The sequence below is a fragment of the Poecilia mexicana genome, unplaced genomic scaffold (genome assembly GCF_051168715.1).
Source record: "Poecilia mexicana isolate PSO_F unplaced genomic scaffold, ASM5116871v1 scaffold_13, whole genome shotgun sequence".
NCBI lineage: Eukaryota > Metazoa > Chordata > Actinopteri > Cyprinodontiformes > Poeciliidae > Poecilia > Poecilia mexicana.
In genome coordinates this window covers 4,354,641-4,470,969 of record NW_028263382.1, presented here as the reverse complement: position 1 = coordinate 4,470,969, position 116,329 = coordinate 4,354,641, and the positions used below count along the sequence as shown (strand labels likewise).

Below are 116,329 nucleotides of genomic sequence, written 5' to 3'. Positions count from 1 at the left end.
TTTTGTTATTGTGTCTTTTTATGAGACACAACTGTGTCGACTGTTGTTACATCGCATTCATATTCATAAAATCATTTTCTGAATTCTTTTTTGCACATTCGATTTCATTTGTGGAAGGTTATAAAAATGTCTTTTTATTTTACTGGGCACAACTTGGTATATTCCTTCATCTTAAGCTTACCTGTACACCAAGGCAAGTTTTTAAGCACTTGTGATTTATTTTTGGGAATGTCAAAATAATGGATTGTTCTTTGTTGGCAGAATAGAAAATAAATCGATTCTGAACAAAGTGTAGAGTCTGTTTATGATTTGTTGTTCACTGTAAATAAAATGATTGGCAATAATACAGAAAAACACTGAAATATATTGGTTAATAGTAATGACAACATTTGTACTCTTATCAAACTAAAACCAACTGCAAACAGCATATTGGTAGGAAAACTCAACTGGTTATCTGTTAGTGACATGATTAAAACTTTGCTTGTACATTTAACATTCATGTTCATATATCAACAGTTTCCCTGAACAAGTAAGTAATAAAACAGAGAACCTGGAAATGTTGGCAGTCTTTAGTGTCGTTTTCAACAAGAGGCTATTTTGTAATATAAATAAATGAATAGATTGACCTTGAGCTCAACACTGAAGGAAACTAAAATGTTTTAGTCTTTTTAGAAGAAATAGAAACAAATTTTACCTCATTCATGCATTTAGTTTTACAGTCACAGTGTTTACACAGGACACTGACAACTTCTGACTTGTTAGGTGTTTTGTGGACCTGATTTATAGAAACTGTTCCCCAGTTCATCACTCATCATTTGATGGAGTGTTACATAAAGATTAGTCATTTCATACACATCATCTGTCATTACCCGTCTGTGCTCAGTCAGTGCATAAGTGAAATACATCAACATCACAGGGAAAGTCCTTGAAACGACATCCTTCTATACATATTTCCAGCTTTGTTAGATCAGCAGACTAAAAAATGTGGAACCGCGTACAGGTTGGGAACAACATGCATTAATGTGGGACGACCACGAGGAGCCCGAGGATCATTTGTAGATCGGATACGATGGTCAACCTCATCCAGCTCCACCTGTTTGATTAAAAAACTGAAAAAAATAAGAAAATCGTTAGAAAAGAAGTCATGCTTTTGTATTATTTGTAACTTATTTCAAAATTGTGTGCTGAAAGCAAGAAGTAAATTTATAGGACCTGTATTGTTTGTAGGAAACAAAACTGGATCAGTGATTTGTCCAGAAAGCTGTCAACAAAACAGCCATCGGCTTTAAGCTGGTCGAAATGGTCCATCCAAACTGGACACATTCACTTCTTAGAGTGCACCACCATCGCTCTGTCCTTTGGTTTCCTGCACTCGGACCGAGAATAACGGAGGCAAAACCATTTTCATCCTCTGTGTTGTGCAGAAATCTTTGCATCGCCGCCACATGAGTGTCTCTGTGCCATGATCCATTCGTATCTTCTGTGCAAATCCATTATACTCCATCACAGCGTCAATGAAATGGCCAGCAATACTGTGAGGGTCACTATTGGTCTTATAGGCTTCCAGCCAGATCATTTTCCTCGAAAAGCCGTCTATGCATCCTTTAATTTGTCGTACCCATCGATGTGCCAGACATAGTTTGGTCCCCGACTGACATATAAGCGTCGTCTCAAGCGATTTTGTGCAGGCAGGTCAACCCTGTTGGGATCCAATAAGCGCATCAAAAGACGTACCGTTTCCCTGTCTGTGACTGTGCCAGCCATCCACCTGCAGCCGTGCCGTCTCCTTGTAGTTCCTCAATAAAAGAGGCCACTTCTGCAACATCTGTCTTGTTTTTTCTACGCCACAGGCGCTTCTTTTGCAGTCTTCTCTCCAGTGTCCGGAGACTTAAACATTACGGGTTTCTTCCAAAACTTGCAAGATTTCAAGATTCGTAAAACCACTTCTGAAGTATTGCTCAATGATATTATCAATATCCATTTCTTTCTATCAAGTTGAGCATATCTCAAACTATAGGGCCAACTCAAGTTATCTCATTATAATGAGATAATTAGTTTTTTATTTTTTTAACAGAGTGGCGGAAATGGGCTTCCATAGATATTTAAACTTAAAACTATTTGTGAAGAATGAACTATAGAGCTTTTAAAACGGCTTAAGCCGCTCCTAATCTTTACTAAATTATACATCGGACGCATTTCCCTCCCAATATGGCGGACATGTTGACGTTGGATTTCCGGGTGTTTCGTTTCCCGGAGGCTAGCATGAACCCTAGTGCGCAGAATCGTGGCTGTGTTCAGTTAGCAGAGCTAGTTGGAGCGCCGTCCTTCGTGTTTCCTCGGGTTTTTGTCCACGGAGCAGCAGCGGGAGAGTTAATAAAGCTGTAAGACAGAAACGACAGCAGTTGGTGAACTCTGGAAAGAAGAGAAACGGTTTGAGGCTCAGCTGGAACTGCTCAGTAACTGTTAAAGGAAAGTTTGGAGAGAGAAAAGCTAGCAGAGATGTGGAGACAGCAGGTCAAACAGCGACTGGATGCAGCAGAGGAGCAGAGACACGAAATACTGGATGCTGCTTTCAGCCCCGAACATCCCGGTTGGTGTCTTTTCTTTCCCATTATCAGCAGTGGACTGGGTGGACTGGTCTAGTCTGGGACCGTGTCTGCAAAGCTCGGAGGTCTCATGCTGCTGTTCAGCAGCTGCTAGCTGCGGACAGCAGGCTAGAGCCGCACGAGCGTCCGAGCAGCAGGTCAACGTAGCCGCCATGTTGTGAGTGGCATTTCTGTTTACGTGAACACATCAGCCTGACCACTGGGGGCGCCGTTGTTCACGGTAATCCAACAAGGCACTTTGGCCGCTTTATTTAAACACAATAAAAACTCCAAAACTCTGCAGTAAATTGGTCTCCAAATTAAAACTTAAAATCTGTTTAGGTCTTTTGACACATAAATTTGATATTACTGTCTTATTTAAATTTGCTGATTAGTTTTGAATCTTAGGATTTATAAAAATTGCATAAATACCCCATGTCTGATATGTTTGTATTTTTTAAGAGTAAAGTTTTAACGTAATTAAAACGCATTCCAGTATTTTAAAGGAGCATTTTGTAAAATCCACTTTTTTGAGTTGTTCTGTTATTCTCTCATTAAAGACAAACATGGAGTTTTACCTCGATTCTTTCATGTTTGAGAACTCCTTTAATCTCCATGGCAACCATTCAGTTAAGCATGCTGTGGTTAGAGATGGGCTCCATGATCCCTAGTTTGTTTCTTTGTTTCTCCTTTAAGTTCTTGCAAAGAGTTTTAATCAAACATTTATGACCATTTAGAGTAAAGAAGAACTAAATGTAGCAGTTCGCTTGTGTGGCTGCAGCTGACTCAACTCAGGCCTCTAACTGGTTGCACTGGGACCACTAACTTTTTTTTAGGTGCACAAAATTTTTCAACCGAATCATATTTAACATGAAAGTTTTACTGGAACATTGTGTTTAAATCTGTGTCCACAAAGGCAAGATTGCTGTAATGATTAACAAAGTTATTGATCTGAAGCAGACAGGATGGGTATACACTTAGAAACATCTCAAGATGAAACGAATGAAACATGACAAAATCTACATTATACATGCAAATCTTTTCAGGACTGAAATCTTATTAAAATCTCAAGGTGAATCTTTTCTGACGTTCTTGTTGGGGATTGTTTCAGGCTTGTTCTTGTGCAGCGTTACGGTAGATCGGTACGGTGGCCGACAGGTGCAAATGCGCAGCAAAAGAGAAAACATGCAAACAAAAGAAAAGACACACCCCCGAATGAAATGCAGCAAACAAAAAGTGTTGAAAACGGAAGTGCTCCAGACCACTAGGGGGAGTCTAACAAAAAATAGCTGTGTCCGAATTCAGGCTCTGCATCCTTTAAAGCGGGTGTTCAGAAAAGCAGCAATGGCGACAAAATAATTTTTGCTGTATTACACTTAAAATTACACAAAATTATTTTTTACAATGTTTTTAGGCGAGAATGTAGATGTGTAGATCTGAAATATCTGCTCGGTTCATTAATAAATCACCTACTTCCAATATTGCTCCGACGTTTTCGGAGATGTCTTCTCCCGCTGCATTAACAGCCAGCTTCACTCGCAAGCTATCAGCTGGCCGGGCGCTCCATGTAGATATTAATAAAGTATTTAATTTATTCCTGAGCAAATGGGTTTGACTGATTAAAGTTAAGCCTTCAAACATAGTTTATTTAACTGTAATGTCTTACTACCTGAGATCTGGAGAGTATTTGAAAATGAATAATATCCCTTGTATACATTAAACATTTTAGAATCAGACAGATTTTCTTTTTACTATAGAACAACCTTTATTACAAAAGGTGAAGAATAATACAGAAATAAAGAGTAAAAAACAACTGAGTCCGTTTTTTTTACTTCGTTGCTCTGTGCTTCACGTTGTCACGGTTGCTAAGCAACATAACGCCGAGATGGAGGCTAGGCAGCTAGCCGGAGGCTACAGCTTCTCTCTTCTGGTCGTCCATATTCGTGGCCTTCGAAGGACCCGTCTTCTGTAGATCGGGCCGTTTCTCACATAGACATAATAAAAGGACAGACGCCTAATGGACCGCTCTCGTCTTATCAATACATACTTATATAAGTATACAAACATAAATAATCATTAATACTGAATAATATACATTAGGCTATGCATGATTATGCACGCACACACACACACACACACACACACATATATATATATATATATATATATATATATATATATATATATATATATATATATATATATATATATATATATATAATGTTTTCCAGCCTACGAGTTCTGGTTTAAGAGTGATTCAGCAGCTGAGATTGGGTCCAAAATCCGATACGAGATTCATCCGTGCTGTGCAGTGAATCTGTCTCTTCCTTCTTCCTCACGTCGTAGGAAACCTTCAAAACAAAAACGGGACATTTTCGAGTTATCTTACGTTGACTGAGTTAAATAATTAAATAATAGCCATTGTCATCTGTGTAAACTTTGCTGGTGAATGTTATGATTTTTATAATATTGTTTCATTTCTATAGTAGGCTCTTGTATCAGATAATCTAAATGTTGGAGAATGACTGAAACATTTTAAGATTTACGGAATCTCGGTTAGCTGTCAGAGCGGGGGCTGAACACCAAGCACTATAGCTAGCATTAGCTGGTATTTCGCCAGTGGACATAAATACAGTATAGTAATATTCTAATCACAAAAATACACAGTAATATGTCCATCTTACTTGCGAAAAGTCTGTCGAGCCCTCACGTCAGTAGTCCGTCGATCCGATCAACAATATTCCGCAGTGCTGAAGGCATCTTCTGCTGTTTTGGTTGAGCAAAGCAAAGTGTATTTGCGCCGGAGCAGCCAATCGTGGGGGGGGGGGGTGTACTCTTTTATTATGTCTATGCTTCGAAGGATCAGTTTCTCAGGGCCCTTGAAAGGATGCAGAGCCTGAATTCGGACACAGCTATTTTTTGTTAGACTCCGCATAGTGGTCTGGAGCACTTCCGTTTTCAACACTTTTTGTTTGCTGCATTTAATTTGTGCGCGTGTCTTTTCTTTTGTTTGCATGTTTTCTCTTTTGCTGCGCATTTACACCTGTCGGCCACCGTAGATCGGACATTGATCGCAGCATGGAAATGTTTTATACATGCAATGAGCTTTTTCACTGTTGCAGCTGGAAGTGGATCAGAACCAGCCATCGGTGCGTTTCCCTCCAGGCCGCTGAACGGAGCTTCCTCTGCAGTAGCAGTGTTTCTCCAGCAGGGGGTTTGGACTTTAGGATGCAGACCAGAACCACAGGATGTGCCAAAGATCCATGAGCAGCTGGACCACATTGGCTGTGTCAAAATATCTGTTTTACACATTCTGTTAATCATTTAAGGTTTTCTTTCTCAGCTGGAGTTCAGAGGTCAGTAAAAGTGTCCAAATGGTTTCTTGCTGTTTATGTAAAATCCTGTTTGAATATTTTCTTTTTATCTTCAGGGACACTTCCCTGATCTCTCTGCGTAATAAATACGTTGTTTCTGTTAGGCGGCCTGGACACTCGGGTCGTTGAATCCTGAAGGATGGAGGCCGTAGAAAGATCTGCAGGTTGACTTTGGGTTGATCACTGAACCTTCAGCCTGTTTTCTCGGACTGCAGACTCCTTCTTCACGGCTTGGCTTCATGTGAACTAATCCGAGCTCTGCCATCTTCTCTGCAGATGTTCAGCTGATGCTGCTGGTGGAGGAAGATCCTCCTGAAGACCAGAGTTCTGATGCGGACCAGCCGGATCCGGAAGCCATCTGCATTAAGCAGGAACAGGAAGAGCTGTGGAGCAGCCTGGAGGAGGAGGAGGAGGAGGAGGAGCTCCCTCCCTCTGAAGACACGTTCCCTTTAAATATAGTCATTGTGAAGGGTGAGAACGACGAAGACGACGATGAAGAGAAACCTTTGTTCCCACATCGTCATCAAGCAGAAGATGATCTTCCAAGCAGCTCAGCTGACCAGACGAAGGCAGAAAGTGATGAAGAGGACGGTGAAGTAGCAGGGTCCAGCAGAAGGTTTGACCACAGCATTCACAGAGACGCTCTGAACTCTTCTGAGACCGAGGAAAGTGAGGAGTACGACGGATCGAAGCGCAGCGAAGCTGACCTGAAGCCCTTATCGGGTTCCGAGTCCGGAGCCGAAGACGACTGGACTCCTCCGGGAAACAAGACCTTGAGCTGCTCCGAGTGCAGCAACCAGTTCGCCAGCAAGCGCTCCCTCCAGAGACACATGACGGGTCATTCCATCATTCGTTCTCTGAACTGCAACGAGAAGCGGAAGCAGAAAGACATCAGTTCACCAAGTAAAGATCAAACTGTGCTGAAATATTTTAGTTGTGACTGTGGGAAAAGTTTCACCAGGAGAACCGATCTGAAGATCCACATGAGGATCCACACTGGAGAGAAACCCTTCTGCTGCGACGTCTGTGGTCAGAGGTTCAACCAGCAGGCCCATCTGAACCAGCACACCAGAATCCACACTGGAGACAAACCATTCTGTTGTGACGTCTGTGGGAAAAGATTCAGCCAGAAGGCGCATCTGAATCGGCACACAGTGAGCCACTCAGGGGAAAAACCCTTTGAGTGTGACGTGTGTGGGCAGAGATACAGCCAGCAGGCCAACCTGAACAAGCACAGGAGGAGCCACACTGGGGAGAAACCCTTCGGATGTGATCTGTGCGGACAGCGGTTCAGCCACAAGGAGTCGCACAAAATCCACATGAGGCTGCATTCAGGAGAGAAACCGTTTGGCTGTGATGTTTGTGGACAAAGGTTCAGCCACAAGGAGTCCCTGAAGATCCATATGAGGACACATACAGGGATGAAGCCGTTCGCCTGCGAAGTGTGCGGACAAAGGTTTGGCTACAAGTCCAACTTAAAAATACACATGAGGCTCCACACGGGAGAGAAACCGTTTTCCTGTGATTTTTGTGGACAAAGATTCATCCAGAAAGGAAATCTGGACAAACACACAAGAGTCCATGTTGAAGGGAGGGGCGTCTTACTCTGAGCAGAAAGGCTGATTATGACCGCAGGGCGGCTTTGATAGTTGGTTTTAGACGATGTATTGTTCTTGAATCGATATTTATTTCTGTTAATAAAATGTCCTAAAATTAGTACTTTGATTTATGTTTTAGTTGACAGCTAATATAAGTTTGAGACATTACTGACAATAAACCAATAGTTTTATGAGAGGCGTGAGCGGAGTGATGAATGTAACTCAGAATAAATAAAAACATTCTGAATTAAATAAGAGTCCTAAAAACTGAAACATCTGAAGAACATTCAGCCGAACGAACATGTTTCTAGTCCATTTGCATCTGAACTGGTCTGAGTGGAAAAGCCTGCAGCGTGTTGGATAATGGCTGGATGGTGGCGCTAATCAGCCTTTGCTTTGTTCATGTCATCAATTGGCAACTGTAGCAGACAATGTTCTGTTTGCGTGTTTTTTGGCACTGATGTTCCCGATACACATGAACACAACGTCTGCTACTTTGGCTAGCAGAGTTGATGTCAACTGGTTGCCATGGCAACAGGTGTGTGAGGTGAAGCCAATGCATTTAGAAAAATAAATTAAGTGGTTTTGAGTTCTTCACCTTTTTCAGCACTTTCTTCATTCATCTTTAGCAACTTAAAGAACTGACAGAAACCAGATTATCAAGACGTTGCCGGTTTCCTCAGCTTTGATCTGACTTTCTGTAGCAGGATTCAGATTCCTGCTCACCCTGTGTTGGTGATAACTGCGCCGTAATGGCGCCTGCAGTAGCTGTGGCTAATGTTAGCAGCTAACACGCTGTCCTGTGCAGTATTGCACATCGTTGTGGTCACCATGGTTACACCTGGCTGCTCCAACCCGCACAAGAACTGTAAATGTGTTGATGCTTCTTTCATGCAAACATCACAACCAAAAAGAAACCAGAAATCACATTTTCCAAGAAAAATACTTTTTATTTCATTATAAATCCACATATTTGTGTCTATGAAAGCATAAAATTCCCATTTCACATGTTGCAGTGGTTTTTTTCTCCGTGTTGTGGTCGTTTGTTTCGTTATGGTTAAAGTAAATTCTGGGTATCAAACCGCTGAAGACTGTTAGGTGGATGTCACATACAAACACAGACACCGTCAGACAGCAACAGGGGAGGGAGGGGACAACGCAACATCTGCAGCCATCTTTTAAATCCACTTCACACATTCGCCGTCGGTTCAGGCAGCTGCAGTTCCCCGAGGCGCTCCTCAGAGTTTTTATGTCCCAGACGGAGCAGCGCCCAGAGTGTCCGTTTGTCCCCAAAACAGAGAGAGGGAGGAGGGATGAAGAAACGTCTGGAGGTCAGAGGTCGTCCTTCCATCGCTTGTTTCTCAGGCCAAGGCGTCCAGCAGGAGGCGCTGCTCCCACAGTAATCCTTTGGCATGTGACCGTATAGTGAGGAGAGGAGCAGCGGCACCAGAACTTCCTGGTTGGATCGACCCGGAGTTCTGCCAGAACCTCACTGGGTCCAGAACATCAGCAGGCTGAGACCCGGACCGGATCTGGACCGGAGGCGATTCATCACAGCCAGAACACCTGGAGGAGGGGGGGAATGGTTAGTCTCCATAGCAACAGGATAGAAAAAGTATTCACACCCCTAAATGTTCAGAACCTCACAGGCTGCCTTTCTGCAGACTGGACTTTGACTAGGCCATTCAAACCCATGGATCTAAACCATCCCATAATGTCTGGCTGCATGTTCAGGCTGGTGATCCTGCCAGACAGTGACCTCTGACCCCAGTCACCTGTACAGGTGTGTGTCTGTGTGTGTGTCCAGGTATGTGTGTGTCCAGGTGTGTGTGTGTGTGTGTGTCCAGGTGTGTGTGTCCAGGTATGTGTGTGTGTCCAGGTGTGTGTGTGTGTGTCCAGGTGTGTGTGTCCAGGTGTGTGTGTGTGTCCAGGTGTGTGTGTCCAGGTGTGTGTGTGTCCAGGTGTGTGTGTGTGTCCAGGTGTGTGTGTGTGTTCAGGTGTGTGTGTGTGTGTGTCCAGGTGTGTGTGTTCAGGTGTGTGTGTCCAGGTGTGTGTGTGTGTTCAGGTGTGTGTGTGTGTTCAGGTGTGTGTGTGTGTCCAGGTGTGTGTGTGTGTTCAGGTGTGTGTGTGTGTGTGTCCAGGTGTGTGTGTGTGTGTGTGTGTGTGTCCAGGTGTGTGTGTGTCCAGGTGTGTGTGTGTGTCCAGGTATGTGTGTGTGTTCAGGTGTGTGTGTGTGTCCAGGTGTGTGTGTGTGTTCAGGTGTGTGTGTGTGTGTGTCCAGGTGTGTGTCTGTGTTCAGGTGTGTGTGTGTGTGTCCAGGTGTGTGTGTGTGTGTGTCCAGGTATGTGTGTGTCCAGGTGTGTGTGTGTGTCCAGGTGTGTGTGTGTGTCCAGGTATGTGTGTGTCCAGGTGTGTGTGTGTGTGTCCAGGTGTGTGTGTCCAGGTATGTGTGTGTGTCCAGGTGTGTGTGTGTGTGTGTCCAGGTGTGTGTGTGTCCAGGTGTGTGTGTGTGTCCAGGTATGTGTGTGTGTTCAGGTGTGTGTGTGTCCAGGTGTGTGTCTGTGTTCAGGTGTGTGTGTGTGTGTGTGTCCAGGTATGTGTGTGTGTCCAGGTATGTGTGTGTGTTCAGGTGTGTGTGTGTCCAGGTGTGTGTGTGTCCAGGTGTGTGTCTGTGTTCAGGTGTGTGTGTGTGTGTGTGTCCAGGTGTGTGTGTGTGTCCAGGTGTGTGTGTGTGTCCAGGTATGTGTGTGTCCAGGTGTGTGTGTGTGTGTCCAGGTGTGTGTGTCCAGGTATGTGTGTGTGTCCAGGTGTGTGTGTGTGTGTGTGTGTCCAGGTATGTGTGTGTCCAGGTGTGTGTGTGTGTCCAGGTGTGTGTGTGTCCAGGTGTGTGTGTGTGTGTGTGTCCAGGTATGTGTGTGTCCAGTTGTGTGTGTGTCCAGGTGTGTGTGTTCAGGTGTGTGTGTGTGTCCAGTTGTGTGTCTGGGTGTGTGTGTGTGTGTGTGTCCAGGTATGTGTGTGTGTGTGTCCAGGTGTGTGTGTGTCCAGGTGTGTGTGTGTGTGTCCAGGTATGTGTGTGTGTGTCCAGGTGTGTGTGTCCAGGTGTGTGTGTCCAGGTGTGTGTGCTCTCACCTCTTCCTCCTCTGAGTGTGAAAAAAATCTGAAAAACAGAAGAAAGAATAAAACTAGAGTTCCACACAGAGACCTGATTGATTGATTGATTGATCATGTCCTGACGTTCAGAAAACCTTGACCAGTTCAGGTCAGAGGTCATTATCTTCAGTCATCAGAGCTGCACTGTAAACTGTATCTTTGAGTTAAATTGAAAAAGTGATGTTTTTAATTCCAACATTTCAACTTTAACTGAATAAATTTAGTGAATTTAATTTATTACATGAATCACTGGACAGAAAGACTTGAGGCTCTGTTGAGGAAAAACTATTTTGTCCTTCCTGACGTCAAAATAAAAGCCTGCACCACGTCATCAGCTGAAGAACACGGAACCTGCAGTTCCTGCAGCACACCAGCAGGGGTCACCAAAGGACAATACCTCACGATTTCTGATGGGAAATCTGAGTGCAACGTTCATTTACCAACAAGTCTTGCTGAGGCCATGAGGCGGATGGGGTCAGAGGTCACCTGTTTGTCTGAACACAGATGTGTAGAACACAGGAAGTGGATTAATCAACTGTGTCCTCTTCCTCCTCCTCCAGCTTTAGTTTTATCCCTCCGTCTCTCCGACTCATCTGGACGTTTGTCTGGTTGCTTCTCTCTGCAGCCCGTCAGTCATCCTCCTCTTCCTCTTCCTCCTGAACTCTGGCTGCGTCTGTCCGTCTGTCTCTCTCCTCATGTTCATCCACAGAGAAGATTAAATGGCTTTAATTTTAGTTGTGGCTTTTCTCAGGCAGCTGCTGGGGGAAGCGATAGATGTGAGAGGCACCGGCCTTGGTTTAGGCCATTTTCTTTATGCAGGAGCAAGATGTAAAGCAAATAAGACATGCCACCATTTCTCTGTTCCACGGCTCCAGCAGGGGGCGATGCGTGATTAATGTGAGCTTTGTACAAAACTGAAGCAGCAGCCGATTGTTTCACCGCAGAGACAAACGAGCACCAGAGCTAGTGCTAGCTAACTGTCCGTAAGTTGGCCTGCGCCTGGTGTTCACCTGAATGTTTCATCTGAGCTGAACTGATTCAGTATGAAGAACTGATTCATGATGAAGAACTGATTCATTACGAAGAACTGATTCATGATGAAGAACTGATTCATGATGAAGAACTGATTCAGTATGAAGAACTGATTCATGATGAAGAACTGATTCAGTATGAAGAACTGATTCATGATGAAGAACTGATTCATTACGAAGAACTGATTCATGATGAAGAACTGATTCATGATGAAGAACTGATTCATGATGAAGAACTGATTCAGTATGAAGAACTGATTCATTGTAAAGAACTGATTCTTTATGAAGAACTGATTCATTACAAAGAACTGAGTCGTCGTGAAGAACTGATTCATTGCGAAGAAATGATTCAGTATAAAGAACTGTTCTGGACCTGAACTGCTCAGAAGCGGTCGGACTGCCTGCCCCTGGAGTCACTCCACACAGGCTGAGTCAGACTTCATAGGCGCAGAGAGAGAGTCTGCACGCTGCAACATGACATCACTATATATCATTATTATTATTATTATTATTATTAGAACCAATCCTGGAATACTTTGGTGATGACAAACATCTTGCTAAGCTCTACGCTCCAACTCCCATGATGCTCTGCCTCCATCTCTGCCTGCAGTAACAATGCAGTGTTTATACTGCCCCCACATGGTGGCGCCATACGCTGCATCTCATCATCACCATCAGGAGCAGAACCGGTTCTGTCTGAAGAGCCAATCCGATGTGATGCTCCAACAGGAAAACAGACGACAACAAGTTACAACCAGAACCAACCGTCTGGTGTTGGACTGGACCCACACGGATCTGGTTCTGATCCAGTCCTGGGTCTTGACCTCTCTCTGTGGAAGAGTTTCAACTGATAACATTGAGGATCTGCTGCTTCTCTCCCATGCAGTGGGACCAGGGGCGCCACCAGGAATCTTGGGCCCCCTGACAAAAGCTTACATTGGGCCCCCCTGACCAGCTGCTGTTACAATTTCTTGAGTCTATTTGACCCATAAAAAGCGTCACAATTTTAAAGTCTTGCATCTGCCTTGCTCTCTTTGGTTCAATTCTGATAACTAGCACAATATTTACTGCTCATGAATTTAACATCCAACAGTCCACATCCAGTATGCAAGTAGGTTGTTTACATTTTTCTATTAGTTTTAGATACTGAAATGTCTCTACCAACAAGCAACCATCAAAAGCAACGTGCAAAATACACATAAAACAATCCAGACTTCTCAAAATGTTATGTAGTTGCATTTTATTCAAGCTGCAGTACATAACTTTAATAAAAATATGTTTTCTCCATATTTGTTAAAGCTGTCACCATGTTGTAGCAGTTTGTTATGAGACAGATAATCTGTGAAAACAATCAATCTCCTCCATCTGCTTCCTGAATTACTATTACTGGCTAAAGCAGTGGTTCCCAAACCTTTTCTTCTGCGCCTCCCCTATGGATTACAAATGGCTGTCTGGTAGAAACAACGCAGGGGGGGTGGGGGGCATCGACTTTTCTGTGGGCTAAATGAATGTACGTAGCTGAAAATAGACACCAACATCGGTAGCCTACAAGGTACTTGCTAAGCTTAAGGTTCTGTATTGATGTTAGCTAGTCATCTTTTAGCTAACATTAGCTAGTCATCTTTTAGCTAACATTAGCTAGTCATCTTTAAGCTAACATTACCTGCTAGTCATCTTTTAGCTAACATTAGCTAGTCATCTTTTAGCTAACATTAGCTAGTCATCTTTTAGCTAACATTAGCTAGTCATCTGTTAGCTAACATTAGCTAGTCATCTTTTAGCTAACATTACCTGCATCCAGCAGCTTTACTCAACTCAGTCGGTTAGTTTGGAGGGAAAAACTGTGAAAAGTTCTTTGCGTTTTGCTGGTTTGCTGCCGTGATTCTAACACAAACCTACGTAGCTCCGCCCAGCAGCAGCAGGTCTCCTTCACAGGTGGAAACCCAGCGCGAGCGTCGTAGCGCTCATGTTGCGTTTAAAGGCGGCTCGGAAAAACAGGTTACAACATGTTAACAACGGATTAAACAGTTTTAACTGCTGATAAAAGTGACAGAGGACACAGATATGGGAAGTGTGGAAGCCTCTACTGTATCAAACTGACAGGAATAACAGAGAGTTTGTCATTCTAAGGTAAAAACCCAGCGCATACAGCGTTCATGTTTTGTTTTTTTTTCATCCAGACGGCTTCCCGCGACCCCTGCAATGACACGGCCCCCCCTAGGGGGTGCGCCCCACAGTTTGGGAACCTCTGGGTTAAAGTAATGAACCGTTCTGACCAAAACAACCAATCAGAACCAGGAGGAGGGTCTTAGCGCTGTCAATTAGCCTCATTCACTCTCTGCTAAATGTGCTAATGGGGGAGAAACAAGTTATTATTACAGGAAAATTGTTTATCTGCCATCATTGGTAGCTATGCTAACCAGACTGAGCATTCACAACAGGCTATGCTAGTGGCAGAATAGCACAGAGCAAGGGGAGGAAGGATGAGCAGCACCACGAGATTGTGATTGACAGCACTAAAACTCTCCTGCCTCTGATTGGTTGTTTCTAGCACTGAGAGAAAGCAGAGGAAATGGATTTTTCACAGATTACTCAGGAGAGAACAGGTCAAGAGGGACGTGGGTTAGAGCTGCTGCTGACTGACTCGTCTGTCAAGTGGTTAAAGGTAAAAGGGACAAGTTAAATATATGAATATGTTGGTAATTTTTTTCCTTAACTCATTAAATGCTAGTGAAAAGAAGGCAAACAGTAGTCTGTAGCTAAGCTAATTAGGCTAAATGGTTGATAATCTCACACAGTCTACTCACCTCTCTTGGAGGAAAAACTGGGTTATAAATTAACACTCTCGCCTTTTTCTCTGTCTTTTTTTTAAAACCTGACTTTATAACTTTTCTTAGCAGCATAGTAACTGGCACAGTCGTTCGTGTCGTCCACTCTCTGCTGCTAACAGCGTCACTGTGAATCTCTCCAACCAGGAACGAACCATTTAATGCAGGAGGGGTTGGGGGGGTTCAGGGCAAATATGGATGTGAGTTTTTTGGTCTTGGAGTGGGAACATAACATTTTTACTGCTAAAAACAATATTTGAAAATATAATATGATTAATTTTGTAATTGACAGGGCCCCAATATATATATTTTTTATTTCTATGAACAAAAAATATATTTCCAATTTGTGGAAGGCTGTCAGTCAGGGGTCATAGAATTGTCATCATTTTCCCCCCTTTACCGCGGCCCTGAGTGGGACATTCTAACCTGATCTATAAATAATAATAATAATAATAACAATAATAATAATAATAAAACTGAGACGTTCCTCATTAAACTGAATTGTGACTCTGAGGATTCTGCTGCTTCTGAACAAATGAAGCTTCTATGGTTTGATTTCAGATGCTGCTCCAGAGGAAGTGTCTCAATGTTTCATCGTTTTATTTAGATTTCTGAAAAAGTTCCTCCTCCTGCTCAGAAATCCCAGTTCAGTTCTCTCCTCACACCTGAGAGCAGCCAGAGCTCAGCGACGCATGAACCAAGAGACAGCTTCGCTTTTCTTCTCCCCGGATACATCGGGATAAAAATAAAATCCGCAGTGCAGCGACCGGCCACAAGGTGTCACTGTGGCTCCGCGTGAGGAACCCGGCCGGGACCAAACCGGGCTGGACCTCTGCAGCGTCACGCCGCTCTGTGTCGGCCTGATGATCCATCAGGCTGCAGGAGCTGCCGGCTGCTCTGACCTCGGTGACCTCTGTGCAGGAATTCCTTAATTCTGACACAAACATCCAGTTTGCTGCTCAACATCAAGAACCTGAAGCTCTGACAAGCTGACGGACTGAGCCGTAAACGAGGAGCAGCTCATTATTTGATTGAATTAAGAAGGAAAAGCAGAAGTTTCCACCAGCAGGAAAACATGACAGATGAAAACATGACAGATGAAAACATGACAGGTGAAAACATGACAGGTGAAAACATGACAGGTGAAAACATGACAGGTGAAAACATGACAGGTGAAAACATGACAGATGAAAACATGACAGGTGAAAACATGGCAGGTGAAAACATGACAGGTGAAAACATGACAGGTGAAAACATGACAGGTGAAAACATGACAGGTGAAAACATGACAGATGAAAACATGACAGGTGAAAACATGACAGATGAAAACATGACAGGTGAAAACATGACAGGTGAAAACATGACAGATGAAAACATCAGCAACGACCCACAAACCTCACTGAGGTCAGAGTGCAACACTCGGATCCTCTGGGTTAGTTCTGGTGTCTTTTTCGTGCTGTTGATGTTTCTTGCTTTGAAACTGAAAGTTGATCATTTCAATCAAGTACAGCTGCTGTGACACCAACCAGCCACAAGGAGGCGACTGGTGTTATTCTGGCTGGATCAGGGTTCCGGTCTGTTCCTGTATATCAGATGAAACTGACAGATAAGCTGGAGACGCAGATTTAAGATTTCTCCCAAACAGGGGCGCGGTAAAGGGGTGAAAAGTGACGACAATTCTAGGGGCTGACCAGCAGGGGGCCCTCTACAATTTAATTATTTATATTTTGTTCACAGACATAAAATAAAAAAGTCAGGGTCCTGTCAAATCCAAAATTAATCATATTTTATTTTCAAAGATTGTTTTTAGCTGTAAAAATTTAATGTTACCCCCCAGACCAAAAAACACAGATACATATTTGCCCTGAACCCCCTGGATCTGCATGAAATGGTTCCTTCCTGCTTGGAGCGTTTGATGGTGACGCTGTTCAGCTGCAGTCAGTAGAAGCTGCAGCTGAACACAGCTGCCACAAAACGACTGTGGCGGTTACTATGCTGCTACGAAAAGTTATAAAGTCAAGTTTTAAAAACAAAATAGAGAGAGAGAGAGAGAGAGAGAGAGAGAGAGAAAGGCGAGAGTGTGAATTTATAACCCAGTTTTTCTCCAAGAGAGGTGAGTAGACTGTGGGAGATTATCAACCATTTAGCATAGTTAGCTTAGCTACAGACTACTGTTTGCCTTCTTTTCACTAGCATTTGATGAATTAAGGAAAAAAATTACCAACATATTCATATATTTAATTTTTCCCTTGTACCTTTAACCACTTATCAGATGAGACAGCAGCAGCTCTAACCCACGTCCCTCCTGACCTGTTCTCTCCTGAGTGAAATTAAAGCTGCAGTATGTAACTTTTATATAAATATTTTTCCACATATTTTTTAAAACTGTCATTATGTTGTAACAGATTGGTATGAGAGGTAAACTGTGAAAATCTGTTTCCTCTGCCTTCTCCCAGTGCTTGAAACAACCAGTCAGTGGCAGGAGAATTTTAGTGCTGTCAATCACAATCTCATGAGGTGCTGCTCATCCTTCCTCCCCCTCGATTTGCGCCGTGCTGCAGCTAGCATAGCACGGAGCTATGCAGATTCAAACTGTGAATGCTCAGTTCAGTTAGCATAGCTACCAATGATGGCAGATAAACAGTTTCTTGTAATAAGTTGTTTCTCCCCCATTAGCACATTTAGCAGCGAGTGAATGAGGATGATTGACAGCGCTAAGACCCTCCTCCTGGTTCTGATTGGTTGTTTTGGTCAGAACGGTTCATTACTTTAACCAGTAATAGTAATTCAGGAAGCAGATGGAGGAGATTGATTGTTTTCACAGATTATCTGTCTCATAACAAACTGCTACAACATGGTGACAGCTTTAACAAATATGGAGAAAACATATTTTTATTAAAGTTATGTACTGCAGCTTGAATAAAATGCAACTACATAACATTTTGAGAAGTCTGGATTGTTTTATGTGTATTTTGCACGTTGCTTTTGATGGTTGCTTGTTGGTAGAGACATTTCAGTATCTAAAACTAATAGAAAAATGTAAACAACCTACTTGCATACTGGATGTGGACTGTTGGATGTTAAATTCATGAGCAGTAAATATTGTGCTAGTTATCAGAATTGAACCAAAGAGAGCAAGGCAGATGCAAGACTTTAAAATTGTGACACTTTTTATGGGTCAAATAGACTCAAGAAATTGTAACAGCAGCTGGTCAGGGGGGCCCAATGTAAGCTTTTGTCAGGGGGCCAAAGATTCCTGGTGGCGCCCCTGGTCCCAAATAGTGAAGGAAGGGACAGGAAATCGTCGTGTTTTCAGTTTGTTTAAAACGTTTTCTCTGCTGAACTCCTTCCTGTGTTGGCTCCTGCTGGAAGCAAACCTCCAGTCACATCTTCTAAACACTTACTTCCTCTTCTTCCATGAAGACCCAGCATGATGCTGCCACCACCGCCTACAGGTGAAGCATCTGTCTGCCTGAACGGGGCAGGACTTTCCTCTGATCCATCATTTATCGACTGAAAATAAATCGGTGCTGAAGCTCAAAGAATCCTCCAGACGGACGTCTCCACATGTCGACGCCTTGAAGCTCCAGCTGAACAAACAGCAGGGAGGAGGAGAGCCGAGACGAAGAAGAAGCAGAACGACCTGGATCTGGAAATCGACTGTGAAGACAGTCAGAGGGACGGGGGTCTCAGTCTGTTTGTGCCTGATTCAGATTCTCATTCTGACATTGAGTCTTCTTGCTCTGAAACGTTTCCTGGCTTGTCCCCCGTCTCGCCTCTCTGTCTGTCCTGCTGCTGCAGAAACAATCTGGATTCAAGTTTCACAATTTCCTGCAGTTTTAAGAACAAAAACACAAAGTTTCTCATTTCGTCCTTCGGCTGACTTTGAAGGTAACGCTTCGGTTTCTGAACAGTTACCAATAAAACACAATCTAATGGCGGGAGGCGATAAAATCAAATTAACACAGATCTGTCACATAGAATCGTCTAGTCCAGCAGCTCTATGCATGATGTTCTGTTTTCAAACAGAAACGTATTTATGTGTTTTACAGACCAGATCATGTGACCTCAGATCACCTTGTGGTGGACAGATTGCTGCTAACTGACTAGGACGCTATTAGCACAGCTAACTGTTTAACGCTTTAGCATTTTTACAAACTTTGAGAACGTTTAGCGCCCTTAGCTTCCCCTCCAGGATGTTTTCTGGATAAATTACCATCAGTTTGTTGCTGTATTCTTTCCATTTTCTCAAAACTTTAACACAGACGTCAAATTTTATTCAACTGAAAGTTTAAAAAACAGTCAAGAAAATTAGCGCTTCACAATTTCTTCAGAAAAATTCCTTTAGGGGAAGCCAAGAGCGCTAAATGTTTCTTAAAATTAGCAACAACGCTTCACATTAGCTCTGCTATTAGCCGCTAGCACTGCTTTTAATTATCACTATTACGCAGCATGAAAGTCCCCTGTCCCCTCCCCCACCACACTGAGCCAGGTTCTGCAGAGGTCACTTCCTCTTAAACAGGAAGTTGTCCCTCTCCACTGTCCATGATTGGATGCAGTCAGCTGAGTAAATCGACTGAACAGAACGGAACCTTTCAAATTAAAGGTCTAGCTTGGTGTGGCGTGTCCTGAGTGGGACTCACCGCTGAGCGTCGCTGCTCCTCACAGGAAGTCCAGTTTGACTCCAGGATGGAGCAGAAAAAGAAACGCAGTGAGACAAACAGGAAGGGGAGTCGGCGCGGAGCGTCCGGCTTCCTGTTATTGGGACGCGGCGTCCTCGTCGAGACTCGGGTTCAGGTCCACCACGGTCGTCCCTCTGAGAGAAGCTCCTGCCTCTGCTGCCAGCGCGCAGCTTTTATTAGCGCCTGGAAGACATCAGAATGCCATCAGAACGCCGTCAGAACCGGACCCGGGCCGGCCGCTCGGCGGGTCGGATACCTGCACCCCCCGCGGCGGACGGAGGCAGCGCCAGGACGCCGGTGGCTCCGCCCCCTCCGCCTCCGTTGGTCTGGGAGCAGACGTTGGCGTGACGCGCCGCGGCTTTCTGCTTGTAGTGGTTGCTATGGAGCTTGTACTTCATCAGCAGGATGAAGATGAAGACGAGCACAGACGCCACAATGATCCCGCCGATGATGATGATCATGGTGCCGCCCAGGAACTGGAGGGACAGACAGGAAGTTAGACGCCAGGGTGGAGGAAAGCTGCTGCTGTGACCTGGTTTCCATGACAACAAGAAGCTGTCTACAGGAGCAAAAGGTTACTGATTAAATGCATTAACAGGATGCCGTACAGAGAGGACAAACACTTAGAAGGAGGGCAGGAGAGACAGGAAGGAGGGCAGGAGAGACAGGAAGGACGACAGGAGAGACAGGAAGGACGACAGGAGAGACAGGAAGGACGACAGGAGAGACAGGAAGGACGACAGGAGAGACAGGAAGTAGGACAGGAGAGACAGGAAGGACGACAGGAGAGACAGGAAGGACGACAGGAGAGACAGGAAGGACGACAGGAGAGACAGGAAGGACGACAGGAGAGACAGGAAGTAGGACAGGAGAGACAGGAAGTAGGACAGGAGAGACAGGAAGGAGGGAAGGAGAGACAGGAAGGAGGGCAGGAAGGAGGGCAGGAGAGACAGGAAGTAGGACAGGAGAGACAGGAAGGACGACAGGAGAGACAGGAAGGACGACAGGAGAGACAGGAAGGACGACAGGAGAGACAGGAAGTAGGACAGGAGAGACAGGAAGTAGGACAGGAGAGACAGGAAGGAGGGCAGGAGAGACAGGAAGGACGACAGGAGAGACAGGAAGGACAACAGGAAGTAGGACAGGAGAGACAGGAAGTAGGACAGGAGAGACAGGAAGGAGGGAAGGAGAGACAGGAAGGAGGGCAGGAAGGAGGGCAGGAAGGAGGACAGGAGAGACAGGAAGGACGACAGGAGAGACAGGAAGGACGACAGGAGAGACAGGAAGTAGGACAGGAGAGACAGGAAGGAGGGCAGGAAGGAGGGCAGGAGAGACAGGAAGGACGACAGGAGAGACAGGAAGGACGACAGGAAAGACAGGAAGGACGGCAGGAGAGACAGGAAGTAGGACAGGAGAGACAGGAAGTAGGACAGGAGAGACAGGAAGGACGACAGGAGAGACAGGAAGTAGGGGCAGGAGAGACAGGAAGTAGGGCAGGAGAGACAGGAAGGAGGGCAGGAGAGACAGTAAGTAGGACAGGAGAGACAGGAAGGAGGGCAGGAGAGACAGGAAGGACGACAGGAGAGACAGGAAGGACAACAGGAGAGACAGGAAGGACAACAGGAGAGACAGGAAGTAGGACAGGAGAGACAGGAAGGACAACAGGAGAGACAGGAAGTAGGACAGGAGAGACAGGAAGGACAACAGGAGAGACAGGAAGTAGGACAGGAGAGACAGGAAGGACAACAGGAGAGACAGGAAGTAGGACAGGAGAGACAGGAAGGACAACAGGAGAGACAGGAAGTAGGACAGGAGAGACAGGAAGGACAACAGGAGAGACAGGAAGTAGGACAGGAGAGACAGGAAGGACGACAGGAGAGACAGGAAGGACAACAGGAGAGACAGGAAGGAGGACAGGAGAGACAGGAAGTAGGGCAGGAGAGACAGGAAGGAGGACAGGAGAGACAGGAAGTAGGGCAGGAGAGACAGGAAGTAGGGCAGGAGAGACAGGAAGGACGACAGGAGAGACAGGAAGGACGACAGGCGAGACAGGAAGGACGACAGGAGAGACAGGAAGTAGGACAGGAGAGACAGGAAGTAGGACAGGAGAGACAGGAAGTAGAACTGTGGAAACAGGAAGTAGGACAGAAGAGACAGGAAGTAGGACAGGTGCAGGCTCATGTATTCAACGTCTGTCCAGTTTATTTTATTGGTTCATTGAAACAAATTCTGAAAATAAACATGAGTTGATGATGATGCAATCTGATTATGTTCAGTGTAGTAATAATGATTAAGATTGATTGATTGACTGATTGATTGACTGATCCCAGTCTGACCTCCCCTGCTGCCCCACAGCATGATGCTGCCACCACCATGCTTCACTGAATCGATGTGTTAATTTTGGTCTGTCAAGGTGGACGTCCATTAACCAGAACCTCTGGGACCAGAACCAGAACCTCTGGGACCAGAACCAGAACCTCTGGGCTTTCAGAATGAAGGATGAAGGGGGACTGACGGATCTGGATCTGGTGACCAGATCAGTAAACTGGGATCTGTGGTCCAGTTCAGTTTGGTGAACTGGGCCCAGTAGATGTCCCGGTAGGCGGAGCACCGACCTGGTCCCGGATGGAGTGGCAGCGGCCGTACTCAGAGTCGGTGGTGAAGGAGACGCAGCCCACCATCTTGGTTCCGGTCAGCGTGGTGACGCCATCGTCATAGACCGCCAGGACGCAAAGCTCGTAGTCCCGCGCCGCCGCCAGGTCACTCAGCAGGAAGTACTTGTGATTGGCCGGGATCATCCTGCAGACAGACGGAGACAGATGATTGGCTCTGGGTCCAGAGGAATGCTAATGCTAATGCTTACCACGGCTACAGCTGTATCAACTCAACACGTTTCCATTTAAACTGCAACAGAACCAAAAACAGCCCTACTGTAGAACCGGGTCAGAACCGCTCCAGAGATCCGGGCCAGCAGAATACTCTGGGTGAATAATGCAAGTAATGCACAGCATTGAATTTTTCATGTGGATGATGTAGAACCGAGGCTCCACCAGGAGGCGCTCTAAATCTGAGGCATCATGGGAGTTTTTCTCTGACAGTCGCCGTTACATGCTCCATTCTTGATCCAGTCAGAACAGAATCAGAACCGGACTCTTCCTGGTTCTGCTTCAGAAGCAAAACGAGTTCTGATAATCCGCTCAGATTAGAAACGCAGTGAATCGCTCAGAACGGAGAGACGTTGGGGTTTATTTCAGATACTAATCAGCTAAAAAAACTACACACTGTTGCCATAGCAACTGTCCGAAAGGAAGACGGAATCAAAAACCCTGCAGTTGCATCCAAAAGCAGAAGGAATAACAGCAGCACATTCATCCATCCATCCCCTTATCTACTTGCTGCTAATGAAACCTAACAGAGCAATAACTCTCTACTTCTTGTTGATTTCATAAATAAAATCCAAATAAATGCAGGGTGTGACGTGATTGGCTGAAAATTCCGATCTTGTCCATCACTTCCTGCTGGCAGAAGATCAGATCAGAATATTCTGAAGCAGCGCCTGGAGAAGAATCAGATCGGTAAGCCGAGCGACCCTTCCACACTTCCCATATCTGTGTCCTCTGTCACTTTTATCAGCAGTTAAAACTGTTTAATCCGTTGTTAACATGTTGTAACCTGTTTTTCCGAGCCGCCTTTAAACGCAACATGAGCGCTACGACGCTCGCGCTGGGTTTCCACCTGTGAAGGAGACCTGCTGCTGCTGGGCGGAGCTACGTAGGTTTGTGTTAGAATCACGGCAGCAAACCAGCAAAACGCAAAGAACTTTTCACAGTTTTTCCTCCAAACTAACCGACTGAGTTGAGTGAAGCTGCTGGATGCAGGTAATGTTAGCTAAAAGATGACTAGCTAATGTTAGCTAAAAGATGACTAGCTAATGTTAGCTAAAAGATGACTAGCTAATGTTAGCTAAAAGATGACTAGCTAATGTTAGCTAAAAGATGACTAGCTAATGTTAGCTAAAAGATGACTAGCTAACATCAATACAGAACCTTTAGCTTAACAAGTAGCCTGTAGGCTACCGATGTTGGTGTCTATTTTCAGCTACGATTCATTTTGCCCCCAGAAAAGTCGAAGCCCCCCCCGCCCCTCACAAGCGTCGTTTCAACCAGACAGCCATTTGTAATCCATAGGGGGGGCAGAAAAAGTTTGGGAACCACTGCACTAATCGATGGAAAGCAAAGCTGGATTAGTGACGTCATCTTCACTCGCTCTTCTTCTTCTTCTTCTTCTGCTGCTGCTCTGGGATAGACTCGTCCAACAGAGACAGAGTTTTGGTCCGGGTCTCTGATCTTCCAGATGGTCCAGCTCTGGATGGAGAGGACAACCTGGACGTCTTGTCTTGTGACCGCTGGGACAGATAGACAGGAAGGATGAAGAGGAGGAAGGTGACATTAAGAGGAGAGCAGTAGGAGAGGAAAGCTGATGCCTTCATCACCTCAGCAGAATATGATCAGCTGTCATCTCCTCCTCTTCCTCTCATCGCTGCATCAGCTGAGTCTTCCTCACAGCTTTCATCAGCCGCCTTCCTGCCCTGCTTTAGTCTCTCTCTCTCACACACACACACCTGCTAACAGAAAGCCTTTCATGAAAGCACAAGCATCCAGTTCTGTGGGACAGAGGAGGAAGAGGAGCAGCGGAGAATATTAAAGGAGGAAGAATCGATTTCTTCATTTCCTGCTGCTGACAGAGGCAAAGCTTTTCCTGATGCTCATCCTCACAGGGCAACTCTGTTTGGCCTGGAGAGTCAGGAAACGGTGAAGGAGGAAGCTGGGCAGGTTTTTCTTGGCCCAGAGGAAGAAGAGGAGGAGGAAGGCAGAAACATCTCATCTTCCTCTTCCTCCAGAGTCTGACTGGAGCAACCAGCCGGAGTGACGTCAGCGCGACCGCCAAGAGATTCTGCAGGAGGAACTAAAATCCTCATGGGATGAGAACCACAGAAGAAGAAGATAAACTTTTTCTATTATTATAACGTTTCAGCTGCCTCCTGCAGTATGACACTTCCTGTTAGCTTCCAGTTTATTTCCCGTTAGCTTCCAGTTTGTTTCCTGTTAGCTTCCAGTTTATTTCCTGTTAGCTTCCGATTTACTTCCCGTTAGCTTCCAGTTTATTTCCTGTTAGCTTCCAGTTTATTTCCTGTTAGCTTCCGATTTACTTCCCGTTAGCTTCCAGTTTGTTTCCCGTTAGCTTCCAGTTTGTTTCCTGTTAGCTTCCAGTTTGTTTCCTGTTAGCTTCCAGTTTATTTAGTGTTAGCTTCCGATTTACTTCCCCTTAGCTTCCAGTTTATTTCCTGTTAGCTTCCAGTTTATTTCCTGTTAGCTTCCTATTAGCTTCAAGTCTAGACTCAATTATATCACAGCTTTTTTTCTTCCTTGTGGAACATTTGTTGCTAAAAGAGAGGTTGAAAAATGTCATTTCTACAGCAAACAACTTAAAGAGTAAAAAGGAAAAATATTTTTATGTCACCTGTCTGTGTCTCCTATGCTCTGAAGGGCAATAAAAAAAATAAAATCTCCTGTTCTGTTTTTGTAAGTCCTGTAATTCAGTGAAAAGGAAAAGAAAAAATCTTATATTCGTAATTTTTTTCTTCTGTTCTGGATGAGATGAAACAAAACAAACAAAAAATTACATAATTACATTTTTTTTTCTCTTTTACTCTATTAGCTGCTGCAGAAATTATAGAAGTATACTTTTTTAATCACAATTTTTTGTTCATCCTCAGGAAAAGGCGAGCAAAAAGTCAAAAACTGTTAAAATATTTTAACCTTGTTTTTTATTGATTTATTTTTTACTTTTACTTGAGAAAAAGAGAAAATGTGGTGAGCCTTTGAAGGAAACGGGTCTTCAGTGGAACAAGATGCTTCAGACATTTTATCAGGAAGCATTCAGGAATTTCTTCATGTTCTTCCAACACGACTTGTTTTGGTATTTTGGTTGATTATTATTGCAGTTAAGGTATTTCCATAAAACTCCTCCATGTTGACTTGTTTTCGCTGTTCTGTGTATTTTGGGTCAGGCTTCTTCTCGTTAAGATGAGGATACAACACTGGCCCTACATCAGAAGATGATAAATATGAAAGATGGAGCAGCTTCTGTCCAAGCAGCTGTGGGAGACGTTAGAACCATGATTTCTGTTCAGGCAGCTCCAGGACAGCCTCTGCTGGCTTCTGGAGGAACATTTTGTGGAAAAACTTCCTACAGTCTCCCAGCTGAACGATGATGTAACAGCATGTGGATCTTCACATCACACTTTCAAACTTCAGTGAGTCCAAACATGAGTTTGAATCATCTGGGCTGCATGGCGGATATTTGCAGTGACTGATTTCAGCTGATACTTATTGATTTGGCCACTAGGGGGCAGTCATGTATCGCTGAGACTCCCAGATGGTCAGCTGAAGGGTAAAACGATGTGGACAGGAAGGGATCCGGTCAGGATGAAGCAGAAATCTGGATCTCCTCTCCACTAATCCCAACAGGATCGGTTCTGACCCAGAGCGGATCTAAAGTTGAAGTTTTAAATGGATTGAAACGGCAAATGTGTTGGGTTAACAGCTGACATCTGCCAGAGAGTCCACCTGATCCAGCCCGTCCCAGTCGGAACCAGAACCCCAACTGATACTGGAAACGTCCTGATGGAGTTCTGTAGGCGGAATGTTGGGTTCTGGTGGATCCCGGGCCATAAACACTGCCTGCTGTCGCATCAGGAGCTAAAACAGGAAATGTCCCAACATGAGGAACGGCGTTTACCCAGGAGACACCGGGACCAGAAAGGCGGTTTGCCCAGGGCGCCTCTGCTGGGAGGGACGCCTGGTGACAGAAGAGTCCAAACGGCCCCAGGTCCAGTTCTGGAGCTGGAGCCGGGTCTTTTATTCAAAGCCACATTTGAATTATGAGCCGTTTTATTAATTCAACTCATTCCTACAGAGATAGGAATATTGTGTAAGATAACCACTCGGATTAATCTTTAACACTAAATTTAAGAACTGCTGCAGCAACAACACTTTGCTTTATAAAAGCAGAGACATACTGCTTCGTCTTAATGTTCTCTCTCTGCGCTCATTAAGGGAAAGAGATTCCCTTTCCCTTATGGCTGCTTTTCCTTTGTAGCTGCTGCAGCATCTGCAGCATCTGCAGGAGCTGCAGCATCTGCAGGAGCTGCAGCATCTGCAGCATCTGCAGGAGCTGCAGCATCTGCAGGAGCTGCAGCATCTGCAGCAGCTGCAGCATCTACAGCAGCTGCAGCATCTACAGCAGCTGCAGCATCTACAGCAGCTGCAGCATCTACAGCAGCTGCAGCATCTACAGCAGCAGCTGACCTTCAGCCCGGTGGTTTCTCCGTCCGGTTAATGAACCCAGTCGTCTGGAGTCAGAGCTGGTCTGTAGAAACATTAGCTGGACTAGCTGCTTCTGCTCCAAACCAACAGTTTGCAGCAGCAACTCTCTTTAGTGTGGAAGATGTGACTGAGTGAAAAAAAGTCAAAGTGTTCGTCTGACGAAGAGCAGGAAATGTAAGAAGCTTCTAGAAGAGAAAGTGTTTTCAGTTTAACCTCAGCAGCTAACAGGAATGTTGGTATGGCATTTTAATGCTAAACTGTTAGCTAATGCTTATGATTAGCATATTAGGGTTAGCACAACATACTTTGTAGTTAGCGGTGTCCACCACTGACCATTAGCAATGTTAGCTGTGTTAATCGCTAACATAAGATCCAAAGGACAGCTAGAAGTGTCACGTCTGTAATCGTGTTGTCATTAAACATGCTCCAGAGCTGTGGAATGGAATAGCTAACTCACACAGTGTGACAACGCTTCTTATAAATGGTTTTACTCTGAAGCTTTTAGGATGATCATGGATTATTAATCTGCCCAGTTATTTTAACTCCGGCTGACTGAGGTACAAACGGTAAACATGCACACAGCGAAACTCAGAATCTGCTCCAGAAAGCCTCCACTTTCCTCTTTCTCTGATTCTGATAAGTCCAGACGGCGGCGGAGGAACCGCAGCTCTGCGCCTGAAACGCCTGAAATCCCTCACCTGTAGATCAGGATGTCGTCGGTGGAGCTGTTGTACTGGATCTGGTACATGCGGACCCCTGGGATGTGGTTCTGCGGCGGCCAGCGGATGAGGGCGGAGCTGGAGGTCAGGTCCGACACGCTGACCCGCTGCGGGTCGGCCCTGGGCTGGCCCCCGCTCACGTTGGATTTGATGGATGTGGGGATGTCTGAGGGCCCCGGGTCCGGCTCCAGTTTGGGCCCAAAGTGTGGTGAGGCGTTGACGACCAGTTCAACGGGAGCGGTGGCCTCGCCTGCTGCGTTGGACGCGATGCACGTAAACTTCCCAGAATCCTTAGGAACAGGAAACATCAGGAACTCATGAAGAGTGGAAGACAAATTCAGGAAGAATCAGAATCAGGGAAGCTCCGCCCACCTTGACGGACGCCTTCAGGATGTCCAGCGACCCGTTCTCGTAGCAGACTGTTCTGGACGTGTTCCCGATCAGCTTCCCGTCCGGGCTGACCCAGTGCGTGGACGGCTCCGGATCCCCGATGGACTTACAGCGCAGGCTGACCTCCTGACCTTCCATCACAAACATCTTGGAGGTGTGGCGTGTTATCATGGGCGGCTCGCAGACGAACTCCTCCTGCAGCACGGAGAGAGAGAGCCTCACAACATGGCCGCCGCATCGGACTGGAGTGGATCCGGTCCGAACCGTGGAGCCCAGCAGGGGTCAGAGGTCAGGAGCTCTTAGGCTTCCTGCAGAAGCCTCATTAACCTGTCCGGCTCCAGGTGCAGTTTCTAATCTCGCTGCGGCTCCAGAGCCGGGTCAGAACCGGATCAGAACTGGATCAGAACCAGATCAGAACCGGATCAGAACTGGGTCAGAACTGGATCAGAACCGGATCAGAACTGGGTCAGAGGCAGTCAGAACTGGGTCAGAACCAGATCAGAACCGGATCAGACCTGGGTCAGAACCAGATCAGAACTGGGTCAGAACCAGATCAGAACCGGGTCAGAACCGGGTCAGAACCAGATCAGAACTGGGTCAGAACCGGATCAGAACTGGGTCAGAACCGGATCAGAACTGGGTCAGAACCAGATCAGAACTGGGTCAGAGGCAGTCAGAACCGGATCAGAACCAAATCAGAACTGGATCAGAACCAAATCAGAACTGGATCAGAACCAGATCAGAACTGGGTCAGAGGCAGTCAGAACCGGATCAGAACCAGATCAGAACCGGGTCAGAACCAGATCAGAACCGGATCAGAACCAGATCAGAACCGGATCAGAACTGGGTCAGAGGCAGTCAGAACCAAATCAGAACCAGATCAGAACAGGGTCAGAACCAGATCAGAACCGGGTCAGAACCGGGTCAGAACCGGGTCAGAACCAGATCAGAACTGGGTCAGAACCGGATCAGAACTGGGTCAGAACCGGATCAGAACCAGATCAGAACTGGGACAGAGGCAGTCAGAACCGGGTCAGAACCAGATCAGAACCGGATCAGAACTGGGTCAGAACCAGATCAGAACTGGGTCAGAGGCAGTCAGAACCAGATCAGAACTGGGTCAGAACCGGATCAGAACTGGGTCAGAACCAGATCAGAACTGGGTCAGAGGCAGTCAGAACCGGGTCAGAACCAAATCAGAACCAGATCAGAACAGGGTCAGAACCAGATCAGAACCGGGTCAGAACCGGGTCAGAGGCAGTCAGAACCGGATCAGAACCGGGTCAGAGGCAGTCAGAACCGGATCAGAACCAGATCAGAACTTGGTCAGAACCGGATCAGAACCAGATCAGAACTGGGTCAGAACCAGATCAGAACTGGGTCAGAACCAGATCAGAACCGGGTCAGAACCAGATCAGAACCGGGTCAGAACCGGATCAGAACTGGGTCAGAACCGGATCAGAACCAGATCAGAACTGGGTCAGAGGCAGTCAGAACCGGGTCAGAACCAAATCAGAACCGGATCAGAACCAAATCAGAACTGGATCAGAACCAGATCAGAACTGGGTCAGAACCAGATCAGAACCAGATCAGAACTGGGTCAGAACCGGATCAGAACCAGATCAGAACCAGATCAGAACTGGGTCAGAGGCAGTCAGAACCGGGTCAGAACCAGATCAGAACCGGATCAGAACCTAGCTAGCGCTAGCAGGAACGGCAAGTGAGCGAACCTCTCTGATGGTCCAGAAGTACTTCCCAGCCAGGTCCCTGGGCGACGCGCAGGTCTCCAGGTCGTCCTCGCGGGTCAGCCGCCGCAGCCACACCAGCTCACAGTTGCAGTGCAGCGGGTTTCCCCCGAAGCTCAGAACCAGCGCCGTGAGCGGAGAGCCCTTCATCTTGGCGTAGACCGGGATCCGCAGGAAGAGCGGGTCCGGGGGGATTTTCTTCAGCTTGTTGGACGTCATGTCCAGCCTGGTGGACACAGGGAAAGACATGTCCAGCATGGTGGACACAGGGACAGACATGTCCAGCCTGGTGGACACAGGGACACACACATGTCCAGCCTGGTGGACACAGGGACAGACATGTCCAGCATGGTGGACACAGGGACAGACATGTCCAGCCTGGTGGACACAGGGACAGACATGTCCAGCATGGTGGACACAGGGACACACACATGTCCAGCCTGGTGGACACAGGGACACACACATGTCCAGCCTGGTGGACACAGGGACAGACATGTCCAGCATGGTGGACACAGGGACAGACATGTCCAGCCTGGTGGACACAGGGACAGACATGTCCAGCATGGTGGACACAGGGACACACACATGTCCAGCCTGGTGGACACAGGGACACACACATGTCCAGCCTGGTGGACACAGGGACAGACATGTCCAGCCTGGTGGACACATCCCAGTAAAATCTGAAGCCACATGTCTGCGGCCTCAGCGGTTTTTAAAAAAGCAGCCATGAAAACGTCCCGGAAGGACGACCGATCTGCAAACTGGTGGTTTTCCTCGTCGATTCTGAGGAAGGAGAAATGTCTGTGAAGCCAGTTTTCAGCGTTTCATTTCTGCTGCTGTAAATATGAGCCCAGAGGACGTAATTATTAAAAATAAAAGCGGCAGGTCCAGACAGATAAGGAGAGGGGAAGGCCACAGCAGGCTGACTCACTCCTCCCAAATCAGATTTAAGGCTTTCTGGCGTTTAGCGCCGAAGGAAGAGGTGGGAGCAGATGGGTAATCGATCGATCAGGTGGGAGGCGAGTGAGGAGGAGCGAGGAAGAGCGAGGCCAAGGATCAGCAGAGATAGAGAGAAGAGCGCAGCAAACGGCTCGGCCCATCCTCCATCCACCCGGATCCAACACCCACTCACACCTGCCGCCTCCAGCCAATCAGGATGCAGTCTGCAGGGTTTCTACTGCTGGGAGACACTGGTCAAACAGGAAGTGGTCAGACGCTGTGGCGACCGACAGGAAGTGGCCATGGCAACCGACAGGAAGTGGCCAGACACCGTGGCGAACGACAGGAAGTGGCCAGACGACCGACAGGAAGTGGCTAGACGCCGTGGCGACCGACAGGAAGTGGCCAGACGCTGTGGCGACTGACAGGAAGTGGCTATGGCGACCGACAGGAAGTGGCCAGACGCTGTGGCGACTGACAGGAAGTGGCCATGGCGACCGACGGGAAGTGGCCGTGGCGACCGACAGGAAGTGGCCATGGCGACCGACAGGAAGTGGCCAGACGCTGTGGCGACTGACAGGAAGTGGCCGTGGCGACCGACAGGAAGTGGCCGTGGCGACCGACAGGAAGTGGCCAGACGCTGTGGCGACTGACAGGAAGTGGCCGTGGCGACCGACAGGAAGTGGCCAGACGCTGTGGCGACTTTGCTTCCATCTATTAGGAAAAAAATTAAAATCAAAAATGAAATAGAAACAATAATTTCTCTCCTCTGGGCCCAGAAGTTTAGATAAATTTGATCATCAGTGATGCAGCCGAACCAGAACTTCTGACACCTTCAGAACCAGAACCAGAACCAGTTGGTCTGGTGTTACTGAACAAGATCCAACCACAGGAAGCTCGCAGCAGCCCAGCCTGCTGCTGGCGCCCTGAGCATAGAGCCGTACCTGGCCAGTTTGTGCAGGTTGGAGAAGATTCCCTCGGGGACGCTCTCGATCAGGTTGTGGTCCAGACTCAGCGTGTTGACGCTCACCAGCAGGGACACCGTGTCCCACGGGATGTCCACCAGGTTGTTGTAGCTCAGGTCCAGGTCCTCCAGCGTCTCCAGGAAGTCCTGCAGGGGACAGGACAGGACAGGGACATACTGAAGCTCGTCCTGCTCTGAGCGTCCTGACGCTGCCTTGCAGCAGCTGCGCTCGGCGCTGCTCAGGTCATTACAGAGACATCCGGCTGGGCCGGCTGGTTCTGATGGAGCCAGGAACCACTTGACCCGCAGCACCACAGCTACTCTGAGCCGCTTTTAATGACTTTCAATAAGTTTTCAGCAGAGGATTGTTGGCAGAGGCCGTCCGACTGCAAGGTCGGATGATTCATAGTACTTGTTGGCAGAATGGAAAGGTTCTGAGCGCTGAGACGCATCCAGAGCGTTGGCATGGCGCCGGCAGTGCTTTCAAACTTCATCCTCACAAGATTTTATTTTCCTCTGACAAAGCCGAGCTCCACGTTCCCAACACTCAGACAACTCAGTGAAGATAAGGTTGGACCGAATGAAGGCTCTTCTGTTCACCTCACTAAACACCAGCAGAGAGAGTGGCCACAGCAGGACGGGCCCCCTGCTGAGGCGCTCCTACCTGGAAGGCCCCCTGCTGAGGCGCTCCTACCTGGAAGGCCCCCTGCTGAGGCGCTCCTACCTGGAAGGCCCCCTCTGAGATGCTGTGCAGCTGGTTGTTGGCCAGGATCAGGTGCCTCAGGTTCACCAGGCCCTGGAAGTGCGAGTCGTCCAGGACGGTGAGGCGGTTGGCGTCCAGGTGGAGGGCGTGGAGGTCCTGCAGGTCGGCGAAGGTGTAGGGTCTGATCTGGCTGATGGTGTTCCGGCTCAGGGTCAGGTGGATCTGCACCAACAAACACAGGATCACGCTGGAGATACGACTAGAGGAAACAAGGAACCCGTTTGGACTGGAGCTGGTTCTGCTAAAATGTTCTAAAAATGAAATGCAGGTGAATTGGGGTCTTCTGCCCAGGGTTGGACAAGAATAGAACCAAAACCAACTTCTTATCCCGATAGACTGTCTAAGTTGGTACTTAAAGCTGCTACCTTTATGTTTTTACAAATTTCAAGAAGTATGTTTAATTTTATGTTTGACGATATTTCCAGTTGCGTAGCAAATTTAGCAAATTTAGCAGTTTTGTAGTTGTTTGTAGTTGGAGGTATGAAGGAAGCGCGTTTGAAATTCTTTTCGGTTCCAAATTACGAGGAATTGAATTTGCAGCTACATACGTAGCGATGTTTAATTAGCCATTATTTCGTAACTGGGAATAAAAATAACAAAAAAATCAAAAATCCGCTGCGATAACTTTCTTTTGTTTCTCTAAGGGAGTTTTGTGCCAAGTTTCATTGGACTCAGAGCTCAGGCTGGTTCTGCTCATGCTTTCTTCATGGCTCTGCTAAAAAAACATCCACCAACTACTTTTTGTACAGAAACTTGGCTCGTATCAGTTTTGTTAATGGGACATGCTAATTTCGAGTTAGTGTCACGAAGTGCAGTTGCGGTGGTGAGGAAGAACGCAGGCAGACTCAGGTTGTAGACGATAAATGGTGATTTAATGATGGATCAACAGTTCAGAAGAACTGGATTAACGTGAGTTAGCGACTCAGGACTAGACAGCTCGACTAGGACGGCTGACATGAAACAGAGCAAGAGACAAGGACAACAAGTGGACTTAAATACACAGGAGGTAATCAGGGGAACTAGACACAGCTGGGAACAATCACAGGGAAGACAGGACGGTACACAGACTCACAAGAAGCAGAACCTAGAATAAACACAAAGAAAAGATCCTAACAGTTAGAAGCATAAACGCATATTTTATGCCATAGCGCCACCTGCAGGTGCACATGCCTGAATATGTGTCTGAGTAGAGGTGAGGCTCCTGAAGCCGGACACCAAATCAAAGCTGTAATAAGTTCAATAGGCTGAGAGGAGCAGAGCGAACCGCCGACCTCGGAGGGTGAACCTGCTCCACGACTCACCAGGCTGGTCATGTTGGCGAAGTCTCGGTGTCTCAGCGTGGTGATGAAGTTGTCCATCAGCCGGAGCTCGGCCGTCTGCCGGTCGATGTTTGGCGGGACGAAGAGCAGGCCCGTCTTGGCGCACAGCACCGTGTAGGACGGCAGCAGGTTCTGGCAGGTGCAGCGCTTCGGACAGAGCATGTCGCAGAGGCAGGACGGGAGGCAGGACAGGAGGACGAGCCAGAGGACGTCCATGGCTGTCCGTCTGCCTGTGGACACAAAGACGGACAGAAATCAGAACCGACCCGGATCCGGCCCAGAACCGACCAACCCAGAACCGACCCGGAGCCTGCTTCATTATCACAGTGTTTTTCAACCTTTTCTGAGCCAAGGTAATTGTTTTAATTGAAAAAATCTGGAGGCACACCACCAACCAAAAATGTAAACCAAGATACTCTGTAGCCGCCTATGTTACATATATATAGTCATTCTTATCAAAGTGCCTTGAATAGGAATCAAATAAACACAAAAATACACCTGAACAGCCACAACACTGTGGTGTTAAATTTAAAGAAGTTGTAGAAAACTTCAGTGTTTTACAAACTAATCCACAAGCATTATTTATGCCGGAATACAGAAAATCATTCTTATTCTAAAAGAAGCAATAATATTTGGGAAAGATTTCACTGTTACAATATGAAGAGTTGCATGTACCAAATGTCCATATCTGTATATTTTACCCATCTAGTGTGAAACCTGTGCATGTTTGGATGAAAACAGCTGATTTCCTGGCAGAAATTGAAGAAAGACAAAGCTCTTCCTCAACAGCTCTCAGTCTCTCTGGTTTCAGTTTTTATAGTAGCCAGGCTGAGAAGCTCACTTCACACAGACATGTTGTGGGAAATGGACCCATGTTCTTTCCAACTACTGCTGAGCTTCACCGTCTTTTCCATCACTGTCGTCACAGCTAGATACGATGCTCTCACCGCTACCTGTAACGTTCATGCATCACTAATTCTCTTGTTTTAATGTAAAATGCTCTGTACCTACTGCCATCTAGTGGTAAGAAATTACATGATTACGCCGCTAGTCACTTCTAACCATGGTTTCGTTCACACCGAGCTGAAGTGCAGCGGCTTTATTTCCCTCCTGTAGTGGCAGATCGACAGCCCTCAACTTAAAAGCTGCATCATATGAGTTTGAAAACATTTCTCCGTCGTGCCTGCTGCTAGCATGTGGTTGTTCTAAATGAAAATTAACGCGTTCTTCTTTGATTTACAATTTTGACTTCTAATGATTCACTTCCTGCTAGAGAGCCCCCTGGTGGTTGAAGAAAAATACACAGAAAAGCCGCACCGGGCTACAATCCACATGGTTCAAAGTTTAGGAAAAAAGTAGCAGCTTATAGTCCGGAAAATACGGTACAGTAGGTGAAATTGAATAATTTCCACAACACACCTGACGATCAGTCACGGCACACTAGTGTGCCGCGGAACAGTGGTTGAGAAACACTGGATTATCACATCCAGGGAGACGCAGCAAACTGACCCAAGGTTCTGGAAACGTCCAGCTCACCAGACTCCATAAAGCATTGAAATCTGGTGGAACCAAACCAGAACCGGGCCGCAGCAGAATGGCACTCTGTTAGCTTAGCATCTTCTGAAAATACTGAACTAAAAGACTGCTCTCTGAGCTAGCGCTGCGAACGGGGAAAATCCTGCTAAACAGCAGGAATGATGGGTCAGGGTTGCCATAGCAACGCAGTGAGGTCTGAGCTCTGGACCCGTTTAGCAGCAGCTGATCTGTTCCACAGGAACCTTTTCACATTCCTTCAGTTCACTCAACCAGAGCCCATCTGTGGCCATTTAACCTGCATCGAGCTGCAGATGTTCTGGTTCTGGACTCTTCAGAGAACATCCAGCATCATGAAGAACACAAAACATTAACATGGTGAAGCACGGTGGTGGCAGACACTCAGCTGGACGCCTGACGACGTTTTAATCGGAAACTTTTCTCCTCTTCATTATTCAGGGTTTTCCAGATGAGCCGAATGGTCCAGCTGCTGTTTGCTGACTCTGGCCAGGAAACCGGACCAATTAAACTTCCTGCGCTGCGAGGCAAGAGCGCCTGACGTCACGATTCATAAATTTGTCAATTTTTCAGGCCTATAAATGTTGAACTTTCCCTGCAAACACAGCGAAGGAAAACGCTGCCACTGATTTCCCTCCAGTCGATTCTGAGTGCAGCTCAGCAGGAACCAGAATAAATTCATACAGGGAGAGAAAGGAAACACACACACACACACACGCGCAAACATACACACACACACACACACGCGCGCAAACATACACACACACACACACACGCGCGCAAACATACACACACACACATGCGCGCGCACATACACAAAAACAACCTAAGCAACCAAAATCACTGCAACTGTGAGAAGTTGTTCAGCAGCAACTGGAAGCGTTTGATGGCAAAGAACAGCAGGAAGATTTTTATTTACAGCTGTGAAACGATCCAAGGCTGCAGAAATACGGAACAGGAAGTGTGTGTGGATCCAGGATACGGAACAGGAAGTGTGTGTGGATCCAGGATACGGAACAGGAAGTGTGTGTGGATCCAGGATACGGAACAGGAAGTGTGTGTGGATCCATGATACGGAACAGGAAATGTGTGTGGATCCAGGATACGGAACAGGAAGTGTGTGTGGATCCAGGATACGGAACAGGAAGTGTGTGTGGATCCAGGATACGGAACAGGAAGTGTGTGTGGATCCAGGATACGGAACAGGAAGTGTGTGTGGATCCAGGATACGGAACAGGAAGTGTGTGTGGATCCAGGATACGGAACAGGAAGTGTGTGTGGATCCAAGATACGGAACAGGAAGTGTGTGTGGATCCTGGAGGATTTCTGAAGCGCCATCTCTGCAGCAAAACGTGAATATTCTGAACAGAAACTGTGACCTTTCTCATCATATTAATATGATTATAATCATATAACTGGAGGCAGTTCAGACTGATCTGTCATGGCTCTAACACAGTAGTTCTTAACCTGGGTTCGATCGAACCCCTGGGGTTCGATGAGTCGGTCTCAGGGGTTCGACGGAGCCTCTACGGAGGTAAAGACACACTGTAAAGTCGTGATGACGCCCCGCTTTGCCATCACTTGCTGCAGAGGATCACGTTACATTGCTGAGCCAATCAGAGCTGCGGAGGAGCACTGATTGGAGGAGCTCCACTCTCAGGATTTGAACTTGTCTTTAATTACTTCAGTAAAGCTCACCGTCCATCCATCCATTTTCTTTACACCCTTGTCCCTCAGTGGGGTCGGGAGGTGCTGGTGCCTCTCCAGCTAACGTTCCGGGCGAGAGGCGGGGTCACCCTGGACAGGTTCGTTGAATGCGCATATGAAACTGGGGGGTTTCGGTACCTCAAAAAAGGTTAAGAACCACTGCTCTAACAGAACGGCTCTGATGGATCGGGCTCCTGTGATTTCTGGTTCTGGTCGGTTTGGGTCCATGACTGAAACCAGAGACATTAGAAGCAAACAGCTGATGGGTCAGCTCATCACTCGCTCCTCAAGTCAAATTGATTCTCATTTCAGTTCATCCCTCCGTTCCTCCTCCAGCAGGTCCGGTTCCCTCAGAACCAACAGGAATTATTCTGAACGTCTGGATGTTTCTCATCATGTTACTGGAGCTTTTTGGTTTCAAACATGTTTTATGTGTTATTTTTATTCTGCAGCAATAAAATAATTATTTCTCTACATGTTCATGGTTTATAGATAATGTGAGAGAACGACTTTGTGGTGCTTTCATTTCTGCATAACAAAAGGTTGAGCAGAAATGGTCAAAGGTCAGTTTTTTCTGATTCATCCTCCTTCAGTCCAGTCGACCCGGTTCTACTGGAACCAGAATATCTGCTCCACCTCCAGCAGCTGGTTCTCTTTTTCTCTGCTGAGTCAAACCAACCTGTTCCCCTCCTGGCCTGTGGGGGCGCTGCACCAAGAACCACTGAAGGAAACGACACAAAACCTCTGAAGACACTGAGAGCAACTTCCTTCTTCACCAGATGGAAACAAGATGGAGGCGTCAGATTTTAGCGGTTGGAGGATTTCTCTTTTGTCTTTGGCTAAAGACCAGGAGCCATTTCTGCTGCTAGAGCTAGGCTAGCAAGTTAGCTTTGGCTGTATTTACCCAGAATGCCCTGTGCTGTAGTTGGAGGATTTCTCTTTAGTAAAAACTACAAGCTGCTGCAGATTTCTGAACATTTGGCATTTGATACATTTCCACCCAGAGAGACAGACTTGCTCCACTTGGTGACAGGAACGGGGCTCGCAGCCCAGGGGGCCATGCCGTCAGGGGGCCATGCCGTCAGAGGGCCATGCCGTCAGGGGGCCATGCCGTCAGAGGGCCATGCCGTCAGGGGGCCATGCTGTCTGGGGCCATGCCATCTGTGGGCCATGCTATCGGGGGGTCATGCCGTCAGGGGGCCATGCCGTCAGGGGGCCATGCAATCAGAGGGCCATGCCGTCAGGGGGCCATGCCGTCAGAGGGCCATGCCGTCAGGGGGCCATGCTGTCAGGGGACCATCCCGTCTGGGGGCCATGCCATCTGTGGGCCATGCTATCGGGGGGTCATGCCATCAGGGGGCCATCTTGTCAGGGGGCCATACTGTCAGGGGGCCATCCCATCTGGGGGCCATGCCATCTGTGGGCCATGCTATCGGGGGTCATCTTGTCAGGGGGCCATACTGTCAGAGGGCCATGCAATCAGAGGGCCATGCCGTCAGGGGGCCATGCCGTCAGAGGGCCATGCCGTCAGGGGGCCATGCCGTCAGAGGGCCATGCCGTCAGGGGGCCATGCTGTCAGGGGACCATCCCGTCTGGGGGCCATGCCATCTGTGGGCCATGCTATCGGGGGGTCATCTTGTCAGGGGGCCATACTGTCAGGGGGCCATCCCGTCTGGGGGCCATGCCATCTGTGGGCCATGCCGTCAGAGGGCCATGCTGTCAGGGGGCCATCCTGTTTGGGGCCATGCCATCTGTGGGCCATGCTATCGGGGGGTCATGCCGTCAGGTGGCCATGCCGTCAGGGGGCTCAGAGGGCCATCTCGTCTGGGGGCCATCCCGTCAGGGGGCCATGCCATCTGTGGGCCATGCCGTCGGGGGGCCATGCCGTCAGAGGGCCATGCCATCAGGGGGCCATCTTGTCAGGGGGCCATACTGTCAGGGGGCCATCCCGTCTGGGGGCCATGCTGTCAGAGGGCCATGCTGTCAGGGGGCCATCCCGTCTGGGGGCCATGCTGTCAGAGGGCCATGCTATCGGGGGGTCATGCCGTCAGGTGGCCATGCCGTCAAGGGGCCATCCCGTCAGGGGGCCATGCCGTCAGGGGGCTCAGAGGGCCATCCCGTCAGGGGGCCATCTCGTCAGGGGGCCATGCCGTCGGGGGGCCATGCCTTCTGGGGGCCATGCCGTCGGGGGGCCATGCCTTCTGGGGGCCATGCTATCGGGGGGTCATGCCGTCAGGTGGCCATGCCGTCAGGGGGCTCAGAGGGCCATCTCGTCTGGGGGCCATCTCGTCTGGGGGCCATCCTGTCAGGGGGCCATGCTGTCCGGGGGCCATCCCGTCAGGGGGCCATGCCGTCAAGGGGCCATCCCGTCAGGGGGCCATGCCGTCAGGGGGCTCAGAGGGCCATCCCGTCAGGGGGCCATCTCGTCAGGGGGCCATGCCGTCGGGGGGCCATGCCTTCTGGGGGCCATGCCGTCGGGGGGCCATGCCTTCTGGGGGCCATGCCGCCGGGGGGCCATCCCGTCTGGGGGCCATGCCGTCAAGGGGCCATCCTGTCAGGGGGCCATCTCGTCAGGGGGCCATGCCGTCCGGGGGCCATGCCTTCTGGGGGCCATGCCGTCCGGGGGCCATGCCTTCTGGGGGCCATGCCGTCGGGGGGCCATGCCTTCTGGGGGCCATGCCGTCGGGGGGCCATGCCATCAGGGGGCCATCCCGTCTGGGGGCCATGTCATCGGGGGCCATCTCGTCTGGGGGCCATGCCGTCAAGGGGCCATACTGTCAGGGGGCCATGCCATCTGTGGGCCATGCCGTCGGGGGGCCATGCTGTCGGGGGGTCATGCCATCAGGGGGCCATCTTGTCAGGGGGCCATCTCGTCAGGGGGCCATGCCGTCGGGGGGCCATGCCATCAGGGGGCCATGCCATCAGGGGGCCATGCCGTCAGGGGGCCATGCCGTCAGGGGGCCATGCCGTCAGGGGCCATCTTGTCAGGGGGCCATCTCGTCAGGGGGCCATGCCGTCGGGGGGCCATGCCATCAGGGGGCCATCCCTTCTGGGGGCCATGCCGTCAGGGGGCCATGCCGTCAGAGGGCCATCTCGTCTGGGGGCCATGCCGTCAGGGGGCCATCCCATCAGGGGGCCATCTCATCTGACGGCCATCCCATCAGGGGCCCATCCTGTTGGGGGGCCGCAGAATGTTTCTGGAGAGGCTGAAGGGATTTTTCCTTCAGTTGAACTTTAGTTTGACATTGGGGGGCAGGAATCAGTAAAACATTAAAAATAGTTCCAACTCTAAAAGGTCTCTGTGTTGCCGAGGATTTTTAATGGCAGATTGAACCATAATCCGTGTTTCAGAAATCTGAATTTTTCATCTTTTGAAGCTTCAAAGCCTCTAAAACAGGAAAATTTCCAGACCTTTCTGTTAGCTGTCTAGGGTCACAACTCTTCCTTTTCCACAGGCTCTGAATATCTTTATTAAGGTCTGGACTTTGACTAACCCATTAACCGCTCCAGACTAAAACACCCCATCATACCTCTGGCTGCATGTTCAGGAGAGCTGAAGAGAGTTTTCTCCTTCCACCTTCCCACAGCATGATGCTGCTTTCACCGTGTTTCATAGGGAACAGATAAATGTGTCACACCTGCTATCTGCTCATGAATGGAGCAGCTAACAGCAGCACACACGCTAACATAAGCCCCGCCCCCTGCAGTTTCCTCTACTAGCGCTGCTGCAGGCTGCCATTGAGCCTGCAGGTGGCGCTCTGACACTGATGAGTTCCTCTCTGGTCAAACATTTAAATCCGTTTGATGTTTATGCAACAGGTCTGAAGAGTGAGAAATGGGTCCTAGTCAAAGCCTGGACTACAGCGAAGAACGCCTCAGCAGCAGAACCAGATTAAAGCCGGAGTCGATGGAAACGCAGCTCCTCTTCATCCTCCTCTTCCTCTGCAGCCGTTTTTCACACTTTGCTCCAGTCTGAGTTACTGACTGGGATCAGCGGCGCGGGAAGGTCCGGTTCCGACCCGATCCATTTTAGATTTCCAGGAGGAAGACAGCGGCGCTTTGTCGCTGTCCGATGGGACGAGCTTTCATCTCACCGGGCTGTTGCCGTGGTTACAACATCAGAAAGTCATGATTATTCTAACAAGCAGCTCTTCATCAGACCTGCAGCAGCAAATAAAGTTATAATAAAGCAGAAAGAGATGATTTACTGAAGATTGAGGTGTAGGAGGAGCTGCAGCGGCCAGCTGCTCAGGTGGTATAATTAACATTGTTTGAGTTCATGAACATGTGAATAAGGTCAGAGGTCATGGAGATCCGGGGATCCCTGCTGCAGCAGCGTTCAGCTCCATCAGAGATGGGCGTATTGATTAGAGATGTCTCACTGTGTAGAATCCATAGCACCCTGCTGTGATGTTCATGGGGAGTTCATGCTCCTCATGTGTTCATCACACATTCACTCCCGTCCCTCCAGTAAAAGAATCCCAGACAGAAAAACTTCAGGTGATTTCCTCCCACTGAGACGGCGCGTCGCCTCAGACCCCCGATGACATCATCACCGCTCATCTACCAACAAACAGGATCATCAGCCAGGAGAACAAAAACTGAGGACAATTACAGAAACCGGCTCCAATCAAAGGCTTCGGCTGTTAACGGCTGGAGGAGCTTCGAGCATCAGGAAACACCGACGACCTGAAGAGGATCTGATTACGACGCCTCCAGCTGCAGGACATCAGAAACTAACATCAGCTGCTCTGCAGCTTCTTTCTAATCAAATGTTAGAAACGTTTGGCTGAACCGTTGGGTCAGAACTGGACCGGTTCTGCTGTGTTAGCGGACCAGTGATGGTGAACTGATCATTCAGCCAAGCTGGTTATTATTAACGTGTGATAATGAATATTAATAATCGTCATGTGAGCTGATCTGCATGTTCAATCAGCTGCTGGGAGCCAAACATTTTACAGAAGTCAGTCTGGAATAACTTTACATAATTCTCTAAAGCAGAAGCAACAAACTAAATGAATGTGACATTTGAACCTCCAATCAGATCTCAGCAGAGAGCCTGTTTACTTCATGCTAATGTGGAAACAGGCAGCATCTTTTATTAATTAACTCATTTTGATGCGTCAGAAAAGAACAAAACATTTCAGACTGGAGACTGTGACATGCAGAAACCTGCAGCTGAAATCGTCTAATTTTCCTCCAAAACGTGTCGCCATCATCAATGGAGAATATTTCTGTGTGTTGTGTTTTTATGTTTTGGTGTGATGCGTCTCATTGTGCTTGATGATCAATAATAAAGCATTGTGTGCATAACGGGGTGGAAAGTCTTATTGTGTTGTTCAAACATTGCAGTTCAGGACTGAACAGGAAACGGACAGATGGCAAAGGCCGACATCGCTCCAAAAACACGCTGAAGACGGAGGATTAGCAGATCAACAGCAACCAGAACCAGAAAATCAAACAATGATCTGTTTCCTGTAAGAACAGGAAGTAGAGCTAATCCAACATGGCTTCCCTGGCAGATGCTACACCTCAGCAGGCTGCTGGTCCGAACGCCCGGCTCAGTAGAACCTGAGCAGGGTCACGAGGTCACGATCAGTCATTACCCATCTCTGCTGTTTGGTGATTTCAAAGCTTTCAGCTCGTTTCCGTACATAAACCCACATCCTGCGGCTAACTGCCTGGAAGGCTTAATGCGTTGGAATCGGTGTAGCTAATGATCAGAGTGAGTCTAGTTTTAGCCGTAGCGGCTAAAACTAGACTTCAGAATCAGACACTGAAGTAAATTTCATGCTTTCTGCTGGTTTCTGTTTAGAAAAGCTGATCAGGTTGATTGGTGGATAAATGATTTTATTAGTTCTGTTTCTAATGCCATCCCATAATTTCTCTCTCATCAAAGCATTAGGTCTCACTTTAGCTGCAGTTAGCCTGGAGCTAATCATAAACGCAGCAGTTTGTGATGCAGCAGAACGTCTGAATGCTCGTTCAGCCGGCGGGCGCTCACACTGCTAACGACGCTAACACACTGAGGGAGAAGAAGAATCAGGCCTGGAAAGAACCATCAGAACCCGGATAGCCGCCATCTAACAGACTGGACCGTCCAGCTGGTCGGGTTCTGTTCACTACACAGATCCCCCAGGATGGCCACTGCTACTGGGACAAACTGGGGAAAGTATGAAATTAAGACCTGGTGAAGTAGGTCTTACTGGTTGGCTAGCATGAGGTTAGCATTAGCTGCGGTGAATCTGGAACATGCTGACAATGTCGGAGCCAGGCTGGGAGGGAACTTACTCGGAGGTCAGAGGTCAGAGGGGAAGCGTCCACCTTCACTGAGAGCAGGAAGTGAACTTGGCCTGCAACGCTGAGCTGATGAGGCTGAGAGTCGGAGAAACCGCTAAACAAGGCTAGGCTAGCTCATCTAGCATGTTAGCATCCGTTAGCATTGTGGAAAATGCAGGAATCTGTCAGAGTGAAGGTTTGAGTGTTGGCAGACGGAGCTCAGAGTCCGCACAAAAACGTCCAGTGAGTATCTGGGAGCATTTCCTGGTAACCCAGGTGGAGAAACACAAAGAAACGGGATAAGACCAAACGCCGGCCCTTTAAATGTCAGAAGGAGCTAAACTTGAGAAACTCCAGATGGGGCCGAGGGCGGAGCCACACCACACCTCCTCCTGCTGCTGCGGCTCCTCCTGCTGCTGCAGCTCCTCCTCCTGCTGCTGCGGCTCCTCCTGCTGCAGCTCTTCCTGCTGCTGCTGCAGCTCCTCCTCCTGCTGCTGCAGCTCCTCCTCCTGCTGCTGCAGCTCCTCCTCCTGCTGCAGCTCCTCCTCCTGCTGCAGCTCCTCCTGCTGCTGCAGCTCCTCCTCCTGCTGCTGCAGCTCCTCCTCCTGCTGCTGCAGCTCCTCCTCCTGCTGCAGCTCCTCCTCCTGCTGCAGCTCCTCCTGCTGCTGCAGCTCCTCCTGCTGCAGCTCCTCCTCCTGCTGCTGCAGCTCCTCCTCCTGCTGCAGCTCCTCCTCCTGCTGCAGCTCCTCCTGCTGCTGCAGCTCCTCCTGCTGCAGCTCCTCCTCCTGCTGCAGCTCCTCCTCCTGCTGCTGCAGCTCCTCCTCCTGCTGCAGCTCTTCCTGCTGCAGCTCCTCCTCCTGCTGCTGCAGCTCCTCCTCCTGCTGCTGCAGCTCCTCCTGCCTCCAGATGCCTGAATCAAATTCCCACAATCCCCTGGGTGAGGGGCGGGGTCAGGTGCTGTTTGCTGCTGTGCAGGAAGACAAGTCTAATAACCGACTAATTAGAATCTGTTCTTCCATTTTACCCCCATGCATAGAAGCTGGCAGCACGAATTCCCACCAAGAGGAAAACAGACTGAAAGCACCAGCAGCTGCAGCAACGTATAGATAAACACCTTTATACAACAACACAGCCAGAGGAGCTGGAGCAGATAAAAGCAAAACCCAAAGAGATTCAGAGCAAAAGAAGACCAGAGGAGAGACGGAGGCAGAGGAGGAGGAGCTGAACCAAGGACGAAGAAAGCTGCTTTCACTGGAGGAAGAGGAGGAAGAGGAGGAAGAGGAGGAAGAGGAGGAAGAGGCATTGATTTCCGAAACAGAAACGAGGTGACAGAGAAAGGAAGAGCCAGAAGCTGCTTTCTGTTCAGCTGCAGCTGCTCAGCGTCTCCTCCATTTGTTCAGCACTTCCTGCTCATCGTGCGTCTCAAAATGGAGGCCAGGAACAGGAAGTCACCAGAGCTTTGACTAGGCCTGTCCTCCTGTCCATTCATTGGTTCCTTCAAGGCTGGACTACAGGAAGTGTTGAGAATCAGGAAGGTAAAACTGTCACCACACACCCAGTTCATTCATCAAGGCCGCAGGTCCAGAGGCTCTGATCAGAACCTTCTGGTGCCAGGAGCTGATCATCATCATCATCATCACCATCATCATCATCATCCAGCAGGACAGACCAGAAAATGGACGACAACAAGAGAGACAGCAGGGGACAGACTGTGGTCTTCTCCAGGCAGCCATTAACAGATGGCCGCCTCTCTCGCACACACACACACACACACACACACACACACGCACGCACACATCCTGGACTTCCAGAGAGACGGACAGAGACGAGGATATTTCATCATGTTTGGTGCCAGGAATAATGAGAGCATCTCATCATCAATGTTTTCTTTTGAAATCCGTTTCAGAACCATTTTCTTCACATCATCGTTTTATTTTGTCAGTGAAATCTATAGATAATAAATTTAGTTTTAATGTTTAATAGGTTTTACTTATTGAGTCTAACTGAGACTTCACTGGTTCAGATCAGATTTGTGCGAAGCTGTTAGCATATGGGCTAACAGCAGGGTCACATACAGAACATGGCCGACTGAACATAACAGCTTTAACATCCCGAGTTCCTGTCAGCCAATGGAGACGCATTGTGTGGCAGCAACCACACAACGGGCCAATCAGGAGCTCTGTTTGATACAAACCGGCCAATCAGGGGTCGATCAGAATAACTCGGTGACCTCGTGACCTTTGCTACATATGGCCCCATAAACAACCAGCATGAAGGACTCAAACAGGAAGCGCTGCGTCTGAAAGGAGGATATTTCATCATGTTTGGTGCCAGGAACAGAATCCCAGCAGACGGGTTTCTGATGCTCCTTATTCCAGATCAGAATCTTCTGATCGATGCGGCGAGACCAAAGCAATCGACATACGAGGAATTAAACCAATCAGTCACTCAGAGAGACGTCTTCCTGATCCCTCACCATGAACCGATGGCCTAGTAAAAGGAGGATACTTTAGTAAATTACATTTTAACAAACTTTGATTGATGGACTTCAACGTACTTTTTTGGAACAACTTCAAGTTGTACCTATACTTTAAGTAAACTTGTTATGTAGTATTCAAGAGCTTGATTAGTATATTTTGAGTGTACTAATTCTGTCATAAAATTATATTAAATATATTTTTAATATATTTAAAATATACTACTAATATATTAGTAATGTATTTAAATAATTTTTATTTTTGATTTACTGCTATTGCTAATAAACTACAATTTTAATTACTCATAAGTCTTCTTTATTCCTACTTTCCTATTTTGTACATTACATGCATAATTACATTACAGTACTTACATTGTTTTATGCTACAATTACATGGAAAGATTATTTACACAAGATGTTGAAGGTAATTAAAATATTTTGTTTTATTACCAACATTTTAAAATTGTCCAATTTTACTCACAACTGTTTGAACTTTACATAAATGATCAGTTTACACGTCAAAAGTGAACACAATGAAAATTTAAGTGTGGCGAAAAAACACCAAAGTTATTACTTTAAAGAACAAAAAGTATAATTACATTGTGCTTTTAATATATTGCCATTTTGGTAACACTTTATTTGATGGGGTGTGAATAAGACCGACATGACACTGTCATAAAACCTGTCATCCAACTTTTAAAGCAAATTCTCATTAAAATTGTCATTATTTACTGAATGACACTTCATGACACTGTTGGTTTGTTCCTAACAGGTCATGTTTATGACAGTATCACATCAGTCTTATACACACCCCGCCAAAGTCTTACCGACATTTTTTCAAGAGCCAATATACCATAAGACAATTGTACAAACTGTCAAAACATTCAAAGTTTACAAACAACAAAATTATGAAAATCAGCACAATAAAACGATAGGTAAACTTTAGAGGAAATGTGAAAACTGTTTCACCAATTAATTCAATGTCACTGTATTCCAGTATTACTGCAGACAAACTGACATTTCTCCTTCCTAAGAACAGTGAGGATCAACGACAGAACATTCCCGTTCACTGGACCACTGCACCTACAGAAACCTACAAAAAAGAACAACAGAGCAATTAAACAGAGAAAGCATTTGTATTTAAAGAGAACAGAAAAATGGCAAATAAAAAAATAATACAATTTTAAGACGTTGTGGACTCGCCATGTATGTGACATCATAAGAACTGAAGATGATTGGGACCGGATGCCTGGAGGGGAAACATTTCTGGGTTTCTTCTTTGCCTGTTTATGTTAGAAGTAGAAAAAAACAGTCAGCAAAGTCATAGAATCAGTTGATGTTGGCATTAACTATGAAGCTGTTTTAAGTGTGGACTAAAGGAGACAAACTACCTTAAAATCTTTCCATCCCTGATCTGAACAGGCTGATCCCTGCAGGGTGGTGAGGGGGGCTGGTGGTGCCCATCTCCAGCAGCCATCAGATGAGAGGCAGGGTTCACCATGGACAGGTCACCAGTCCATCACAGGGCCCTGAAAGCCAACAATGAATAAAATGTGTGAAAGAGAAACGTTAGATTAACAAGAAGAGAAATTCTGTCCAGTTACCTTTAAATCAAATCATGTTTATTAAGCACTTAGTGTTGGTAACAGCAGTTTTTGTTGTTGAAAATGTAGCTAGCTGCTCATTGAAAAAACAAACTTCCACCATGAAGACGATGTGGAGGTTCATCCTCAGAGCTGGTTGGTGATCTGGTGGAGCAGAGCTGCTTCTGAGACAGAAAGTCTTTAGTTTTCTAACACCTGATCTCTCTGCTTCCTCTTTCATCTGCTTAGACTGCAAACACATGTTGAAGATAAAAACATTGATGAACGAGTTAGAACATCAACCTCACAATATCAAAGTCTCTCTGTCTGATGGAGCTCAATTAAAACCAGGTTAGTTTATGAATGGGGTATATGCCATGGACTTCCGTTTTAGTACTTCCGCATTTTTTTCCACATAGCCTGCTTCCGGTGCACAGGTCACTCTGTGTTAGAGATGGAGTTTTTCACTTGGTCCTTGCTGGATTTGCCCACAGTAACTGTTAACCATTTTAAAAACAAAAAGCAGCAGGAGGATGTAACTTCATAACCTCATTTTTTAAGCAGAATCTCAGAGGGAAAAAAAGAGAAATTACGTTGTGTAACGCAAGAACAGATTATAGCAGCTAAGTGGAAAAAATCACTCTAACGTGGATAATAATGATGAAACAGCAAAGGTAGATAATCATATATTCGGGATTCAGGAAATACGTGATTTGCACCATTTGTTCTGTGGGTTTTTTATGTGGGTCGGTGCCACTTAAGGTTTTGGACCTTAATCTGACTGACTTCTTGTGTGGTTTGGAGCGTTGCTGCTCTCGGCTGTTTTTAAATTACCGTGCTCGGTATCGCTCCGACTGCATGTTAAATGTATTTTATATAATTGTCACATAAACAAAAACTAAGGAGCTGCCTAAAAATAATTTCATACTCCGTATAACACAAACGCATCAACACACATATTGACTTACCTTGTGCCGAATCGCTGCCTCTGTCCTCAGCCTGTTCCCGTTGCAGTGGATTTCCTCCGGCATTATTTTCCTCCAACAAATTATTCCACTAAACGAACCACGTACAACTCCCTTTATATCCCCCATCTTCCCATTTCTGACGCTGGATCTTCAATATCCTCAAGCTTTGAAATAGCAGGCAGCTACAAACCGCGTGTTAGCTGTAGTGCCTAAGTTTCGGCTACAGTCCGCTGTCGCCTTGATATCAGCTGGAAAATGAAAAAACGAAGCACTGGATGGTACCGACTAATTACTGGAAACAACGGCACACCACAAAACTCAGTCGTTGTACCAGCAGCTCACAGATATTTTAAGTTTTGCGTCTTTTTCATGGTACAGATCTTGCAGCTTCGGCCAAAAACAATAGGAGCCAGCAGGACCCGGAACCAACCTATGTGGAATAAATTCAAACGGAAATACGTCACCACCTCTCGTGGCATATACCCCATTAAAGTATAAGTGGCAACAAACAGCCTCCATGCAGTTATAACATGAAGCTGAATGATTACTATAGTAATAATCATACAAGTCATAATAACATTGATAAAATATTTATGAAACCAACGTAAGTTATATATCTTTACTGCACTGTTTATAATTAATAAGCAAACTTACCACCAGCTAGCAACACGTTAGCATCCTTCGTCCCTTCAGGCTCCTTTTGTGACACACATTTCATTTCCATCGGTTGTTGTCCCGTTGTGTTTCCGTCCAACTCGGATTAGGACGTCTCCAGCTTGAATTTACCAAAATTAGTAACTATTATTAAGGCCCTCAATGCTTTTAAGGGAATATTATGCATGTTGCAGACTTCTGCCCAGGTCCTTCTTGAAAATGAGATCTGGATCCCAACGGGGTTCACCCGGATAAATAAAGAAGTTAAAAAAGGCATACTTTATTAGCCTACAATTTACACTGAGATGTAATTTAAAACACAGTGAAATTAATAATTTAAAGTAGTGTTAAGTGAATTTAAAAACAAATTATTTTGAGCATATATTTTAAAATATACACAAAGAATATTTTAAATATACTTGAGCAAGTGCATATTTACACTTGGGCAGATATATATTTTATTTAATATATTTATTAAAATTGTATTTTGGTACAATTATGTTTAAGTGTGTTTAAAATTATAATTTCGAATTTGGTAGCATACTTTTGGTATTCTTCAGATATATTTATAGGTAGTACACTTAATACTTAGTATACTTAAAGTGGACTTTCACAAATGTAAGTATGTTTGAAATATACTAAAGTATACTTTTTTTCACCTGGGTAGTCAAAGGCTTTTCAGTAGGGCAGACAGAGCTACGACTGGTCCTTATTGGAGCAGAACCCGGCTTCGGTTCTGGAGTTTAACCTGGAACAGCAGCTCACTGTGAGCTCTTCCTTCCTGTTGATGCATCACGCTCTGCCTCCATAGCCCTGGACTACTGCTTCTTCTTTTCCAGAAGAGCTGCAGTCAGTCTGAGAGTGACCTTTGACCTCTCAGCTTCTGAGCCTCTCCTGGTTCTGGTCCATTTCACTCTGCTGCATCTGCTCTGTGTTTCTGCTGATGTCAGCATCTTGTTGGTGAAGGCCAGAATGCAAACAGCGACTAGAAGATTTAGCCTTCAAACGCCCAGGAAACCAGACGGAGCCATAATGGAGGAGAATCCCAGAAATAAAGACCCGGCTGGAGTTTAAATATGACCCGACATCCGATGAAACTAAAAACAACAAAACACTGGAACACAACAGGACTGATGCAAAGGGATGAATAATAACTAGGGACGCTCCGATCACCTGGACTGGCTGTTAATATTTCACTTCAGGTATAAATGCTACGATGTGATCTGGCAATAAATTCACCTAATTTAGACATGAAACATGCAGAACAGCAGCTATTCAGTCAAACGGATTGAAAAACCTGAAATCACTAAAATAATATTTAACAGTAAGGCTCTCAGCCATAAATTATACAGGAGTCAAATAAATCTCACAACACAGATATTAAATAATGTCAAGAAAAAGGAAACATTCATTAAAGTCAAATGCATCAAAATAAACAATCCTGAGTTACTGAATCAAAACTTCCTGAGAGCGGCTCTGATTGGCTAGCTGAGTAACACTGGCTCTGATTGGCTAGCTGAGTAACACTGGCTCTGATTGGCTAGCTGAGTAACACTGGCTCTGATTGGCTAGCTGAGTAACACTGGCTCTGATTGGCTAGCTGAGTAACACTGGCTCTGATTGGCTAGCTGAGTAACACTGGCTCTGATTGGCTAGCTGACTAATCCTGGCTCTGATTGGCTAGCTGAGTAACACTGGCTCTGATTGGCTAGCTGAGTAACACTGGCTCTGATTGGCTAGCTGAGTAACACTGGCTCTGATTGGCTAGCTGAGTAACACTGGCTCTGATTGGCTAGCTGAGTAACACTGGCTCTGATTGGCTAGCTGACTAATCCTGGCTCTGATTGGCTAGCTGAGTAACACTGGCTCTGATTGGCTAGCTGAGTAACACTGGCTCTGATTGGCTAGCTGAGTAACACTGGCTCTGATTGGCTAGCTGAGTAACACTGGCTCTGATTGGCTAGCTGAGTAACACTGGCTCTGATTGGCTAGCTGAGTAACACTGGCTCTGATTGGCTAGCTGACTAATCCTGGCTCTGATTGGCTAGCTGACTAACACTGGCTCTGATTGGCTAGCTGAGTAACACTGGCTCTGATTGGCTAGCTGGGAAATATTACCACCAGTAGCGGCGGTCCGACACCAGAACCAGAACCAGCGTCTCACTCCGCAGCTCCAAGACTTGAATTATTGTTTTTGTGCGAGAGGACTGAGAGAAGAGTGACCCTAACCGCAGCAGTGACTCCAGAGCTGCTGCGCTTCACCAACATGTCAAACTGCACATTTTAGGTTTTACTGCTTCAGAAGATGGTAGTAGTAAAAACATAGAAATGGTTGAAAATGTGTAGAAAGAGTTGAGCACTGATCCAGGTTCAGTTTCTTTTCCTGGAGCAGAACAAGATGCCCAGTTTTAATCCAGATGTTTTAGACAGTTTCATAATCTGCTGAATTAAGTTAGTTTGGAAACATTCTCCTGGTTCTCCAACTGGAGTCCCTGATTGCTGCTCAGATAGTGACTGCTCAGACGGTCTCACAGAGCCCCGCTTCCTGCTGACAGGCTGCAGAATAATCTGTCAGATTATTTTCACACAGTTGATCATTTCCAGCTGAGCTGCGCTGTTGAGGAGCGTTGAGCCGCTGAGGAGCTGCAGGCTGCGCCGCCGCTAACGGCCTGCGACAGTTTGAGCCTGCTGCCGTCACCTCCGATCCAACCGACGCGTCATGTGACCAAACCTTCCTCACACCCGTCTTCTCCTCTTCATCATTACCTGCTAGCTGGGAAACATTAACAGCAATAATCTGGATTATTTAGCCTGTCAGATTCTCTCCAGGTTATTCATTTATTTATAGATGTTGGTTTCAAACTAAATATTTCGATACCAACTAAACATTTCATTTACAAACTACAGATTACATTTTCAAATTAAGTATTGAAACATTAAGTAACAAAGCAAATATTTATTCTACCAATTAAATATTTAGCTTGCTAAATAAATATTCAAGGATTTAGCGAGCAGGCTAGCCAGCTAAATACTTAGCTGGCAACTTAAACATTTAGCCTTCAAATAAATATTTAATTTAAAGCTAAATGATTATCTGGTGACTTAAATAATTAGCTTGAAACTGTGATGTTTATCAATGAATTAATAACCTGCTGAAACGTGAATTGTTTATTTTTACTGTAACTTTCCAAACCGTCCCTGACACTGGAGCCAACATAGGGCCAGGGGGCGGGGCCAATGACCGGGGCCAATGACCGGGGCCAATGACCGGGCCAGTGACCGGGCCAGTGACCGGGGCCAATGACCGGGGCCATGGGGCGGGGCCAGTGACCGGGGCCATGGGGCGGGGCCAATGACCGGGGCCAATGACCGGGGCCAATGACCGGGGCCAGTGACCGGGGCCAATGACCGGGGCCAGTGACCGGGGCCAATGACCGGGGCCATGGGGCGGGGCCAATGACCGGGGCCAGTGACCGGGGCCAATGACCGGGGCCAATGACCGGGGCCAATGACCGGGGCCAGTGACCGGGGCCAATGACCGGGGCCAGTGACCGGGGCCAGTGACCGGGCCAGTGACCGGGGCCAGTGACTGGGGCCATGGGGCGGGGCCAGTGACCGGGGCCAATGACCGGGGCCAGTGACTGGGGCAGTGACCGGGCCAGTGACCGGGGCCAATGACCGGGGCCAGTGACCGGGCCAGTGACCTGGCCAATGACTGGGGCCATGGGGCGGGGCCAGTGACCTGGCCAATGACCAGGGCCAGTGACTGGGGCCAGTGACCGGGCCAGTGACCGGGGCCAGTGATTGGGGCCATGGGGCGGGGCCAGTGACCTGGCCAATGACCAGGGCCAGGGGGCGGGGCCAGGGGGCGGGGCCAGTGACCTGGCCAATGACCAGGGCCAATGACCGGGGCCAGTGACCGGGCCAGTGACCGGGGCCAGTGATTGGGGCCATGGGGCGGGGCCAGTGACCTGGCCAATGACCAGGGCCAGGGGGCGGGGCCAGGGGGCGGGGCCAGGGGGCGGGGCCAATGACCGTGGGCCAGTGACCTGGGCCATTGGGCGGGGCCAGTGACCTGGCCAATGACCAGTGCCAGGGGGCAGGGCCAGTGCCAGGGGGCAGGGCCAGGGGCGGGGCCAATGACCGTGGGCCAGTGACCTGGGCCATTGGGGGGGCCAATGACTGGGGGCCAGTGACCTGGGCCATTGGGCGGGGCCAATGACCGGGGCCAATGACCGGGGTCAATGACCGGGACCAGGGGGCGGGGCCAATGACCGGGGCCATGGGGCGGGGCCAATGACCGGGGCCAGTGACCGGGGCCAATGACCGGGGCCATGGGGCAGGGCCAGTGACCGGGGCCATGGGGCGGGGCCAATGACCGGGGCCAATGACCGGGGCCAGTGACCGGGGCCAATGACCGGGGCCAGTGACCGGGGCCAATGACCGGGGCCATGGGGCGGGGCCAATGACCGGGGCCAGTGACCGGGGCCAATGACCGGGGCCAATGACCGGGGCCAATGACCGGGGCCAGTGACCGGGGCCAATCACCGGGGCCAGTGACCTGGGCCAGTGACCGGGGCCAGTGACCTGGGCCAATCACCGGGGCCAGTGACCTGGGCCAGTGACCTGGGCCAGTGACCGGGGCCAGTGACCTGGGCCAATGGCCAGGGCCAGTGACCTGGGCCAGTGACCGGGGCCAGTGACCTGGGTCAATCACCGGGGCCAGTGACCTGGGCCAGTGACCTGGGCCAGTGACCGGGGCCAGTGACCTGGGCCAATCACCGGGGCCAGTGACCTGGGCCAGTTACCTGGGCCAGTGACCTGGGCCAGTGACCGGGGCCAGTGACCTGGGCCAATGGCCAGGGCCAGGGGGCGGGGCCAGTGACCTGGGCCAGTGACCGGGGCCAGTGACCTGGGTCAATGACCAGGGCCAGGGGGCGGGGCCAGTGACCTGGGCCAATGACCGGGGGCCAGTCACCGGGGCCAGAGGGCGGGGCCAGTGACCGGGGGCCAGTGACCTGGGCCAATCACTGGGGCCAGGGGGCGGGGCCAGTGACCTGGGCCAGTGACCGGGGCCAGTGACCTGGGCCAATGACCTGGGCCAGTGACCTGGGCCAATCACCTGGGCCAGTGACCGGGGCCAGTGACCGGGGCCAGTGACCTGGGCCAATGACCAGGGCCAGGGGGCGGGGCCAGTGACCTGGGCCAGTGACCTGGGCCAGTGACCTGGGCCAGTGACCGGGGCCAATCACCGGGGCCAGTGACCGGGGCCAGTGACCTGGGCCAATCACCGGGGCCAGTGACCTGGGCCAGTGACCGGGGCCAGTGACCTGGGCCAATCACCGGGGCCAGTGACCTGGGCCAGTGACCTGGGCCAGTGACCTGGGCCAGTGACCTGGGCCAATGGCCAAGGGGCGGGGCCAGTGACCTGGGCCAGTGACCGGGGCCAGTGACCTGGGTCAATGACCAGGGCCAGGGGGCGGGGCCAGTGACCTGGGCCAATGACCGGGGGCCAGTGACCGGGGCCAGAGGGCGGGGCCAGTGACCGGGGGCCAGTGGCCGGGCCCCTGTGTATCACCTGTGATGCTGGAAACTGTTGAGCGGGGGTGGGGTGGGGGCCGTGAGTGAAACAGAGACTGGGACTGACTGCTATACCATTGTGGGACAGTAAATTTAACATTACATACACCTTTCTGAACAGGTGAGGGCGCTCTTTGTCCGTCTATAATGAGACATTAAAGCGACTTGAAACCATTCCTCCCTCCCTGGCACCCATCCGGGGGCCCCCAACCCCCCCTATAGCTCCGCGCCTGGTCCCTGATACGTTCAGGTTCTGATCCAAACCAAAGACGGAAAACCAGCTGAATCACCGTGAAGCAAAGGAAGCTTAGAGATGAGGGCCTCCTGCAGCCTCCTGCTGCTCTGAACTCAGCGAAACGGTTATAATATATTATAACCCTGTTATAACCCTGACAATATAAACTAATATTTTCCCAGGAAGGCAGAATCGCCCAGACCAGCTGGCTGGTCCACCAAAACCTCCTGACGCTCCGTCCACTGATCCTCCAGCTCTGCAGCAGGAGGAAATGAGTTTGCATCTCCTGCAGATATCTCACTCACACACACACACACACACACACACACACACACACACACACACACACACACACACACACACACACACACACAGCCCAGGGAAACAGGAGATCCCAGATGACAGCAGACTGAGCTCTGATTGGCCCCTGAGGACGACACTCCGCAGGCCTTGGCCAATAGCAGCGGCCGCCGGAAACAGGAAGTCTGAATCCAACGATCATCAAACCAGGAGCTTTTAATGTGAAAACCTGCAGAGAATGCGGCTCTGTTTCCTGCTGCTGTTTAGGATAGTAGCCCTGCCCCAACCTGTTGCTGTTCGCAGCGCTCAGTGCCCCAGCCTTAATGACTGTCCAGTTAAATCCTGCTGCAGATCAATGTCTGCCTCGGTGCCAGAAGAGGAGCTCAGACCGGCTCAGACACAGCGACTCTCTTAAAGGGCCAGGCCCGCGCCGCATCAGCAGAACAGAACCAGGAACCAATCCGGTCTGCATTAGCATCGCTTCAGTGAGAGCAACATCTCTTGCCCAGAGCTCATTGGGTTGATCCAAGCCAATCGGGTCACCACTGGAGGACAGACAGGAACATGATCCAGTCATCAGAACCGGGTTCTGTGGGATTTATTCAGCCTCACAGTCCTATTCAAAACAAAACGGTGTCAAACATGGTGAGAAATTTGAAGGAGGAAGAAAATCGTCTTAACTTGGTCCCAAACTATCCCCTCTATCTCGGAAACCATCAGGAAGGATCAGAGAACAATCAGGTTTCATGCATGAACCTTTTTCTGTCTTTGAGCTGTGATGAAGTAAAAACATGCCTCATTTTCAAAAACAGGCAATTTTGACAAAATCTGATTTGCAAGTCTGGAACAAACACGTTTCATGGAAAAACTAATGGGTATGAAAAAAATAAATACATCATGAGTGTCAGGAAGCTTTGAACTCAAATTTCTACGTGGGATAGTTTAGGAGATACGACGCCACAGCTTCGTCTCGCCGGGTTCTCTCTCCCACAATGTCTCCTATTCCCAGTCTGTGCGCACTCTGGGCCAAGAGTCCCATGTCATGATGAGTGTTACATTTTCTGAATCCATACATGATAAACTACGTTTTGATGTGTAGGAAGAGTGAAAATCGAGCGCGTGAGCAGAGGATCAGAAAATCCAAACAGCCAAAGCGCCAGTCTGAGCAAAATGAGACGCTGAACCTGAAGAGGAAATTTATGAAAATGGCAAAAGATGTGAAAAGGCTGAAATAAGCAGAACAACATTTTAAAAGTGGAATGAGGTTTCTGGGTGAAAGTAGTGACGTTTGCAAGACAGGCAAGTTTTAGCTGCATTTTTATGGTTTTAAATTAATTTCAATGGGCCAGAAAAATTCATAAAAAGCTGAATATCATAAAAACTATAAAGGTTATGAATAGCATGAGATATAGTCGGCTTTAGGAGAAGAAGCTGAATAGCATAAAAGTCAGATGGTGAAAATAGAACAAAGTATGCAGAACAAGAAACGCGGCGAAAAGCAACTAGCAAACAGGAACTCAGTAGTGAGAACGCCTGCAGCGTTCACGCAACATGTCGGCTCATTACCAGAAGCAGAACCAGTCAAAGGACTGGTTCCTGATCCAAACCAGAACCCGCAGCTCGGTCTCCTAGGAAACGGGTCCTGGAGCCGCCCGGCTGTCAGTCGCCCTCCATGTTGGATCGCGTCTCAATTTACCCACAATCCTCTTTCCAGTCATCTGCAAACATAATTTCATCTATTTGGCATCAAATATTAAATTGTAATCAGTTAATTTATTCCAAATCAACATGTAATTCAGTGGGAAGGAAAATCGAAGGCGTTCTGGTTCCGCTGCTCATCAGTGAAATCAGAAAATGAGTTTTCCAATCGGCAGGATGTTGATATTAAACAACATTAGCTGCTTCCATTTGTTTCTCAGCGTCGCATCGATCCAACAGTTCGATTTCTGCAGGAACAGCAGCTGCTGCTGACAGGCGGAGCAAACAGCCAGAGGTCAGAGGTCACACCTAACCAGAACCAGCTTTTATTTCAGAGGAAACTGGTCCGTCTCCATAAGGCCTGCTGACCGGACACTAAAGGGGACAGACATGGGGACAGATGGGAGGACAGACATGGGGACAGACATGAGGACAGACATGGGGACAGATATGGAGACAGACGGGAGGACAGATATGGGGACAGACGGGAGGACAGATATGGGGACAGACGGGAGGACAGATATGGGGACAGATATGGGGACAGACGAGAGGACAGATATGGAGACAGACGGGAGGACAGATATGGGGACAGACATGGGGACAGACATGGAGACAGACGAGAGGACAGATATGGAGACAGACATGGGGACAGACATGGAGACAGACGGGAGGACAGATATGGAGACAGACGGGAGGACAGATATGGGGACAGACATGGGGACAGACATGGAGACAGACGAGAGGACAGATATGGAGACAGACATGGGGACAGATATGGGGACAGACATGGGGACAGACATGGAGACAGACGAGAGGACAGATATGGAGACAGACATGGGGACAGACATGGAGACAGACGAGAGGACAGATATGGGGACAGACGGGAGGACAGATATGGGGACAGACATGGGGACAGACATGGAGACAGACGAGAGGACAGATATGGAGACAGACATGGGGACAGACATGGAGACAGACGGGAGGACAGATATGGAGACAGACGGGAGGACAGATATGGGGACAGACATGGGGACAGACATGGAGACAGACGAGAGGACAGATATGGAGACAGACATGGGGACAGACATGGAGACAGACGAGAGGACAGATATGGGGACAGACGGGAGGACAGATATGGGGACAGACATGGGGACAGACATGGAGACAGACGAGAGGACAGATATGGAGACAGACGAGAGGACAGATATGGAGACAGACGGGAGGACAGATATGGGGACAGACATGGGGACAGATGGGAGGACAGACATGGGGACAGATATTGGGACAGACATGAGGACAGACGGGAGGACAGACATGAGGACAGATATTGGGACAGACATGGAGACAGACGTGGGGACAGACAGGAGGACAGTGATGATGTCATGGAGGAAGGGTGTCTCTCTCTCACTTAAATATTTCCTCACTGAACTGATTAGGCAGCACAGGTCGTCCAGTAAACTATGGTTTAAATGGTGGATAATTACCAGCCATCGCCATAGTAACCACCGTCCACATCTCTGCAGGGAGATTAGAGAGACGACGCGATGAAGACAGAGAAACATCTGAGATCAGATGATGAACCCAGCAGAACGTCAGAGTCTTCCTCTGGGCTGGAACAAACCGAGGTTTGACAGGAGAGCCGACCTTCTGCTCCACGCCTGGCGTCAGGGAGGAAACATGATTCTCACCAACAGCCCAGAGTACATGGAGATGTGATCATGCAAATAGTTCAACCAACAAATGCCTGGACTGGTTTCTCTGCTGAATGAAGTACTGGAAACCAGCTTGAAATGGGATTTAAAGGATGTGTCCTAGTCAAAGACAACTAAGTGACTCAATAAGCAGTTTGTTTCTCAGATGATGTCAAACTAAATGTGCCGACCCTCTAAATGCCTGGCTGGACTTGTCCTGGACAGGTGGACTGGTCCTTTCTGTCCCCAACTCCTGCTGTCATCACTGCATCATTCTCCACAGCTGCCCAGCATCAAGTTTAATCTGCAAATACCTGAGATCTCCTCTGAAATTGTGTAGAACCGCCTATTTTATTTTTCAAACAACAAATATTCCATTATGTGCATTAATATAATGGCATGTTATAAGCGCTAGCCGTCTCAGCGCTACGGCAGAAGCTAACCTGGTCTCTGCTGTTGGGAGCCACCAGGGGGCAGTAATGTGCTGGTTTCTGCTCGAGAGGAGACAAAGACTTCTGCAAATTTGTCTTTGGTTCCTGGAAGCAGCAGATCTTTGGGTTGACCTTCATTTTCCTCAGCTGTTGAGTGATTGGCGCCACCTGTTGGATGGGAGTATTGCAGGCTAATGGACTGTGCTGGGCTGGTACTGGTGCTGGCATTCATGCCACTGGGATCTGCTGTTTCTCCGGGTCTCGTTGGAGACAGGACATCAGCAGCGTGAGGGCATCAGTCTGCAGTTTCTCATGTTTTCTCATTTGGAGACGAGTTTAGCCACAGATCAGTGTTCATCCATCTCCAGGTAAAAGCTGAAGGGTTCAGACAGAGACACTTTGTGCTCAACAACGTGCTAAACAAGGTCATTAACCTCTGAATGCGTTGCTTTCATTTCTGCCTCCAACATGATGAATAAAGTCCTGTGATTCAGGTGACAGCTGGGTAATGTGACATGGACTCATTTCCTTACAGTCCAAGGAAAAATGAATGTTCTCCGTCAGCGGCTTAACACGCTGTGGAACAGGTGTGTGTGTGTGTGTGTGTGTGTGTGTGTGTGTGAGCTCTTCGGAAACAGCACTACAGTAATTACTTCAGGGAATGTGAAGGTCAGAAATGGTGCAACATGTTGAACTAGAATTTTTTCAGTATCACTTCTAAAGATTAATTATGGAGGGACGCATCGTGTTTCTCTGAAAACTCTGAAGATGCTTGACTTCACAGAGCAAACCGAAATCAGCATCAACAAACTGGATTCATTCCATGAGGAGCAGGCAGGAATTTCTTTCGTCATGAGTCAAAATGCTAAGATAGTAAGGCAGAAACCTGAAGTTATCTGGAGCCTTGATTTCTGGGGATGTTGACTATTGACGCAGCAGCAGCAGCCCGTAGCATGTTAGTTGTAGCCTGTAGTGTGCTAACTGCAGCCTGTAGCATGTTAGTTGTAGCCCATAGCATGTTAGTTGTAGCCTGTAGCATGCTAACTGCAGCCCGTAGCTTGTTGCAGCCTGTAGCGTGTTAGTTGTAGCCCGTAACATGCTAAGTGCAGCCAGTAGCATGCTAGCTGCAGCCCGTAGCACATTAGTTGTAGCCCATAGCATGTTAGTTGTAGCCCGTAGCGTGCTAACTGCACCCAGTAGCTTGTTGCAGCCCATAGCACATTAGTTGTAGCCCATAGCATGTTAGTTGTAGCCTGTAGCGTGCTAGCTGCAGCCCGTAGCTTGTTGCAGCACGTAGCGTGTTAGTTGCAGCCCGTAACATGCTAATTGCAGCCAGTAGCGTGCTAGCTGCAGCCCGTAGCACATTAGTTGTAGCCCATAGCATGTTAGTTGTAGCCCGTAGCATGCTAACTGCAGCCAGTAGCTTGTTGCAGCCCATAGCACATTAGTTGTAGCCCATAGCATGTTAGTTGTAGCCTGTAGCATGCTAACTGGAGCCCGTAGCTTGTTGCAGCCCATAGCGCATTAGTTGTAGCCCATGTTAGTTGTAGCCTGTAGCGTGCTAGCTGCAGCCCGTAGCACATTAGTTGTAGCCCATAGCATGTTAGTTGTAGCCTGTAGCGTGCTAACTGCAGCCAGTAGCTTGTTGCAGCCCATAGCACATTAGTTGTAGCCCATAGCATGTTAGTTGTAGCCTGTAGCATGCTAACTGGAGCCCGTAGCTTGTTGCAGCCCATAGCGCGTTAGTTGTAGCCCATAGCATGTTAGTTGTAGCCCGTAGCGTGCTAGCTGCAGCCCGTAGCACATTAGTTGTAGCCCGTAGCATGTTAGTTGTAGCCCGTAGCGTGCTAGCTGCAGTTTTACAACAGAGATGCTTCAGTGTGAGCATTGGGCATCTAGCTAGGATGGAGATGGTGCTATGACCTCACCATGACTGGAAGCTTTTCATTGTTCTCGGGTCAGAGGTCAGAGTCAGGTTGGGCAGTGTTGCTCGTGTTTGATTGCCCTGCTGAATGCTAACAGGCCAGCAGCATTGCTATCTGTGTGGGAGCGTCTGGTAGGCGACGGCAGCAGTATGGATGTGACGTCATCCCACTCAGCCATGACAGACGTCTCACCAACCCATCTGATGTTTCCTTAGAGGAGTTCAGAGAGAAGCAGAATCTCCAGTCTGAACAGTGACCTCTGACTGACCTCTGACTGACCTCTGACAGAGGAAGACTCCTCAGTCCAACCTGACTGGTTTCAGCTACTGCTGTTCTGACCCGGCTCATTGACCCTGCAGCCTGTTGGAGCAACACCTGAACATTTACCTCTGAACTTTGTTTCATCACTTCCTGTTTAGCGCCTCCCAGGGTCGGTTCTGTGCCTTTAGTAGAACTTTGCATCAGAAGTTCATTAAAAATGTAACGCTCAACCTTCAGCACTTCTCCATGATGCTATTGATTTCCTCAGCAGCTGCTTGGGCTAAACTCAGGACTCATTAAATATTCATGACAACTTTCACATTGGCAGCTGTATGAGGCCCGGTCCGGTTCTCAGCTGATGATTACACACGTTAATGTGCAGAAAGGCAATTGGAGTTATTTTGCTCAAAACGAGACGCTTAGAATGAAAAAAGGTAGAAATAGGGTTTAAGAAATCTGTGAAGTTTAAAGTGTTGTTAGCAGGAAGAATCAGGTGTCGTTAAAGAAGGGACGCTTTTTGTCTAGTGACATCTAGTGGTGACGTTCTGTACTGCAATCAACAGATATATGGTCCAAATGTATTATTCAATAAAATAATTCAAAAAAGGAATCCAATTAATTTTTTTTAGCTATTTTTTGCTTCCTGTGCTACAGTAAAAGACTTTTGTCTCATTACAGAAACTCCTGACATGATTGGTTAAGCTGCCGACCAATCAGAGTTGGTCCTGCTGATGGTCTGCATCCTGACCACTACAGACACAGATTTAAATACTAAATATTCAAATAAATATTTCTATTTATTTAAGATGAACATAGGTTAATTTGAACAACCATTTCCATAAAATAAATAAATTCAATGACTTATCAGTTTTATGACTTGAGCAGGAAGCAGGAAGTAGCAGCTCCTGCTAGCTCTGTTGAGCCTCGTTGTGTTTTATTAAAGCCGTTTGGTGGGAAATGATTCGGATGGGAATTCGCCTGAAGCGGCTCGCAGTCAGCTCCTCATTAGTTGTTGATCCAAACTCTGACCCCCTCCCCCCTCATTACCCCCCTCCTTGTTGTCCCCCTCCCCCAGTTTACCAGCCTGCTGAGGCTGCAGGCCTTCTGATGGTTATTCACGCTCCACGACCTTTGACCTCTCCAGGCTCCTCCTGATGGGCTCCTCAGTCCTTTTGAACTCTGATTTCATTTGGACTAGAACTTCTCCAGAACTCATTGAATAGGGACGGACGTCTCCGCCTCAGCTGGTCAAACTGGGTCCAAACTCGTTTGACTCGACAGTTTTCTGTTCAATCTTCACCTTCAGTCAGGATTTAAAACTCTTCATAGCACAGAATCTGCTTTAATACGAGTTTTTAATGGAAACATGGGATTTCATTTCATTGTTTTTAATGACGTCCTTCTTGCATGTGATTCTGGTCACCATGTTGTTCTGATTTTACTTGACCTACTGCTGCCTTTGGTACAGTAGACCACAACATTTTAATATCGCGATTACACCACCTGTAGGTATTGGTGGCGCTGTTCTTAAATGGTTCAGGTCTGACCTGGAGGACAGAACAATTTCTGTGAATATTAGAGATTGTGAATCATCTGCTGCTTCAATGCCTTATGGTGTCCCACAGGGCTCGGTTCTGGGCCCACTGCTTTTCTCTCTGTATTCACTGCCTCTGGTTTCTGTCCTCAGGAAACATGGGATTTCATTTCACTGTTATGCTGATGATTGTCAGATTTATTTGCCCCTGAAGCAGAAGGATGTCCATTCCATCAAACATCTCTTGCCATGTTTCCATGATTTTAAAGGCTTTGAACTTTTTAAATTTAATGAAAACAAAACAGAGGTGATGGTGTTTGGACCCCGTGGCTCCTGTGAGTCCTCCTCTGTGGACCTGGGACCCTTGGAGGTTTATTTTAAACCTGTTATTACAGATCTTGGTTTTAAGGTGGACATGATCTCAGATTGGACGGCCAAAGTCCAGTTTTTATCATTTAAGGTGATTGGCGTCAGTGAAATCTTTTCTTTCCAGGCAGCATTTTGAAACAGTGATCCAGGCTTTTATTTCGACTCGACTGGATTACAGTAACTCACTTCATCTGGGAGTCAGTCAGTCGCTGCTCTCACGTCTGCAGCTGGTTCAGATGCTGCTGCACCACTTGGGACAGGAACTCGACAGGGAGCAGGTGACCAGGACAGGGGTCAGGCCAGGACCGAGGTCCAGCAGGAAGCTCAGAGGGGACAGGGCTTCTCTGCCAGGGGCCCCATATGGAGCGACTTGCCTTTGCAGGTCAGAGAGGCCCCTTCACTGTCCACTTCTTAAAACCCATCGGTTTTACTCGGCTTTCAACTCCAGCAGGATCCAGTTTTAAATTGTATGTTTGTTTTTAAACTGAAAGAGTTTTTTTATGTTTATTTTTTTATTGTTTTGTTGTGTTTTAATGTGCAGCACTTTGTATCAGCTGTGGTTGTTTAAAGTGCTTTATGAATAAAGTTGGTTTGGAGATGCAGCGAGCTTCACTCCGACTCAGAAAATATAAAAGCTTGTGATTAATAATGAGCAGGAAATCCTGCTGCAGGTGACTGTGTACCACACCACAGGCCTGCCACACTAATCAGATCTTAGTGTGGACCAACCAGGTGAAGCAGGAAGTGACAGGAAGGCCTGGACCAGCTGATGGAAACTGTTTGCTGCTTCATGCAGATTATTACTCTGATAATACCAACTTCAACCAAGCAGGAGGCCAACCTGGGTTCTGGTACCCAAGTCTGACCCGACAGAACCTCTGGGTTCTGGTTCCAATTCACATCATCACCAGACTGTTTCAGAAACTGAATATTGATTGGACCCGACCTACCTGAGGCTTGGTGGGAAGCAGGAAGTCGGCAGGAAGTCGCCAGGAAATCAGCAGGAAGTCTGTTTAAAGTGGTTGGAGATTCCCGTCACATTCCTGCTGCAGGGTTCCAACAGGAAGACGAGCGGACCAGCACACCTGGACACCTGGAGGACAGAGACACGTGTCAACATGCAGCTCCTCCAGCGACTCTACAAGGATCATCTGAAACAAACTGGTGAAGTTTTCACCCCCGCCTCACTGGGAGGCTGAAGCTGCAGTTGGAACCACAAAGGAAGCTCCTCCCTAAACCCTAAAGCCCCGTTCCCGCTGTTGCGATGCGGCGTTGAACATGTGGTCAGCTGGAGTGCTAGCTCTGCCTCCTGCTACCTCTGCCTCATGCTACCTCTGCCTCATGCTAGCTCTGCCTCATGCTAGCTCTGCCTCATGCTAGCTCTGCCTCATGCTACCTCTGCCTTATGTTAGCTCTGCCTCATGTTAGCTCTGCCTCATGCTAGCTCTGCCTCCTGCTACCTCTGCCTCATGCTAGCTCTGCCTCATGCTAGCTCTGCCTCATGCTAGCTCTGCCTCATGCTAGCTCTGCCTCATGCTAGCTCTGCCTCATGCTAGCTCTGCCTCATGCTACCTCTGCCTCATGTTAACTCTGCCTCATGCTAGCTCTGCCTCATGCTAGCTCTGCCTCATGTTAGCTCTGCCTCATGCTAGCTCTGCCTCATGCTAGCTCTGCCTCATGTTAGCTCTGCCTCATGCTAGCTCTGTCTCATGCTAGCTCTGCCTCATGTTAGCTTTGCCTCATGTTAGCTCTGCCCCATGCTAGCTCTGCCTCATGCTAGCTCTGCCTCATGCTAGCTTTGCCTCATGTTAGCTCTGCCTCATGCTAGCTCTGCCTCATGCTACCTCTGCCTCATGTTAGCTTTGCCTCATGTTAGCTCTGCCCCATGCTAGCTCTGCCTCATGCTAGCTCTGCCTCATGCTAGCTCTGCCTCATGCTAGCTCTGCCTCATGCTAGCTTTGCCTCATGTTAGCTCTGCCCCTTGCTAGCTCTGCCTCATGCTAGCTCTGCCTCATGTTAGCTTTGCCTCATGTTAGCTCTGCCTCATGCTAGCTCTGCCTCATGCTAGCTCTGCCTCATGTTAGCTCTGCCTCATGTTAGCTTTGCCTCATGTTAGCTCTGCCCCATGCTAGGTCTGCCTCATGCTAGCTCTGCCTCATGTTAGCTTTGCCTCATGTTAGCTCTGCCTCATGTTAGCTCTGCCTCATGTTAGCTTTGCCTCATGTTAGCTCTGCCCCATGCTAGCTCTGCCTCATGCTAGCTCTGCCTCATGCTAGCTCTTCCTCATGCTAGCTCTGCCTCATCCTAGCTCTTCCTCATGCTAGCTCTGCTAGGATTTTGTCCGTCTTCCATCCTCCTGTAGATGTAAATGCGGTTTTATCCATTCGGCACATCTAGCAGTTTTGAAATAGACCAAACAAAGAGGAGGAAACAAAGCCTAAATCATGAAGAAACTGAAAATATTGACAGCAGGAACCTCTTCTGTCTCCAGAACTCAACTCAGCTGATGGCGAACCAGCTCAGTTCTGAGGTTCTGATCCGACAGGCTGAGATGCTGCAGGCAGGAAACCGTACTCGGCTTCAGGTTCTTTCACAATAAAATCTGGATCAGAAACAGATCAAACAGTGCAGAGCAGAGGTTCAGAAAGCAAACAGCTCTGAGTCCATCTCATGCTGAGACAATCCATGAAGACAGTCTCAGCGTAAGACGGTCCTGGTCTCCATGGAGACGGTCCTGGTCTCCAGAGGCGTATTCAGCTGGATCAGCTGTAAAAGGGAAGTGGTGCACATTAGGAGGCTTAGCACTGATCCGTGACGGATCTGATGCAGACATGCAGTGATCCGTGTTAATCTGCTGACTAATCATGTAATCCACTGACCGTCTCCACAGGTTCACAGCTCTGAGCGTCAGGCTAATGAAAAACTGAGGGGATTATTTAAATTAATCCTGTCACAGTCTGATCCACTCACAGGCGCAACAAGGAGCTGCAAGCTCAAAACTAAACCTGTTAACCATGCTAACAGAAAACATGAAGGCTAACCATGCTAACAGAAAACCTGTGGGCTAACCATGCTAACAGAAAACCTGTGGGCTAACCATACTAACAGAAAACCTGTGGGCTAACCATGCTAACAGAAAACATGAAGACTAACCATGCTAACAGAAAACCTGTGGGCTAACCATGCTTACAGAAAACCCGTGGGCTAACCATGCTAACAGAAAACATAAAGGCTAACCATGCTAACAGAAAGCCCGTGGGCTAACCATGCTAACAGAAAACATAAAGGCTAACCATGCTAACAGAAAACATAAAGACTAACCATGCTAACAGAAAACATAAAGGCTAACCATGCTAACAGAAAACCTGTGGGCTAACCATGCTAAGGTAAGGTAAGGTAATTGTATTTATATAGCACATTTTCAGCAACAAGGCAATTCAAAGTGCTTTACATGAGTTAAAAGGAAATACAAAAAGTAACAAACCAAAGGAAAAAAAGAGGAAAGAAAACTAATCTAATGTTGTAAGTATGTAAACTAGGTGCTCCTGTTCAGGGTTGCTAAGTATCTAATTCCATTTCTAAATAGTGAAACTCCACAATTTCTGATATTGCTAATAAACTAAAATAATCCTATTCTGGGTTAAATAGGGAGTACTCCACTGTTTCTAAAACAAAAAAGAAGAATGGACACATTAGGGCAAAAGGCAACATTCAGACAAAACAAAGGGCAGAACAAAGACACGAGTGAAGGTGGTGATGTCACAGGGCCATGAAGAAACGTTACTGAGCCCCTGGCAGAGTCCGATAAGATATTGTTTATCTAGGAATGGCCTTGGGAGCGCTCAGCTTCGCTACTCCATGGAAACCGGAGGGGGTGAAGAGGGAAGAGCGCTGTGTTTACATATCTTCAAGGAGATTGGAAATATGCAGCCCTTCCAAGGCCACATGGGGAAAGCCACTTCAGAAACAGAATGTCTTAGGTCGAGAAGATTATAAATTTCAATCTTCCCTAATGTCTCTCTGATACATCTCAGTTCCCAATCATCCAAATTAGTTTGGTGGTTCCACTGAACCGAAACCAGCAGCTTCTCCAAGATCGATTCCATCCCGTTAGTGAGTTTTAGAGTCCTCGTCTCTGTCCACACCAACAGTCTGAGTGTTCGCTAGTTCGACCAAGTCCGACACAAATTTGTAGATAATCCAGGAATCCAAAAGCTCCAAACAGCAGAAATCCTGTTATGAATAAATCCAGGGTGAATCCCACCGGGTGTGTCCCTGCAGGACAAGAGGCTCTCCTGTGCCCAGACGTCTTGAGAAAATTTGATAAATTGCATTGAGAGATCTGGTGACCAGATCCATAATTTGTAGATTTGGACGATGTGGAAAGAAAGGCTCCAAAAATATAGAAAAAGAGAAAAACAGAGCAAGCAGGGCAGGCATGGGCAGGGAGGGAGCAGAGGGAAAAATGTCCGCCTTCATCGAGGGCAAGAGAGAACCATGCTAACAGAAAACCTGTGGGCTAACCATGCTAACAGAAAACCTGTGGGCTAACCATGCTAACAGAAAACCTGCGGGCTAACCATGCTAACAGAAAACCTGCGGGCTAACCATGCTAACAGAAAACCTGTGGGCTAACCATGCTAACAGAAAACCTGCGGGCTAACCATGCTAACAGAAAACCTGCGGGCTAACCATGCTAACAGAAAACCTGCGGGCTAACCATGCTAACAGAAAACCTGCGGGCTAACCATGCTAACAGAAAACCTGCGGGCTAACCATGCTAACAGAAAACCTGCGGGCTAACCATGCTCCTTCCGGTCCGGTTCGAACTGCTCTGTATCCGGCTGATCCTAGAACAGACCAGAACCTCCTGGTTCTGCATAGACCCGGCGTTGGCCTGCAGCCTGTGGTGGAGCTGGGTTCTGGGCCCATGGTGACCCAGACCAGAACCTTTAAACCCAGCAGGGTGAGACCGGTTCTCCAAGGTTATTACATGGCTACATTAAAGGTAAATACATGAAGGAAAGAACATGGCTGCAGCTCAGAAAGTTCACAGCCAGAAGTTGGATTATTTTTGTTATATTTTCACCATGTCGTTCACTTAGAAATGCCAGTTTCTCAATATTTAGATTGCTGGCTAAATATTTATTGTGCAAGATAAAAATATTAGCTTAGAGTTAGCGAAAATATTGAGCTATCTCAGAGCTAAATGTTTAGCTAATATTCAAGCTCAATATTTAGTTAGGAGACTAGCGGCTGCTAATTAAATATTTATCTGAAACTGACATTTATTTATTTATTTTTATTTTATTTCCTTTATTTTAACCAGGTAAACCCGGTTGAGACCTGGGCAGAAGTCTGCAACACAGCAACCTGGTTACCAAATAAAACTAATTAACTGTAACTCTCTGTTTGTTGGAATCCATAGAAAACATCTTCAGAAGCTTCAATACATTCAAAACAGAGCAGGAGGGATTCTACCGAGAGCCTGTAAATCTGACCATACATCCCAGAGCTGCTGCAGAAACTCGTCTGCATCGACCTGCTCGGCTGCAGCAGCGTCGTCAGCATGGAAGCAGCGCTGCAGCCAGTACCAATCAATAAATCAATCACAGATTTGATCTTTACCCCGTTCCCCAGCAGCATCAACATGTCATGTTTGGCTCATTACAGACGACTGAACATCAAACTACTTCCCAAGGTGATGCTGTGGTGAATTTCATGTCACTTTATCTGATTTTAACGACTGGATGTCGTTGTGGCTGCAGGTGAAGCAGAAACTCTGCTGAAGTCAAACTTCTGCTCTGGGAAACGGAGATGCAGCAAAGTCCTGAGGTCTGAGCTGAAACGGTCAAGAAGCTTCTGCTTCAGCTTTAAGATCCATTACTGAGGAGAAATAAACGCTTTCTCTGCATCTATGTGGGTTTGAGGCGCGCTGAGCTCTGTGTGCCTGAAATATGCAGCAGACTGACATTTCCTGCTAATGTCAGCTGCAGCAGAGGGGTTCCCAGAGGAGAGGACAGGATGCTGACTGCAACTCTCAGCTCCTCCAGCTTTCACTCATCGCCTCGTTAAATATGAAACCAGACAGTTGTTTGTCTATTAGCGCCACTAATGGCAGCCAAGCAGCCGTGCTAATAAAACTCATTACATGAAAGGAGCGGCGCGTTAACGGAGCCCTGCTCATCTGCACAGCCAGGTCCAATCCATCATCATCGTCATGTTACTACAGCAGGACACGGGATGCAAGGCAGTGAGGGCTCAGAGGTCAGAGGTCAGGATGAGGGTCTCTTGGAACGGCACCACAGAGTAAAAACTCCAGAGTTTCTTTGTATGTTGACAACAAGCTCACATTAATCTCCTGCAGGGCTTTTCAAAGTGCAGAAGAACGATAAAATACGGACTAAATGATACCAATAACACCAACAGTCCCCAGGTTTTCTGCCCTCAAGTCTTTGGCAAAAACAACAAAAACATGTTGATCTAAAAGGCGTCCGGAGAAAAATCAAATACGTCTACCAGCTGCCACTCCTAGCAGAGGCTCTGGTCAAAACATAACCTGACCTATACGGTCAGTGAAAAGCAAATTCCACAATTAACAAATCAAATCAATACCAGTAACGTTTCAAATTCCCGCACATAAAGTCTAAGGCAGAGGTTCCCAAACTGTGGGGCGCGTCCCCTAAGGGGGCGGGGAAACCATCCGGATGAAAAAAACAAAACCAAACATGAACACTGTATGCGCTGGGTTTTTACCTTAGAATGACCAACTCTCTGCTATTCCTATCAATTTGATACAGTAGAGCAGGGGTCCCCAAACTTTTCCCTGCGAGGGCCACATAGCTGTTCCTTTCTCTGGTCGGGGGCCGGTCTCAGGTTTTGTAGAAAGAAACCTTAGAAAATTCTTGTCGACGGGGGGGAGAGGGAGGAGGAAGAGGAGGAGGAGGAGGAGGAGGAGGAGGGGGCTGTTCTGTCTTTGAAACTGTCGAGCGGGGGGGGGGGGGGGAATCGCGACGACACATTCGCGCTTTTAGATAGATTTTTACCCAGAATGCAAATGGAAAAAACCGTGAGTGAAACGGTGACTGGGACTGACTAGTATATATTCCATTGAGGGAAAGTTAGTTTCACATCTGTTCAAGAGCCCCCTGGTGGTTGAAGAAAAATCCACATATAAACCGGAAAATACAATATATGAAAAAAAACACTGAATGCTCTCTGGTATGAGGAGGCGGGCCGGATCCGGCATTGTTCAGGGGGCCGGACCAAATGATGTGGCAGGCCGGATCCGGCCCGCGGGCCGTAGTTTGGGGACCCCTGCAGTAGAGGCTTCCACACTTCCCATATCTGTGTCCTCTGTCACTTTTATCAGCAGTTAAAACTGTTTAATCCGTTGTTAACATGTTGTAACCTGTTTTTCCGAGCCGCCTCTAAACGCAACATGAGCGCTACGACGCTCGCGCTGGGTTTCCACCTGTGAAGGAGACCTGCTGCTGCTGTGCGGAGCTACGTAGGTTTGTGTTAGAATCACGGCAGCAAACCAGCAAAACGCAAAGAACTTTTCACAGTTTTTCCCTCCAAACTAACCGACTGAGTTGAGTAAAGCTGCTGGATGCAGGTAATGTTAGCTAAAAGATGACTAGCTAATGTTAGCTAAAAGATGACTAGCTAATGTTAGCTAAAAGATGACTAGCTAATGTTAGCTAAAAGATGACTAGCTAATGTTAGCTAAAAGATGACTAGCTAATGTTAGCTAAAAGATGACTAGCTAACATCAATACAGCACCTTAAGCTTAGCAAGTACCTTGTAGGCTACCGATGTTGGTGTCTATTTTCAGCTACGATTCATTTTGCCCCCAAAAAAGTCGACAGCCAGCATTTTATAACAGCGCCCCCCGGTGGCTGGATGAATGAACAGGTTATGGGCCTGCTGAAGTTGGTGAAAATGGCAGTTATCCGTTTCCCCTCCAGTAAGGAGGTTCAGAGTTTCACCAGGGAAACCTGGCTGCTGATCCAGGTCATGACCTTTCCTCCCACAGAAACCAGTCGCTGCAGTACTGGGAACCTCAGCGGAGCTGCTGGTCTTCTCAGCAGTTTGTGGTGAACTTCACATCATCTGAGCTGAAATCATCTGGACCACAGAAGAGTCCAGGCAGCTGGAGGCGACCTGGACCTCCGTGTCCCGTACAGAAGTCCAGGTGGCACCAGAGAGGAAGAGGAGCTGTCGGCTCTGAAACTGAGAGAAACGTGTCTGAAGTCTCCTACGTGTTGTGAGGAAGTTTTGACCTCTGACCTCCTTGTTGATTCATGAGAGCATCAGCTCCACTCTAAATCAAAGTGACTCACATGATATTTCTTCTAAAACGTTGCTGACATTTTTAAAGTCGCCTTTAAATGGAAAGTGGTTTTTATTTTTTCCTTGTTGAAATAAACAAGGACAGAAACAGATTATCGGATCAGAACCGGCACCGGTGGATACAGCTGCAGGATACAGAACTGGACCCTGCTGAGCTTTGTTTGTGTGTGTGTGTGTGTGTGTGTGTGTGTGTGTGTGTGTGTGTCAGGTATGACCGCGTTCAGCTGAACAGAAAACTGGTGACATCAACATCTAAAGCTCAGAGACACTCTGGACCGGTGGATCCGGACCTCTGGTTCTGGTTATGACTGACCGGATGTGATCCTGCAGATCCACTTGGACTCAGTCTTGTCCTCCTGCAGAACGCCCCGCTGATTCTTACAGATGAATAAAAGCAGACGATGAGGTCAACATGTGGCTGATGTGATTCTGGTCCGGTTGGGTTTAATCCAGAACCCTTCGGGCCGCAGAGGGCAGGACGTCCGCGGCCCGTCGGTGTAACCATCGGGTGTTAAAACTCGGCGTTGCACAGTAACCTGCTGGGTGTTCACATCAACTGGTAAGGATGAGAGAGGCGGGTTCATCTAACTGGTCCGGGTCCAGTAGGAAGGTGGGAAATAAAGGAATTCATCACCAGAACTTTCACCAATCAGATCTGCAACATGCAGCCCCTGATGACAGCCAATCAGAGAGCAGGAATCACGGCGCCGAACGATGAAATGATTCATCAGAACTAATGGCAGCGAACAGACGGAGAGTCAGAGGAGAATATGAAGAATTAAATATGACATTTAGCAAAAGGAGGAGGAGGAGGAGAGGAGGAGGAGGAGGGGAGGAGGAGGAGGGGAGGAGGGGAGGAGGAGGAGGAGGAGGGGAGGAGGAGGAGGGGAGGAGAGGAGGGGAGGGGAGGAGGAGGAGGGGAGGAGGGGAGGAGGAGGAGGAGGAGGGGAGGAGAGGAGGGGAGGAGGAGGAGGAGGGGAGGAGGAGGAGGGGAGGGGAGGAGGAGGAGGGGAGGGGAGGAGGAGGAGGGGAGGAGGGGAGGAGGAGGAGGGGAGGAGAGGAGGGGAGGAGGAGGGGAGGAGGAGAGGAGGAGGGGAGGAGGGGAGGGGAGGAGGAGGAGGAGGAGGGGAGGAGGGGAGGGGAGGAGGAGGAGGAGGAGGGGAGGAGGAGAGGAGGAGGAGAGGAGAGGAGGGGAGGAGGAGGAGGGGAGGAGAGGAGGGGAGGGGAGGAGGAGGAGGGGAGGAGGAGGGGAGGAGGAGAGGAGGAGGAGTCTTTCAGCCTATGGTTGATGGAGACGTTGGAACCTCCTGTCGGTGCTTCCAGCTCTGACTGGAATGTGATGGAGCTGCAGTCCCAGAAAGCACCACTAGGTCAGCAATCTGCCACTGAACGAGGCTCCCAGTTCTTCACTTCATCCTGGTAAAACGTGTCGACCAATCAGAGAACTGAACGGAAAGGCCGAGGCGGCTTCAGTTGGACCCAGAGAAACTGGAATGATTGAAACAAACGAGGCGACAGAGCAGCCGAGTCTGAGGCCAAAGAAAGACCTGAGGAGGATGTTGAGGTAACTGGTACCAGAGAGGTTCTGCCAGCAGAGCTGAGAACGTTAAAGACCTCCAGCCTGAGTTACAGCTGCTGTCGCCCCCTACTGCCACGACGCGAACATTTCAGTCTCTAAGCTGAACTTTAGCTTTTAAGCCAAATTCAGCCTCTAACACCTTTCTACTCGTGACATTTCTAGATTTTCCTGCTGACTTCTGGTCTAAAATCAACTAATAAACCCTTTAAATTTGACAGAGTTGACAGGAAAGGACAGCGGCGCCCCACTCACCGGGCCGGCGCCCGGCGCCCCACTCACCGGGCCGGCGCCCGGCGCCCCACTCACCGGGCCGGCGCCCGGCGCCCCACCCACCGGGCCGGTGAGCGGCTGCAGCCCGCCATGAAGGCTCAGGCTGCCAAACAGTTTTCCGGGGACAGTAAGTTGTTTCTCCACCATTAGCAACACATTTAGCATTATTTCACATTTAGCACATGATGTTGATGGACAGCGCTAAGACCTCCCCTGGCTCTGATTGGTTGATTTGATGTGAGCGGTGCATTTCTTCAGATGGCAGTGAGAGGAGAGGAGGAGCTTTTTACAGATTAACTGTCATGATAACCTGACAGTTTAGCAAATAATCATTTTTATAGAAATGACGTATCGCAGCTTCAGAGCCATGTAAACCACAATAGAAAATATTGAAGAAAGCTCGACCAGCCGTCCATCATGAAGCTGATTTTATTCCCACGTTTTGAAACGTAAAGCTGAATGTTTGGTGCTGCGGCTGTTTGGTCCCAGATGTGAGGAGCAGCCAGGCTCCTGCTGCAGTTTGACCATCCAAACATCCCATCATGCCCGGGGTTCGCTCCACTCAGCGGTTCTGCCTGGAAGCCCATCATCATCTGATGGAGGCAGAAAATTTGGGAAGTTTAGAGACGAATGAAGTTTCCTCTGGAGACGGAGAGCAGAACCTGATCATCCTGGTTTCATTCTCATATAAACTGTTTTCATTTGCTCCAATCTCGTCTGAACCACCACACAGAGAAAATCTGGACCTCAGATGAAAGCTCAGACCAACTGGACCCACCAGAACCCCTGAAGTGGAGCCATGAGCTGGGTCTGGTTGGTCTGCTGTTGACTTTCAGCCTGTAGAACGGCCTAGTCAAAGCTCAGGTCCGCCAGGATAGCTTCAGGCTCAGAGACTGGACTCACCTGGCCTTCATCCAGCACAGAGGTCAACCCTTCCTGACCCCTGAAGCCAGAGAGCAGGAGGCCGGTTCAGGTCCGACTCACCGATTCTCATTTCTAACGTTTTCTGCCGTTTTAAACCCAAAGCAGGGAGACGGAGGCAGAGCTGGAAAGTCAGACAGGAATGTTTAGGACGCCTGGCGACAGCCGGAAACGGCTCCATGGAGGAGCACTGTTGTGACGGCTCTTAAAGAGACGGAGGCCGATTTCACGGCGTCACATATGTGATAAGTCATGTTTGATTTAAATGGTATTTTCATAACAACTAAAGGTGACATAATTACTGGACTGAGCTGTAAAACGGCTCTGTGGAAAACATGATACTGGCCCTTTAAGACGAATGTCCAGTTGACAAGACGCTGTTATGTTTTCTGAACGGAGGAAGGAAAATCTCTGGAGGTCCGAATCAAACCAAGCAGATGAAAACAAAAGCTTCACTCTGAGATCCGAACGGCGCGTCTCTCCTGAGTCTGCAGCAGAGGAGGAGAGTTGATGCTGAAGATCTCTGGACCGTCTGACTCATCCCATCACCAGCGCTCGTTCCACCTGCAGCCTCTCGCCAACCGCAGGCTCCTCCCTCAAGGAGACGCAGGAAGCAGAAGAGGAGTCTGACAAATGGATGTGAATGAACACGGGCAGAACAGCAGAACAAATGACACAGATGAGTTTCCTGCACCGACACGCCGTTATCTGATAGATGACTAATAAACACGCAGAGGAGGAGGCGTGAGAGATGGAGTGTGATTAGAAGAGACAGTGGAAGCCGGCTGGGAGAACGAGCCATGCAAATGATGAGCAAAAATAGATCTGCTGCAGAGCTGCTCCCTGCATCCTGCTGCCCCCCCACAGCTGCTTTATTTGGCTCCTCTCGCCTCCTGCTGTGTGTCTTTCTCTCTGCTCAACTTCCTCCAGAGCAGATCTCAGCAGAGACATCAGAAGTCCTCTCAGGCTGAAGACCGACTGCCGACCAGACCTCCAGACAGCATCGCTAACGTCTCACGCTGGACGAGGGCTTAGCGACGCCTCAGCTAAACCTCAGGGGCAACAGAACCCACTCTGGGAACGACCCGTCTGATCCACAGAACCCCCGACCCACCAGGACCGGAACCATGCCTGCTGTAACGGAGGCAAAGCAAGCCCTCAATGCTGAAACCAGGCGTCCTCATCCAGGACCGGCCCTGTCCTCATCCAGGACCGGCCCTGTCCTCATCCAGGACCGGCCCTGTCCTCACAGCATCCTCATAATCTCATCACAGAGAGTCAGCGCAGAGCTGTTGCCATGGAAACACGGACACCGTCAGCCCCTCATCCTGGGTCGATCGGATCCAACCCGGTCGTCAGTGAGGCGAGGACTTGCTCCTCCGCAGCAAGTCCAGGGTTCAGGTGGGTTCAGAGTCCAGAGGAGTTCAGGAGCTGCTGCAGATCTGATGCGATACCATCAGAGAGGTTCTGCTGGGTCAGCATCTGGACCACAGCCTGATCCTAGAGGAGAGATGGAGTTCTGGTTGAACATCTACAGGGTGATGAGATCAGAACCAGACCAGTGACTCACTGGACCTCCAGAGGCTTTTCATAAAACCTGATTGGACCCTGGATGGTGGAAACGTTTCGGTGCTGCAGCTTTGGGTCCCACATCCTCTACATTCCAGCCTGGCATCACCACTGACCGTCTAAGCCAGACATGGACCAATACTTTAACTAGACCGCTTCACAGACCAGCAGAGTTGAACCCTGACCCCCAATGACCCACCAAAGCTGGCTCCGGGCCGGAGGAGAGGAAGGTTAATGCTCCTGTAGTGAGGCGGTTCCATCTGATTTCCCAAAAGTTGCTAAATGGGCTAATGGGATGCAGAGCAGGAAGTTTTAATGCTGATGACTGGAGTTTAGTTTCAACTTTGAGCAAAGAAGCAAACAGAAGTGCTGATGCAAGAATGTATTAGCATTGTGCTAAAAGACTTTAATGCTCTGCACCTGCACACACGGCGATTGTATTTCCACACATATCAGGACTTTGTATTGACTTTCATTCATCTAGTAAATCCATTTACTAACCCTGACATTTTCCCTGGCCCAAACCCAAACCTTAATCAAAACCTAATTCTTACCATACCTCTAAGTCTGACCTCTGACCCCACGCAAGGAGGTCCATCATATCAGGGCCGGGCTTTGGCCCCGTAAGGCCCGTCAGTCTTCAGAAGGTTGGTAAACAGGGATTAAAGGCCTGGCAGGCGGCCAGGCTTTATGTGCCGCTGGCGTCTCTGAGCATTGGCCGTTTCGCGCACGCTGTCGTGGCTTGATCTCTGAAGTTGACCTCGGCACAGATCGCTCATATTGGCTCACATTTATGGACATTTGCATCAACCCCAGTGAGGATCCATGTTTCCTTGGAAAATTCATCAAGGTACGAGGGCTTCAGGGGCCATAAATGCTGATATTCTAACACAGATTCATAAATGTAACATTTATTTATTGAGATGATCAATGCTGCTGAATTTGGTTTAATGCTTTCAGCTTAAATTAAAAGATTTTAAACTGTTTAACGTTTAAATGTAAGATTTTAAGGAGCTGGTAGGTTTACTTTGTAAAACTTCAAAGAACAATATTCATAGCTAATTGTTTTGTTGCCATAGCAACAATCTGATGCTGCGAGTTTAATCTTTGAGTTTGAGCTGTTTGTTCACAGATACAAATGAATAAACTGGATTATAGCTGATTGTTTTTAGGTTGGCCAGTTAAACTCCTCCTCCTCTCCCAGATTAAATGTAACACAGAAGCTGCTAGAGCTGCTGATGTTGTAGCAGCTACAGGGGCCCCTCAGTCAGATTCTGCCCCAGGCCTCATCAGCCTTGGACCGGCCCTGCAGGATGAGGTAAATCTGCTGCACTGAGCAGAGATGAGCAACAAACAGGAGATTTAATTCAATGCTGCTAATGTGGCTTTAGCAGCTCTGACATTTCATGTCTGCTGAGTTTTAATAAGAATCTCAGAAACTGTTTTGGTTGCTGGAGTTTATGGGACGAGAGTTTCAGATCTCTGCTCGGCCGCACGCATCAACTCTGGCTACGTGGACAAAGCATTTGGTGTGGGTTGGTGCATCTGTAACCAGAAAAATAATAATAATATAAAACCAGCGTAATGTGTGACATCGAGGAGAGGCTAAAGCTCCTCACCTGCACCTGCATGAGAGCAGAACCAGCGTCTGACATCGCAGCTCGAAGACTTAAATCATTTTCCAGGTTATTTGTTTAGCTTTCTGACCGTCATGCTAATCCGGGTGAGTGTTTGTAGCTGTGCGCTGCTTTACCTGCTGTCTGATCCTCCATATGTCTGATTTACTGCAGTGAGCCTCGATGTAGCCAAACTCCGTCAAGTATCTCATTGTTTTTATTCCATATTAGATTCGTCGTGTTGATGCATTTTGACCTGCTTCAATTTTCCAACTCAACACGCAGCAAACTTCCCTCAGTGGTTATAGTTCCACATCGCTTCGGATTTGTTGCTGCGTTTGCGCAGAGTGAAGGAAAGAGGAGACCAGCTGCACAGGCAGGCTGGAAATGAGAAGCAGGTGATGATCGGTTTGTGTGATCGGCAACAAGAGACCGAGATCACCGATCATACACTTTTTCACGGAAATTGGCCGATCGATCGGCAGACCTCTAATAATTACCCAGTAATATTTTATGTTTCCTGTCAACTTAACATCTTTTAATACAAAACCCCGATGGACCTCCTCGGCGCCCCGATCACCGGGCTGAGCAGGTTTACTGGGGGAAACCCTGTAAACATGACATAAACTGTCCTAAATAGTGTAGCTAAACACACACACGCACACAGTTGTGTTTTCATCACTTGTGGGGACTTCACATTGACTTCCATTAATTTCTACCGCCTAACCCATAATCCTGTTCACATCATCAAACTAGAACACGTCTTCACACACTGCACAATAATAACCAGAACCTGTTTTAACTCCAACATTTCATATCATCTCCTCATTCAGCAGAACACTTTTGGACAGTTTATACGTTGCTAATAAAATGCTAGCTATGTTAGCATTTGGTCACATGGCTGCAGTTTTTTAAATCTGCACCATTATCAGAGTTCACCTGCACTGTGATTGGTCCTTTATGAAGCATTGTTACTTGAACTAACCCGTCCATCAGGAACAAACGTTTCTATCCTCCATGTCTGAATCAGTTTTCCTCCTCAACCCAGCTGAACAACTGAAAACATAACAGCAAAAGCACTGCAGTTATTGAACTGCTAACTTTCCAGGTTTTATTTATTTTAAAAGTCATAGTAAACAGTGTTTCATTGGAGGTCTGAGACTTGGAGTGAGAACTTAGATGTCTCTTTTAAACTTCTACATAAGACCAAGAAACTCATCCACAGCCCATCATGAATGATGAGGCCGATCCAGGAAGTAGACAGGGCCGGAGACAGACAGAGGTTTGGACCTTCAGTTAGTGAAGCGGTCCTGAAACTGGAACCTGAAGATGAAAACAGAGTCCAGCTCGTGTTTGCTCCATTTTCCAGAGATGCAGACGTATTTTTACCCCTGCAGAGAGCTGAGCGTACCTCCAGCCCACGCTGCATCAAACACCGTCCCACTCGTCCTCTCAGACACCGGGAGTCCACCGTCCTCATGTCCCACAGTCAGGATGCTGACAACACGCTGAACAACGTCCCACAGCAGACGGCTCACCCACTGTGTGTGTCAGATCATGGTAGTGGTGTGTTGGCCTGTGTGTGTGTGTGTGTGGCCAGGGCTAAGTGTGTTTTGGAAGCACTCATGCATGCATGAATCCTTGTCTTTGTTTTCTGTGCTGAATGCTGCCTTCTTTTCAGCATGAATCATTCAGCAGAGCCCTGCATTTCCTGCAGGGTTTCCTTCATCATCAGCGTTTCCCACAATGGTAAATATTTCTTCCTCTACGCCGCAACGTGAAGCACATGTGATAAACTGATTAATAGACCAGATCTCAGCTTCAACCACAAAGACTGACTGAACAAGAACCGTTCAAACATGAAGCAGAAACTCCACCAGAAAACCTCAATTAGACACAAACTGACCTATTTGTGTCTGTTTTCAGCATTTTCAATATTTCCACCATTTTCAGCGATTGCACTGATTTCTGGCGAGGGCCAGAACCTCGATCACAAACACAAAGACTCGTTTCCACCATTTCCAGTGTTTCCAGTGATTCCCCCCATGGTAAATATCTCGTTATCTTAATCTACTCCACAACATGAAACTCAAATGGTTCCTAGAGTTTCCACAGTTTTCAGTGTTTCCATCTTATCCACCAGTTTCGTTTCCATCGTTTCCACCAGGGTGGAAATTAGCCACTGGTCAAATGCGTTCAGTTTGAACTTCTGTCCAGAGGCGGCTGACCGTCTGGACTACAGACTGATGCATTTACTGCCCATATCTGTTGGCCCTACGCTGTCATAATTTAACAAAAATGTATATTAAATGTAATTTTTATCGACCGTGACAGCCCATTGGTTGACTTTATTGGCGGAGATTAGGCTTATCCAACGAAATCCCTCGGTTCTCCTTGGCCCGCCCCTCCCCTCTAAGGTTATAAATAGCGCCATTTCTGCTAACCGTTAGCTGCTAACCGTTAGCTGCTAAACCGTTAGCTGCTAACCGTTAGCTGCTAAACCGTTAGCTGCTAACCGTTAGCTGCTAACCGGAGTCCGAGCAAAGGGAACGGAGACGAGCCGGGGCGGGTCAGAAAAACTACAACAAAAGCTAAAAAGCGCGCAAGCCCATTCAGAAAATGTGTCAAACTAACAGATATGTTAATTACCACACAAACTTTTACCGCTGGACCAGAGAAGGAGGGAGAATTAACTATTCGGGGGATTTATTACCATCAGAGGAGGACGATGAGAAAGACGTGACCAGGGACAGATTGAGGAAGAGTTCAGATTAGCTGCTGCTGCCCGGTAGGAAGGTGAGGAAATGTTCTCGTTTCATCCAGCTGTGAGTCCTGGAGGGGGAAGCCAACACTAAGCTAGCAGGAAGTCAAAAAACCCTGGGATAACAGGAATGATGACGGCCCGTGGAATTAATAATGAACAGTTCTGACATATTATAGTAATAAGAATAATTGTGAATTTTAATAGAAAACGCAACAAGTAGAACAGTTGGAAAACAGCTATTGATACCATTTAAATATATTAGAAAAATGACCAGACACATCTTTAATAATCTGGGGGAGTTGTAGCCAAAATGTGGAAATGTTCAATTTAGGAAATGACTGCAAGAATGTTAGGGCTGTGTAGTTAAAGTTTACTGTTAGTAATTACTGCACTGCATCTCTTAAGGTGTCCATGCTTTGTGCTAAGTCAGTATAAATACAGGTGTATGGTAAGATTATTGTCAGTAAATCGGTTTTCTTAGAGTTAAGGATAAATCATATATTTTATATGACTTTCTTGTACTGGTGGGGTCTGTGATCAGAAGAAAAAAAACAGTGGCTGGTGGAGAAAATGTTTCACTTCCAGCCAGGGGCGCGTTTAGGGGGGAAAGTCATGACATTTCTAGGGGCCCCTGACCGACAGGGGGCCCTCCACAATTTACTTTTTGTTCATAGAAATTAAAAAATATTGAGGTCCTGTCAATTACAAAATTAATCATATTGTATTTTCAAAGATTGTTTTTAGCAGTAAAACTTTTATGTTCCCTCTCCAAGACCAAAAAACACACATCCATATTTGCCCTGAACCCCCCCAACCCCCCTGCATGAAATGGTTCGTTCCTGCTTGACGGTGACGTTTTCAGCAGCAGACAGTAGGAAACAAGAACGACTGTGGCAGTTACTATGCTGCTAAGAAAAGTTAGAAAATCAGGTTTTCAAAAAAACAGAGGGAGACAGAGAAAAAGGCAAGAGTGTTAATTTATAACCCAGTTTGGTTGTTTTGGTCAGACCGGTTCATTACTTTAACCAGTAATAGTAATTCAGGAAGCAGATGGAGGAGATTGATTGTTTTCACAGATTATCTGTCTCATAACAAACTGCTACAACATGGTGACAGCTTTAACAAATATGGAGAAAACATATTTTTATTAAAGTTATGCACTGCAGCTTGATGTAATCTTTTGTCAGGGGGCCCAAGATTCCTGAGGCGCCCCTGCCGACAGCTGCATATGAAGTGAGAGAAACAGGAGACTGATTGTGATTGTGACAGCTGACCCTACTGTCACACCGACCTGAATGGTAATCATTTTGTTTGTTTTATCCTTTACATTAATTTAGACATTAATTAGTGAATAGTTTAGATTTTTGTTAATTATTTTCATTAGTCTGACTTTTTTGGTTAACTGTTTGGAGTGCACACATTTAGTTAATCTTATTTGTCAGTTCTTTATATTTTTGTTGAAAGCAACAAATTAATTTATTTGTTTTGAGTTCCCAGTTTCCTTTGGAGCTGCTGCTGGAGAGTCACAGAAAAGCTCCAGCTAATTGACGTCCTTATATGGCTGGCAAACCTCCTCAGCGGGCCGTTCCATTTGTTTGCCAGGGAATGGGGAAATTTGGTTTTCTTTCATTTAATTTGACCATTTATTTAATGCTTTTTCTATTAGGTAGTTTCAGTCTGTTTGTTTAATTTAAAGATTTGGTATTGTATTTATTTAAGTTTTTGTATGTTTAAATTACCCCTTGTGTGTCAGCAGTGGTCTGATCAGCCACTATTTAAGTTCCCCTCATGTCTTGTTAGTTAGGTCAGTTTTGTGTTTGAGTTTTTTGTGTTAACACCTGAGTTGGAGTTTGTTATGTTGACCTCAGTTTTGGGCCCAATTCTTCATTGTTTGATTATTTTTGAACTTTTTTGTAATAAATTAAGATTATTTTTGAATCCCATTCAGCGTCTCTCTGGCTGGTTAATGTGAGAACCCTCACAGTGATCAATAACTGGGTTATAAAGCTCTGACAGGTCAGCCATGTTCCTGTGGGAGCCTCACCGTTTCTATGGAGTTTGTCTTAATAAATACGGAAGAAAGTAGCGACTGCAAACACATTCATGCTGTCAACGGTCCAAACACAGGAACCACATCCAGATCTACCTCACCCGGTTTACACCACCCAAAAACCTCATGTTTTCATTCTACTCCCCATTTTCACCGTTCCTCTGCAGGAAAATATTTACTCCTAATGTTTGTAAACATCATAATGAAGACATTTTTCTAATGAACATGAATGTTCCCAGCCGTCTCCTGCCTGCCTCCGGCTCCATGTGGCTAATTACCAGAGCTAACAATGAGCATGTTGCTAATTAAAATACCTGCTACACATGGCTGCCCTCGGCTGCAGCCTCCTGGGAGGAAAAGGTCAGAGGTCGTCTTCATCGAGGGTTCCGTCTCGCTGGCTGCGTTACGATCAGACGGTCGGCTGTTGGACTCCACCGTCCCTTCAGAACCGGCTCTGGACTGAGGTTTGCAGGCTAACATGGCTACCCAGAATCTCACCGACCGCTCAGAACCGCCGGGTTTATTCTGCTGGACGAGGAGAATCTTTGAACTGACATGATGATCCATTAATTAAATCAACTTTTAGTTAGCAGATGGTACTCCTGATCACATCCTTATTCAGCCAGTTCCAGTTTCACTCATAATTCAGTACCGTACATGTGTTTGCATTTTGAAGTATCGCATTAGAAATTGTCGATTAAAACGGCAGAATTCAAAGTAACTTTCTCAGTTTGCCAAAAATATGTTCTGCTCACTTGAGGAGGTTTTGGCTTTTCAGGAAGAATGGATGAGCTAAAGACTTTGACAGAATAAACCCTGACATACAGTCTCCTCCACCGGTGGGTCTGGGCCTCACCAGATTCTGACTGGGTGTGTGCTCAATGCTAATTTGGAGCTAGTTAGCATGAACACCAACAGAACCAGGAAGCCAAACCCGGCAGCAGAATCAGCATCATCAGTGACGGTGATGCTGGAGATACTGGAAGGTTAAAGTCACCAAGTTATTCATTTGGAAAAGTCACAGTTAGCAGCTAAATGTTTCATTAGCAGCAATTAGCATGTTAGCTAAATATTTAGCTCAGAGCTGAGTATTAGCTAACATGCAAATTCACCCACTGAAAACTGGAAGTGGACTACCAAAATAAAAGCTGGGTGAGTACTTTAAATTTCCTATAATCCATAACTGCAGGTTAATGATCAGAAATCACAGGAAGTGGAGGAAAGGTTGGAGTTTCAGGACGATCCCCTTCTGCAGGAAAATCCAGAACCAGAACTAGAACCCACCTCCATTTACTGCATTACAGGGGAGAGAGAAAGAGAGAGAGAGAGCGAGCGAGCGAGAGAAAGAGAGACAGAGAGAGAGAAAGAGAGACAGAAAGAGAGAGAGGAGAGAGAGAGAAAAAGAGAGCGAGAGAGAGAAAGAGAGAGAGAGAGAAAAAGAGCAAGAGAGAGAAAGAGAGAGCGAGCGAGAGAACGAGAGAGAAAGAGAGAGCGAGAGAGAAAGAAAGGGAGAAAGAGACAGCGAGAGAGAGAGCGAGAGAGAAAAAGAGAGCGAGAGAGAAAGAGAGAGAAAAAGAGAGAGGAGAGAGAGAACGAGAGAGAAAAAGAGAGCGAGCGAGAAAGAAAGGGAGAAAGAGAGCGAGAGAGAGAGAGGAGGAGTGTGAGGATAAAGAGATGAAGAGGCAGAGAAGTCTTGTCTTCCTCATTAAACATCTCAGAGTCTCTTTCCAACTTCAAGTTGCTTCAGATGGTTGGTTCTGTTTGTTAATAGTCAGTGTTTTGCAAAACTGATTCAGGTCACTTTTGACCGTCAGAATGACCTTTGACCTTTCAGGATAGTCGCTAAGTCATGGTGGCGCTTCTTGGCAACACGGTGCCATTCAGGGCGTCACCATGAAAATAATCAGCATGAATCATTTCTTCACTTCTAGAGCTGAATTATTCAAGGTCGCATACAGGTGCTGCTCAGCACCACACACACACACACACGTTTGTGTTGCTATCTTTGTGGGGACTTTCCACCCAGATAGCACATGATGTTAAATCAACGTTGAAAAATAGTTAGAATCGTTGATTTTTGGTTGAAGTCGACAAATGACGGTGGATCAACCATCAAACAACCATCCACCTCTAGCCAAGTAACCAGTGTTGAAACTGTGTCATTGAATCAATGTTGTTTTGTGGTTGAAATCTAATGACTGAAATGCTGATGTCTGATCAACATCTGATCAATATTGAATCAATGTCAGATGTATTGCCTCACCCCTTCCCCTCCTCTCCTCCTCATCAGCGCTCTGGGTCAGAGCATTTTATTACTGAGTGGGGGTTGTCACATTTAAATTAAGCACTGTAGAGGATAGTCGGTGGTGATTCCTTTCTGTACATTTTCTTACTTGTTCATAACAATTCTCACTGACTGTGTGTGTGTGATATATTGACACAAAAACATCTACAACTTACTACAAGGAGTGGAGCGGTCCACCCCCACCGTTTACATGAGTGGGATGTCCCAAACACACAGCTGCTTCGCTGTTGGCTTGTTGGAAAATATGTTAATTCAATGTTGAATTATCACAAAGGTTGCATGTTTGGTTGAGATCGACAACTGATGGTGGATCAACTATAAAACAACCATTCAATTCTAGCCAATTAACTAATGTTGAAACTGTGTCATTGAATCAATGTTGTTTTGTGGTTGACATCAAATAAATGAAATGCCAACGTCGAATCCAGTGTGTTTCAGCACTGGTCCTCCAGGCCCTACAAGTTTTAGGCATTTCCCTAATTCAACACACATGATATTAATTGACGTCTGATTAATGGGGTTTTGCTGAACTGAAAAAACGCAGGTCAGTTTGATTGACGTCAAGGTTTGGGGAAGAACTACCCAGATAGCACACGATGTTAATTCAATGTTGAATTATGATCACAAAGGCTGCATGTATGGTTCAGGTCAACGACAGAAGCTGGATCAACCATCAAACAACCATTCAATTCTAGCCAATTAACATTCATTGATTGAAATGCCACATCGAATCCAGTGTTTTTCAGCACCGGCACCAGGCACACTGCCCTGCAAGTTTTAGGCATTTCCCTAATTCAGCACACATGATTTTAATTAACATTTGATTAACAAGGTTTTGCTGAAGCATGCAGGTCAGTTTGCCTTGAGGATAAGGTTTGGGGAGAAACTAGTAATCAAAGTGTTCAGGTGTTTTTTGCACCCCTCACCACCGCCTGCCATTCAAACGCCCAACCCCCTTCCCTCCACCCGCCAAAAACACACACACACCTCTTTCCCCCCACCTGGGCCCATCTACCCCTCAATCGGGTGAAACAACTTTAATTTTAAGTGAGGGTTTGTCATTTTTCACATTTTATTTTTTAAAAGATTGTTTTGGCTAGTGGCCTTTATTTGATAGTTAATTGACAGGAAGGTGGGTAATGAGAGAAGGGGGGTAATGAGAGAAGGTGGGTAATGCAGCAAAGGTTGCCAAGGTCAGGAATTGAACCTGTGACAGCTGTGTTGAGGACTGAGTCCTTGATTGTGGTTTGTGCTTAACCCCTGCGCCACCACAGCACAACCCCTTTTAGGTGAGGGTTAATCACGTTTTAACTTAAGCACTATGTGTTGACAACACTGAGTTGTGATCCCGATCTGTACCCAGATTCACTAGCGGAACAAGTCAGCGTTGGGCCGGGGGGCGGGGCTAATTACCGGACCCCTAACGAATCACCAGGCCCCTGACGTTTATCGCCTGCGCTACCAGAAACTGTTGAGCGAGGGGCGGGGAGGTTGGTCTGCGTTTTTTGGTTGATCTTTTCCCAGGAAACACATCGGCTAAACCGTGAGTGAAACGGTCACTGGGACTGACTAGTATATATTCCATTGAGGGAAAGTACCTTTAACATTAAATAGACCTTTCTCAACAGGCGGTAGACTTTCTCAGTCTATAATCAGATATTTAAGCGACTTGAAACCGCACCCCAGCCCCACCCCCCCATAGCTCTGCGCCTGGCCAGATTGCACATGATGGCAATTCAACATTGAATTAACATCTTTTGCCAACAAGCCAACAGCGAAGTGGCTGTGTGTTTGGGACATCCCACTCATGTAAATGGTGGGGGTGGACCGCTCCACTCCTTGTAGTAAGTTGTAGATGTTTTTGTGTCAATATATCACACTCAAATGGTCAGTAGGACTTTTTTATGAAAAAGAAAGAAAATGTACAGAAATGAATCTTCACCAACTATCCTTTACAGAGGTTAATTTAGAATGTAATACCCCCCACTCACTAATAAAATGCTCTGACCCAGAGCTCTGATGAGGAGGAGAGGAGGGGAAGGGGTGTGGCAAAAGAGCTGACATTGATTCAACATTGATTCAACATTGATCAGTCGTTGATCAGACATTAGCATTTCATTCATTAGATTTCAACCACAAAACAACATTGATTCAATGACACAGTTTCAACATTGGTTACTTGGCTGGAGGTGGATGGTTGTTTGATGGTTGATCAACCGTCAGTTGTTGACCTTCAACCAAAAATCAACCCTTCTGACTATAATTCAATGTTGATTTACCATTGTGTGCAATCTGGGCAGTTTGTTGGATCCCTCATCACCTCCTCATCTCCCCCTACTCCCTCCCAAACCTCCCCCACCCAGTCGCTCCTCCCAACCTTCTCCTCTTTACCCCCTCTCATCCCTTCTTCCCTCCCCCTCCTTGAGCTCTGGGTCAGAACATTTTATTACTAGGTGGGGGTTAATCATGTTTCAAATTAAGCACTACATGTTGAGAACAGTGGGTTGTGATTCCTTTCTGTACATTTTCTTACTTGTCTGTAAATATTATTACTGACTGTGCATAATGTGTTGACACAAAAACATCTACAAGTCTGTACTAGGAGTTGTACAGTCCACCTCCCCAATTTTACACTTGTGGTTTGTCCCAACCAAACAGCCACTTTGCTGCTGGCTTGTTTGCTACCGGCTTCTGAATTGAATTCTCCGCTGAGCACTTTTATGGTAAGTTTTTCAATATTACTTTGATCTTAAATGTGTTTATTGAAAAATAAGGGCATTGTTTTGTGCCCATAGTAATCCTGGTTATTTTGGGGCAAAACGGATATTTTTAATAATTGAGGTCATGTCTCCTTTTGTATTATTTTCATCCTACCCACCACTCCAGGCCTAAGTATGAAATCCTGCGAGATTTTGTGGGATTTGAGTTTTTAAAATAGGGCGGGGCCTATTGTTTGGTCTGGGAGAGCATGTGGTGGACAAGGAAGTGTAAGGCTGGCTGCTCCAGGTGGGCTTTAAATTGTTGTGATAGTAATCACTTGTTTTTAACTTTTTATTATGATATGCTTAGGGACGTGCTTAAATGAGCCTCTGTACCAGAACAGCTGAGTTGGATGATTACATGACCGTCTGCAGCCATCAAGAAGTGCAGAAGGTTGTTAATCATCCACAGATTCAATCCAGGTGAGGCAGAAGGGAAACACTTAACATGTAAGGCAGGTGAAACACTGAACTAAACCTGCTAATGACTGATTCAGTCTGTTGATCCTTGGATTGGTAACTGGTTAAATTGAACTGGACTATTGTTACTTGTGTGGGATCTTTATTAGCATATAGACACTTTTTAAGGAATTTAATCAACTTATTTGGAAATATTTGTAGTTGATGGAAGATTGAACCAGCTATTTGATGGAAGTTTATTCTGTATAAATTATAATTTTTCCAACTACACTATAAATCACCTTTTGCTCTATTTATTTGTCTCTGGTGTGTTAAATAAACCTGATCCTCCCTGAGTTTTATTGTTAGGTTTTCTGATAAACAGCCCTTTATTTTAAATATTGATTTAATATCAATATCATAAATCCTACACTATACTGCAGCTTGATGGGTAAATGCAGTTGTATATGTAAACATTAAGATAAATATTAATGAAAGATTAAGATATTAATTTAACAGTGAGTGTACATGGGGAACTATATGGTTTGTATTTGTTCTCAGACCTGTAACCAGTACACTGTTTAATCTTTCATTGTGTTTCAGAACTTTTCAAATGTTTATCATATTTCTAACCGGCACCTTCCTCACTTTTATTTTTTTCAGCTGTTGCTCTGCAGTTTGACCAAAAGCTGACTCTTGAGGACTGCAGCAAAATTGTCAAGAAGTGGCTTCATTACGCGCCAGAATGAGAGGAAGACATCACAAGGAATCAAAGTGACGCCAACCAGAGTCAAACTGGGGTTACCACAACTTGTACTGTTTCCCTACTTCATACAGTACAAAGCTTAACCTCATGGACTCTGTTCTTCTGTGGACAACAGACTGTTGTTTTGACAGTCAAAAAGGAATCAAATATGTTTAAAGATCTGTCCCTCTTTTCTTAAATAAAATGTTAAATCAAACCCATGTTGTCATTTTTAAACTTTTGTACACAGTTTACCCATCATCTGCCTATAATAGTGTTTAACTCCAGTGAAGAAACTTTTAGTGGCATGTTATGATGTACACCTATCAGACCTAAAATGTACATAAATCCTTAGCTTTCATTCAATATAAAAACAACACAAATCTGCATGCAGATCCACGTTCAGATGATGGTTGAATCAACGTTGATATGTCAGTAATGGTTGAAACCCTAACGTTGATTCAATGTTGTTTCAATGATTCTGTGCTATCTGGGCATTGACTTCCATTCATTTCTACAGCCTAAACCTGACCTTTACCCTTTTCCTAACCCTAACCAACCAAAACTCAATTCATACCTTAGCCCTAACTCTGACCCCTGACCCATAAACAGGGTTTCCCCTCGTGGGGACCAGGCTCCGGGCCCCACGAGGAGCAATTGGTCCCCACAACGTAGTTTATGTCAGGAAAATCGTCCCCACAAGGTATTACAAACAAACGCGCACACACACACACACACACACACAGACACACACACACGCACACACACGCACACACACACACACACACACGCACACACACACGCACACACACGCACACACACACGCACACACACACACACACACACACACGCACACACAGACACACGCACACACACGCACACACACACACGCACACACACACGCACACACAGACACACACACACACTGGGGTTCACTAACTCACTGCCATTAAACTCCAATGTCCAGCCGTCTTGAGTTGCTGTGGAAACTTTTCTGTTTTCCAGCTGCTGCAGGTTTTCAACCAGCTGGAGAAACATCCTCTAAGAGACAGTCTGCAGCTGCAGTGAAGGACAGCATGTCCCCCTGTGTCCCCCTGTGGCCCCCTGTGTCCCCCTCGTCCCTCTGGGTCCAGATGATCCAGGATCATATTTCATGCAGATTCCCATCAGTGATCTAATGAAGCTGAAGACAGTCGGACGTTTCTGCTCAGTTCTTCATGAATGAAACATGTTGCTGCTAAATATTTTGCAGCTCTATTAAATATAGATCTATAGACAAATGTTCAGTAAAATTGTCGTCATGTATCCTGGAACAAGCTAACAGAGAAAACGTTCCGACTTCACCCAATCCACATTTAACTGAAAAGCTTCATCCAGACTAAAAATGATGTTTTCTTTGAGCTTTTATGTAAAAAGAGAAAATCAGATTTCAACATTTCTGTGAAATATTTTCTCATGGATGATGATGACATCAGATGCTGAAGGCCTGGAAACATCTGGAGGCAGAAAACCTCCCATCATTCATGGAGCTTCTTACTGTGGTTCTGACGTTAGCGTTAGCTGCTACATGATTAGCATCGAGATGCTATTTTATCCTAGCATAGCTTCACTGACAGGCTAACTGCTTTTAGCACAACAGTCTTTTCCAGCATCAAACCGCGAAGCCGCTAGTTGCTAAAGTTAGCAGATGTAGCTGTGCGTCAGATTTGCAGGCGTATCAGAAACACGCAAAAACAAAGGTTCCACTCAAAACAAATGTTATCACATTAAAATCCACATAATTAATTAAACTTAATGTTACATATAATTTAAAGTGGGACCTGATTGATGGGAGAAAACCAGAAACAATGTTGTGACTCATCAGATTTCATCCCGGATGCTCACTTCCCGCTCCGTCCTGGTGGAGGCGTTCGCTCCAGAAACACATCCCACATCCGGCAGCTCAACATGGAACTGCTCTGCTCAAAACTATCAATCTCTGTCGCCCATCTGGCTCCGTCTGGCAGGACTAACAACAACACGCCTCACTGGCTCTGCTGGAGGAGCGCCGGGCTCCTGCAGCAGAGCAAAGGTCAAGGAGCAAAGGATGAGAGGGAGCAGAGACCAGGAGGCAGAGCTGCAGGTTTGGTGTTGCTGTAATGTAATGGCACTAATCTCTGCTGCTGAAAATTGAATTATTAAAGGCTGCAGCCGGATTGTCGTTCTTGCTGCTCCATTGTGTTTCAGCCTGACTCAGATTCCCGACCGGCTGGGATTACATCGGATTAATGCAGGTTAGTTCTTCATGCAGCAGCCTGCTGCTTCTGATGATTGAGTTTTCACACACACACAGTGTGGATCAAAAACATTTTTGAGAAATGACACTTTTCACGACAAAATTTATTTAGTCTAGTTGATAAAAGTAGAGCTGCTGTCAATGATTAATATATTGATTATTCTGACAATTAATCAAGTAATCGAATAAAAAAGTGTATGAAATAAAAAATGGGTAAATACTGCCATATTAATATTGTGGTGCTTCTGTTCATGTGCCTCCATCGTGTCCCATGCTAGCTCAGCCAAGCTGAGTTGAAGGTGTTGCTGTGATTTTCCTCGTTAGCGGATCTCTGCATGCAGCCGTTTGTTCTTGGTGACTCTGACGTGTAAAGTTCATCAGCGTTGGTGTCAGAGCGCGAAACCGGCCCGCTGTTCTAGGGTTACCCCAACCCTACTGGGGCGGGTTTTGTCCCGTGGTCCTCCTTAACAATATCAACATCAGCCCAATTTTTCATATTTGTGCATTCCTAACAATTTTCTGTAGTTTAGAAAATCAACATGAATCAATAACAGATCACTGGACAAAAGTAATAAAGACCTGAAATGATATTGAACTTAATAATAAAGCAGGAGGCTCACAAAGACCCTTCTAATGAAATGTCTTCAGTCTTTAGCTCGTGTTGTTCATCTTCAGTCAGTTTGTAGATGAACTGTCACTTACCCAGATATTCATAGTTTTTGTTTTTCATGTTGGCATCACGATTTGATTCCTCCGTCACAGAGACATCCACCTCCATGTGTCCTCACCGGGATGGACGTACCTTTAATTTACGTTTTCTCTGTAAAGCTACACTTAGCATCAGCTCCAGCCATCCCCACCTGTATAAACCCACCTACAGCTCTTCCCGCCGCTCACCTGAGCCGCCAGCAGGCAGCGGCTCCGGAGGAACAGGCTGTGGTTCCGGCATCACAGCCGGCATTTTAAGGAGGCATATTGAACAAAACCTGCAAACATTATCATCTGCCAATGAAATCTCCCCGGACTGAACTTGACCTAGCATTGGTCACAGGTGGAAGTAAGGCGCCTTTAGCCCCGCCCTCCTGATAGTGGCGCCTTTAGCTCCGCCCTCCTGATGGTGATGGAGGCGCCTTTAGCCCCGCCCTCCTGATGGTAATGGAGGCGTCTTTAGCCCCGCCCTCCTGATAGTGATGGAGGCGTCTTTAGCCCCGCCCTCCTGATGGAGGCGCCTTTAGCCCCGCCCTCCTGATGGTGATGGAGGCGTCTTTAGCCCCGCCCTCCTGATAGTGGCGTCTTTAGCCCCGCCCTCCTGATAGTGATAGAGGCGTCTTTAGCCCCGCCCTCCTGATGGTGATGGAGGCGTCTTTAGCCCCGCCCTCCTGATAGTGATGGAGGCGTCTTTAGCCCCGCCCTCCTGATGGAGGCGCCTTTAGCCCCGCCCTCCTGATGGTGATGGAGGCGTCTTTAGCCCCGCCCTCCTGATAGTGGCGTCTTTAGCCCCGCCCTCCTGATAGTGATAGAGGCGTCTTTAGCCCCGCCCTCCTGATGGAGGCGCCTTTAGCCCCGCCCTCCTGATGGTAATGGAGGCGTCTTTAGCCCCACCCTCCTGATGGTGATGGAGGCGTCTTTAGCCCCGCCCTCCTGATGGAGGCGCCTTTAGCCCCGCCCTCCTGATGGTGATGGAGGCGTCTTTAGCCCCGCCCTCCTGATGGAGGCGCCTTTAGCCCCGCCCTCCTGATGGTGATGGAGGCGTCTTTAGCCCCGCCCTCCTGATAGTGGCGCCTTTAGCTCCGCCCTCCTGATGGTGATGGAGGCGCCTTTAGCCCCGCCCTCCTGATGGTGATGGAGGCGCCTTTAGCCCCGCCCTCCTGATGGTAATGGAGGCGTCTTTAGCCCCGCCCTCCTGATGGTGATGGAGGCGTCTTTAGCCCCGCCCTCCTGATGGTAATGGAGGCGCCTTTAGCCCCGCCCTCCTGATGGTGATGGAGGCGCCTTTAGCCCCGCCCTCCTGATGGAGGCGCCTTTAGCCCCGCCCTCCTGATGGTGATGGAGGCGCCTTTAGCCCCGCCCTCCTGATGGTGATGGAGGCGCCTTTAGCCCCGCCCTCCTGATGGTGATGGAGGCGCCTTTAGCCCCGCCCTCCTGATGGTGATGGAGGCGTCTTTAGCCCCGCCCTCCTGATGGAGGCGCCTTTAGCTCCGCCCTCCTGATGGTGATGGAGGCACCTTTAGCCGTCAGCGCAGCGCTAACATCCGGGCTGCTGACTGATGGCTGATTGTGTGCAGAGGAATAACGGCTGCCATCGATCTCACACCTTCCCAGCACTGAGGAACCTGTTGCTGCAGCTAAAAACCTCTCAGCTCTCAGTCAGGCAACCGGCTTCTGCTGACTCGCCAACATCTCCGCCTCAATTAAAGGGAACCTTTGATCAGCAGCAGATTTAAAAGCTTTTCACAGAAAATGTCCGTGAGGCTGTGGAAACGCTGAGATGTCACAGACAGAAAGGTTTGTTAGCTGAGCCGACTGCAGAGTTCAGGACAAACGTCTGAAAGTTTTCGCTGGGTTCTCTGAAACGTCTGAACACAGACTCTCTACCGTTAGAACATCTGGAGTATTGCTGCTGGCTTTACTCAGATAGAAACTTTTTATCTACTTTGAATAATTACCAGAGCAAACTGCAGGATGTGTGAATGAATGGAAACAATTTTTTACGAAGTGCTTTGAGACGTTAGTTGTAAACTAGCGCAGTGTTTCCCAACCCTGGTCCTCAAGGCTCACTGCCTTGCTTCAGACCATCTGATTTCAATCAATGACTGATTAACAGGCGTTTGCTGAACCGCATTCAGATCAGTCAGGCACATTAAAGCAGGAAAACCTCTAAAACATGTAGGACAGTGAGCCTTGAGGACCAGGGCTGGGAAACACTGAACTAGCTCTATGTAAATAAACTGAATGTCTTCACAAGGTAGAAGAGCAGATAAATCCTGATATTTACATTTTGAGCCTTTTGATTGGCTGCAGCAACAGTCGACCAATCGGACGTGACGCTTGGACTAATGTTCCCTTAAACATTCAGAAATTCATCCAATCAGATTCGAGAGAGAAGAATTGGTTGGTTTAAAACTAAAGGTTGGAGAAAAACAACTGAAGTAAAGCCGTTAGTGCCGATATTCTCTCTGAGCATGAAGCCTCTTCAGCGCCTCTAAAACGTCTCCTCTGTTGTTCCAGAGCAGGAGGGCAGGAAGGGCGCTCCCGTCGAGCGGAGCGAAGTAGGCCGAGTGGGTGGACAGGAACAGAACATCCTGCAGCCGTCGCTGTAACGGCTCTGTGATGTTTAAACCATCATGGAACATTTTCTGTTTAGAAAAATTCTTCAGTCATTAAAGTGAAACACAGTGGAACCGGTCCTCACAAGTACAGCTGAATACGGAGCCACGTTCCTGCACTTCCTGAACGGACAGGAGGAAAACCTGCTGGACTTCAACTGAGGAGATTAATGGAGCATTTCTAATCTTCCTAGGCCTCCTGCTCTTCCTCTTCACACAAAAATCACTGCTTCATCATCATCATCATCATCAGTGAATGTAGCCTGTTCCGTGTCTGCAGACTGACCTCCGGTACAATGTCTTATTTCCCTTTTGGAGCTTTTGCCTGAAGTTCTGCTTCCCCGTTTTTATCAACTTTTCATGGATCATGAAGATGGATCCTCCATCAAGACCGATCCAGAACCGCTGGATGGATGAGCTGGATCACTGATGGACCAATCAGGTTGGGTAAACATCGAGTCACAGGTTCAGGCTGGAAGAGTCCTCCAGAAGGAACCAGAACCAGAACCAGAAGCGAACCTTCGTTCTGCTCCTTCCAGCCAGGATTCACCAGCTGAGCGTCTCCAGGAATTGATCATCTGGTCAGATTTGGAGGAAATCTTTGGTTCTGTGATGGAGGACGAGCAGATGGAGACTCAGCAGAGAATCATGCAGCGTAATGAAAGCTTACATGAGCGTTCAATCTTAGCTAAAAGGACGGCACTAAACTGCTCCGAAGGCGTTTGGAGGCAGCGTCAGCAGCTGACGGCTCCCTCTGTGCTCCATTTGCTGCACAAACACAGAAAACAGAAAGAGTCCAGAGCAAAGAGTCCAGAGCAAAGAGTCCAGAGCAAAGAGTCCAGAGCAAAGAGTCCAGAGCAAAGAGTCCAGAGCAAAGAGTCCAGAGCAGGTCAAGAGTTCAGAGTTTAGCACCGTTAAATGGCTCCTTGTCTGGTAACTGAAATAGTTCAGACATTTATACCAAAATAACTGCAATAAAAATAAAGAATGTTTTTATCAAACAGGTTGATAAAGTCATGACGAAAGTATTCACTCCCTCACTGAACCGTAAATAAACTGACCAGTACCAAGGCCACGCCCACCACCAAGGCCACGCCCACCACCAAGGCCACACCCGCTGCCAAGGCCACGCCCACCGCCAAGGCCACACCCGCTGCCAAGGCCACGCCCACCGCCAAGGCCACGCCCATTATCTAGGCCTGTCTGTCGATGCCTGATAATCACCAGAATATCGGAGCTGCATTTGAACGCAGCACCATCAGAGCCTGTCTGTCCTGAAGCATTGTGGGAAACATTTAACCCAACAGTCAGCAGGTTTAAATCGTCCAGAATCTGAAATAAACGGCTGGACGGAAACTCAATGCAACGAGCACAACATTATGACCAGCAGCTGTCCCTCAGGTTGGACAACAGAGTCCAATAAAGCCACCATGAAGCCGGTCTGATACATCGACTCGTCACCATGGAGACCAACAGGACGAGGAAGAGGAGGAAGAGGAAGGGCTTTCCTAAACATCTCCATTCTGTAACTCCGGAGGAATCGTTGCTGTCAGATTGGCTCTGATGGCACCGTTTAATGACCCGGACTAGCACACACACACACACACACACACACACACACACACACACACACACACACACACACACACACACACACACACAAGGTTCATTATAGCAAACATGACATTCAGATCTTGCAGAATAGGATGTGTGTGTTAGTGTGTGTGTTAGTGTGTGTTTCAGGTTTTCATATCCTTAAGGGAACCTACTTCTGTCTACAATGTGGGGTTATGGGGACCATTGCTCCTTGCTCCTTCTTGGTCCCCATGAGGGAAATTGCTGTTTTGGGGTTAGTGGTTGGGTCTGTGATGATTAGCGTAAAGGGTTAGGGTTAGGCTGTAGAAATTAATGGATGTCAATGTGAAGTCCCTGCAAGTGATGAAAACACGACTGTGTGTGTGATCAGCCCATTGAACAACTTCTGTTTCTCTGTGGTGAAGTTTCTCTCCATCGTCTCCTGGGATCCTCCAGCAGACGAGTTTCTGATGCTCTTCATCCTCTCCTCCTCTTCCTAATAATAAATCAACCTGAGAGCCTCATGATGACGAAGACCAACCCACTGATGGGACATGATGGCAATAAGGAACACTGGGAACAACCGTTGTGTAAAGAGAAACTCGCTGCACCAACATATTTCATGTTTTACTGAAGCAGAAGCTTCTCCAGGGTGGGGGGTGCCCCGCCCCTTATTGCCCCTGAAGCTGCCACAGGCTGGGGCAGAACAGGCTGCACAACCAGGCAGCTGCTCTTAGAAACTCACTCAGCTGAACATCAAGACTGGATAATCCACAAATTATTCTGGATTCTTGTGGCTGTTTGCTGGGAGGAAGAGCAGAACGACGGGATCAGCAGCTGCTTTGGTAAATCACAGTCCATCTAGATCAGGGTGTCAGACTCCAGTCCTCTGCTGCCCAGCAGGTTTTAGATGTGCCACAGGGACAAAACACTGGAATGAAACGGCTTCATTTCCTCCTCCAGATCTCCAGAGCCTGTTCAGGTGGCAGCGGTTTACACCTGTGGTCTAGAATGTGAGTCTAGAATGACCTCCATCATTCTAAAGCAGCTTTTATTGAAGTGAAACAGAGAATTTCTGCTGCCGCTTTAAGCCGTTATGTCACTGCAGCTCCATCAGAACCGGGTCCAATCAGGTCCAACCGGAACCAACAGGTTCTGGAGACAACACCCCTTGTGACAGGAAGGGGCGCGGCTCCTGCAGCAACCAGCAGCAAGTAGGTTCGTTTGCTCTTTGATCCTTTGTCTTTATTCTTGATGTAACACCAACGGCCACATGAATCATTCTGAATCTGAATCTGGACTTTGGTTCCGATTACCAGCCGGGTTTGGTTCTGGTCACAGTTTGAACTCATTTATCTTTGCTAAGAACAATGCAGCAAAGAATCGGCTCAGAGAGAGCAGCCATACTTAGTGAGGTCAGGCGGGGTCAGGGGGCGGAGCCTGGATGGACAGATGGACTGGAGGGGTGGAGGAGAGGAGGGGTGGAGGGGTGGAGGAGAGGAGGGGTGGAGGGGTGGAGGAGAGGAGGGATGGAGGGGTGGAGGGATGGAGGGATGGAGGGGTGGAGGAGAGGAGGGATGGAGGGGTGGAGGAGAGGAGGGGTGGAGGAGAGGAGGAGAGGAGGGGTGGAGGGATGGAGGGGTGGAGGAGAGGAGGGATGGAGGGGTGGAGGGGTGGGGTTGAACTCCATGTGGGAGATTAAACATCAGATTAATTCTTCTTAGAGACAGGAAGCTCAGTTTCCAACTGACTTTCTACACGATCAGAACCAGATCCACCAACCTGCAGTCACACACACACATGTTTGTTTTGCTATCTTTGTGGGGACTTTCCATTGACTTCCATTCATTTCTACAGCCTAAACCTGACCTTTACCCTTTTCCTAACCCTAACCAAAACTCAATTCATACCTTAGCCCTAACTCTGACCCCTGACCCAAAAACAGGGTTTCCCCTCGTGGGGACCAGGCTCCGGTCCCCACAACGTAGTATATGTCAGGAAAATCGTCCCCACAAGGTATTACAAACAAACGCACACACACACACCTGAGCTCAACATGGAAGCAGAGCTGATTCTGCCTGAAGCACCGACTCCATCAGCCTGGTGAACAGAAACTTTCTGCTTCTGGAGAATCATAGAGCTACAAACACAAGATCTGCAGATCAGGAGAAACTTGGAGGAGAAATATTCATGAAAATGTTTTTAAATTCATTGTTGCTGTGATGGAAGTTCAGCTATTCACGTCGTTCATGTCCGAAGCAGGTCTGCGTTTCATCCAGATGTAATGAAGCTGTAAAGCTTCTGTCCTGTGGTGCCGAACAGAACCAGCAGTGGAAGCAGGACATTTATTACCGAGGAGAAATATCCTCCCAGATGGGTTTCTGAGATTAGAGCTGATGAGGCAGTGTGTGTCTGAGGGGATTTCTGTGTGTGTGTGTGTGTGTGTGTAGGGAGCAGGAGGAGGGAGAGAGAAATGCACAGTCTGTCATGTTAACAACTGAAAGTCCTAATCTAGAATCTGATCCCTTTGAAAGGAGAATTTTCTGTCATTTCTTCCTGTTTGCTTCTGGATTTATTTAGAAATTGTTTTCTAGAAGCTGCAAAAATCAAGAAAACAAGAAATTTCATCTTTATTGTAGATAGTTATGAATCTGTCGGCTGACTAACCAGACCTTCTTCCTCTGTGACCGGCAGAGTCTGAACCTGAATCCGGATCAGATGGTCGGTGTGCAGCTGGCGGGCAGCGGCCTGCAGTGACGTAGCATCCGGTCGGTCCTCTAACGATGTTTGTTTTTGTTTTGCCTTTTCTGAACATTTTTAATCTGTTTGTGATTTTTATTTTTAACACGGGATGAAAGCTTTCATTTTGCTCTTCATCATCTCCTCCTCTTCCTCCTGCTGCTGCGCGCGAACGGACGGCTGCGTGCACGCGCACACGCACTGCGGACACATTCCCTCATGACTACTACACCTCCACTACAACCAATCAGAACACAGAACCAGTGAAGAGATGTCAGTCAGCCGAACCGCTGCGGATCTGACCAGAACCATTTGGACCCAGAGAAGCTGCGCATGCGCAGACCGAGCAGCCCAGTCCTGAGCGGGTGAAGGCTCCTCAGCCTCATCAGATTACAATGATTCATTTCCTGGGAACCAAAATAAAACACACACACACACACACACACACACACACACACACACACACACACACACAATGCATTAATAACAGCCTCACCGTCATGGATGTCCAGCTCCTCTTCCTCCTCCTCTTCCTCCTGGATGAACTGATGGGAGCTGAATGACAAGCCGGCGCCCCCGCAGATCAGCAGCTTTTCCAACTCCCCCCCCCCCCTCCCCCACGTCCACAGAGGACAGATTCCTCGGCTGATGTTCTGGGGATGAAAAGGCAGAAGCGCGTGCGTGTGTGACGTGCACTGATAAGAAAGGAACCCGGGAGATCAGGTGCAGCTGTTCAGGTCAGAGGAAGGCTTTCCCACTGATCCACGGACAAAAGAATGCGTGGAAAATTCCAAACAGCTCTTCCCAGTTAGCCCCCCCTCCCCTCCTCCTCAGAGCCGCTCCACGCGTGGAAACGCCGCCTCACCGAGTCCCCGGGGACAGATCCACGGACAGATCCACGGCGGTGGAGCCGGGCTCCCGCAGCTGAATCCCGGACAGTGTCCTTGAGCCGAGCCGCTCTCCGCGTCTCCCTGCTGAGGCTCCTGCAGACCCACCGGCCCGCTGTGAAGACAAACCCAGAACCAGAACCTGAACCAGAAGCAGGACCAGGAGCTCCGCAGGATTCCGGTCCTGGTTCCGTGCGCGCCGCTCCACAGGGACGGGAAGCGGCTCCTCCTGTTCCTCCGGTTCGGGCAGTTCGGGCGGTGTCCGGCTCCCCGCTCCGTTTTCTGCTCCGCAGCTTTTCGGATCCGGTCCCCGTTAATCCGCTCCGCTCTGCAGCAAATGCAGCAGATGCAGCTCGCTGCAGCAACTTTCTCCCGCAGCCAGAGATGCAGCCCCGGCTCGGCGGAGCCGCCGCGCCGTCACAGCCCGGGATGATCCGGCTCCGAGCTCCGCGGCGTCACTCTCCCATCACTCCACCATCCACGCAGGAACATCCAGCCTTCCTCCCACGCGGGCTTTTCCACGGACATCCAAAGTTAGAATCTGAGCCCGGAATCCTGCGCTGTTCCCGCCGGATGGAGGCGGCTGCGGGCGGCGGAGGGAAGGACACACCCATCCAGCTCCATCTGTCCGGGAGGAGGGATCAGCTCCTCCACGGGAGATGAGGACAGATCTGCAGTCAGCAATGATGAACATCTGAAAAGTGTGGCGGGCGTCTGCAGTCAGCATCTACAGAATGAACATGTTTCACATCCTTCTCTGCTAAAAGCTCAGACTACCTCCATGAGCATAACATCTGGACTTTGACTAGGCCATTCTAACCATCAGGGTGCTGGAAGGGGCCTCAGGTGTTTGACAGCTTTTCTTCCAGAATTATCCTGATCCATTGAGCTAAAGATCAGTTCACAGTAAAACCCAAAGTCGCCTCCAGAACTCCTGGCAGCAGCAGGTTGGGTCAGAACCAGGTCAAAGCGCAGTCAGCACAAATAGTGTCAGGATGGGGATTTTTTGACAAAAAGGCAAATTAAGAACCATGAAGGGTTTTTCCTGCCCATCACAGGAAGATCCAACAAAGGACAGAACCAGTGGATTTCAGATTACTGATGGCTGATCAGAACCAGGAGGAACCAGAACACATCCAGCAGTGATGCACGACCCAAATAGCAGAGAAAACAGCAATAATGAAACCCAAACAGGAACAGCAGCGCTGACCTAGTTAAAGCAAGAGACATAGAATAACAAACCACAAAGGAGAAACTGAGAAATACAAAGAGCAGCTTCAGAGACCGACCAGAACCACTCACAGCCAGGCCAGTCCAGGTCGCAGCAGAACCACCTGGTTCTGGTTCTGATGGAGGCGGGGCTTAATGTCACTTCCTGTTTACACAGCTGACCCTACAAGGTGTAAAACTGGGAGGGGAACTGGGAACCACAGAGGGGCGCTAGAGTGCAGGGGGCAGTGGGGGGCATCATGTGCCCCCCACTGCCCTCCACTGCCCCCTGCTGCCCCCCTCTGCCCTCCACTGCCCCCTGCTGCCCCCCCCTGCCCTCCACTGCCCCCTGCTGCCCCCCCCCTGCCCTCCACTGCCCCCTGCTGCCCCGCGCCCCCCGGTGCCTCCCAGCCAGACATGATTCCTCCGAATCACTGAGCTGCTTCTTTAGGACGACAGTCACAGGATCTTAGCATCACTAGATGCTCACAGTGACGCCATTAATCACTTATTCATCATATTCATTGATTCATTTCCAACAGTTTGGGGGATTTTAAACATTCATTTTCAGTTACAACAAGAAATGAACATTATTATGATCATAAATCTATCATGATTAATGATAGCTGATATAATAAATGCTCTGCAGAAAGCAGCAAGATGAACACGGTGGCCATGCCAGGCCACCAGAACCACCAGGATCCGATTCGCTCTGAGCTTCAAAGTTTAAGAGCTGCTTCATTCAAGAGCCGGATGCATGGAAATCTGGATGTAATTTAAGCAACTCATGAATTATGGAAAAGAAGAAGGAATATGCATGCAGAGCGCCGAGTCGCTGAGTGGAGAGATAATCAAAACGCTCTCAGGTTTTCAGTCCAGTCAGAACCCGGTCAGAACCTGAAGGATCCCTGGCCTCTTTCGGTGCCGGCGCTCTTCAACTTCCTTCTGTTGCTTCAACAAAGCAGAACCTAAAGCTTCCTCTGAGGCGGTTCTGATGGTTCTGGACTGGAGCCAGCAGCCATGAAGCCCTGCTGTCATGAACGGAACCGGGCCAGAAGGTTTGGGTCTGGACTGCATCGGGTTGGTACCACACAGCAAATTCAAAAGTGTTAAATGTTTTGGTGTTGGTAGACTTTGTGTAAAAACAGAGTTAATTTTACTCTAATAGAGTCACTTTCTGTTTCTGTAAGTCTGGGGTGTATATTATTAGTAGTTAAAATCCAGTGTTAAAGTGTTTCCTGTCAAATCTAGAGGTGTTAAAATGGAATCAGTAACTTTTGACCTCTGAACTCTGAACTCCACCAGCGGCTCTAAACTGAAGGAGTTCATTCACTGCCTCCACCCAGAATCACAGGTTCCCACCGGAGCGACAGAAGCCAAGTCATTTCAGGACTTTTACTCTCCACATGTCTGAGTTATTCACTGCGCTTGGTAAGTTACTTTTTTCTGAGATGGTTTATAACTTATTTTGAGTTGAGCTCAGCCTGTATGACAGACGGTTCGGTGTTAGTTAGCATATTTAGCTTAGCATGCCGACTGTTAGCGGAGTATTTGTTGGAAAAATATCGAGTCGGTGAAGATTTAATCAAATTATTGGCTAACTTGAACAGATCCGTAATAATCTGGAGATGTTTTTTCGTGATGTTGAACGTTTACATGCATATTGGTCAGATTTATCAACCTTTCTGATTGATTTTTTTCCTTTGAACAAATGTAAAAGGGTTTTTCACGTTGAGAGCATTATTCCTGCTGTTCTTATCTACGTTTTGCAGCTTGTTTTAATCCTTTTATTGCCTTTTTATATATATTAGAACCAGTTTGGTTGAGGATGAATCTCCAGCCTAACCTCCCCCTCCTGATCCCTCCATGGATTCTTCGAAGATTCAAGCTCCAAAAATGATTATTTAAGTGTTAATATCTCTGAAACTCCACATTTCTGTAATGGAGGCTTGTTGTTAGAGTTGTAGTAAAAATGTATTCCTTCGGTCCGTTCCTCATTGTTCTGGTTTTTGTTTGTTATGATCCAGAGTCCGACACTGTTTGTCGTACTCAGAGACGAACAGCCCAACAACCTGAAGACAATCTGTTAGTGATGGACATCTCTCTGGTGGAGTGCAGAGAGGAACTTTCTCTGATCAACAGAAACAGAAACTGGATAAGAAATGATGGATCTGAATATCAGGTTGGTCTGTTATGTACTGTAATATCTGTCAATCTACCTGTTAAAACAAAATGTACTCCATCATATTACATGAACTGCAGGCATTGATACAGGCTTTACTTTCTCCACCTTGTACTTTGAACAATTTCATGCATATTGTATTGAAGAAAAATGTATTAAGCATACTGCATTTTGTATTGCCCAGCTGATATGTTAGACCTTTTAAAAAGCGACATGTGAATAAAAGCGACATGTGAATAAAAGCGACATGTGAATAAAAGCGACATGTGAATAAAAGCGACATGTGAAACATGCACATTATTCCACGTTGTAATATGTTTCGTAATTATGGTGCACATTTTGAAATAAATGCATTTGAGAAAATCATTGGCTCTTTATTAAATGTTTATTTTCCAAATAATTTTTAAAAGTTCAACACAACAAAGTACCTATTTAATATTAATTACAAATAACTCTTAAGAAGTTAAAGAAGTACTCTGAGAGAGTTAATAAGATCTAACTCTGAATTAGTGTCAGTAAGTGTAAAATTAACTCCAGCAGATTTGATATCTGACACTTAATTAGAGTTAAGGTACCAACTCTCCAAAAAGAGTTAAATTAACACTTTCTGCTGTGGACCCATATAGACACTTTAAAAGTGTTGAAATCAAATCTCAGAGTTCATCTGGGCCTCCTGGATTTGCTGTGCCGGTTCTGAAACAGTCCTTGGTTTTAAGCATCAACTTCTATTCAGGGGAAATCTGGGTTGTTCCTACGGCTGGAGGTCAAAGGTCAACAGCTACTGCTTTACCCCAGACTCTGATAGGAGCAGTGAAGCTATGAAGGACGTCTGCTGCTGGGGTTGGTCAGCAGAACCTTTTGGACCTGCAGCAGATGAAGATGTTTGATCTTTCTGGTTGCATCTCCAGTGTGTGTCAGCCAGGCAGCAGGAAAGAAGCTTCTGGCTCTGGGTCAGCAGAACTGGACTTCACTGACCGGATAACAATTTTCTTCTCTGCTGTGGTTTAACTGACCCTCCGTCCAACTCTGGACCCACCGCAGTCCACAGGAATTCATGGAAAACCTGCTGCAACCTTAAAGGTTAGAGCAACAGAAGAACCTTGGAGTTCGTTGCTGCTGTGACGACTTCATGGAGGGTTTTTATTTATTTTTTTATTTATTTATTATTTATTCAAATCTCAGCTGGACACACACACACGCACACACACATACACAGAGCAACAGAAGAACCTGCTGCGGCTGGTTCTTCTGAACTGTTTCCTATTGTTGTACAGTTGATTACTCCTTGTTTTTGGCCAATAATTGATATTTCTGGTTCTTTAATTAACATTAAACAATAAAGGGATTAAATGTCTGATGCAGATCTGCCAGTGGAGCCTTTGTTTGTTTTCCAATGGAGGAAAAGTCAGATCTGAGCTCCAGAGGATTCTGTCTTTGAAAGCGGTTCTGCCCAGCAGAGTCAGCAAACTTTATTTTCTCTTCATAGACGTAGTTAGCAAAGCTGCTGGAACCGCGTTGAGTCAGGATTTCATCACTCGCTCTGAAATTCAAAGAGCTCTGAGGAAGACGAACGTATCGCAGCATCACGCTCTGCTGAAGCTGTCGGCTCACATCACCCAGAAACAAGAGGCAGACTGGAAACAAAAGGCCGGTTCTGGCAGCTGGGATGAAGGGATCCAGTCCAGACTCGGCAGCTGAACCTTCAACATGGCCGACACCTCAGAGCCAACAACAGCAGAATGCTGAGACAAGATGAAACCAAACCAGTCTGAAGGAACCCAGCAGACGTCTCTGTCGTGATCCGTTTACGATCAGCTAGTTTTTCCTGTTTACTTTTTGTTTTCATCAGATTTTCCCCTGATTACCATCAGCTGTTTTCAGTTTGTTGATTACCTCCCGCTTGTTTGTTGTGTGCCGTTTATGCTGGACGACCGTAGTCTAGAAAGCACGTTTTGATGTACAGCCATCGACTACCTGTGTTGGTCATTAGAAGCCTTTGTTCTGATCAAGGTGGTGAATTCTCCTCCCTGCCTGATGACGGTCTCAGGCCTTCAGGAAAACCTTTTCTTTGCCTGGCATGGATCATCTTCTGCTCTCCATGGCGGGAGCTGAAGCAGAAGCTGCTAAATAAAACTGCTGTTGGTTTACATTTTCAACGGAATCCACGGTTTTTCATTGTCAGCAGAGAGATGAGCAACTAAATTAGGAATTAAGGATCATGGATCAACCTGGACCTTCAGACCAGAACCTGCTGGATTCAACCCAAACCACTTAACGTGAGAAGAACCACAGAAGCAGAGAACAGAACCGCGATGCACAGATTTAAAATCCCAATAAACTACAGAAGCCTGACAGGAAGTGAGGTCACGTTACAGCTGCTGAGAGGAGCCTGTGAAGGGTCAGGGGTCGTTTATCTGAGAGTGGCACTCTGTGGGACGTTTCTCTATCTTTGCTACACACACACACACACACACACACATCTCGCTGCGCAGATGTTAGTAACCTTTTAACTTCTGGGGAATAAAAGCTGAGCTCGTCTCCAACAATCCACCAACAGACACGAACCGCGGTGAACCGGCTAACCGCTAACGGCTCAGTGGGCTCCCTGCTGAGAGGAACTGCTCCTGAAGCCAAGGTGTGTGTGTGTGTGTGTGTGTGTGTGAATGTGTGTTCAGTTAAACCTGTGCTGGCGACGGGAGGATCACCTATTAGTTCCCTCTTAGCTCCTCTCCTCTCGCCCCTCGTCCATCATGGCCGCCATGTTGACACGGGCGCCGCGGGCCAATCTGGTCCAGCCTGATGTTCCACCACCCACTGACAGCATCTCTGTCTTCTGGAGGAAAATGTCTCCTTATCGCTGGGACAAAGCAGCGGAGCGACACGCCGAGCCGCAGTAAAACCAGGCAGTGAGGTCCGTTTGTGTTAGAACACCGATTTACAACTTGGACACCATCCATCTTATTGGACCTACGGAAATTTCGCGCAGGCAAACAACACTGGGGGGTAAAAAGACTCATATTTTACATGTCATCCATAGCCGCGTTAACTCAGTGAAACTTAGAAATGTAGGTATTAATTTCGTGCCATGATCCACAGCGAAGGGAAACAGGTATTCTCCACGCTATGCAGACTCGTTGCCATAGCAACTGACAACAATGCCACTTCATGTTTTAGGATTTAACACCAAAAAACATTCAAGAAATCAAGAAATTTGCACACAGAACAGAACATTCAGTCTGTTGTTGTACGTTTTAGGCAGATTAGCTCCTCTACTTTACTGAAATACTTAGACATAAACTGTAGCCCACAAAAACATCTTATTGCTGTCTTACCTTTATGTATCCATGAAATCCATGCACCGCTAATTCTGCATAAAATCTCCGTTCATCCAAAGCCAAGTCTATCCTCATGTCTTTTCTACTCCGTTTGAGAATCATCAAACTCTCGAAGCAAAACCTTCAGCTCCGGTGTTGGTCTTCCTTTAGTTATTATCTCCTGCTTCAACTGAAAACCCACTTTAGAAAACTGTTAAAGTGTAGAAATGTAGACTTTCATGTTGACGTCTGAAGAGAGGAGAAAACAAATATATCGCTGTAGTTTACTTATTTACTGTGTGGCTAGCTCCATGGCTAGCTCACTGTGTCTTACTCTGCAGTTGTACAGTCACCATATCTGGGATCATGAGCGCCCCCTGTGATGAGCCAAGAGAACTGCCTGCCTCACATGGAGTCTGTTTTCTGCCGTTTCTGATCGATCCTCCTCACACAAAACACGATACACACACAGCTGGTGACCAAAGACACTGTACATTATAAACATAAGCTAAATTATGGAAAATCAGTCCATATATTAAATGTTTCTTAGCCATTTCATTGCCGGCGTACAGACAGGAGGAGCTGCTCTCATAGAACGGCAGCCAGTGCAGTTAGCCAGAGGTTGATCAGTCCAGGTGAGGCTCAGCTTCCTGCTGCCTCACCGGCTTCGCTTCTGAGCATTTGAATGGGAAAATGGGAAAATCCAGTGATTTTGAAGAAAAATTATCAGAATTGGTTAAGCCAAGTAAAAAAATAGGTACTTTATAGTACAAACCACAGGGTGAAAATAGCAATATAAATGGTTTTATTATTATTTTTCCATGATGATGCCTCCCCTGACCGCACGTCATTGGTTAGCACAGAGAATCCATGAGGTTCGGTGGAACCGTCGGTCCAATCCACATGTTCAGCTTCTCTGCTTCGTTCCAACCTTACAAAATGAAACGAGGGTCCAGATTTCAGCTGCAGGCAAATCTGATGACTGGTCCAAATGTAACCCAGACCTGGTTCTGCTGGTTCTGGTTCTGTCCAGCTGTGCGTCATCAGATCACCATCCAACAATATTAAGAAGAGAAGGGTTTAATGTTGAGCCTTGTGGAACACCGTAGTTCAGACCAGGTTCTGTTGCTGACTGGACAGTTCGGTCCAGTGAGAGCAGAACTGTGGTTCTGTTCTGACCCATGTTCCATCTGAGCTGCAGCATCTGAACTCAGTTTCTGTAAAATCCTCCTGGGTTTATCAGGAGATGCTGAGGCGTTCCCTCAACACAAACTTTTATTTCTATGTAAAATATGTTTCCAGGTTTTTGTTTCCAGCTTCTCTGGGATTCATCCAGTAGTTATTTGAAATATTTGGAATCTTCTATGTTCACCAGTGTATGTGTGAGAAGCAGGAGCCTCGAGCTGAACATGGTGTCTGTCCGTCTGCTGGTCTCTTCCTGTTTCCCTGAAGGAAGCAGTTCGTATGACATCAGAGCTGATGACTTCAGCAGATAAAGACGTCACACAAACAAGCGCTTGGTACAGTGAATAGAGCTGCAGCAGCGCATCAGTCCCGCCGGGGCTGCAGCTATTTACGAAGTGATGAACTGAACAGGTGGATTTCTGCACACTGAAGGAAACCAGGCTGCAGCCAATCAGACGACAGAGTCAGCTTTTCACTGGCGGCCGGCGACCCGAACCGAGAGGAAGAGACCGACCGCCATGTGAAGGTTCCTTCAGGATGAGCGGCCCGGCGGCATGGGCGGGCATTGGGGGGCCCACAGAGTCCACCGTGCCCCCCTGGACAGGAAGCTGTTTGTTGTTTTTACCTTAGAATGGCCAACTCTCTGTTATTCCTGTCAGTTTGATACAGTAGAGGCTTCCACACTTCCCATATCTGTGTCCTCTGTCACTTTTATCAGCAGTTAAAACTGTTTAATCCGTTGTTAACATGTTGTAACCTGTTTTTCCGAGCCGCCTTTAAACGCAACATGAGCGCTACGACGCTCGCGCTGGGTTTCCACCTGTGAAGGAGACCTGCTGCTGCTGGGCGGAGCTACGTAGGTTTGTGTTAGAATCACGGCAGCAAACCAGCAAAACGCAAAGAACTTTTCACAGTTTTTCCCTCCAAACTAACCGACTGAGTTGAGTGAAGCTGCTGGATGCAGGTAATGTTAGCTAAAAGATGACTAGCTAATGTTAGCTAAAAGATGACTAGCTAATGTTAGCTAAAAGATGACTAGCTAATGTTAGCTAAAAGATGACTAGCTAATGTTAGCTAAAAGATGACTAGCTAATAACAATACAGAACCTTAAGCTAGTTAATTAGCAGCCTGTAGGCTACTGGTGGTGTTGTCTATGTTCAGCTACGTAGATTCATTTTGCCCCCCTGTTAAACTCATCTGGAGCCGGGGCTGAGGATGAGCATCGCGCGCGCGTGTGTGCGTGTGTGTGTGTGTGTGTGTGTGTGTGTGTGTGTGTTTTGCAGAGTGAATTGATGTTTCTTCAGGGCAGAGCGGTTTCTCTCTCCTCGCCAGCTGTGATTGGTTTTTCTTCCTCTGCCTTGATCATCATGAGGACTCGACTGAAACACGCAGCAGCACACACACACTCTGATCACTCTACACACACTTCACTCACATCTGTCTCTCTGCTGTTCATCCATTGGTTCTCTCTGACCTTTGACCTGTTGGGTCCTGCTGTGGAACATGGCGGTCCGTCTGATGTCCAGAACCTGGACAGGAAGTTGGGTCATGTGACCTGGAGCATCTTTCATCAGGCTTATAACATTAAAACAATATTAAATGTTGGAAATAACTGAGAAAAGTTAATTTGTCTAAATATTAACATTTACAGTCTGAAAACCAGGAGAAGCAGCTAAACTGTCCCTCCTGATGGTCTACTCAAAGTCTTCTGACTAGTGAAGTGCTGCTCAGAGTGGAGCAACTGGTTAGAGCGACGAAGCAAAGGGAAGCAACAAAGTGATATTACCAGGAATGGACAAAAGATGATTGGACCAGAAATGCTGGAGTTGTTCTTCATATTTCAGAAAGACAGCTAACAGCTAATGGCTAACAGCTAACAGATAATGGCTAACAGCTAGCAGCTAAAGGCAAACAGTTAAAAGCTAATGGCTAAAACCTAACAGTTAATATTTAGCGGCTAACACTAACACCTTAATGCACAGTGACTGCTGAAGCTGGAAACAGCTGCAGGCCCTAAGCTCCACCCTTAGCTCCACCTTCCTGTCTTCCTGTTTGATCTGATTTTGGTTCCAGATTGATAATTTATTCCAGATTTATTCCTATTGATAATAGAAATAAATGATTTCTGCAGCCAATCAGGTCAGAGATGAAACTATTCCTCAGCATTCACAGAGGGATGATATTCTCATATTTTATCCTGACCAAATATTAAAGTTTATTTCAATGAGAGATAATAACAACCCAGATAGCACACGACGTTCAATCAACGTTGAATTATAGTTAGAATTGTTGATTTTTGGTTGAAGTCGACAACTGGCGCTGGATCAACCATCAAACAACCATTCAATTCTAGCCAATTAACATTCATTGATTGAAATGCCACATCGAATCCAGTGTTTTTCACCACCGGCACCAGGCACACTGCCCTGCAAGTTTTAGCCATTTCCCTAATTCAGCACACATGATTTTAATTAACATTTGATTAACAAGGTTTTGCTGAACTGAAAGCATGCAGGTCAGTTTGCCTTGAGGATAAGGTTTGGGGAAAAACTAGTAATCAAAGTGTTCAGGTGTTTTTTGCACCCCTCACCACCGCCTGCCATTCAAACGCCCAACCCCCTTCCCTCCACCTGCCAAAAACACACACACACCTCTTTCCCCTTTATATTTTGTGTCAATATATCACACTCAAATGGTCAGTAGGACTTTATGAAAAAGAAAGAAAATGTACAGAAATGAATCTTCACCCACTATCCTTTACAGAGGTTAATTTAGAATGTAATACCCCCCACTCACTAATAAAATGCTCTGACCCAGAGCTCTGATGAGGAGGAGAGGAGGGGAAGGGGTGTGGCAAAAGAGCTGACATTGATTCAACATTGATTCAACATTGATCAGTCGTTGATCAGACATTAGCATTTCAGTCATTAGATTTCAACCACAAAACAACATTGACTCAATGACACAGTTTCAACATTGGTTACTTGGCTGGAGGTGGATGGTTGTTTGATGGTTGATCAACCATCAGTTGTTGACCTCAACCAAAAATCAACCATTCTGACTATAATTCAACGTTTATTTACCGTTGTGTGCAATCTGGGCAGTTTGTTGCAGCCCTCATCACCTCCTCATCTCCCCCTACTCCCTCCCAAACCTCCCCCACCCAGCCGCTCCTCCCAACCTTCTCCTCTTTACCCCCTCTCATCCCTTCTTCCCTCCCCCTCCTTGAGCTCTGGGTCAGAACATTTTATTACTAGGTGGGGGTTAATCATGTTTCAAATTAAGCACTACATGTTGAGAACAGTGGGTTGTGATTCCTTTCTGTACATTTTCTTACTTGTCTGTAAATATTATTACTGACTGTGCATAATGTGTTGACACAAAAACATCTACAAGTCTCTACTAGGAGTTGTACAGTCCACCCCCCCATTTTACACTAGTGGTTTGTCCCAACCAAAAAGCCACTTTGCTGCTGGCTTGTTTGCTACCGGCTTCTGAATTGAATTCTCCTCTGAGCAGTTTTATGGTAAGTCTTTCAATATTACTTTGATCTTAAATGTGTTTATTGAAAAATAAGGGCATTGTTTTGTGCCCATAGTAATCCTGGTTATTTTGGGGCAAAACGGATATTTTTAATAATTGAGGTCATGTCTCCTTTTGTATTATTTTCATCCTACCCACCACTCCAGGCCTAAGTATGAAATCCTGCGAGATTTTGTGGGATTTGAGTTTTTAAAATAGGGCGGGGCCTATTGTTTGGTCTGGGAGAGCATGTGGTGGACAAGGAAGTGTAAGGCTGGCTGCTCCAGGTGGGCTTTAAATTGTTGTGATAGTAATCACTTGTTTTTAACTTTTTATTATGATATGCTTAGGGACGTGCTTAAATGAACCTCTGTACCAGAACAGCTGAGTTGGATGATTACATGACCGTCTGCAGCCATCAAGAAGTGCAGAAGGTTGTTAATCATCCACAGATTCAATCCAGGTGAGGCAGAAGGGAAACACTTAACATGTAAGGCAGGTGAAACACTGAACTAAACCTGCTAATGACTGATTCAGTCTGTTGATCCTTGGATTGGTAACTGGTTAAATCACCTTTTGCTCTATTTATTTGTCTCTGGTGTGTTAAATAAACCTGATCCTCCCTGAGTTTTATCGTTAGGTTTTCTGATAAACAGCCCTTTATTTATCAATATCATAAATCCTACACTATAGTGCAGTTTGATAGGTAAATGTAATTGTATATGTAAACATTAAGATGCATATTTAACAGTGAGTGTACATGAGGAACTATATGGTTTGTATTTGTTCTCAGACCTGTAACCAGCTCACTGTTTAATATTTCAATGTCTTTCAGAACTTTTCTAATGTTTATCATATTTCTTTTATTTTTGTGTTTTTCTCTGCAGTTTGACCCAAAGCTGACTCACTGCAGCGAAACTGTCGAAGTGGCTTCATTACGCGCCAGAATGAGAGGAAGACATCACAAGGAATCAAAGTGACGCCAACCAGAGTCAAACTGGGGTTACCACAACTTGTACTGTTTCCCTGGTTCATACAGTACAAAGCTGAACCTCATGGACTCTGTTCTTCTGTGGCAGCAGATTGTTGTTCTGTCAGTCAGATATGTTTAAAGATCTGTCCCTCTTTTCTTAAATAAAATGTTAAATCAAACCCATGTTGTCATATTTAACCTTTTGTACACAGTTTACCCATCATCTGCCTATAATAGTGTTTAACTCCAGTGAAGAAACTTTTAGTGGCATGTTATGATGTAGACCTATCAGACCTAAAATGTACATAAATCCTTAGCTTTCATTCAATATAAAAACAACACAAATCTGCATGTAGATCCACATTCAGATGACGGTTGAATCAACGTTGATATGTCAGTTATGGTTGAAACCCTAACGTTGATTCAACATACAAGTGACCAACCACTTTCAATGTTTCAATCATTCTGTGCTATCTGGGAAGGGTTCTGCTGCTGGTTCTGCTCACTTTCAGATTCTTTACTGGACCTCCACTCTACGTTAAAAAGATTTTGTGCATCAGTTTTTATAGGCCAGACTTTGACCTGATTCTTCAGACTCATCCGTCTGCGTCTACGCGCTACAGGCTGCTTTTACCTCCAACATGCTGACGGCAGCACTGAGCTGCGACGCATCCTGCATGTCTGTCCCAGGTTGGACATGTCCTTCATGTCAACCTGAAGGACAGACATGAATGTTGAGCGTCTTTCAGCATTGTAGATCTTTGAAACCAGAACGAAACATAAAGAACTTTTCAGTTTTCTCCACTTATTTCTCTTTTGTAGATATCAGAATGAATCAGAAAAACTTTTTAAACATTTTTTATAAAGTATATCAAAGCCAGAAGAAAAAAACTGAGAAGTTTAACAAAAGAAAAATTCTTTACTGTATTTGCAAGAATTTACTATATTTCCTCTTTTGTTTTCTACTTTTTTGAAGAAATTAAACTTTTTTGGTTTCAACTTTAGATTTAAAGTGAAATAGAAACTTTAGTGTAAAAACGATCCGCTCATCTTTTCCTGATGAAACCATAACAGGATGAATCCTTCAGGCTCCTCCAGGAAGCAGCTTTTGCTCCTAAAATGAGGAGGAAATAATCCTAATTTGGTTCGCCTCGTCAGAGCGCGTTTCACGCCTCCTCCTGTCACCATGGCAACGCTGATTGGTTCAATTTGTAAAGCAAAACAAGTCCAGGTGACTCCTCAGAGAGGTCTGTTTCAGTTAAGGAGCAGATGATTCTGAGATTTACAGCTGATAATCTGAGATTATAATCTGGATTATCAGGGAGAAATCAGATCAGAACTCTACTGCAGCGTTTGGCTGAAGGATTTTAACTTTATTTTTCAGGTGGAGGTTGGTTGGAGGTCAGGTGGAGGTCAGGTGGAGGTCGGCTGAAGGTCAGCTGGAGGTCAGGTGGAGGTCAGGTGGAGGTCAGACGCTGATCCTCTGCGCTGCAGCGTCTCAGAGCTGCAGGTTGCATCCCCTCACAGGAAATCAGAACAACGTCAGTCGCAGCAGCAACTTTTCGCTCAGCGGGTCACAGAATAAAATGATGGAATATTTCAGATCTAAATTTGCTTTGGGAACAAAACTCAGTCTGTTAGTTCAGCTAATCTTTAGGTAAATGATAAAAATGAATCAAAAATTAAAAGCCCATTTCTGTGTTATGAACTTGACAAGCAGAATATTCTGTGATGTATTTTCTGATTAAAGTTTGGAGATTAATGCTGTAATCCATTCAGATTAGCTGCTAATCCCTTCATTTCTCAGGAAACTTCACCACTTTGTTTAATGTTTTTAGCTTTCAATCAGAATTCGCTGCTCAGACTTCTGATTGGTCCAAACATGGTTTGTAAATCATCAGAAAAGTTAAAGCATTTCCCTGGAATGAATCCATATTCATCACATCCTCTTCCTCTCTGAGCCGCTTCAGGGCTCCCTCACTTTTATGCAAATAAGTTGCTTGTGGCCACGCCCCCAACCTGACCGCTACACTTTTTGCCTCAAACAGAAGCACAGCAGTGACCTCCGACCCGGAGCCTGATCTGGATGCAGCGGTGGCTTCTGGACGGTGAGTCAGCAGCTAGACTGGATTTCTCCAGCAGCCATTGGACAGCTTATTCAACCAGCTGACCAATCATGCTTCAGCTGCAGTTGCTAGGTAACGGGGCAGTGCCCAATGATTGTGACATTGGAATGGAGAGGCTCCTTTTCCAGAAAACCTTCCTGAAACTTCCTGGACTTTTTGGTTGTTGGGAGGTCGGAGCGAAGATGTGGCTGAAGATGATGCTAAGATCCTACTTAACATCTTCAGATCATATGATGCATTTAGGAGCCATCACAGCTTCTACTGTAACACACCCTGAACCCCAAGCCTGACCTTTGACCTAACCCAACCCTGATCTGCTTCTATGAAAACAGTTAGCTTGTTTTTTGCTTCCAAGGTCTGTGGGGAAGTCAGCAGTCTGATTCCTGAAAGCTCCAATGAAAGAGAAGGTAGCAGAGCTCAGAGCTGGTTGACCTTTGGCCTTTTTATTCTTGCACCAGCTTGATTGCTGCAGAGTTTATTTCACAGAGGATGAAGGGAAATGAAACAGCCAGAATCTGACCAATCAAAAAAACGACCAAGGAACAAAGAAAACTCAAACTGGAAAAAATAAACTCCAGTTTTCTAGAACGATGCGCTAAATAAAAGTTGCTAAACTTCCAGGTCACGAAGAAAACCGAGTCATTTGAAATCTGAGATGATGTTTCTACTGTTAGCTGATTGTAGGCCCTCATGAACCTTTATGGCAGGAAGATTCCAATAACACTCCTTTTATAAGAACTACTTCTCAACACACAACTTTTAAACCCAATTAGACATTGGTGGTGTTACAAAACTGACTTCTTAAATTGTAGCCCAGTTATAAAACAGTTTGGTTCGTCCAGAGTCAGCAGTTTTTACCTTTAGCTGCAGCAGCATGATGAACGTCTGCAGCAGACAAACTGAAAGTCACCATAGATTCCAGATGGTCTTGTTAGGAACGGGTCTTGTGAGGAGGGTCACATGTGTAATAGGCAGCCAAGCGTTAAAGATGCCAAGTGACATTTAGGAGGCAACTTGGCAACAAGGGTGCTTCTTCATCTGCAGCATCAGAGACTCTTAGAGGGGATAATGGATGGCTGGGAGAGCAAAGATGAATAAATCACAGAGTGGACACAGGCTGAAGAGGAGACGGAGAGAGGGACAAGATGTAGGCGGAGCTTGAGCAGAAACAACTTTATTGGACGGAATAACTCACGGCTTAATCTGCCTGAGACAGAAAGGCAACGAGAACCTGCCCAGAACCAGTCAGAGGCGTTTCTAGGAAACAAAGCAGCCAAATTATTAACCGCTAAGCCAAGAACACATAACATCTGTAGTTACATCTTAACCAAGACTCTGCACCGATACCGACAACAACCAATCAACGGCTCCTTTGTCTGATGCTCTTGAAGTAAATCTGAACAAACGAGACGGTGAGCTATTGGGCCGAAATGTTGCCTTAGAACAGAACCAGGCAGATCCATCGCCACGCTGTCCGTCCCAACTGGTTCAAGCTTGAAGACGTCAAACTTGGTTCTCTGATGAAATAAATACAAATAAATGCATGACTTTTCCTGACGGGATGATGATAAACTTTTTGAGGTGCTTTGTGTACTCACATGGTTTCTAGCTATTTGAGGTTGGGTCAAAGGGCAAATGTACAGGAACAAACCCAAGATATCCTCTCTACAGAGGTGGAGCTTGTTCTGCAAATAGGAAGACAAGAAGTCTGTCTCCCCTCCGTCGTCTTCCCCTCCGTCGTCTTCCCCTCCGTCGTCTTCCTCTCTGTAGTCTTCCTCTCCGTCGTCTTCCTCTCCGTCGTCTTCCTCTCTGTAGTCTTCCTCTCTGTAGTCTTCCTCTCCGTCGTCTTCCTCTCCGTCGTCTTCCCCTCCGCCGTCTTCCTCTCCGTCGTCTTCCCCTCCGCCGTCTTCCTCTCCGTCGTCTTCCTCTCCGTCGTCTTCCTCTCCGTCGTCTTCCTCTCCGTCGTCTTCCTCTCTGTAGTCGTCTTCCCCTCCGTCGTCTTCCCCTCCGTAGTCTTCCTCTCTGTAGTCTTCCTCTCCGTTGTCTTCCTCTCTGTAGTCTTCCTCTCTGTAGTCTTCCTCTCCGTCGTCTTCCCCTCCGTCGTCTTCCTCTCCGTCGTCTTCCTCTCCGTCGTCTTCCTCTCCGTCGTCTTCCTCTCTGTAGTCGTCTTCCCCTCCGTCGTCTTCCCCTCCGTAGTCTTCCTCTCTGTAGTCTTCCTCTCTGTAGTCTTCCTCTCCGTCGTCTTCCCCTCCGTCGTCTTCCCCTCCGCCGTCTTCCTCTCCGTCGTCTTCCTCTCCGTCGTCTTCCTCTCCGTCGTCTTCCTCTCTGTAGTCGTCTTCCCCTCCGTCGTCTTCCCCTCCGTCGTCTTTCCCTCCGTCGTCTTCCTCTCCGTCGTCTTTCCCTCCGTCGTCTTTCCCTCCGTCGTCTTCCTCTCCGTTGTCTTCCTCTCTGTAGTCTTCCTCTCCGTCGTCTTCCCCTCCGTCGTCTTCCTCTCTGTAGTCTTCCTCTCCGTCGTCTTCCCCTCCGCCGTCTTCCTCTCCGTCGTCTTCCTCTCCGTCGTCTTCCTCTCCGTCGTCTTCCTCTCCGTCGTCTTCCTCTCTGTAGTCGTCTTCCCCTCCGTAGTCTTCCTCTCTGTAGTCTTCCTCTCCGTCGTCTTCCCCTCCGCCGTCTTCCTCTCCGTCGTCTTCCTCTCCGTCGTCTTCCTCTCTGTAGTCGTCTTCCCCTCCGTCGTCTTCCCCTCCGTCGTCTTTCCCTCCGTCGTCTTCCTCTCCGTCGTCTTCCTCTCCGTCGTCTTTCCCTCCGTCGTCTTTCCCTCCGTCGTCTTCCTCTCCGTTGTCTTCCTCTCTGTAGTCTTCCTCTCCGTCGTCTTCCTCTCCGTCGTCTTCCCCTCCGTCGTCTTCCCCTCCGTCGTCTTCCTCTCTGTAGTCTTCCTCTCTGTAGTCTTCCTCTCTGTCGTCTTCCCCTC

General features: G+C 47.2%; 2 protein-coding genes and 1 long non-coding RNA gene across 3 annotated transcripts; 2 read left to right on the top strand and 1 right to left on the bottom strand.

The window, feature by feature from the left end:
* Nucleotides 1-2,316: 2,316 nt before the first annotated feature.
* On the top strand, nucleotides 2,317-8,154 carry LOC106911027 (uncharacterized). Its single transcript, XM_014977756.2, has 2 exons — nucleotides 2,317-2,590; nucleotides 6,236-8,154. Exons 1-2 carry the CDS (start codon nucleotides 2,500-2,502, stop codon nucleotides 7,567-7,569), a joined length of 1,425 nt encoding a protein of 474 aa, XP_014833242.2. The 5' UTR covers nucleotides 2,317-2,499; the 3' UTR covers nucleotides 7,570-8,154.
* Nucleotides 8,155-8,486: 332 nt separating this feature from the next.
* LOC106905976 (leucine-rich repeat and fibronectin type III domain-containing protein 1-like protein) lies at nucleotides 8,487-99,589 on the bottom strand. The gene is made up of 13 exons (XM_088011493.1): nucleotides 98,462-99,589; nucleotides 63,668-63,810; nucleotides 33,458-33,705; nucleotides 32,118-32,318; nucleotides 31,374-31,540; nucleotides 29,476-29,716; nucleotides 27,728-27,940; nucleotides 27,335-27,645; nucleotides 21,864-22,047; nucleotides 19,505-19,724; nucleotides 19,210-19,431; nucleotides 10,687-10,714; nucleotides 8,487-9,123 (listed from the first exon to the last, which is right to left on the bottom strand). Exons 3-11 carry the CDS (start codon nucleotides 33,689-33,691, stop codon nucleotides 19,325-19,327), a joined length of 1,878 nt encoding a protein of 625 aa, XP_087867619.1. The 5' UTR covers nucleotides 33,692-33,705; nucleotides 63,668-63,810; nucleotides 98,462-99,589; the 3' UTR covers nucleotides 8,487-9,123; nucleotides 10,687-10,714; nucleotides 19,210-19,324.
* LOC148155684 (uncharacterized) lies at nucleotides 86,389-88,267 on the top strand. Its single transcript, XR_015765009.1, has 2 exons — nucleotides 86,389-87,329; nucleotides 87,969-88,267. It is a non-coding gene; the product is annotated as an uncharacterized LOC148155684 (long non-coding RNA).
* Nucleotides 99,590-116,329: the final 16,740 nt, after the last annotated feature.

Bases quoted from the DNA above. Each gene is read 5' to 3' on its own strand.
- LOC106911027 (XM_014977756.2), top strand. From the start codon at position 2,500: ATGTGGAGACAGCAGGTCAAACAGCGACTGGATGCAGCAGAGGAGCAG. The intron at 2,591-6,235 runs GTTGGTGTCTTT...TCTTCTCTGCAG, and splicing joins TTTCAGCCCCGAACATCCCG to ATGTTCAGCTGATGCTGCTG.
- LOC106905976 (XM_088011493.1), bottom strand. From the start codon at position 33,691: ATGGACGTCCTCTGGCTCGTCCTCCTGTCCTGCCTCCCGTCCTGCCTC. The intron at 22,048-27,334 runs GTGAGGGATTTC...GTCTGTCTGCAG, and splicing joins GACGACATCCTGATCTACAG to GATGATCCCGGCCAATCACA. The intron at 19,432-19,504 runs GTATCCGACCCG...GATGTCTTCCAG, and splicing joins GTCCGCCGCGGGGGGTGCAG to GCGCTAATAAAAGCTGCGCG.